Source organism: Perissodus microlepis, chromosome 4 (genome assembly GCF_051167445.1).
Source record: "Perissodus microlepis isolate ML-2025 ecotype Zambia chromosome 4, ASM5116744v1, whole genome shotgun sequence".
Taxonomy (NCBI): domain Eukaryota; kingdom Metazoa; phylum Chordata; class Actinopteri; order Cichliformes; family Cichlidae; genus Perissodus; species Perissodus microlepis.
This window is the reverse complement of record NC_140464.1, coordinates 28,798,858-28,943,036: the sequence shown is the minus strand read 5'-3', so window position 1 is coordinate 28,943,036 and position 144,179 is coordinate 28,798,858. Positions and strand designations below refer to the sequence as shown.

Below are 144,179 nucleotides of genomic sequence, written 5' to 3'. Positions count from 1 at the left end.
TGAATCTGATGTTTTCATCAGAATGAACGTTCCACCTAAAGTTTGAGTTGAGATTGAACAAGTGATTCCAATGTTCTGACCCCAGGTCACCTCACCAGCAGGACTGATGGAGATATTGGGTTTTGGAAAGATTACTGAAAAGAGACACAAAAAGCAGCACAATAATACATTTGTTGTAGCTCACTGATCACCCTACTTATAGAAAACAAATGAAACATGATGTTCAGGAAAGTGTATTTCTTCTTACCAGTAACAGAGATTCTGACAGAGTCACTGAGGGGGGAGCTGAATGTGTTACTTGAAATGCGTTTCTCATACTGACACTGGTACAATCCATCATCACTGAAGTCCACTCTGTGGATATTGAAGGTAGCAGATCTGGATCCTGTTTCAGTCTGACTGAAACTGCTTGAGGTTTTCTTGAGGGTGAAAGTTCCATCTAAGAACTCAGATGAGACGGAACAAGTGATGCTGATGTTCTGACCCCAGCTAACCTGACCTTCATTTACAGAGATGCTGGGTTTTGGGAGACTTACTAACAAAAAAAAAAAAAAAAAAGAATAGTGTTAGTTTTAATAGATCACAAAGTCAAGCTACACCGATGTCCTCAGCTAATCCCAATAACAATCCATATCACCCCATGGCTCAACTGATGCCAGTTTACATATCCAACTGGCAATTCTCTTTAGTGACATTCTCACTGCAAGCCACATTGCAAACCACTATCACCTCCACTTTGCCTTCTCAAGCTCTACATGAATCAGTACCATGTCTGCTGGCAATAAAATCCAGTTTAGAAAAGATGAGAGCAAGATGGTATCTGGGACAGAAACAAAAACATTATACTGCTAACACAACTTTGGTTCTTTCCAAGCATAGACAGTATAATAACACTAGAGGTGGGAAGTAACAAAGTGCAAATACTTTGTTACTGTACTTAAGTACAATTTTCAGGTATCTGTACTTAAGTAATTTTTTTCTGACTACTTTTTACTTTTACTCCCTACATTGTTAAACAAATATCTGTACTTTCTACTCCTTACATTTTCAAAACTTGCTCTTTATCTGTGGTTTAACGCATTTGGGGGGAGTTATTGTTTGTTACCGCTAGCCTTCATGACACCAATTTAAACCTAGACAGTAACACTTGAAAGGCAGTCCTGTTCATTTATTAATCACCAGGGATGGCAAGAGAGGTAAAGAGAGAGAAAGAGAGATGGCATTGGCCAAAGTTTATGGGTTAAAAGTGGGACAGTGGTTTATTTTATTTTATTTTTTTTTTTTTTATGTTTTTTTGCACAACACTGAAACGACTGTAGGTGTCTGTAAGTTGCAGTTGCAGTATCTAGCTAGCCCTACTGAAGAGGAATGAAAATGAGGGGAGTGACTTTTTAAGTGTCAGGTCATTTCAAATGCAACATTTTTATCAGCTCAACAAACATCAGCAAACACACAAACTGTTGGTGAGCAGTTTGTCTCACAGTGTGTTGCTAGCTAAAGGTCCAGCTACTGTATTTCACAGGTAGAGAAATAAATCTCACCCATAGTTGGAGAAAGATAAGAAAGATTGGACAAGACGAACAGAGGTTAGATTTGAAGGTCTCAGTGGGATTTGATAAACTGGAAATGTAAAGCTTACATGTAAGTCCTCATGTTTTTAAAACGGACATTGAGCCGGTACATATGAAATTGTGTTTTGCGGGATAAACAGGTTAATTTGCTATAATGTGGTGGATTTAAAGTAAAGAACAGTGTGTGACTGGTGCACAGTGGCTGTGGTTTCATGGGCAGAGTTAGGTTACATCTGCGGTGTAATTGCATTACACAGCAGGATGTTAACGGAACCGGTGTGAATGCGGGAGTGAATGTGAGCGCGAATGGTTGTCTGTCCCTGTGTGTTAGCCCTGCGACAGACTGGCGACCTGTCCAGGGTGTACTCCCCCTTTCGCCCTATGACAGCTGGGATAGGCTCCAGTGCCCCCCGAAATCCTGAAAAGGATAAGCGGAAGCGAATGGATGGATGGATGTTAACGGAACCAATCAGTGTAATTAGTTAGGATGGCAGCTAGAGTAGTCCAAATGGATACCAAGGTTCAAAAGATTTTCTCTTGCAAGTAATTTGAATGTGAGTTTGGAAGAAAATCAAGTCAACATTTTGATTTATTTCTTCACTGACTAAGTTAACTGCTAAGCAGAGGACAACATATCGGGGGTACATGATGGATTCGAGGCTGTTTTCAGCATGCTTAAATTCAACATGCGCAGACAGGGAGATAATGAGACAGTGGATGCTTTTTTTGTGACTGCGCTCTATGCACTAGCACAACACTGCAACTATGGAGTGCTACATGATGAGCTGATACGTGACAGGCTTGATGTCGGTCTCACGGACAAACGGCTATCAGAATGAATGCAGCTTGACTCAGATTTGACCCTGCAGAAGTCTATCAACATATCAACATAAAGTCAGACATAAGCCCAGCTGGACTGGCCATCAGGCATATTGGGCATTTGCCTGGTGGGCCAATGATAATTTTTTGTTTTTATGAGCTTTTTTGTTTTGTTTTGATTTTTTGTAATGGTATAAACAATAAAAGGTGGTGGATTGGCCAATGTGTCATGATCGACTCTGGGCTGGACCATTTACAACCGAGGACGTCGGACACACCCTCCCCTTTGCTTGGGCAGCGGCTCTGAAACCAATCTTATCATGGACAAACAGAAGAAAATGGTTTTGCGGTATCCATATTGAGGTTAAAAAGAACGTGATTTGTTCAGTTCTTCAGCTAGAATGAAAAAAAGACACAAAGCTGGAGTTATTCTGTCTTTATGCTGCACAGCTGCCTCTTCTTCTCTCATTCTCTCCCTCTCCTGTTGCTACTTCAATCATGAAACTGATCAATGATCAGCTGATCGGCTTTTCTGTTGCAAGTTTCGTCTTTCTTGTTTGTTTATCGCCCACTTTGTGACAGAAAGAGGAAACCTGTGGATGTCATGCTAAACAACAGCAGTACGGTTAAGCTTGATAAGCTGTTTTTAGAATTTATTTAATATTACTTTCTGGTATCAGCTGATGTTTGCTGGAGCCACAGCCGTAAAAGCTGTTGGTCATGATATCGGTTTGGATATCTGGTGAGAGGGAAACATGAAGATGAAACCAGGAGATGTCCTTCCCACATCGCAAGCAGGTCTGGCCCGGATCTGGTATCAAGCCTGCACTGCTGGCTGACTTCTGGCATCATAAGACGTATGTCATCCAGATATGGGCCAGGCCTGGCATAGATAGCGCTGTCCAGATGAAAATGACTCTTGCCTACACTCTGTGCTAGGCAGGATCTAAAAAGCTGGCATCACCTTGAACACTGACAAGTGTGACATCGCAAAACAGCAGATGACATTTTTAGGTCATGTTCTGTTGGCCAGCGCTCTCTGTTGCTTGCGCTGGGTTTTGCTTGCCAGCGCTGGGTTTTGCTTGCCAGCGCAGTATCTCCTGCACTGCCTGGGTTTTGCTTTCCAGCGCAAGCAAAACCCAGGCAGTGCAGGAGATACTGTCATGATTTGCGTGGCAGATCATCAGGAGGAGGATTTGAACCCCATACGCAAGCACGGACAATAGCATAGTGAGAAAATTTATTAACAATGAAAGGCAAAATCAAAACCAAAGCGGAGCATGCAGGGAGCTATGCTAACGAAAACCTAAACTGGGAACAGCTACAGAATAACAATGAAAAGAACAAAAACCTGCAATGAGAAACGAGAAACTTGAAACATGAAAACCTGAAATGTGAAAACCTTGGAACATGGAGAAACACACGGCAGAAATACAGGGGTAGACACGCAGACAAACCAGCAACTAACACAGTGAAACGCAAGGCTTAAATACACAGAGGGACAATGAGGGAATGAGACACAGAAGGGAAACACAGCTGGGAGGAACGAGACCTAACGACACAGGGGGAGCAAAACTAGAAACACAGACATCAGACATGAACATGAACCTTCAAAATAAAACAGGAAACAAGAAACAAAGATGCAGAATGTAAGAATGTAACACATGGAACTCAAACAATACATGAGACAACAAATCCTTAAACACAAATAAACAGAAACATGGAACTCTAATAATAATAATAAACAAAGCACCAGAGAACCAAATGATAATGACCCGGTGGTGCCAGTGTCCGGCAGCCTCGCCTCTGTCAGTGCGCCCCAGGGCAGCTGTGGCTACAATGTAGCTTGCCATCACCAGTGTGTGAATGTGTGTGTGGATGACTGAATGTAGTGTAAAGCGAAACACTCGCAGAAGCCGGTGTACCCGCTGAAACGCCATGCATTTATCGGGACTTTCAACCCCAGGTAGGCTTAGCGAAAGTTTGTTAAATTAAAATATGTATTCAGAAATTTTAAAACACAAGATATGGGATGGGGTGAATTCTAAGAAATTTGTTTTACTTCACAGGTTAAGTAGAGTTAAGACTCTTGTTATGTAATATTTCTTACAGGTTACCCCCCCCCCCCCCCCCCCCCCAAAAAAAAAAACAAAAACAAAAAACAAACATCTCCATTGAGACTGTGTCAGCTCCCAAACAGACATAAAACACACTAAAAACCATCAATAAACAACTTAAACATAAACAATTACAAAGAAAGAACAATACAGTATCCACATCTGAACCAAAGAGTAAAACAGTGAAATGTGGATTATTAAATATTAGGTCTCTCTCCTCCAAGTCTCTGTTAGTACATAACCTAATAATTGATCAACAAATCTATTTACTCTGCCTTACAGAAACCTGGTTGCAGCAGGATGATTATGTTAGTTTAAATGAATCAACACCTCCGAGTCATTCTAACTACCAGAAACCTCGAAGCAAAGGCCGAGGGGGCGGTGTGGCAGCAATTTTTCACACCAGACTATTAATCAACGAAAGACCAAGACAGACTTTTTATTCATTTGAAAGCCTGATACTTAGCCTCGTCCACCCCAGCTGTAAAACTCAGAAACCAGTCTTACTTGTTATCATCTATCGTCCACCTTACACAGAGTTTCTCTCTGATTTCTCAGACTTTTTATCTGATTTAGTTCTCAGCTCAGATAAAATAATTATTGTGGGTGATTTTAACATCCATGTAGATGCTAAAAATGACAGCCTCAACATGGCATTTGATCTGTTATTAGACTGAATTGGCTTCTCTCAAAATGTAAAAGAACCCACCCACCACTTTAATCACACTCTAGATCTTGTTTTAACATATGGCATAGAAACTGAACATTTAACAGTGTTTCCTGAAAACCCTCTCCTGTCTGATCATTTCCTGATAACATTTACATTTACAATAATTGATTACACAGCAGTGGAGAGCAGACTTTATCACAGTAGATGTCTTTCTGAAAGTGCTGTAACTAAGTTTAAGAATGTAATCCACCCACTGTTATCCTCTTCAATGCCCTGTACCAACACAGAGCAGAGCAGCTATCTGAACGCTACTCCAACAGAGGTCGATTATCTTGTTAATAATTTCACCTCCTCACTACGTACGACTCTGGATACTGTAGCTCCTGTGAAAACTAAGGCCTCAAATCAGAAGTACCTGACTCTGTGGTATAATTCTCAAACCACGGAGAATTATAGCTATCTGCTTTAGGCAGATAACTGCCTACGAGTTATCTGCTCGTAAGCTGCCTATGAGCAGATAACTCGTAGGCAACTTACGAGTTATCTGCCTAAAGCAGATAGCTCGTAAGCTGGAGAGGAAATGGTGTGTCACAAATTTAGAGGATCATCATTTAGCCTGGAGAAATAGTTTGTTGCTTTATAAGAAAGCCCTCCGCAAAGCCAGAACATCTTACTATTCATCACTGATTGAAGAAAATAAGAACAACCCCAGGTTTCTCTTCAGCTCTGTAGCCAGGCTGACAAAAAGTCAGAGCGCTGTTGAGCCAACCATCCCTTTAACGTTAACTAGTAATGACTTCATGAACTTCTTCGCAAATAAAATTTTAATCATTAGAGAAAAAATTACCAATAATCATCCCACAGATGTAATATTATCTACAGCTACTCTTAGTACCATTGATGTTCATTTAGACTCTTTTTCTCCAATTGATCTTTCTGAGTTAACTTCAATAATTACTTCCTCCAAACCATCAACGTGTCTTTTAGACCCCATTCCTACAAAACTGCTCAAAGAAGTCCTGCCATTGATTAATTCTTCGATCTTAAATATGATCAACCTATCTCTAATGGTCGGCTATGTACCACAGGCCTTCAAGTTGGCCACTGTTCCCTCTAAGCTGAGCGCGTGAGCAATCGCGTACTGCTGACACAGTCTCCGCGCACAGAAAATCAGTGAAATAAAATAAATACATGTATTTATTTTAATTCCAATTCAGGCTGGATTTTTTTTTTTGTGCGCAGCGCAGATTTTCTGTGTGGGGAGACCATGTCAGCAGTGCGCGATTGCTCACGCGCTCAGCTTAGAGGGAACATTGAAGCTGGCTGTAGTTAAACCTTTACTTTACAGTGAAATGTGGATTATTAAATATTAGGTCTCTCTCCTCCAAGTCTCTGTTAGTACATGACTTAATAATTGATCAACAAATTGATTTACTCTGCCTTACAGAAACCTGGTTGCAGCAGGATGATTATGTTAGTTTAAATGAATCAACACCTCCGAGTCATTCTAACTACCAGAAACCTCGAAGCACAGGCCGAGGGGGCGGTGTGGCAGCAATTTTTCACACCAGCCTATTAATTAATGAAAGACCAAGACAGACTTTTAATTCATTTGAAAGCCTGATGCTTAACATTGTCCACCCCAGCTGTGAAACTCAGAAACCAGTTTTACTTGTTATCATCTATCGTCCACCTGGGCCTTACACAGAGTTTCTGTCTGATTTCTCAGACTTTATATCTAATTTAGTTCTGAGCTCAAATAAAATAATTATTGTGGGTGATTTTAACATCCATGTAGATGCTAAAAATGACAGCCTCAACATGGCATTTAGTCTGTTATTAGACTCAATCGGCTTCTCTCGAAATGTAAAAGAACCCACCCACCACTTTAATCACACTCTAGATCTTGTTTTAACATATGGCATAGAAACTGAACATTTAACAGTGTTTCCTGAAAACCCTCTCCTGTCTGATCATTTCCTGATAACATTTACATTTACAATAATTGATTACACAGCAGTGGAGAGTAGATTTTATCAAAGTAGATGTCTTTCTGAAAGCGCTGTAACTAAGTTTAAGAATATAATCCACCCACTGTTATCATCTTCAATGCCCTGTACCAACACAGAGCAGAGCAGCTATCTGAACGCTACCCCAACAGAGGTCGATTATCTTGTTAATAATTTCACCTCCTCACTACGTACGACTCTGGATACTGTAGCTCCAGTGAAAACTAAGGTCTCTAATCAGAAGTACCTGACTCCGTGGTATAATTCTCAAACACGTACCCTAAAGCAGATGACTCATAATCTGGAGAGGAAATGGCGTGTCACAAATTTAGAGGATCATCATTTAGCCTGGAGAAATAGTTTGCTGCTTTATAAGAAAGCCCTCCGCAAAGCCAGAACATCTTACTATTCATCACTGATTGAAGAAAATAAGAACAACCCCAGGTTTCTCTTCAGCACTGTAGCCAGGCTGACAAACAGTCAGAGCTCTGTTGAGCCAACCATCCCTTTAACGTTAACTAGTAATGACTTCATGAACTTCTTCACAAATAAAATTTTTATCATTAGAGAAAAAATTACCAGTAATCATCCCACAGATGTAATATTATCTACAGCTACTCTTAGTACCATTGGTGTTAAGTTAGACTCTTTTTCTCCAATTGATCTTTCTGAGTTAACTTCAATAATTACTTCCTCCAAACCATCAACGTGTCTTTTAGACCCCATTCCTACAAAACTGCTCAAAGAAGTCCTGCCATTAATTAATTCTTCGATCTTAAATATGATCAACCTATCTCTAATAATCGGCTATGTACCACAGGCCTTCAAGCTGGCTGTAGTTAAACCTTTACTCAAAAAGCCATCTCTAGACCCAGCAGTCTTAGCTAATTATAGGCCAATCTCCAACATTCCTTTCATATCAAAAATCCTTGAAAGAGTAGTTGTCAAACAGCTAACAGATCATCTGCAGAGGAATGGTTTATTTGAAGAGTTTCAGTCAGGTTTCAGAGCTCATCACAGCACAGAAACAGCTTTAGTGAAGGTTACAAATGATCTTCTTATGGCCTCTGACAGTGGACTCATCTCTGTGCTTGTCCTGCTAGACCTCAGTGCAGCGTTCGATACTGTTGACCATAATATCCTATTAGAGCGATTAGAACATGCTGTAGGTATTACAGGTACTGCACTGCAGTGGTTTGTATCATATCTATCTAATAGACTCCAATTTGTGCATGTAAATGGAGAGTCCTCTTCATACACTGAGGTTAATTATGGAGTTCCACAGGGTTCAGTGCTTGGACCAATTCTGTTTACATTATACATGCTTCCCTTAGGCAGCATCATTAGAAGACATAGCATACATTTTCACTGCTATGCAGATGACACCCAGCTCTATCTGTCCATGAAGCCAGATAACACACACCAATTAGTTAAACTGCAGGAATGTCTTAAAGACATAAAGACCTGGATGGCCGCTAACTTTCTGCTTCTTAATTCAGATAAAACTGAGGTTATTGTACTCGGCCCTGAAAATCTTAGAAATATGGTATCTAACCAGATTCATACTCTGGATGGCATTACCTTGGCCTCCAGTAACGCTGTGAGGAACCTTGGAGTCATTTTTGACCAGGACATGTCCTTCAACGCACATATTAAACAAATATGTAAGACTGCTTTCTTCCATTTGCGCAACATCTCTAAAATTAGAAATATCCTGTCTCAGAGTGACGCTGAAAAACTAGTTCATGCATTTATTACTTCCAGGCTGGACTACTGTAATTCATTATTATCAGGATGTCCAAAAAACTCACTGAAAAGCCTTCAGCTAATCCAAAATGCTGCAGCAAGAGTACTGACAGGGACTAGAAGGAGAGCGCATATTTCTCCTGTTTTGGCTTCCCTTCATTGGCTTCCTGTTAAATCCAGAATTGAATTCAAAATCCTGCTCCTCACATACAAGGTCTTAAATAATCAGGCCCCATCTTATCTTAATGACCTTGTAGTACCATATCACCCTATTAGAGCACTTCGCTCTCGCTCTGCAGGCCTACTTGTTGTTCCTAGAGTATTTAAAAGTAGAATGGGAGTCAGAGCCTTCAGTTTTCAGGCCCCTCTTCTGTGGAACCAGCTTCCAGTTTGGATTCGGGAGACAGAAACTATCTCTACTTTTAAGATTAGGCTTAAAACTTTCCTTTTTGCTAAAGCATATCGGTAGGGCTGGACCAGGTGACCCTGAATCCTCCCTTAGTTATGCTGCAATAGACGTAGGCTGCCGGGGGATTCCCATGATGCATTGAGTATTTCCTTTTCAGTCACCTTTCTCACTCACTATGTATTAATAGACCTCTCTGCATTGAATCATATCTGTTATTAACCTCTGTCTCTCTTCCACAGCATGTCTTTTATCCTGTCTTCCTTCTCTCACCCCAACCGGTCGCAGCAGATGGCCGCCCCTCCCTGAGCCTGGTTCTGCCGGAGGTTTCTTCCTGTTAAAAGGGAGTTTTTTCTTCCCACTGTCGCCAAAGTGCTTGCTCATAGGGGGTCATATGATTGTTGGGTTTTTCTCTGTATCTATGAAGCGCCTTGAGGCGACTTTTGTTGTGATTTGGCGCTATATAAATAAAATTGAATTGAATTTAATTGAATTGAATTGAATTACTTAAAAAACCATCCCTTATATCTTAGCTAATTATAGGCCAATCTCTAATGGCTTATTTGAAGAGTTTCAGTCAGGTTTCAGAGCTCATCACAGCACAGAAACAGCTTTAGTGAAGGTTACAAATGATCTTCTTATGGCCTCTGACAGTGGACTGATCTCTGTGCTTGTCCTGCTAGACCTCAGTGCAGCATTCGATACTGTTGACCATAATATCCTATTAGAGCGATTAGAACATGCTGTAGGTATTACAGGTACTGTGCTGCAGTGGTTTGTATCATATCTATCTAGTAGACTCCAATTTGTACATGTAAATGGAGAGTCCTCTTCACACACTGAGGTTAATTATGGAGTTCCACAGGGTTCAGTGCTAGGACCAATTCTGTTTACACTATACATGCTCCCCCTAGGCAGCATCATTAGAAGACATAGCATACATTTTCACTGCTATGCAGATGACACCCAGCTCTATCTGTCCATGAAGCCAGATAACACACACCAATTAGTTAAACTGCAGGAATGTCTTAAAGACATAAAGACCTGGATGGCCGCTAACTTTCTGCTTCTTAATTCAGATCAAACTGAGGTTATTGTACTCGGCCCTGAAAATCTTAGAAATATGGTATCTAACCAGATTCTTGCTCTGGATGGCATTACCATGGCCTCCAGTAACGCTGTGAGGAACCTTGGAGTTATTTTTGACCAAGACATGTCCTTCAACGCACATATTAAACAAATATGTAAGACTGCTTTCTTCCATTTGTGCAACATCTCTAAAATTAAAAATATCCTGTCTCAGAGTGACGCTGAAAAACTAGTTCATGCATTTATTACTTCCAGGCTTGACTACTGTAATTCATTATTAACAAGAAGTCCTAAAAACTCCCTGAAAAGCCTTCAGCTAATCCAAAATGCTGCAGCAAGAGTCCTGACAGGGACTAGAAAGAGAGAGCAGATTTCTCCTGTTTTGGCTTCCCTTCATTGGCTTCCTGTTAAATCCAGAATTGAATTCAAAATCCTGCTCCTCACATACAAGGTCTTAAATAATCAGGCCTCATCTTATCTTAATGACCTTGTAGCACCATATCACCCTATTAGAGCACTTCGCTCTCACACTGCAGGCTTAGTTGTTGTTCCTAGAGTAATTAAAAGTAGTATGGGAGGCAGAGCCTTCAGTTTTTCCTTTCCAGTCACCTTTCTCACTCACTATGTGTTAATAGACCTCTCTGCATTGAATCATACCTGTTATTAACCTCTGTCTCTCTCCCACAGCAGGTCTTTATCCTGTTTCCTTCTCTCACTACAAACCGGTCGCAGCAGATGGCCCCGCCCCTCCCTGATCCTGGTTCTGGTTTCTTCCTGTTAAAAGGGAGTTTTTCCTTCCCACTGTCGCCAAAGTGCTTGCTCATAGGGGGTCATATGATTGTTGGGTTTTTCTCTGTATCTGTTATTGTACAATCTACTGTACAATATAAAGCGCCTCGAGGCGTCTGTTGTTGTGATTTAGCGCTAGATAAATAAAATTGAATTGAAATTGAATTGAATTGTCATCGACAGCATACCTTGTAATCACGCTGAACTGGGATAAATGGCTTACGTCTGCTGACTCATCCAGAGCGAGAGAAAAGAATGGTGCTGCATTTATGTCCTTCGCTTATGTTGCCTCAATTTGATTTGCCATCATGATGGTACAATTGTGAACAGTTTTTGCCGACAGAGGCATATCTTTTACTCGTTTGATTATCTTGTCTGTATCTGAAAAGTCGCCAAAAAGTTAACTAGCAACATCAAGTTGTCCCCCACAGGACATTTCGATGCAAATGTAGTATGGCGTGTGTCGAAGTGGCGCTTTATATCTGACCGTTTCATCGATCCAATTTTATCATTGCATATTAGACACACTGCAGAACCTGCTCTCTCCACATAGGTGAATTCCTCTGTCCATTCCTGCTGAAAAGTACAATATTCGTCATCTTTTTTTCTTTTAGCCATCTTCGATAAAAGGGTTTCTGCAATTAGCTAGCTGACTACTTGATTAAAAGGAGGGAAGCTTACACAGAGGAATGTATTATCCAATAAAAATTTGGTGTTGTCCCGGAGGACAGCTGTGATTGGCTCCAGCCATCCGCAACCATCAACATGAGCGGTAGAAAATGAATTGATTGAAATACATGGGAATGTTTTATATTTTTAACATCATATTTCTTTTATTATTAAAGATTTGCCTGCGAGCCAGATGCAGCCATCAAAACAGCCACATCTGGCTCACGAGCCTTAGGTTTCCGACCCCTGCTCTAAACAATCAAGAAGAAATTTACAGTAAAACACCAAACATACACGGTAAGAAACTGACTCACTGTTCTCTGTTAAATGTAATGGGTTTTTTTTCTGTTTTGTTTTTTGTTTCAGAATTCCTCAAAGACAGTTTCTTTGCATCTGATTTGTTAAAGTTTTATGTTTATAAGTACACCAAGCCTTAAAGCTGTTTGTGTCAAAGCAGAGTCCTGGATTTGTTGGGTTTGCTTGACTTCAGTTTATTTTTTTCTTTCTTTTTTCTTTTCCTTAATGTTTTTAAGAGCCACACTGGAAAGGAGTCAAGAAAAGAGAGCCTCACTGTTTGATGTTATCCTCATGTAAAAGATGCACACTTTGCAGAAAGCCATGGATACCCATACTTAAACCCATGTTTAAAATCTCCTCTACACACCAGCTGCTGCTTTTCTTGTTTGCCTGAGTAACTTACTGTGTGTGGGTGTGTTAGTATGTGAAGGTGTTGTGATGTTTAGTTATGAGCCATTTTTGTGTTTCTGCCCATGTATCTATGTGAATATGCTTGATCAATCATGCTGATACGCAAGTTATTTGCATAAAAATGTAGTTTCACCATTTTACATGAGAACATTTTAGGCTGGTACAAATCAGCTGCAGTGCATTTAAATATATTTTCAATTACACATTAGGAACATGGTCTCTGTGGTGAACCACACTGTCATTTCTGCTTGTACTCTTAGGACAGGATTCTGTCATTTGACAAGACAGAGTTAGATGGCAAAATATTAATAACATCATGTGGAGGAAACATGATGGGTTTTGACCCCATGTACCTTACATGGTTGAAGGAGAAAATTAAGTTTATCAAGTTGTTTTGTGTATTTTTTCTCACCTGAACAAACAACACCAGCATCCTCACCATGGTTACAGTTGTGTGTCCCAAATCCTCTGTGTCCACACTCAGTTAGAGAACTTTCACTTCCTGAACAGGCCACATTATCAAGCCAGATTTTCCCACTTCCTGGACCAAAGTGAGCAGATGCAGTGGCCTCCACTGCTGTCCCGCAGCCCAGCTGTCTACAGACCACTTTTGCATCATTTAAGTCCCAGTCATCATCACAGACTGTTCCCCAGTCATTCCTGTGGTAGATTTCTACTCTTCCATAGCACTGAGTGGAGCCAGACCCAGATAATCTGATCAGACCTATCAGGCACAAGGCATTCCTATATTTTAATATTCCCTGAAACTGAAGTCAGACTTAATGCATATTATACAAGAACATGATGACCTGTAATACCTTTTCTCACCTGAACAGACAACACCAGCATCCTCGCCATGTCCACAGTTGTGTTTCCCAAATCCTCTGTGTCCACACTCAGTTAGAGAACTCTCACTTCCTGAACAGGCCACATCATCAAGCCAGGTTTCTCCAGTGCCTTGACCAAAGTGAGCAGATGAAGTGGCTTCCACTGCTGTCCCGCACCCCAGCTGTCTACAGGCCACCTTAGCATCCTTAAAGTCCCAGTCATCATCACAGACTGTTCCCCACGCACTGCTGTGGTAGATTTCTACTCTTCCAGAGCACCGAGTGGACCCAGACCCAGATAATCTGATATGAGCACCTAGTCACAGGCACATTTGCTTAAAGAGTGTTAGTGTTTCTTTTTTTGTTATATGGTCATGGCAAAACTCAAACACATTTACCAACAATAATAATTATGAAAGATAACATACTTTGTATCATTTAATTTCTGAAGAAACCAAAAGAAACCTAATCAACATAACTCAGCCCAATTTTCCTTCTTCTCTTTCAGTTTGGCCCAGTTATAGTGACTGGGTCACAGAGTTGTTCATATAAACAGAGAAAGATGCATTTATTCATCACAAATTATCAGAACATTATCTCACCTGAACAGACAACACCAGCATCTTCGTCATGTCCACAGTTGTGTGTCCCAAATCCTCTGTGTCCACACGCAGTTATAGAACTTTCACTTCCTGAACAGGCCACATCATCAAGCCAGATTTGTCCACTTCCTGGACCAAAGTGAGCAGATACAGTGGCTTCCACTGCTGCCCTACAGCCCAGCTGTCTGCAGACCACTTGAGCATCATTCATGTCCCATCCATCATCACAGACTGTTCCCCAGGAGCCACTGTGATAGATTTCAACTCTTCCAGAGCACCGAGTGGACCCAGACCCAGCTAGTCTGATCTGACCTATCAGCACATAATATAAACTATATTTAATATTTTCTTCAAGTTGAAATATTCATATGAGACACATAAGAAGAAACTTACCTGCTGCAGGTGTGGAGGACGCAAAGAGACAAGAAACTGATGAAGAGGAAAACATGGGATTGCTTATGATATAAAGTTAGTTAAAAATAATGTAACAAAAAAAAGAAAAAAGAAAAAAAACTAAAAACTGAGTCTTAAAGATGTATTCATACTGCTTCTGTATCACAGTTATTATAGTTTTGTATTTTTTTACTTTTTGTTCTTAATTTATTTTCACTTTAGTTAGTTTCCAGAGTTTCATTTCTTATTTCAGTTTCTTTTTTATTATTTGAACATGATGAAACTTAGTTTAGTTTTAATTGATTTAGGAAAATCACTACAGGTGTTACAATGAACAAACATAATCTTTTGAAAGCAGTTCACTTGGGCTTGTAGACTCAAGTTTCAAGTCTACCAATGCCTCATCGGGCAAGTTGTAATAAAATTTTCACTAAAAATAACTATATTCCATCTAAATTTTTATTTTAGTTTAGTTAACTAAAACATTTTATTTTTTACATATAGTTTTAGTTAACTATAATATTCTTGATCTGTACAATATAAAGAAAAACATTATACGAAATGGAAGATTTTCTTACCAAGGGTAAAGATGTGAAGCACCTTCAGCTGCCCCATAACTGACAAACAAAAGCTGCTTCATGTTATTTATTAGAACCCGGTGGCAGTAAAATGAACTTCCCCTTTCGATTTCCGGTGTTTTTCCTCTTTTTTCTTTTTTTAATCTCACATGCATCCACAGGGTATTCAAACAAAGCAGCTTTAAGGCTTAACGTTCACACACATGATTACGTGTTGTGTAATGTTGCATAACAATGGCAAAATTAATGCTAATGATTAATCGAGTGCCTCGCAGTCAGGGGCATTGCTAGGATCTGGGTGCTGAGCCCAGTCTTGAAATCTTTTGGATTTTCACTTAATAACGGCAACATTTTAAAACAATTTACTAAATTTTATAGTGAAATAAATATAACATGTCAAAGATGTGTTGCCTCAAGGTTGAAGTCACAAAATAATACTAAAATAAACTTCATAATCTTCATCTCCTCTGCTCTCTCCTCTGTCCTCGTTATATGAAGAATGTAATCAACATGTGCCAATCAAACTCCACCCAAATAGATCATCTATGGTCTAACTCTTATGTATCAACTTACTTTATAAACTGGCCCAATCAGTTATTCAACAAATGTCAGAATTGCAGAAAATCGAATTATTAAAGCACAATTTCATGCCACAAGAACTAAACTGTCGATAATGAATGGAGCTACAGGCCAATATTTAATGCAGATGTGGATGTTCATGAGTCAGGATTGTGTTGTTGTTATTTCTACTGAATGTCGTGCACAAATGACATCTGTCTTCACTATCACGTGACTCCCTTGTTTGTTAATTTGTGTTTTCTATTTCATTTTGCAGTATTTTATTCTTAGTGTCCTTTAATTTTCACTATGCTTTTACACTGGTTTTTAAACTATTCTGTGTAGTATCTTCAAATGTCCACTAGATTTCATTAATCCTCTGTGAACGTGGAACACAACAACGTACATGACTTTCTATTGTCTTTCTGTGTATTCACACTCTGAATACACAGATATGCACATCTTTTTCTTCTTAAGGTTACAACAATAATGCACACTATCTACACATACAGTTTACTTATTTTAATAGGTTTTAGTACAATCTTGATATTGGATGGATATAATAACCTCAGATCTTTTATCCAGTTTCAGTTTCAGACCATACCACTGTAACTATGGTTACTTACCATGATGCTTGCCACCATCATTGTTGATGTGTTTTAGCTAACTAATGACCTGATTAACCTGCTTTGCAGCACAGCTGCTGGAGTCCCATTGCTGAATCCAGTTTGTCAGACCAGTCAACACAAGTGCTGATGTTAGGTTGGAGCTGCCAGAGTGATGCTCAGCTCAGACAGAGACCTTGCCTGTGATAGCCGGCGATCAGATAGCTGAATTTATCTTCACTCCAATAAACAATTCTTTTATGAGATCCAGGGATATTCAAAAACACATCCAGGGCCCAGGCTAACTTGTCGCTTGCTGTCAGTCACTGTGAATCATTGTGAACAATTTTGCAGCAGGTCTTCAACCTGTTATCCACAAGAACAGAACTCTTTGTCTTCATCTAGTGATCACACTGTAGTATTAACATAGATTGAAGTTTTTCTCGATCAATTAGATTTTTGATGTCATTCTCCTTACTGTCGATGCAGCTCTTAACCCTTTAAATGTATTTCTCTGTCCTCATTAGCCTTTGTCATTGTGTTTGTACACAGCTCTTTTGTTTACAGATGCTTGTCATGGCACTGCTACTTGCACACAGCCAGTGAAGATATTTGTAGTTCACTTTAGGATTTAGAAATAAGTTACAAGAAATGTAGAGTATTGTAGAGACACTGACACTGCCCTGGATGTAATAAAGGCCTAAACGCATCTTAAAGTTAGGAGTAGATTTTTAGGAGACCCTCCTCTACCTTGGGCTGTGAAAGTAGAACAAAGGGATGCCATAGCTTAGTGGAAATTCCCCAAGGGATACCTGGGTGGGGGCCTCAGTGCTTGTGACCTAATAATCATGTTTTGTAGAGGAGTTTGGTGTAGCTTGGGTGTGGGGAGATGGCCTTTTTTAAGACCGGCAGGAAGTCACGTACACAGAGACACATACACACACATGCACACACACGGTATGCGCACACGCAAGCACTCATGTGCTCGCACATACATACACTAACACAGTGTTTTAGTTTTATGGCACATCATATAGGGTTTACAATGGGGGTCGCTTCTTTAAAAACTGTGTGTAACAGAGGGTGGAGAGGGTAGAGATTTGAAGAGGAATTGTCGGGCCATGTACATGTCCCTTCTACAACATGCAAAAGTGATTGCGGATGAATAAAAGTTTTGTGAAGTAACTACTGAGTCCCAGTGTCGTCTCTGGAAGCCTGGGGAATCCAAGAATTGGGGTGAAACTGTTTTAATGGTGACACCACACATTGTACATGTACATTGTGTGGCTTTACAGTACTGTGTAGTAGTTGTTGTTATTTTCTATGTTTATTGGCATTTTTCCATGTTTTGATGCATGTAGTGTCAGAAATTATTTGCTAGATGCTAGTGAAACCTGCTATGATGTATGGTTTGGAGACAGTGGTGCTGACAAAAGACAAGAGACCAAGCTGGAGGTGGCAGAGTTCAAGATGTCTTAGGTCAGTGTGTTCAGTTTACGTTTCCCTTGTCTCGTCAGCACTGATTTCTCCCACCTGTGTTGCCCTCATGTCTCCCATTCCCTAATTGCCCCTGTGAGTATATAAGCCCTGTGTTTTCTCCTGCTTGTTAGTCTGTCTGTGTTGTCTCCCCCACGGGTTCTGTTTTCCCAGTGTAGGGAATCCTTAGGTTCTGTTCATAGCACAGGTCTATCTGCGTGCTCTGGTATGAGAACGCAGATAGACCTGTTTGAAAAATAATGTGCAGAGTTATTAGAGTTTTATTTTTACTAATTAGTTTTTACATGTTTTTTTCTTTGAATTTTTCTTTTCAGTTCAGTTTAGGTTCCATAGTGAGTTTGTTGTGTAGGTTTTTATTCTTTAAAAATGTTTGTTTCAATTTTAGTTAAACTTTCAGTGTTAGGATCTTTATCAGCGTCAGAGAAATCAGAATATATCTCATAACAAAACCCAGTCCCTGGGTTCTGTTGCTCAATTTCTGAGGCAGACTCAAAAAAATGTACTACAGTGGTACCAGTTTTTCTTGAACAAGTAAACCAGCAGCTCTAACAAAATTATAATCTCTGCTATTTTTAGCTGAATTTAACGTTTTCTTCAGATCTGATCTTTTTCATGCGGTGTATATATGTGTAGAAACACTGAGTATTTTAAGTGAAGTTTGGTGAGTGCTGCACATTTTGACACACGAGGGTTTCGACAAATTGGAAAACTGGTGTAAACTGACCTGGGCTTGGGTAAGAACAAGTTCTAGATTAACAAACTAAAAGAGTAGCGCTGCATCACTATAATGGAATCTGGTATTCTCTTGTAGTGTCTTGGTGGAGGTAATGGTGGGTTGCAAAGTAGTTTGCAGCAAGTATGCCACTAAGTAGAATTGCCAGTTGCCAGATATGTACACTGGTATCAGCTGAGCCATGAGGTGATGTTCACTGGTGCTGTGGTTAGTGGAGGATGTTAGTGTAGCTTGACTTTGTGATTTGTTGAAACTAAAACTATTCTTTTGTTTGTCAGACTGAAACAGGATCCAGATCTGCTACCTTCAATATCCACAGAGTGGACTTCAGTGATGATGGACTGTACCAGTGTCAGTATGAGAAACACATTTCAAGTAACACATTCAGCTCCCCCCTCAGTGACTCTGTCAGAATCTCTGTTACTGGTAAGAAGAAATACACTTTCCTGAACATCATGTTTCATTTGTTTTCTATAAGTAGGGTGATCAGTGAGCTACAACAAATGTATTATTGTGCTGCTTTTTGTGTCTCTTTTCAGTAATCTTTCCAAAACCCAATATCTCCATCAGTCCTGCTGGTGAGGTGACCTGGGGTCAGAACATTGGAATCTCTTGTTCAATCTCAACTCAAACTTTAGGTGGAACGTTCATTCTGATGAAAACATCAGATTCATTCAAAAAGACCCAAAACTCAAACACAAACTCTGCTACCTTTAATATTCCTGAAGTAGACTTTGATGATGAGGGATCGTACCAGTGTCAGTATCAGGAAAGCGGCCCAAGTCATGAATTGAACTCCCCACTACGTGACTCGTTTAGGCTCTCTGTTACAGGTAAGAAGACAATAACAAGTAAGATAATCCGAGTTCAAGTTTCCGGCTGCCTGACAAAATGCTCTCAAAGCCCACAGTACTGAGGACTAAACACAGACTACTGGAAACAAACTATTACACACTGTGGAGCATTTAGCAGCTAAAGAGCTAAAAGTTGAGGTCTAAAAGAGTGAATGCTGGACTTTCATCCTTAATCCTAATGTCACTTTCACACAGTGAGACTGCAGAGGCCCAGCATCTCCTGGACGTCTCCTAATGCAGGACTTGTTTGGGGTCCTGAAGGTGCACAGATCACCAGGGGTTACAGCTTTGTCCTCACCTGTTCCATTGACTCCAAATCTTCCAGTGGACATTTTATTCTGAGCTTCATAGTCAACTCAGCCTCCTTTAGTTTCCCTGTAGCTGAGTATGAACATCAGGGCAGCTACAGCTGTGTGTATGAGTTCAGTATCCACACGGACATTCAGATCTGCTGAAACTGCACCAATTAGCATCATTAAATGTAAGTACAGCATTTACACCTACATAAATTAGTTTGCTTTTTTTATGTTTTAATTACAAACAAAAATAAGAAATGTGACTGTGACAAATCTTCTGTGCACACTGTGTATCTGTATTTCTCAGGCTTCTCTGTTCATTCTGCTCATTTTTAAATGTTTACATTTAAAACCAGAACGAGAAGAAGCAGACATAAAGGAGGCGACTCTTCCAGTATAGAAACGATCGTAAACAGGAAGATATGAGTTTGAGATTTTAAAAAAAATTCAGGAATATTTGTCAGCGAAGGTTTGCTTTGCAAGGATGTATCTCTGGTTTTTGTTTTTTTTGTTTTGTTTTGTTTTTTTGCGCATCATGCTGTCTGTCATTAGCAGAATTCTCAGCAGGGTTTTTTTGAGTCATTTGATTCACTGAGTCAGTCGACCAGAGAGTGCAAAAAATGTACATTTTCACTCAAACTTAATTTGTTTCTCTTTTCATGTAAATCCTACTGCAAAGATGAATGATTCTAAAAGAAAACAACAATTTTAAAGAGCAAAAACATTTCTAAAATTAAGCGATTTTGACAGGAAATTGCTTAATAAACATTTTATTTATTTTAATATATTTTTATTTTATTAGTATTTTCCTTAAATGTGTTAAATATATATATTTTCTCATCTAAATGTCCACTGAGCTGGAGCCAGGGGGCGGTAATGCGCCTTAACATTGGTTGCCAACCAAGAAGAAGCTGTGAGCCAGGAGGGAGGGGGTGAGCGAGTCCTGAGTGATTCGCTTACGATTCAGCACAGGAAAGGAGGGGGTGAGTAGCTCAAATGTGCTGTTAGCATGTTAGCAGAGCGATGCTACTGTGAACAGAGGAGCTATTTTCTTGATGTGAGCTTCTACTCAGGGTTTTTTCTTCCAGTTCAGAGCAGAAATTTTTTTTGTTACGATACTGGATGTTGTTTTTCTCCACAATTTTAATTATAAGCTAGATACATTGCTGCTAACAGCAACAGGGGTGAGTCAGTTGGGCTTGTGAATCATGAGTCAGTAAAGTGATTCTCGAGTATTGAACGATTCGTTCATGATTTGCGCATCACTACCTCTTAACTTCCAAGCAAGCACCGAGTACACTACCACCGAATGGGAAATTCACAGAAACTCGCGGATTCTTCCACTGACCGCTGCGGCACACCTGCACCAGGGCAAACCTCCGCCTTCCCCACTCCTGCTTTACAGGTGAAACCAGAGCAACAGGACCGCTAGTCTTTGAATTTATTTTCTGATGTGTTTTACTTGCATCAATTTTAAAGACTGAGTGTAAACACAAAAACCTATTTTATTTTATGTGCAGAAAATGGGTTTAAATGTTAAACAAATTTCTTCCAGTCAGAGAATGTTGCATATAATTAAATTTTTGCTTGATGCATAAAGTTAAAGGATTAAAACTAATAAAACAAATTTTAAAAAGAGACTTTTCCATTTGATTACATTTTATATGATGGATTAGGCAGAACGTAGAACTGGGCTGAAAGCTCTATCGCTTTATCACCTATTCAGGTTGTAAATCATGTTTTTAAAAAGTAACTAATTACTTTTGAAAATAAGTAATGAGTAAAGTAATGGGATTATTTTGGGGAAGTAATCAGTAATTAGTTAGTGATTACTTTTTCAAGTAACTTGACCAACACTGGCCGTGACAGTAACCATGGCAGTTGCTCGCTCCAAGTGGTCTGATTAGTGGAAACCAAGCACCGAAGAGCCGCCTCGAGCTTCTGATTGGCCCCTTCTGTTTGGCCATTTGTCTGTGGGTGGAAACCAGAGGAGAGGCTAACCTGAGCTCCAAGGGCGTTGCAGAATTCCTTCCAAACACGTGACATGAACTGCAGCCCCCTGTCTGAAATGATGTCCGCAGGGATTCCATGGAGGCGAAAAATGTGGTTAGTCAGGAGTCGAGTGGTCTCTAGAGCACTGGAAAGCTTACAGAGTGCGACAAAGTGAGCAGCTTTAGAGAAGCGATCGATAATAGTGAGAATGACTGAGCTACCTGACGAGGCGGGCAGACCAGGGTAGACCGACTCGATCTCCCAGGTCAGGACCCCAATTACGCATGTGGGAGGAAGAATGGAAGAGTCCTGAGCTGCATCCTCAGAGGTGGTGAATTGGCGTGAGAGCGCATTGGGCTTGACATTACGGGAACCGGGTCTGTAGGTGATAGTGAATTGGAATCTGGTAAAGAACAGGGCCCACATGGCTTGCCTGGCGTTGAGTCGTTTAGCCGATCAAATGTATTCCAATTTCTTGTGGTCAGTCCACACCACAAAAGGCTGGGCAGCGCCCTCCAGCCAGTGACGCCAGTCTTCCAGGGCCAGCTTGATGGCCAGTAGTTCTCGATCACCCACGTCATAGTTTCTTTCTGCGGGGGAGAGGCGGCGAGAGAAGTAAACACATGGATGAAGCTTACCACTTTGTTGTTGGGAGAGCACAGCCCCCACCCCCACGTCCAAGGCGTCCACCTCCATGATGAATTGTTGGCCGAGGTTGGGTTGGATGAGGATCGGTGCCGAGGCAAAACGTTCCTTCAGGTGAGTGAAGGCCTGTCGAGCTTGTTCATCCCAGCAGAAAGGGACCTTGGTTGAAGTAAGACGAGTCAAAGGCAAGGCAAGTTTACTGTAGTCACGGATGAACCGGCGGTAGAAGTTTGCAAATCCCAAAAAACTTTGGAGTTGCTTACGGTTGGACGGTGTTGGCCAGTTAACAACAGCTTGAACTTTAGCAGGGTCAGCTCTGAAATTACCTTGTTCGATGACGTAACCCAGGAAAGAAACTGTAGAGACATGGAACTCACTTTTCTCCCCTTTTACGAAGAGACAATTCTCGAGGAGGCATTGAAGAACTTGCCTGACATGGTGGGTGTGTTCAGTGATGGAGCGGGAGAAGATGAGAATGTCGTCCAGGTAGACAAAGATGAAGTGGTTGATGAATTCGGAGCACGTCGTTTACCAGAGCCTGAAAAACAGCTGGAGCATTGGTTAGACCAAACAGCATGACAAGATATTCAAAATGGCCGAGGTGAGTGTTAAAGGCCATTTTCCATTCGTCCCCCTTCCTTATTCTTACCAGATGACAGGCGTTGCGCAGGTCCAGTTTTGTGAAGATGGTCCCCTGGAGGAGCTCGAACGCAGAACTTAACAGCGGGAGAGGGTATTTGTTTTTTACAGTGATGTTGTTGAGGCCTCGATAATCTAGGCAGGGCCGTAAAGTTTTGTCCTTCTTCGCGACAAAAAAGAAACCGGCGGCCACGGGAGAAGATGAGGTGCGAATGAAACCTGCGGTAAGTGAGTCATTGACGTACTTTTCCATGCTCTCACGCTCTGGCTGAGACAGACTGTATAAACGACTGGTCGGGAGAGGTGCGCCCGGAAGAAGGTCAATCCCGCAATCATATGGCCGATGGGGAGGGAGTGAACGTGCCCTGTACTTACAAAACACTTAAGATCATGGTAAATGGGCGGTACTGAGGAGTGGTCTGGCGGCTCGGAAGGCGAGGAGTGGTTTCGCGGGTCCACGGAAGGAGTGGCGGCCTTTAAGCAGGACAGGTGACATTCTTCTCCTCACCCCCAGGACACTCTCCCTCCTGCAGTCTATCACAGGGTTATGTTGATGTAACCAGGGATAACCCAAGACTAGCGGCGTGAGAGGAGCTTTAAACACATACAACTGTATGGTCTCAGAATGGTTACCAGAGAGAGTCAGGGAAACAGGTTCAGTGATATAAGTGATGTCTGACGCTGACTGCTGAGCGCTGTAACCTGAAGAGAATGCGACAGGTTCCATGCCCAAATGTAACTTAACCGCCAGCGAGGCGTCAAAGTTTTGTTCAGCCCCAGAGTCAATCAGAGCTCTAAGGGAATGAGTCTTGAGTTCCACTGTTAATTTTGCTGCAATCATGAGACGTGGAGGAGACCATGAAGAGGAGACCTCGCCCACCCGTACTCTTCTCTCTACTGGCGGGCATGGACTTTTGGATGAGCTGGACAAACAGTGGCAACATGGCCCTTGCGGCTGCAGTAAAAACACTCACTGGGCCTCCACCATCGATGTTGCTCCTCGGGTAAGAGTCTGGAACGACCCAGTTGCATGGGTTGTTCACTCTCTTCCACACTGTCCAACACCTGATTGCCTTTGCTACTGGTCGCACCTCCCCCCAGTGCCATCTTCGTGTGACCCAGAGGCCTCTGGGTAATGTAGTTTCCAGCTCCCTGACTTTTGGCTCCATCGGTTTCATAGGTCCTCCGTAACTGTCTGAATTGCATTGTGATTTGGGTCAAAAATCCCGCACACTTATGAAACTCACCCGAAAAGGGCTCTGGCGCCGGTAGTGATCGTCCCGGGGGTTCTGCGGGAGCTGACGCAGAGGAGATAGCTGGTGCAGGCGCCGGAGGCTCGGAAGCCAGTAACTGTGGATAAGCAGACAGAGGAGTGGATGGGCTTACTAAAGGTATTCGTTGAGCGAGGGCTTGGGTGAGCGCGGCCAATTGCTGGTTAATGTGCTGCAGCATTTGTTTGTGGCATTCCAAGATTGCTTCCGGGGTGAGGACGGGCTGCAGGGGGGGGGGCGTTGAGTCCGCTGAGTCCATGCTGGCTGGATCGTTATTGTTACGCTTCGACGGGGAGGACTCAAGCGCGGGACTCCAGAATCAGCGGGGTATTTCCTGTGTATTTACAGGAAGTGCAGGGCAGTGCTATATACAATTAAGTGAGGGATGGGGCTCTGGGGAAATCCAAGGGGGTAGTCACGCGTTCTCCAGCTCTCCACACTCACGGCCACAGGTTCACTCTTCCACACTCGACACAAAGAATCACACAGGGAGGGAATCCAGGAGGTCTGTAGACAGGGAGACAAGGATTAGATGCACAGTTCAACACTTGACTTAGCTTAGCTGTAGACTTGACTTTCACTAACGCATGGCAGACAACGATCCAGCAAAGAACAGCAGTCACCTCCTGGCTTAAATGCTGGCCGCCCTGATTAGGATCAGGTGTCTCCTCTCACCGAGGGCATGGGCTGAGGGCGTGAACCCACAATGAGTTCCGCCCCGGCGATAGAGAAGAGGAGAGAGAGAGTGGAAATTAGAGAGAAAGATAGAAAAACCCTCTGATCGGCTGGACGCTGATCCCCCTGGCCGTGACACACGCATTAAGAGGCTCTAATGCCTGTGGCTCAATCTCGCGGCAATTGTCACCCCTACTTGCAGCCCGCATAATGACGTGAAGAAATATTTTGGTTTTTTTTTTTTTTTTTTTTTTTTTTTTTTTTTTGGGGGGGGGTTTCGGAAACAATAAGTTCTGTTGGAGCAGCCTTTCAATGTCTCTCTCTGTCTCTCACTTGCAAAGTTGACCCAGACAACAAAGTAAAGCTAGTTTTTGGCTTTGAGCCAAGAATTAGCCAGAGGTCCCTTTACTACGGTTAGGAGCCGCGGACCTGTTTTATATACACGCTGAATAGTGTTCTATACAAGATCGCTGCACTTTTTGCAGCGATCTTCTTAATGTCTGCCCTACTGTTACTCATTTTATATTAAGATTTAAACATCTAGTTGGTATTGGTAGTGCCTTCAGTAATAGTAATAAATCACACAGCATCATGTAGTTGTAAAAAGCATGATAAAATATTAAGTAATCCGAAGTATTCAGAATATGTTACTCTCATTGAGTAACGTAACAGAATATATTACAAAATACATTTTGGGGCATTTATTCTGTAATCTGTAGTGAAAAACATTTTCAAAGTAGTCAAACCTTTCCAACACTGGTAGTAGATCACCGTGTGATTGCTACATAACAATAAATTCCCTCACTTAGTAAATCTGTCCCATAACATATAAAAATTCTTAGATTTATTTACCTGCTGTGTAATTCCCATCTGTGGTAAAAATTTCCCCATCCATCACTTATCCCAGCTGATGTGTATAGTCATTTTTGATAATCCTCAAACTGCAATACAAAAAAAGACCTAACTAATGAACACTGACTATACAGAATCTTAAGCACATTTTTATCAGTTAATATAGATGATAATCTTGAGCTTATATAGTTCCGCATTCTGCATGCAGCAGCAACTCAACAGGAAGTCATTTTTCTTCCAGTAATGTTACGTTTAGAGTTCAGCTGTGCATTTAACAAACTATAAATATATCAGCAGGTAATGGCACAAAACAGAAAATACAGTAGAGAGGATGGCCCAGTGTGTCCGATGCTAAAGGAAACGATAAAGGAAGCATTAGTATTTGGAGAAATGCCACACAGATAATTCCAGATCTCATGTCTCAGTGTGAAACCTTCCTGAGCAAAATTGATTACTGGAATGCACCTAAGGTGTAACACAAAAACATAGTTATGGACATCTATGGTTTGATTTCTTTGCATGTGCAGATTAGATGGCTTGTTACCGACATCTGATGAGAATTTTCATGTCAGTAGCACCTGTAGAAATATATTTACTTAGAAAACTGGTGGCGGCTGCAATACTTATTTTACATGTTGTATTATATACTACTGTATAGTGACCACTGGTAAATCTGTTTTCTAGGGGTGACGAGCTGTTATGATTATTGAGAAGAAGAAACTATCGTTTAATTTGAAAAAACAAAACAAAAGAATACAAAGGAAGCCCAGATGCCCCAGTTTTCAATTTGGGACTTGAAAGACTAATATTTGTGAATTTGGGCTAAGCATGAAATTTGACATTTCTCTGGACACCCCACGTGGGCATGCGACGTGATCTGTGTTTATCAGGTGAGTTTGTACATGGTTCTGTAAATGAGCCAAAGTCAAAAAATTTTTAGTTATTGGTGTGAACAGGAAGCCTTTTGAAAGCGTTCATGATCAGATTTCATGAAACTTAAAAAAAAATGTGTGTAAATAATCACTGTTTATTAACGTTTGGATATACGCATTTGCAAAACGGTTTTACGGTTGTGGAAATTGTTTTGTATTTGTGGATTGGAGCACACATTTGTGAGTCCTCAGATGTTACACACCCATAAATGTACACATTTGTAAATCTTAGTTCAAGCCTGTAGGTCAGCTGATACATGGTTGTAACATTTTTGAGGCAAATCCCTCTCCACAGGTCTTCCTCCACGGCTTGCAGGCCTCCAAAATTCAAACTATTGGCTGGGAGCGGGTGACGTATGCTGACTGGTAGACGCTTGGTCCACTGTTGTTGTCTGCGATAAGTCGCTCAGTATATCACACGATTTGGCCAGAGTTAAATAAATAAGGTTGCTATCACACACTAACTGGTGACAGTCAAAGTTTAACATGAGCACATGCTTAACATAATATCAACACCAAAACATTGTTGCATTATTTTGTGGCTCACCTTCGTATGATATACTGACAGGCAGAAGACACGACTCCCAGAAAACTACATATATGCAGATGTAACGTGGAACATGTAAACAAGTCTAGTAAGTTAACGTAAAAAAAACTGTGTTGTGCCAAAATGATCCACTGCTTTGTTTTGTTTCCTATGTCCAAAGTCATTATTAATAAATACTGTTAGTTTTAAATTGTTATTGTGTTACTTAAATTTGTAAATCTTGGTTCAAACTATATGATCAAAGACATTCTTCTGTTTCTATTGCCCTCCCCAGCCTGTTGAATGGTGGGGGAGGCTGTAGTGTTTGATTATAGGGGCACATCTTAGGTGAAGGTTCTGTTCCTTGTTTAGTAAACTTCCTGCCTTTATGACTGTTTGGTGAGTAGGAGGTCACACAAATGCGCACACACGCACACGCAGTGTTTTAACCATTTGTGACCATAGGGGTTTTTTTACAATGGGTGTTTGTGTAAACTGTGTGTAACAGAATAAAAGGCTGCTGTGGGCTGATGGTTCTTCAAATTGGTCTGACACCGAGAGTAGAAGGGCTGCTCTGAGATCCTTCTCTTGTGCTAGTAAAATCGATCGATTGCTGTTCGTCTTCGTTGACAGGAATAAGTTTCTAAACCAGCGGGGCCTGTGGAAGCACAGACCCAACAAATACATTCATGAATAATTAACTTTTAGTGAACTGAATGTATGAAGGGATTATATAAAGAAATGACCTGTTCTGTGATTATCTTTATGAATCCGTACATTCTAATCACATTTTGGTCATTTACGGTATCTTTATAGAACTATGATATTTGATTTGTTACAATTTAGGGTTGCCCCCTAGTTTGGCCAACCCTCTCTTGAAACAGACATTTTTTTAATGTCCGTGACGCTTTTTACCCACAAACAGATACAGATATACAAGGGTTTTGTTGCGAATAACTGACTGCAGCTTCTACCTAGATAACAAAATAACTCCGGACCGGACTCACCCTGGGGTGTGGTGCTGATTAACTTGAGAATATTCTTTCTGGCTCAAAATGACTTTATATGATTCATTAGATTTATGGCAGATTTTTTGACAGATTATAGGCCAACAAGTCATTCATAACAGTTTAAATTCCCAGAATTCACTTTTTGCCACAACACCAGTTTGCCTGTGTCTTGGCAAGGTAGGGATCAGCGGCAGAATTTGTTTCCCCTGCATCGGGAGCATGTCCGGTTGACTCTGTCCGCAACCAACTAAACGAAGCAGTGATGTTTAGTGAAAAATTGAAAGATGACTGTCATTACATTACCGTTCAGTTTGAGTTACAATCAGAAAATGATACATTTATTGTCCTGACTTATCGGACAGTATTTTAATTCTTAACAAATCAACGAAATTTTGCCCGATAATTATTTTTATCCTCCTGTAACTTCACAGAGCTAAAACGCCAAAATTTCAGGAGTAATAAGTCATTATAAGAAGTGTTTCTGAACTAAAAATTAATGAGTGATACTGGTTGTCAGTGATTTTGAAAGCCCAGTGCTTGCAACGCAGGGGAAACAAATTCTGTCAGGGCTACCAACCTTGGCACGGCACCGGCAAAAAACAAAAGCGCGCCGCTACCCCTGCTGAACTGTACATTACACTTCAGAAGAACACAGTGTGGTGTGAGGAAAATCAAAGCGATCGAGGAAACTTGTAATCTAGGTTAATACTACAGTGTGACCACTAGATGGAGACAGTGTCTGTTCTCATGGATAACGGGTTGAAGACCTGTTGCAAAATTGTTTCCAGTCCTATTCAAACTGTGATGATTTACAACAACTAAGAGACTAAATTAGAAATTAGGATTATGTTTGCTATTGGTATTCAGTAATACACACAAAAAAAACCCACCGGAAATCTGAAGGGGAAGTTCGTTTTACTGTCGCCTGGCTCTCATAAATGACATGAAGCAGCTTTTTGTAGTCAGTCATGGCAGGCACACAGCAGAACATCCTTCACTTTTTGATGCTTGGTAAGCAATAATTTCTATAATGTATAATACTTTTCTTTATGTTGTACGGAGATAGCATGAGACAGTCTTTAAGTCTCAGTGTTCAATGCAAACATTCATCATTACATTTGTTTTAGTATCTTTTTTTTTTACCAGCCTGTGTAATCTCATGTTTTCTTCTTCAGTAGTTTCTTGTATCTTTGCCTTCCTCCCACCTGCTGCAGGTTATTGTCTTCTTATGTGTTATACATACATACTTAAACATATAATTTTTATATTTTTAAAGGACAATATTATATATAGTTTATATTATGTGCCTGATAGGTCAGATCAGACTAGCTGGGTCTGGGTCCACTCGGTGCTCTGGAAGGGTTGAAATCTATCACAGTGGCTCCTGGGGAACTGTCTGTGATGATGACTGGGACTTAAACGATGCCAAAGTGGTCTGTAGAAGACTTGGCTGTGGGACACCAGTGAGTGCCACTGCATCTGCTCACTTTGGTGCAGGAAGTGGAGAAATCTGGCTTGATAATGTGGCCTGTTCAGGAAGTGAGAGTTCTCTAACTGCGTGTGAACACAGAGGATTTGGGACACACAACTGTGGACATGGCGAGGATGCTGGTGTTGTCTGTTCAGGTGAGATAATGTTCAGTTAAATTGTGTTGAATAAATGTATCTTTCTCTGTTTAGATGAACAGCTCTGTGACCCAGTCACTATAACTGAGCCAAACTGAATGGCAAGAAGGAAAGTTGGGCTGGGTTATGCTGATTGGGTTTCATTTGGTTTCTTCAGAAATTAAATGATACAAAGTATGTTATCTTTCATAATTATTATTGTTGGTAAATGTGTTTGAGTTTTGCCATGACCATATAACAAAAAAAGAAACACTAACACTCTTTAAGCAAATGTGCCTGTGACTAGGTGCTCATATCAGATTATCTGGGTCTGGGTCCACTCGGTGCTCTGGAAGAGTAGAAATCTACCACAGCAGTGCGTGGGGAACAGTCTGTGATGATGACTGGGACTTTAAGGATGCTAAGGTGGCCTGTAGACAGCTGGGGTGCGGGACAGCAGTGGAAGCCACTTCATCTGCTCGCTTTGGTCAAGGCACTGGAGAAATCTGGCTTGATAATGTGGCCTGTTCAGGAAGTGAGAGTTCTCTACCCGAGTGTGGACACAATGGATTTGGGAAAAACAACTGTAACCATGGTGAAGATGCTGGTGTCGTCTGTTCAGGTAAGAAAAGGTATCACAGGGCATTGTGTTTTTATATAAGATACATTTAGTCTGGCTTCAGTTTCAAGGAAAATTAAAATATAATGATGTCTTGTGCCTGATGCTCATATGCTAGGTACTCATATCAGATTATCTGGGTCTGGGTCCACTCGGTGCTCTGGAAGAGTAGAAATCTACCACAGTAGTGCGTGGGGAACAGTCTGTGATGATGACTGGGACTTAAGTGATGCAAAAGTGGTCTGCAGATACTTAGACTGTGGAACAGCCCTGAGTGCTACATCTGCTGTTTTTGGTGAAGGAAGTGGACAGATCTGGCTTGATAATGTGGCCTGTTCAGGGAGTGAAAGTTCTCTAACTGAGTGTCAGCACAGAGGATTCGGGACACACAACTGTAACCATGGTGAAGATGCTGGTGTCGTCTGTTCAGGTGAGCAGAAACACTTATGAAATTATAGTATTTGGTTTCTTTGTTATTACTGATTAAACAGTTGCAGTGTCGATTAAAAAATTAACTCTTGGATCCTATACAGAGTAAAGCTTTAAAGCAACTAAGTTCACATAGCAACAGCTTTTACACAAATCTTCTTCACAGCTCCACCATAATTTGGTGGAGCTGGAGCAGTCAAGTGGTCAGCACCAGCAGATCTCATCAGGTCATCCATCACCATGTTAGTTAACTTAAAGTCTTGGCCCTGATTTGTGCACACTTGGTTTCAATTCCTTCTATAGATTTGGGTTGCTGTTCACTTGTGCAGATCTTCCCCTCGACAAACTCCATTAATTCATTCCATTATTACACATGAACTGACATGCAGTTGTTCTTTACTTGTGCTTTATTTTTAGTCTTTTAACTTTCCTCTAGCTAGTATAATGTTGACATCCCTTTATTTAAAGACAGTTATTGTAGCAGACAAATGTCTAACATCTATCAGATTACTTGTCCAGCTTTATGCTAACTCACGATGGTATGGCTGAGATCTCTTTTTGAGGTAAGATTTGCATCAGCAGATGCTTCTTGTAGATGATAAACTCAAAATTAATTTTATTTGATAGATCAGCGTAGTACAGCCTCATTCCTTCAGTTTTTATTTATGAATTAGCTAAGGCTTGAATCAAAAACTCAAAAAAACTTGAATCAAGTTTCATTCCATACATTCAGACTTTTATTGTAATATATATACTATTTTCCTAAACACCATTCTATATAGCAACATTGACCAATATTGCCCAAGTTCATCAGTGCTGCAAATTTTTGGTGACTGTTTTTTATATATACATATAACATAACAAAACATAAGGTCCAAAGTAAAATAGTCAAGTACAATTACATATAGGTTTTGATGAAGAACAAATAGCTTTTATGTATTTGATTGCTGGTGCAAATTCTGTCATTGATGGTGGTGATTGTCTTACTTCATTCACTGAAGTTTGTGAAGTTTAAAAACAAGATGTCAACTGTAAATCTAGTTGACCTAAATCTAGACCTAATTTCTGTAGGGACACTCAAAAGAATAACTGTTATTTAATCCTGCAGTGATTTGTTAATTTGGCTCAGTTCCAGCAATTGACACCTTCCCTGCATACTTTAAAAACTAGATGTGGGGAAAGCAGCAATATCAGCCCATTGTAGAACAAAACAGAACAGCCTACATTGCCAACAGACATGGTACTGATTTAGGTTCCCTTAAGAAAGGAAAATGGATGTGATAGTGGGTTCCAAAGTGGCAGTGAGAATGTCACTAAAGAGAATTGCCTGTGGGATATGTAAACTGGTATCAGTTGAGCCATGAGGTAATGTTGACTGGTGGTTAGCTTAGGATGTCAGTGTACCTTGACTTTGTGATCTGTTAAAACTCACACTATTCTTTTTGTTTTGATTTTTCAGTGAGTCTCCCAAAACCCAGCATCTCTGTAAATGAAGGTCAGGTTAGCTGGGGTCAGAGCATCAGCATCACTTGTTCTGTCTCATCTGAGTTCTTAGATGGAACTTTCACCCTCAAGAAAACCTCAAGCAGTTTCAGTCAGACTGAAACAGGATCCAGATCTGCTACCTTCAATATCCACAGAGTGGACTTTAATCATGATGGATTGTACCAGTGTCAGTATGAGAAACGCATTTCAAGCAACACATTCAGCTCCCCCCTCAGTGACTCTGTCAGAATCTCTGTTACTGGTAAGAAGAAATACACTTTCCTGAACATCATGTTTCATTTGTTTTCTATAAGTAGGGTGATCAGTGAGCTACAACAAATGTATTATTGTGCTGCTTTTTGTGTCTCTTTTCAGTAATCTTTCCAAAACCCAATATCTCCATGAATCCTGCTGGTGAGGTGACCTGGGGTCAGAACATTGGAATCTCTTGTTCAATCTCAACTCAAACTTTAGGTGGAACGTTCATTCTGATGAAAACATCAGATTCATTCAACAGGACCCAAAACTCAAACACAAACTCTGCTACCTTTGATATTCCTGAAGTAGACTTTGATGATGAGGGATCGTACCAGTGTCAGTATCAGAAAAGCGGCCCAAGTCAAGAATTTTGCTCCCCAACAAGTGACTCTGTTAGGCTCTCTGTTACAGGTAAGAAAAGAAATGCAAGTATGATAGTCAATAATTAATAGCAATGTATATAAGAGGATACTGCAGTAGTTATTTCTAGTATTTATAACAGCAGCTGCTGTTTCTGACTGCCTGACAAAATGCTCTCAAAGCCCACAGTACTGAGGACTAAACACAGACTACTGGAAACAAACTATTACACACTGTGGAGCATTTAGCAGCTAAAGAGCTAAATGTTAAGTTGAGGCCTAAAAGAGTCAATGGTGGAATTTCATTCACCAGGTCACAAAAAACATAAACAGTAACACTTAAAAATAATGTCACACAAGCATTAGTAAGGTATTAGTAAGTGCTTAATTCATCATATATAAAGCACTATTCCTCATTAGTATGTAATTTATAAATACAGATTTAAATTTTAATTAATAAGCTCATATATGATCTGTTCATGGCATCATTCATAAATTCTAAGTAAATTATTGTGATACATAAACACACACACACGCATATGATTAAAATTGTTAATGTGCGTATTAATTCAGGTTATTATTTATTTTATTTTATTTTTGTAAATTCAGGTAGTTACTAGTTGTTAGTTTTGTGTGTATTTTAAGTATTTTGTGTGGCCTTCTCTAAAGTGAGGATAGTGGTGCAGTGGTTAGCACTATTGCCTCACAGCAGGAAGGTCCTGAGTTTGACCCCAACATCTAGCACACCTTTCTTTGTGGAGTTTGCATGTTCTCCCAGTGTTTATTTGTGGTTTCTCCCGGTTCTCTCCTACAGTCCAAAGATATGCAATGAATGGAGTTAGGTTAAGTGGCGGTGAGTGTGAATGGTTATCTTTCTCTCTTATACTTGACAGGGATAAGAGGAAGGGAATAGATGGATAGATATTATCAGCAGCGAGGGTCCATTGTAAGGCAGCCCCTGTAGCTGTACATGACGTAACACTGATACATAAACGAAGGAATCCAGCATCAAATAAAACAAAGGGAGAAATAAACTACGTTACCTAAAAAATTAAAACAACCATAACAACAGCAAATCTAACGTAAAATCAAGTTCACCCCGCAGCAGGAAAATAGAGACTGTGATGCTGATATATCAACAATTAACATTGCTAAAAGGCCAGTTAGCCACACTACCTCAGCTTAGCTAAACCGACCAAGAAATAGTCCCAAGACAGTTACTCCTGATTAGTGTTGGTCAAGTTACTTGAAAAAAGTAATCAGTAACTAATTACTGATTACTCCCCCCAAAAAGTAATCCTGTTACTTTACTGATTACTTATTTTCAAAAGTAATTAATTACTTAGTTACTTAGTTACTTTTTAAAAACACGATTTACAACCTGAATAGGTGATAAAGCGATAGATCTTTCAGCCCAATTCTACTTTTTCTGCATAATCCATCACAAAATGTAATCAAATGGAAAAGTCTCTTTTTAAAACTTGTTTTATTAGTTTTAATCTTTTAACTTTATGCATCAAGCAAAAATTTAATTATATGCAACATTCTCTGACTGGAAGAAATTTGTTTAACATTTAAACCTATTTTCTGCACATTCCAGCACATAAAATAAAATATTTTTTTGTGTTTACACTCAGTCTTTCAAATAGATGCAAGTAAAACACAGCAGAAAATAAATAAAATCAAAGACTAGCGGTCCTGTTGCTCTATTTTCACCTGTAAAGCAGGAGTGGGGTAGGCGGAGGTTTGCCCTGGTGCAGGTGTGCCGCAGCGGTCAGTTGAAGAATTCGCGAGTTTCTCTGTGAATTTCCCATTACGTGGTAGCTCACTCGGTGCTTGCTTGGAAATTTAGGGGGGGTTTTCGCTGTAAAAAGAAGTTTTCTTCCCACGCACAACGGACACTAATGTTTTTGTCACTTTTTATGGAATCAAACTCAAAGTAAGGTCAGTACTTCCACGCTTTAAACGCTGCACGCTCATACTTTCTCCCACACTCGATATATGATCCATTGTTGATCTGCACACAGCTGTTGCCACGAACGTCGCACTCGCTTACGTCACTGTCCTGAGACATTCTCGCAAAAAAAAATCACGGTTTTAGTAACGCAGCGTTCCTACGGGAAAGTAACGGTAATCTAATTACCTTTTTTGCAATAGTAATCCCTTACTTTACTCGTTACTTGAAAAAAGTAATTGGATTACAGTAACGCGTTACAAGTTACAAAATATTTTTTCTAAATGCTTCATAAGTCAAGTCATCCTTTCAGATAAGGTCACAAAAAATACTTAACAACTAGTAACTGTCTGAATTAACCATAAATTACAGTATGATAATAAAGTGTCTGTTAACACATTCACAAACACTTCAGTTCATCTTTAAAAGCATTGAGTAATACTAATGCTGCACTTAAATGTCTAAAACATTACAAAGTAAAGAAAATCATATGATCTTATGATCAATCTGCTTTCACACAGTGAGACTGCAGAGGCCCAGCATCTCCTCGACGTCTCCTAATGCAGGACTTGTCTGGGGTCCTGAAGGTGCCGAAATCACCAAGGGTTACATCTTTGTCCTCACCTGTTCCATTAACTCCACATTTTCCAGTGGACATTTTATTCTGAGCTTCTCTGGCTCCAACCTCACAGAGCCAGCAGTCAACAACTCAGCCTCCTTTAGTTTCCCTGTAGCTGAGTATGAACATCAGGGCAACTACAGCTGTGTGTATGAGGTCACAGTGTCCACACGGACATTCAGATCTGCTGAAACTGCACCGATTACTGTCATCACTAAATGTAAGTACACTGTTAAATATATGTATTTTATGTTTTACTAAGAAAGAAGAAGAAGAAATATCCCTGGCAATTCTACTGGGCAGTATTTTCTCATTTCTCTCAGACGTCTCTCATTCTGTTAATTTCTAAATGTGTATACATTTAAAAAGAAAGAGAAGAAGAAGCAGACATAAGTGAGAAGGCAGTTCCGTAATAGAAACAAAACTGAACAGAAACAGGAACAAACGGAACTGATAATATATCCTAGCAAAGCAATCCTTTGCTAGGATATATTTGTATTTGCTCATACATGCTCTGAACCAGAGGTGTCAAACATAAGCACAGGAGACCAAATCGACCTGGCAAAGACTCCAATCCTGCATAAATGTTAGACTTTGCAGCTTGTTCAACTGATAAAGATCTCATCCACAGTCATTCATTACAAAGTAATTAAGTAACAGATAAACAATTAAATAAACAAGTTTGGGTTTTTTCATTGTATACTACAGAAAAACTGAAACATATTGTTGAACTTGCTTTTCTTATATTGAAATAATGCAGGTATTAAATGTGCTATAACTTTTGTACACTGTTTCAACCCACTTAAGATGGGTGTGGGCTGTATTTGGCTTCCGCTGTAAAATGGGTTTGACATCCCTGCTCTGCATTGACAACCTAAATGAGAAGCAGTTCATTTCAGTGGGACAGAATGTGTTCTAATAGACAAATGCTGTCCTCCTAGTGTCTTTGATGCCGCTGGTGTCCTCTGTATCTGTTGTAATCCTGCTGCTGCTCCTGCTGCTGCTCTTAGCGGTGTTGCTAATCCTCAGAAGAAAACGACAACACAAGCAGCCTGCAGCTCTCATCCAAACTCAAAGTGTGTACTCACCAAGAGACACAATTTTAAATGATTACAAGTTTAACTATATATTCACATTGTTTTCCTTTACGTGTGTTTCAGTGGTTGTCCAAGTTGGGAATGACTACACATGGGGAGACAATGAGGGCGATGAGGAGGTCTATGTGAATGTTGATCTGCATCAAAAAATAAAAGGTGAAGCTGCAGGAGAGGATGGAGACTTGAGCGATGACTATGAGGAACCAGTGAATGATGGCGACTGTGATTTTAAGGAAACAGATCCCAGTGACTATTACAGATGTCCAAAAGAGGCCTGTATGTTTGTAGACAATCACAGGGAAGAAGATGATGAAGAGAAAACTAGTGATGCAGAAGATGTCTTTGAGAATGTATCCCCTCCATCACCAGTTTATTAACATTCATAATGACCTGAATCGCATAAACATCCAAAATACAACCACATCGAAAATATCTGCAGGCCAATAAATATTCACCAATGTTGTATGGGTTCTATTTCTTCAATATACCATTCTTTGTAACAATATTTCCCTGATATAATGAAGTCATTTAGCAATTAATCTTGTATTATGTGGTCCAAACTGAAGTACATTAAGTACTTTTAAATTACAGTTATTTTTGATTCCTTGTGGCATACCTTCAAGTTAAAGGAATCATCTTCGGCCCAATGCCTTTGGTGGTCACCTGACTTCACAATATCCTGATCTGTGAGTTTGATATCGGTTCTTATTTAAAGGTTCTCCTTCTGGATCTCTGCAGGCTGCATGTCAAAGCTAAATGTGAAGGGTGTGTGGGGGGAGGCTCTAATGATTGTAAAACTGTTTATTGAAGTGTATAGTTAAAATTGGGCTTTGTCCCCTGAGGTTCTCGTCAGATCTGCTCTTTGTTCATGACGCCCAGTTTCAAAATATCAGGAGAAAATTGGCAAAATTGCTCATCTTGAAGCTTTATACTGGGACTAAAACCAATGGGTGATGTCAACCGTTCTAAGGTTATCCTTTCCTCTAACATTAAAACATCAGAATTTCAATAAGTTCAACATTTTCTTTACCCTGTAAGAAAATATTAGTTTTTTACCCTACATATTGAAATCCTCTTATTCCAAGTAGCCTTTGACAAACACCACTGAACAATTTAGGTTCAAAAAACTGTTTGACTTTTTTCACCCTTTATAATCTTACAAAGAGTGCATCAGTAATGGATGGAAACATTCTTTTAAACAACCTTTTCTTTGAACCTTTACCTTTTTTTTTTCTTCATTTTATTGATTCATACTGTATTTTATATTTGATCTTGGACGTGAATCTGGGTTGGCCTCATTTTAAAATGTACAAGTCTGAGCCTGAATTATTGTTTTTCAATGCTTTTTTGTTTTTATCTTCATATATGATTCTATTTTCTTGTATTATATCTTAAAAAAAAAATTATGTTGCATGCTACTGTACATGTCAACATTACATTATACTCTGTGCATGATACTCAAATACTTTTCCAAGGCAAACCAGAAATTATGTATTGATATTTTGGTAAAGTTATAAACACCCTGCAAATACTTTGAATAAATTCTTACAAAATATTTTGTTTCATCAGGATGTTATTGCAGACACTCACATTAATATAACCTTGACTGGTCTTAATTTGGATGTTCTTGTAGAGCCATGAATAATAAGCAGGCTGAGCTGGGTGGTGTAATAATATCTTAGTCATTTGGAGATGCAGATACAGCAGCTATCCAGAGTCTCCACTTCTATTTCTGGCCTTGGCATCCTTTGGTTTACTGACATACTTCTTTATTTATGCAGCAGCCCTGATGATTCAAAGCTGACTTGAACATTATTCCAGATGTGTTCTTCTGTATATCTTTGTTCTTGTGAACAGATCTTTTGGCTTCATTATAAACGGGCATTACAATCCAACACATCCAAGGCACAATGCCTAAAGTTACCAGAGAGCTGAATTTAAATAACTTTTTTTAAAATGACAGAATACTTAACTCCATAAAACCTTTTACAGCCATTACACACATCAAGATAATTAGTTGGCATTTTGTATCAGCAGACTGTACCAAGAGTTCCAACCAATCACATTCAAACTTGTTTCTGGTTTGAACCAATGATCTGACAGTCTGATGCCTACAAAGCCACAAATACATATGACACAGGGTCCTTGTAATGTTCACAAGCAGCGCTCACATACACACAGTGTGGAAATGTTAGCACTCTGAGCTCATCCTCAGTGATGAGGCCCTGTAACCTGAGACAAGACAGACTCTGTTTATAATACAAGCTCAGCTCTGAGCAACTGCTGAGGTCACTTGTTGGCTGTCATTTAATGTCTGATAAATGAAAATGTACACAGAGCACACAGCCTGACACATAAAAGATATTTAGAAAGAAAAATTCCAAGATACTCATGTAGTATATGCTAGTTAGCTTAGTATAGCATAAATGAAGGAAACGCTGGATATATTGAAAAGTAGTCTAACTTTACCCACCAGTTACTACAGAGAAAGATGATTAAAAAATAGGATTCAATATATTAAACTATAACAGTTTAAAATGGCAGCGCACTGGTGCATTGATTAGCACTGCTGTCTCATATCGGGAAGGTTTGAATCCACCAGCAGGCTGCGGTCTTTGTGTGTGGACTCTCCATGTTGTGCTTGTATGGTTTAAGATAAGATAAGACTTTATTGATCCCACGGCGGGGAAATTTGTGCGTTACCTCAGCTCAGGTACAGATAGCAGAAGAAAAATAAGCAAAGAAATACAAAATAAATAAGATAATACACGATATACAACGGCAGCATACACAGTATGTGATTATCGATAGAGGGTTGTGGAAATATACAAAAAATAAATGTAACTACTCTACCACTACTATTATTACTAAATACCCGAGTAATAGATATATATATACATAGTATCTATGAGTATAGACGTGTACTCAGGGTCTCTCTGGGTACTCCAGCTTCCACCCACAGTCGAGGGGATGAAGCTTTATTAAACAATATTGTTAAACGTTTCAACACTGTGAAGTTTGACTTCACAGTGAAGGCACATTGAGATGCAGTAAGCATTACTTTTACATTAACATGCAAGTAAGTCTTCATCTACTGTCTGTAGGCACAAAATAATGCATTACTGATCCCTCGTCACACATGACTAACGCTAACGAATCAATGTTCAGACGTTACCTAATAATGTAACATGTTCATGTGAAATTATTAAATATTATTAACAGTGCCTTTCACTGTGTTATAACATATCTTAAAATTAAAGTGTTTATATGCATTTTCATACAACCTGTTTGCATGCATATTTGCTTCATGTTTTGTTTTGGGGGGTTTTGTATTTTGGAGTTTATTTTTGCACCATCCACCTGTAAGGAGAAGCATTGGAGCATGACCTTTGCTGTCTTTACTTCAGTCAAAATAAAAATCTCTAGGCGCTGAAATCTGAGCTTGTTATTGCCTCTTTTTTTCTTACATACTGCTATGATACTTACTTTAGTAAAATGTGTTGAATTTGCCATGATTTAAATCACAGTTATATTGAGTCAACAAATCATAACTTTTCAGCTGACTGCTATTTGTGGAGTTTGGCCAAATAAAGAGCACTATTTCCATTAGTCAGTTCTGAGTAATTTAAGTAAAATGTTGCGCAAAACGCATTTGTGCAGTTTTAGTTTTTTGACATTTACTGGCACCATTTAAAGAAGTTACAGATTTTGAGCACATAAGTACTTTAATTAAAGAGAAGCCATTTTGGCCTAGACAACGTTTGTCAAGTACAAAAACATAATTCAATAAGATAATGTTTTATTTGCTTTAGTGATCATTTATTTCCTCACTTGTAAATACTGGTCTTTTCATTCCAGTTAAGTTTCATTTTGTATCTAATAGAAAGAGGTTCAACGCTGCTAAAAGGAGTTTACATTTTTGTACTATAAGGTTTGTGGCTTCCATTTGCAACTGAATTCTGTTTGAGGCCGTCTGTCTGTGTTTAGATGATATAGCTTTTCATTTGCAGCACGATGGTGCGGTGACTGTCACTGTTACCTCCCAACAAGTAGGTCCTGGGTTCAATTTCACCATCTATTTGGAGTTTGCATGTTCTCCTTGTGGTGGGTACTCAAGCTTCCTACCACAGTCCAAAGACACGCGGTTAGTGAGGTTAGGTTAACTGGTGATTCTAAATTACCCATAGGTGTGTATGCGAATGGTTTTCTGTCTCTCTACGTTAACCCTGCGACCTGTCCAGAATCATACTAATCATTCTTTTGTCACAGTGAATTGTTCACGTCTTCTTATCCCTGTTCAACTTAAAAGAGCACTGAGCACACAGTGTAGGGTTCTTCTTCACCATGTGTCATAAAATGAGATGAACACTTTAAACTCCTAACAAATTGTCAAAGAAGCAAATAAAAACATGTGATCTTATATTAGCCTGACTATGTACAAAATAAAAGTAACAGGAAGGATTTTTTTTCCCCATTATTTTACATGGTATTAATTAAGTAAACCATGACCTTAGTTTTTTGTTTACACTAAATAAAGAGGAAATGAAAAATTGCTAACAAGCTGCTATTTTCCCAGAGAGGAAGAAGAAGAAAACTAGCAGGACAGCAAACGAGGTGATTATATAAGTATATATAGATATACTATTATTAAAGGAATTTATTTTAAACTAATAGCTATGATTGGACCAGGATCGTGGTTTAATGTAAAAGAAGAGATTGTATAATGTGCTAAAAGGTAAACATTAGGCTAAACCTCTTTTGATTTATACTGGGGCAGCCCTTCATTCTGAAACGAGCCACTTTAGCTCCTGTCCTGTTAAACCAGCTTTCTTCTGATGAGCTACTTCTCACAAACAGCAGGTGGGTGGGCCTTCTGTGCACAGAAGTCCACAAACTGCTACAAGAATATTTCAGATTTTAAAATATTTACATTTTTGTTAAAATATTTCAGCAAGACTATTTCATAGGATAAGTCTGTATAGATATACTTTGCATGACTTGTTTGGGATGTTTTGGTTTTGTTTGTCTAATTCATAATTAATTAACCTTCCTCTAAAGTACATCACCCACATGAGAAGTGACACTGTGGGAAATGTGACCTCTCCTTATTTAGAGAACATTTTAATCCCAAAAAGCTAAAAGCTTTAAGGGGAACAGCTCTTACTGTGTTGCCAGGTTTAACCACTTTTTGCTCACAGTGGTTGTGGTGTGAAGCAGACATGCAGTTTAACTTCCATGTCCCACAAACCTTTCTTTAGTGATCAGGAGAGAACCATATTACAATAATGTATCACTAAAAATGAATAATCTGTCATTTCTTTATCAGTTCAATTTCAGCTATAATGAAAATGGGTTGAAATGATTAAAATTGTTTTTTTCAGCATGAAATAAGAAAACAGGGCAACCACCAAAACAGCTAGTCCACTGATTACGTCAAACAGATAACAAACCAGGTTTGAGGAAAAGAAATGTCAGATGGATGTGCTCATCTTTGAACTTAGCATTAAAACTGAAAATATTCTGGAGATGAAAATACTCTTCAAGATATGTTCAGATAACCTCGAGTCCACATTCTAGTTATGGTCGGTTAGATCAATCAAGACTGATTCTTCAAGATTAGGCAGTCGATCAAAGTAAGAAATGATCATGATGTCTCTAAGTGGGAGAAGAATAAATCTATTTGGAAGGTGAGAACTCTCTTAAACAAAACATAACAAGGCTGCCTCAGTCTGCTGTGGCCGTGGACAGAGGATTACTCTAACTGGTGGGTGTCCTGTTTAGCAGTTGAGAAACCAAATCCCACAGCTTCAGAGCACTAACTTACACAATACTTCTTATCCATAACGAACTTTTGATGTTGTCATTTTGCCCCAGTTTTGGCTCCTCAAAGACTGATATGAGCTTTCATCTTCTAGCTCAAATGTCTGGCCCTCTATTGCCTTGTCTCTTGAGAGTCTTACTCCCCTTACACAGTTCTGGTCAAAATCCTGTCTCCCTCATACAGCTCTCATATACCATTAATGACATGGCCTAACAACACAGCTTTAGATTTAGGTGAGCATTGGGTGCAGAGGATGGAGTTAAAGTTTTGCTTTGTTGATATTCAGGAACAATTTAGAAAATGTTTATGCAGGAATGTTTTCTGTCAACCACAATTCATGAATCCAAAGTTCCTATGGTGTCTGTTCACTGATCACCTCTGCCAGCCAAGCCACGTGAAGGTCTTTGCTGGTGTTATTGGCCACATTCAAACATTAAATATGTCCACAGTCACACATTCAAACATTAAATGTTTGAATGTGTGACTGTGTAACTGTAATTTACAAGCTAAGTCACTTAAATGCAGGTAGCCATTACCTGCATTTAAGTGACTTAGCTTGTATGCCATATGCTATTCAGTTTACTCTGATGTCCTTAACAAGTGTTCAAAATCCAGCACACTGTAGTGCTTTTAGAAAATAGTAACTTTAAGTTAATTTAGTTACTAGGCAGAAATTCATTTTGGTTATAGTAAAAAAAGAAATATTAGAATTTTGTGTTAGCTTTTAACATAGAGGTGAATAAAGTCTTTTAAAAAGTGTTGTGTCATTATTTACTTCATCCCACATACTCTCAGTGAGACAGCACACTTTCAAAGTCTCAGTCTGGGTCACTTATGAGGAATGACAAATCAGCATATTTTCTCCAGCAGTATCATGGCCTTGTGCATACAAACCCAAACAGGCTATGACCATGTGTTGTCTTTAGCTTTTTGATGGCAGAGCATTCCTGACTTCACTGGCACATGTTAGCAAGCAGCACTGAGCTCATAGAGCTTAAATAGCACGGTGGGAGGGCCGGGACAGAGCAGCTGGGGTATATAAAGGACTGCCGTGTAGATTCCCAAACTAAGAGAAGAGTCAATACGGAAAAACTGAGGAAGCTTTCAGTTCTCACTGGACCCTGAAGATATCTAGTCAGAGGCAGGAACCTGCAATCAGAACAACACTGACATCATGTCCCAGCACGCAGCCTTGACCAGCTTGTTTGGCGATGACCCTTTCTTCAGTCATGAACAGGTGCTGTGGCCTCTCAATATTGAAGCCCTGTCTTCTCTCCAGCGAGACTTCTTCAACCGGAGAGCCAAACTAGCTGACAGCCTCCTGAGCCAGCTCTATGATGGGCCCCAGCTGCTCAACTTCAACCAGATGCCCCTAATGTCTAACACATTGAAGCGGTATGTACAGTAGCCCAATTTTACTAGTGGATATACCTGATTTGGTGTTTGTTCAAACCTACAGATTTGGTTTTAACTTAACCATCCATAAGATCACCACTGATCTGCCTAGAGTTATGGTATGTTTTAGCCACATGCTAAATACTAAAATGCTAAAAGTGGTAATGAAGTCTTATACGTTTTTGGCATCAGATTTTCTACTAAAAGATATTTTATTTGGCTTTTCTAAACAGGTAAAGAATCTATTAAAAGGGTAGAATGCTACCTAAGATCTACTCCTATCTTAAGCTTAAGCTTTTTTGGGTTGTCAATGATCAGTTTAGACATTCAAACATTTGGGGTTTTATAAAAAATTGAAAATTCTGTAAAAAAAAAAGAAGAAAAGAAAAGATACGATGATGATAATAATAATAAATAAGGCAAGCTTTAGCAGAATCCAAACCCTACCCCAAACACAACTATAAAAAGGTTAACAGCCTTTGTGGGTCCGGAGCAATGATGGAGAAATTATTTCTAATACTGATTCACTTTCAGGCTGAGTGATGATGAAGAGCAGCAGAGAGAGCTTTCCACTACAGAGACCCACAAGGAAGTCCAGCCAGCTAATGAAAACAACGGTGACCTCCTGGTGACACTAGATGCTCGCGGTTATGCCCCCAGTGACATCACTGTCAAGCTGGAAGGCCGGTGTCTGGCGGTCGTGGCCATGAAGGAGGCCGGAGCAGAAGAGAGCCAGTCCTGCTCTTCCTCATCCTCCTGTGCGTCCTTCTGCTCCTCTGCATCTTCTCAGGCAGGGTTCGCCCAGAAGATCGACCTGCCTCCTCACCTGGATCTGTCCGGCCTCTCCTGTTCCCTGATGGATAACGGACAGCTGCATATCCATGCCCCTGTGGCTAAGCAAACAGCTGGAGAGGAACGCCAGGTACCCATTCGTTTCAGGACATCGCTGGAGTTTCCCATCAAAAAGGACGACACAGAGGAAGAACAAAGAGACTAGTGCATATGTGCCCCCCAAAACACACACACACACACACACACACACACACACACACTTATATCTATAAGCACATTTTTGATGAGTTTATTTATATACACCCTTCCACAACAAAAAGACTCTACAATGAGTAATGTTTACAATTATTAGATAAAGACAACTTTTTATTTTATAACAATGTGCAATTTGTATCAACTGTAAAAATGAAATAAAGTGTCAAATGGAAAATAATATCATATAAAATTGGCTTTTGCTGAGGACTACTGTGACCACATGATGGTGCCAACAGCCTACTCACACGAGGAGAATGAAGGAGTAAAAAGAAGTCAGCAGACACAGATGGAAGAAGAGAACAAGAAGAATCCTAAAAGCTGGCATTAACTCCCCTAAGGTGGCTGAATTAGTATCCTTAAAAGGTTCAAGTGACATTTGGTTTCCTGGGGCGAAGTTATTTGCCGGCGTGCTGGAGCTGGTGACGAACAAAAGGAGCAGTTTAACATTTTATGAGTCCTACCCTGAGGTGTCATGATAGAGAAGAGAAGAAATAAAGGCATTATTAGAAAAGGTGAACAGAATAGAATGAAAGGGAACAGAAACATTGGCAGTTTCTGAGGGATTAGTTCAACCAAATCCTAACTTTACTTTTTCTTTTCTATGACAATACCTTTAATTTGTTTTTTTCTTAAAGATCTGCTGCCAATGCAAATAAGGTAACTAAATTTACTTTATGATACTAACTTGGGCTTTAGGAAAACTGCACAAAAGGTAATATCTTCGCTAATACCCTACCAGACATAACCAAAATAAGAAGATAATATTATTAGATTACTATTATTAACAATTGTACCACATGAATCAATGAGACTTTATCAGAATGTTGCAAATTTATTAAAAATCAGGAAATCTTTAAGAAAAGTTTCTTTATGCTTTGATGTGCTATTCTAAAATTTGGTCAACTGCTCAGTCTTCTTTGGTTTAATTATTCTTGTAGTTGTTGACATTGTCAGCAAAGACACACACATTTGTGTATGAAAGGTCAAACAATTGCGCTGCATGCCAGGATGAAAATCAATCCACAAAGTCCAAGACACTCCCTGAAGACTTCTGCAATTATCTGTAGTGAGGAATAGATCAGGACGAGGGTTAAGATCTATTTCTACACCCTTAAGTGTTTCCTGAAGCATGGCGCTCTTGATAATTGTAAAATAAAAAATATTAGTGCTCTGTAGAGCTAAGTTTAACCTTGATAGAAGAAATAACCAAGAACTTAATGATCACCTTAGCAGAGCTTTAGAAGTCCATTGAGGAGACAGAAAAAGTGGCCAGACGGATGACTATGAGGACTAAATCAAGCCTTTGTAGGGCTTGGAAGAAAAACAGAATTCAGGAATAACTATGTCCTTCACCAAACCATACTGAATTGACCTCATTAAATATCTGTGAAAAGATCTGCAAATGACGCTTCACAAATGGTGCCTTTTTACCCTGATTAAAGGTCACAAAATGGGGCAAACTTTTCAAATCTTGGACCAAAGAGGCTGTAGATACCAATCCAACATATTTAAGGTTGTTGTAGGGACATCTTCAAAGTGGATGAAAGGTCTTACATAGACTAATGGATTACTGAGTATAAAAACAGCTTTTTCTCTGTTTTATTGAAGCTGACTCTCACAGATCGACAGATACGTACCAGGTCATAGCAGTAGTGAGATAGGTCTCTCATTCCAGCTCTTTACATATTTGACTCTTGTAAAAGACCACTTGGCATCTAATACAAACACATAACAAACATAACAAAACAAAGTACATGCACACTGGGAGCACATGAACTCCCATTGCTGACAAACAGAGACGTTTAATGACAGAATGTCAGAAGACATGAAATTTGACATTTGAATTTCCACAGTTCAAAATTCTTTATTTCTTTTTTTTTAATCCTCTCCTCTCTGGCAGCTTTTGCAATCAGTATTAAGATCTGATTGTGCTGTTGTGCCAAATACATTTTGCTTTTCCAAGATCAGCTCTGTAAATTCTCTATAGGCAGACTGGACTTCCCAGCATGGGCCAAACTGCCCTATGCAGCGAGGCAACCAAGAGGGCGCAGACCAGCCCAGTGCAAGGAAGCACCCAGCCAGAGACCAGGTGAACCCAGGCACCAGATCCCCATGCCCCACTCACAGAGCCACCCAGAAGAGGGTTGAGTTCATGTTTGGGCATAGAGAATGATCGCTCTGAATTTGAGTGGTAGCGGCTAGCATAGACCAAAACTCTCGGTAAAACCATCTGGTCCTGGGGCTTTATCTTGTTAAGAAATTCTGCAATGTCAGCGCCGGAAGGATTAATCTGTGATGAGTTTAAAGCTTCATAAAAATCTTTCAAATATTTATTTATATATTTATATGTTGTTGGTCATGAGCAACGATTCCAGTGGAATCCTTTAAAGAATAAATACTTGTTTTGGTTTTTTTTATTTAGCTTTAACTGGTTAGTAAGTTTTTCAAACCCAGCCTTTGCCTTAATTGTTTCATTTAGTTCTACTTCTCGTTTTGTCAGGTTGGTAATTATATGCTCTTGTGGTGAGGCAGCATAGGCAGATTCTAATGATTTCATTTTTTGTTCTAGTTCTAATACGATTAGAAAGCACTTTCGCCTTGTTTTACTTATGTGAACAGTAAGATAATATTTTGCCCCTCATTACTACCTTTCCTGTTTCCCATAGAACATGTGTTGATGTCCCTGGTAGGTCATTATTATCTAAATGTATTGCCCATTTCATTTTGAAATAATTAATGAAGTCTTGTTCTTTAAATAGTGATGTATTAAATCTCCAGCTCCTAATTAGTGGTGTGACTCTTTTCTGTGTCAGACAGATAAATACTAGTGTATAATCACTGATAGTGATAGAATGAGTGTTTTTAATATCCCTCATAATGGAGCTGGAACTAAAAAGTAGTCTGAGCGACAGTGTGAGTGGTGTACTGGTGAAAAGAAGGTGTAATACTGAGAGTGGGGTGATGTGAATGCCAAGCATCACAAAGACCAAACTCACAGCCACATCATTTGACTCACTGCTGTACTGAGACAGGTTGAAGTTTCCTCCTATTATAAGTGTGGAATCAATTCCACGTAATTCCATGTGACAAACCTCAGTGTGGTCATGGTGGAGTATAGAATTTACACCAAAACTGTGTGTTTATCTGTCTGTCTTGTATGGCTGCATGTTAGTGTGTGTGTGGTTGGTATGTCTGTGACTGTGCTGTATGTTTCTGTGGTAAAACAGCAGCATTGAGGCAGAGCATACATAATGCTGAGAGCTGAAGGAAATAGAAAAGATGTGAAAGGTGATATAGGGAATAAGTCACACAGTTCAGTTCCAATTCATACAAACCAATTTAACCGAAACTGAACAAGAAGAGTGGTCATCCTTATTAGTACTTTCCCCCATTTAGGCCATTTTGACAAAGATGAGGGGTCAAAATATATTTTCTTTTCTTTTCTTTCTTTAAATTTTATTTTGCTAAAATCAGTTAACAGTAGCATTTTATTGTTTTCAGCCAACGACAAAATATCAGCATTTCATGTTAGTGTGACTTGCACTCTGTGCATTGAAAGGTTCATCACACTGTTTCTATAATATGTTTACAGGTGTGGAGGAGGTACATAAAAGCGGAATAATAGTACATGTATGAGATTGTTTATGTCACAACTTCTGCATTCTCCTTGTATCAATGATTTCAAACAGTTGTGACAAACTTGTCTCTCTCCCTCTAATTTTTCATAACTGTCCTCCCAGAAATGTCTTCACAGGACCTGCAGGGGTTCATAGTGTGTAGGTGTGCGTGATTGTGACTATGCATAGATTTGTGTCTAAGTGTTTGTATGTGCGTAAGTTCTTGCCTTTCTAAAACTAAACGTGCTCACGCATGTAGAATGATGTCATCCAGAGTGAGGGCTGTTCTCTGCCATTGGAGTAATACAGATGTATGTGTGTGTACATGTTTAGACATCTTTGTGAGGACAGAAATTGGCATGCCACTATACTTGTGGGGACCAACAGTCCCTAATGGGGACAAAATGCCCATCCCCACTAGTTTGAAGACATTTTTGAGGCTCAAAATGTGGTTTTAATGTCAGGGTCACAGTTAGTTTTGGAGGTGAGAAGAAAAGAATCAAAGGGTTGAAAATGGCTGCAGTGCAATGAGGGTTGCAATGAATAGCAAGACTTTGCCCTCGCATATATACTTTTGCAGGAAATGTCTGCACATTTTCCTTGCAGACAGTTATAAGGTCATAATAATGATGGATTTTACAGTCCAATAAGGTGGCAAACTCAGTTTCTCCTGGAGAAGGACTCCCTAACCGGAGGATGCTGTTAAAACTGGCAGACACTTCTCTCTATGCACAAGTCATCTCAATAATCTGCTTTGTGCATGTGTGAATTTACTTGCAGTTCTTTGGCTGATTTCCCAAAAAATGTAAAAACCCATCTTTGGTACAGCAATAAGTCGAAATATGTAAGAACAAAAAGGCAGATACCTGTTAATTTTACCCAAAGGGAGTTACAATTATCACATCATCTGCTCAGTTATTTCCTCCTGTGATGTTATTGTCCTGTGCGAAGAAATGTTCCACAGAACTTCCAAACTGAAAAAAACTCCAAAAACTAATAAATAAACATCAAAATACAGATGAGAGAGACTTCTTAAACCAATTTTGTGTTATTTAAAGAGTATTTTCATCAATCTTGTAATGTACTGCCATCTTGTGGCAGTGGGCTGCCCACAGTGGGCCATGTGGGTCTGTCCATAGTGACCCCGCATGAAACCTAAAGGGGGATATTTGCTAGGTGAGCTGTCAGAGGTTAGTGGAAGAAACAGTTATTTAATATTATATTATAAACTCACTGTCACGATGTGCTGTGCGGGTGGTGGAGAGCTGATCCAGAATGCAGGGCTCCTCAGAAAAACATAAATTTAAAATGTAGTTTTTTCTAGCTAGCATCAGCAAGCTTTTTGAAAAATAGCAGTATTAACTGCAGCAGACTGATAGACTGGCAGGCAAACAACGTGAAGGGATATGACTACATGACAAAGAACAAAGTGAAACTAAGGACTTAATATGCAAAAGAGGTAGATTGGGAGATGGAACACAGCTGGGGAAAACAAGGCACAGGTGAACAAAGTCAGAACGATGACATGGGACACAAAACTGAACATAACACCAGTGTTGGGAAGGTTACTTTTAAAATGTATTACACTACAGATTACAGAATACATGTGCCAAAATGTATTTTGTAACATATTCCATTACGTTACTCAATGAGAGTAACGTATTCTGAATACTTTGGATTACTTAATATATTATCATGCTATTTACAACTACATGAATGTACTATTGCTGCGTATTTTAGGGTGTAGACATCTCATATAGAGAACTATTCCACGCATATAAAACAGGTCCGCGGCTCCGAACCGTAGTAAAGGGACCTCTGGCTAATACGTCGGGTTCAGTGTCGGGCTCTTAGCCGAAAACTAGCTTTACTTTGTTGTCTGGGTCAATTTTGCTAGCGAGAGACAGAGAGAGGCGTTGAAAGGCTGCTCCAACTGAACTTATTGTTTCAGAGGAAAACACGAACACGGTGTACAGTCGAGTCTTAATAGCTTACTTACAACTGGGCTCGTCAGGCACTCTGTTTGGCTGCAGTGGTTATTATTATATTTACATGATTCCATCTCCTGTTTCTGCTCGGTGACAACTCGTACTTTTCCACTCTCCTTTTTCTCCCTCCTCGCGCTCCCAGACACATCACGGGTATGGCAGTCCATTCTCCCTGCAGCACAGAGTACACTGCCCATGAGGCTACATTCTTTAGGGCTATGCCTGTAACACTCTGCCTATTGCCTTCATATTAAATCATAATAATTGTATAATAATTGTTAAAAATATTTCTTCACATCATTACCAGGCATTAGAGCCTCTTAATGCGTGTTTTGTTTGGGTTTCCACCAACGTGGAATTACCAAAAATAGAGAGGGCATAGCCTAACATGTGAAACTGGAAAAGACCACTGTGTAATCCATTTATTTCAACAAAGTAACTGTATTCTAAATACCACCTTTTTAAACGGTAACTGTAACGGAATACAGTTACTCATATTTTGTATTTTAAATACGTAACACCGGTACATGTATTCTGTTACTCCCCAACACTGCATAACGCATGCAGCAAAAGAGACTATCAAAATAAAAAAGGAAACTAGCACTGAGCCTGAGAATTACAGATTTGACAAAGACAAAGGGAGAATAAACAGAGACATGAAATCACCAAAATCACCAAAAGACTTCAAACAGGAATCCTTACAAAAAGTAAAAACAAGAACACAAAACTAAAAATACTCGTAACTAAAAAAGAGATCACAACTCAAAACACTTAGTTGAAGACACAGGAGCACGGCACTAGCATCATATCAGCTACCACAAGCCCCAAACAGATTTAACCTTATTAGTAGATATCTGTAATGTGTATGAGAATGGAACAAACAAGAGAAGCCTATTAATCACAGGTCATCACAAACTGACTGGATGGGTTAATGTATAGTGAGCACATTCATTTATGCCTTTTTTCTGGTGGCTCAGCTTAAAAAAATATATAGCACATATATTTCATATATGTGTATGCATGTGTATGCATATATATGTGTATGAGTAATATATGCTGCTATATACAGCAGCATATATTACTCATATTACAGTATGAATGCATATTAAAGTATATATTACAGTATGGATTCAAACCTACCCACAGGGAAAAAAAGTGTATCATTTATCATTTAACATTTATCTGGAGGCTCAAGCGCCACCTCAGCTACAGTTAGCTCCAGCATGTAGCTTTTTCAGACATTAGCTTGGTGGACTAGCTTGGGGATAAAATCTCATCAAAGAGAAAAGAACATGGCATTAAATATCCTGAGGTAAATAATTGACTTGTTTCTGATTCTGAAACAAAAAAAAGTATAAGTAAAATTGTATTTGAAATCCTAAGTGAGGTGACAAAATGTGTAGCTTTGGGCTGTTACATTTTAATGTCTCAGCACTGTTCAAAGGTAGATCCTCTCTGATTAATCTACTAATGTCACAGTAGCACTGGTGTAAGCAGCACCAGCGAGAGTTTTGTCCTGCAGGCTCAATTTTGTACCCAAGCCAGCTCTAGCATCAGTGTGTGCTCTACTACAAACTGCCAAAATGTGACTGATGACTTAAATAAAAATTAGATGTGCATAACCTGGAGGAAACACTTCATGACTTGCTCACTCATAATAGGCTAAAAGCAGAAATAATGCTGGTTACATTTTATATTATAGAGCTCTGGATTTTCTGTCATAATACTTCCTGAAATTTGTGATTTTGTAAACACAAGCAGCAAAGCTATTCTCCCTAAACAATTATAATTATAATTTAAAATCAAATTAGTTTACATTTCATAGCATTTCATGTTTCTGACCCTTACTTAGGCTCATATAAAATTTCCAAATGCTGCTTTGGTTTTGCTTTTGATTCCCATGCTAAAAGTGGATGGACTCTTATTGTGAGTCATCTTGGCTCAAGATGTGCACCAAATGGTATTACTGTTATGACATGTGGCCAACTGATTCATCATACTTGACAAATGTGGAATTATCATGTACTGACACTTTTTCCACAGTAGTAGAAGAAATGTAAACAAACACCTCTGTTGACTACAAAGCTGCATTTCATAGGTTGTGTTCAGTATCGGGTTCAGTAGTTAGTCTGAAATGCCACTGCGAGAGCACATCACCCCAGTTTCATCCTCTTCCGCTGGCTTCTAGTTCCTTTCAGATTTTAAGATTATGTTGCTTGTTTTTAGGCTTTAAATGAACTCGCCCCTCCTTATTTATCTGTGCTTTTAAGTATCCACAACTCATCAAGAACACTGAGGTCTTCTAATCGGATGATTCTGAATGTTCTCCGGACAAGGCTAAAAGATATATGGAACTGGTCTTTTTCCAGTTTTAGGACCTGACCTGTGGAAACGCCTGCCTAACCCTTTCACGCATAGTGGTCACTACAGTGGACAGCTATTCAAAGGCTGTTTTCTTGTGTTTGTGTCAGTGTTGATGGTATTACTTGCACATAAACCACTACATTGGACACTGATGTGTCACTCCATACCCTGTCACCCACATCACAAAGGTGATGTCATCCACATAAGTGGACATGTACTATATGAAAAATACATGTTTAAAAAATGAAGTTCAAAAATAATTTTTTCATGCTTGATTGAGGCTGATTGAGGTTGTCATAATTCATGCTGAAAGGGCTAATCAAATCTTTATAATAATTAACAGACCTTCGTCCTGCCTCAAATCTCACCTGCTTTCCCTGAATTTTAATATGTGCACTGACATCTAAGTCTCAGCCTGCTTTATTGTATTTTATATTATTTTATTTTAGTGTATTTTATTGTTTTTATTGTCCTTTATCATTGTTTTATTCCTAGCTGAACCTATAAAGCACTTCGGTCAGCTATAGTAGGTTTAATTGTGCAATGCAAATAAAGTTTTAGAAATTGAAGTCTCTCCTAAAAAAGCAGAAAAACCAAAACAACAAAAACTTTTTAGTATTAGCACATGCTAGCAAAAACTTACTATTCTTACTATACTATTTTTATTAGCACGTTCAGGTAGCTTTAATATAAATGACTTATTCATGCTTTACTGTGCAGCAGTGATGTGACGCATCTATTAGGAGAGTTTCTTTTTCCTCTTTTGCTAAGAGCATTCTAGTTCTGAACACAAATTTGCAAATCCCCATAAAATGGCTGTGAAACAGTCATCAAATGTAAACTATCACTTCAATTGTTACAAAAATATTTATTTGGAGTACCACAATACAGCAGTGTAGAGTAGGTGAGCCTGACTCTGTTAAGAGAAAAAACAAGGTTGTAACTCTCTCGCCCCCACATGATATGTGGCAGTGGGTAAGTGCTGTGCTCTGTGTATAAGACAGCGACTGCCGCGCCCATCGTCAGAGACAACAGCTCGGGGCGTCTGACCAAACTGTTCTCTCTGTTAAACTCAGTTAAATGCCCGCTCATCAGGTGTTTGCAATATATGTTAAAAAAAACTTCCATGACATATATTGTCCTGCCTCCCTGATGCACAAAGTTACACTTTACTAGATGAATATGTCTAACTGAGGATAACATACAGAGGGTGCAAGAAATGCTCAGCAATGAAATGTGATGCCCTCTAGCATTGCGTTTCAATGCACTCTGCATTTTTTTTGACATGTTACAGCATAAATGTTTAATGTTTGAGGGAACATGTTTTTTCTCTTTAACTATATGTAATCAAATTAAATTTAACACCTAAATCTGACCAAGTGAGTTTTGTGATTACATCAACGAGTAAAACTGAAATATACAAATCATAAAAAAGGGAAACAAATTAGTGAGTTTAAAAAAAGCTTTTCAGCGTGCAAAATACAAAGGTCTCTTGGCTGATATTATAATTACAGTGACTTACATCACTGCCTTGCCTCAAGCCTCCTACAGCAGACCTGGCAGCTTAAGTGGGGTGTTATATCCAAGAGTGCAATATTGCTATGCCTGCCTCCAAGGGACACCTCATAAGGGGGAATGGGAGTTTTTCATGCACTAGGATGAGGATGTGAAATGCTTGTGTTTTCTGCTAAATAAAGATGAATAATGGTCATTATTTTTAGTAACACACAATTGGTTCATAATGGCAACTAAGTGAAATGATGAATTTAATTTCAGCAGACGGATGAAGGGAGGCTGAAGTTATTTATTATACAATATGAAGTGAACCTGGTCATTGAGAAAGACCCATACTAACTGCTGGTGTTGCTGGCACTCTAATTGTGCTTAGCTAAGTTGAAGTTGAAGGCAGGCATCTTCTCCTATACCTGATCATTGGGCCACAGTTATAACTGTACGTCTGTGGCTCTGGTGTGGTTTAATCTTTGATTTTAGTGCAAAGTGCCACGTATGAAAATGATTGAATGTGAACACTTTAAAAGTACTATTCTTCTCATCAGGGAACCATGTAGTAATTTTTTTATTTAATGAGTTAAGATTCACAAAGGGTCTCCTAGACAGAACACGCAACAACAGGTCTATTCCATTACCAATTGTTCTTGGTTCCAGTTGTGACAGTAAAAGGGATCAGCATACTTATTTAAGGATAGGACCAATGCCCAATTTCATCTCACTATCTCTGTCCCAGCACAGAAATATCCCTTTTTTCTTTTACTCCACCACCATCAAAAATATTGAACTGCACTGCTGTCATTGTCTGTAAAATGTTGTTCTTGCCATTTTTCTGCCTCTTCTCTCATAGAGGGTAGTAGGTGTGTGTGCAGGAAATAGGGGGATCAATGGCTCAAATGAGCTTTATTGATCGAAGGAAAGGCTACCAAAAGCCCTGAGGCTTTTTGACCACTTCTTTAACCTTCTCTCATTTCTTGTTTGGTTTCTTTTTCTTTCCAGTGTTTTCTTTTTTTAATCCATGTGCCTTTCTTAACCTATTTTCCCCTTTCTATTTTTGTATGTACAGATATGTCTGACCATCCCGCTGACAACATCCCCCCTCACAACCTGTAAGGACCCTTGGGACTTTTCAATCCAGCACTAAGTGGGAGGAGTTACATGAGATCGTCCATCAAGCCGTTTCTGGCACATCATAAAAAATACGAGAGTACCCTGCATTATACAGGGGTGAAACCCAATACCCATGACAAAAACATTTGCAAATCAAATCAAATAAATAATTATTTCTGGAGGTTTTATTGCAGCACTTTCTTTGCAATGAATTAGGGGCTAGGAATATTTGTTCCTAGTGACAAGAGGGTGACCAGCTAGGCCTGTAATACTGAGGCTGAAGGGACTAAATGCTCAAAAAGAACACAAAGTTAATAAATCTCATGCAACTACAAAAGAAGCAAAAATAATAATTATTTATTAGATTGATCTCAAAATACCTTTGCATTTCCTTTTTTGCTAATTCACCCAGTGTGAGATATGTCTCGGATGAAGCAGTCTCGATTAGCACAAGTCATAGCCACCTGCTGGAATCAACCATGAAAGTGAGCTTCGACATGCGTCCCCAGTGGCTGGGACACATATCCATGGCAACATGTTGGACTTAGACCAGAGAAATAAAATGGAATTGCCACATTGTGGTCCTACCACGCACTGGGGAGGAAAATTGGTGGGTGTTCTAACAACTGGAAAGCAAACAAAACTCTGTTAGTGTGCCAAACACTGTCTGCTGCATTAATAAAGGTGAAATAATATTTTATTACAACCAGCGTGAATATTAATCAGATATCTGCATTCATTCTCAAAAAAGCACTATGTAGCTTGTCTAAAATCATTTATTAGACAGGATTTAAATAAATCATAGGAAATTGGAATTTATTTAAAGATATGAATTGTTAGGCCTGGCCAAAAAAAGAAAAATACATGTATGCAGGCCCCTTCTAGAGATTTCAACAAGCACAAGTTTGAAACAACTATTTGAATAAATCACAAATAACCTCTTTCAGTTTAACATCTAATGAAAACCTTGACTGAGTGGAATGAATGTGCATTGTATTAAAAAGCAGTTAATGCTTTCTTTTGGTTTTATTATATATACTTTATAGTTCATTTAATCATGACAATGTGTTGCTTATTGTTCAGACGCTGATATTAAAAGCTGGTATGAGATAGTGATCATATCATGTTTTTAATGAACAGCAACAGATGATGAAGTTAGCAGTGGAATGAAATACATTTACTGCATGGTGAGAAGAAAAACACAACGGCCATAATAAGATTGCTATGAAACTTGAGCTCATTACTCTCCACGATCATATTATCTTTAGATATATTAAATAAAGAGGTAGAAATGTTTCCAACACAGCATTAAGATTTATAATTTGAATACACTCTAATGCCCGTGAAACAGGCCATTTGAGGAGAATGAAGCAGTGTGAGGCACAGATACACATCAGACAATCACAGTCACTTAAAATTACACAAGCAGCTAAGGCCCACATGTGCTGGCCCCAAACCTGTTTTTGACTTTTAGTGCTTTTGTAGGATCTTTGCTGTACAATCGAAAGTGCTTTGAGGCGGCTGTTGTTGTGATTTGGAATATAAATAAAATTCATAAACCTACTGTCATCATTTAATAAATAATAATTGATTGCATTTATATAGCGCTTTTTGGGGCCCTCAAAGCACTTTACAATTCCACTATTCATTTACTCTCACATTCACACACTGGTGGAGGCAGCTACAGTTGTAGCCACAGCTGCCCTGGGGCAGACTGACAGAAGCGAGGCTGCCATATCGCGCCATCAGCCCCTCTGGCCACCACCAGTAGGCAAAGTGTCTTGCCCAAGGACCAGTGTTGGGACTAACGCGTTATTAAGTAACGTGTTACAGTAACTACGTTATTATTGTGGTAACGAGCACGGTAACTAGTTATTATGCCAAAACCAGGAACGCGTTACTCGTTACTGGGATTTAAATAGGCTCGTTATTCGTTACTTCGTGTGGTGGCTATCGCGGAGCTTCCACAGATTCAACAACATTAGCAAGTGGTGGAAGCCAGCAGGTGGATGAAGGAAAAGGGAGGCAGGAGGAGAGACCCGAAGCGGCCGCTGGTCCGAGAGTGTCAGGTGAACTGAACTTCAGGTAAGAAGTTATGACCTGCAGTCCATCTGGGTCAGATATGAACCAAGTTTAGGTGGAGTTTATTTTCGTTATGCTGACTTTTTCGTACTGCGTGCTAGCTAGCATGACGGAGTTTCTATACAGCTGGGTGGTGCTATGTTACTGATGTTGAACTTTATTTTGTTCATAAGGTTAATTATTAGAGTTGCCAACCATCCCGTAAAAAACGGAATCGTCTCGTATTCAGAGAAAATATCACGCGTTTCTTATTGAGGTGAAAAGGAACACAGTTTGTCCCGGACTTCAGCTACAATGAAAAAGACACAAAGCTGGAGTTATTCTGTGTTTACGCTGCACAGCTGCCTCTTCTTCTCTCATCCTCTCACCCTCCCTCTCCTGTTAGCACTTTTAAGCTTGATCAGCTGTTGTTAGAATTTATTTAATATTAATTTCTAGTATCAGCTGATGTTTGCTGGAGCCACAGCTGTGAACCTGCTGGTCATGATATCGGTTTGGTTATGTGATGAGAGGGAAACATGAAGATGAAACCAGGAGATGTCCTTACTGAATCATCAGAGCTGTGATGGAGAAACAGGTTTACCTTTTAGGTGACATGAATGAGTTGAAGGGAAGTTATGAACTGTTTCTGAGAGACAAATAACACCAGGATCCTTTTCTAAGTAGCTGACAGCTGGTAACTGTGCAGGGGCGGGTCTAGCAAAGTGTTGCCAGGGGTCCATGTAGGGCATTAAAGGGGAAAGGGGGGCACAAGGAAATACTTTCTTATTCTCATTTAAAATGTCTCACTTGTAAAAAAATTATTATCTGAGTCTTGCAACAAACAATTGATAGATTGATACATATATATACCATCAGAACAGTGTACATCACTGTCACAACAGTGTTTATTTTCATTCAAAGGCTTTATGATTTTTCCTATAATGGTGGGCCGGTCTCTAGTCAAAATGCCCGGGACGATTTTTTTGTCCCAGTCCAGCTCTGTATGCAGCTCATCCTCAGTCTGGTGTTACCTACGTCTTCCTATTCAGAAGGCAGAATTTCCGAGTTCTGAGTACAATCGAAAGCACCACGACTGCAGTTTTTGTGTTGGATGTAAAAAGCAGGCTAGGATAGAATCAGGCGTGGGATTTCTCTCGTGGAAATGTGCACATTATTTTTTCCTTTCTATTGGTAGGTGGCACAGTGCACTTGTGGCAAGTAAGCAAGCTAGAAGACTGGCAATCTTGCTGGGTATCCAGTTACGGAAGCAACACATTAACAAGAGAATACTGAGTAAAACCAAAGTTACTTTCCCTAGTAACTAGTTACTCTGAAAGTAACGAGTAACTGAGTTACTTTTGATAGAAGTAACTAAGTTACTAATTTAAAGTAACTTACCCAACACTGCCAAGGACACAACTACCGAGACAGAAAGAGCTGGGGATGGAACCGGTAACCTTCCGGTTACAAGATGAGCTTCCCAACCCCCTGAGCCACGGTCACCCCGACGAGGTGTGACATCAATTTTACAGATGAAAGATTGTTGTCTTTGCAGCTAGCCTCATTGTATATTTCAGGAGAACACAACATACAAAGGTTTCACTGAAGAGTATTTAAATAAATCATACATACTGCAAATTGCACCTATTATCAGAAGCACATGCAGAGCTTGCTATTTTCAGATCTGTTACATATACCACATTGAAATATCTGTCAAAATGTAAAAATTTACAGGGCGCATGTGAAGCAATCAGATTAATGCCTGAATCTAACAATTATTTGTTATTTATTGACTGTCATGAATACCTGCAGCTTCACATGTAATCAGTGTTGGGTAAGTTACTTTAAAATAGTAACTTAGTTACATTACTAGTTACTTCTCTCAAAAGTAACTCAGTTACTTCAAGTTACTCGTTACTTTCAAAGTAACTAGTTACTAGGGAAAGTAACTTTGGTTTTACTCAGAATTCTCTTGTTAATGTGTTGCTTCCATAACTTTGCCAGTCTTCTAGCTTGCTTACTTGCCACAAGTGCACTGTGCCACCTACCAATAGAAAGGAAAAGATAATGTGCACATTTCCACGAGAGAAATCCCACGCCTGGACCCTCGTTGACTGCTGCCATGATTCTAGCCTACGTCACAGCGTCATGTGCGCCTTTTACATCCAACACAAAAACTGCAGTCGTGGTGCTTTGATTGTACTCAGAACTCGGAAATTCTGCCTTCTGAATAGGAAGATGTAGGTAACACCAGACTGCAGATGAGCTGCATACAGAGCTGGACTGGGACAGAAAATTGGCCCGGGCATTTTGACTAGAGACTGGCCCGCCATTATAGGAAAAATCATAAAGCCTTTGAATGAAAATAAACACTGTTGTGACAGTGATGTACACTGTTTTGATAGTATATATGCATCAATCTATCAATCGTTTGTTATAAGATTCAGATAATTATTTTTTAAAAGCCAGACATTTTAAATGAGAATAAGAAAGAAAAGTATTTCTTTGTGCCCACCTCTCCCTGTTAATGCCCTACCTGGCCCCCCTGGCAAAACTTTGCTAGATCCGCACCTGCACAGTTACCAGCTGTCAGCTACTTAGAAAAGGATCCTGGGGTTATTTGTCTCTCAGAAACAGTTCATAACTTCTCCATCACCTGTTCAGCTCTGATGATTCAGTAAGGACATCTCCTGGTTTCATCTTCATGTTTCTCACCAGATAACCAAACCGATATCATGACCAGCAGCTTTTTTGCAGCTGTGGCTCCAGCAAACATCAGCTGATACTAGAAATTAATATTAAATAAATTCTAACAACAGCTGATCAAGCTTAAACGTGCTGCTGTTGCTTAGCGCGACATCCGCTGGTTTCCTCTTTCGGCGCAAAGTGGGCGATAAACAAACAAGAGAGCCGATCAGCAGATCATTGATCAGTTTTCATGATTGAAGTAGAAACGGGAGGGGGGAGAATGAAAGAAGAAGAGGCAGCTGTGCAGCAAAGACACAGAATAACTCCAGCTTTGTAAAGCGCTTTGGGGTCCTTAGGGACTAGTAAAGCGCTATATAAATACAGACCATTTACCATTTGTGTCTTTTTCATTGTAGCTGAATTACGGGACAAACTGTTCCTTTTCACCTCAATAAGAAACGCGTAATATTTTCTCTGAATACCAGACGGGACGGTTGGCAACTCTAATAACTTATGAACAAAATAAAGTTCAACATCATTAACTTCATAGCACCCACCCAGCTGTATAGAAACTCCGTCATGCTAGCTAGTACGCAGTACGGAAAAAGTCAGAATAACGAAAATAAACTCCACCTAAACTTGGTTTATATCTGACCCAGATAGACTGCAGGTCATAACTTCTTACCTGAAGTTCAGTTCACACTTGGACCGGCGGCCGCCTCGGGTCTCTTTTCCTTCTGCGTCCCCTTTTCCCTCATCCACCTGCTGGCCTCCACCACTTGCTAATGTTACTGAATCTGTGGAAGCTCCGCGATAGCCACCACACGAAGTAACGAGTAACGACCCTATCTAAATCCCAGTAACGACTAACGCGTTCCTGATTTTGGCATAATAACTAGTTACCGTGCTCGTTACCACAATAATAACGTAGTTACTGTAACGCGTTACTTAATAACGCGTTAGTCCCAACACTGCATGTAATGTTGCTGAAAAAGTCATCAAGTGGGTTCATTTTTCACCTGCTAATCTGCATTGATCTTGGTAGCATGTTGGCCATTATCTAAACTCAACTAGCTCCTTCTGTGTTTACTTTACTGCTCTGTTAGCACATTACACTCAGAACTTCCCATCACTTCTATCAGTGTGTTTTTGGGAATACAGCCTCATACTTGTTTGCCCCACTTAAATCAGTAAATCTGTCCCTAAGTGAGAAACACACACACACAAGCTCACCACAGCAGTTGCGTTAGACTGATGTGTTGTTCCTGGTGCTGATACAGCTGCTTATCAGTAAAGTCTGCCTGTCATCGTCTCGACAGAGCAGAGATACAGGCTTAAAGAAACACTGAAAGGCTCCTGAATATCAATCAGACTCGCTTTAAATGCAATTCTGTATCTGTGTGGGTCTCTTTGTGTGTGTCTGTATGTGTCTATCTGTGTGTGTGTGCATCACAACAATCCTAAAACATCTGTATTTGTAGCACCTATTGGCTCGATACAGCAGAAAAGGCTGTAAAAATTGTAAAAATCCAAGTATTTGGAAATTTCAATTTCAATCTGTGTGTGTGTGTGTGTGTGTCTGTGTGTGTGTGTGTGTGTGTGTGTTGGGGGGGGGGCTGAGTTATGTGCATCAACATTTAAACAGCACTGCATTTTATCAGCGCTGTTTAAATGTTTCCTGCCACTCATCTTCCTCGTTTGTAGCGATTCTAACCTTTAGAAGACTGCTATTGATACGATCAGACAGAAATACACAGATGCGCACACTGACACAGACAGACTCACATGCTCTTTGTTCAGCTTGTTGTTTCGTTATGAATAGATTTTATATGCTTCCATTAACTTCCATTATATGGTTATCCCACATGATTAGCAGGGCATCTTACAGTCATGGTATCAAATAAGTAGATCCCTGTAAAATTACTAATAAAGCCCTTGAATAGAAGTGTGTGAAGCTGTATTGCCAAGTTTTACAACTGATGAAGTATGTAATCAAAGCTCCAAATGATGTGAAATACAAAATTTTATTGGACCAAAAAATGTGTTTTTTAAATCGAAAGGCTGCCAGCACCCGAAGGGTCAAAAGAAGTTAACAAACCTAAATCTGATCAATTTCAACAGGTAATTCTGTCATTGAAGTGCGTGTATCTAATTTCAGAATGACTGTGTGAATATATTATTTGTCGGAAAGATCTCTAAAAAGAACATTAGAGCAAAACAACAGTTTGCCAACGAAAATACAAGGAAAGAGCTTCTGGAGCTTCACACGGTGCAATTCCTCATATGTGTACATGTACTTGGTCAATAAAACTGATTCTGATTCTGAAGACCAGACTTTTTGGAATGATATTCTCTTGGTAGATGAATCAAAGTTGTTTGGAAAAAAGTAATACGACACATTTTCAAACATACATCAGATGTAAAAGATCATAAGTACTTGAGGTATGTCCTAGTTGACCTTCGAATATCATGAAACCAATGAATATTTTAGCATTTTTAAATCATCAATAATTTTTAATTGAAACAAACAGGAAAAAAACTGCAATATTAAGTCTTCACGATTGGTCAAACTTTCACCAAGTCGTGATGTCTAGGCAAAGAAGGCAATACTGTCTTCTGATGGCAAAGCTGCTATCATGTTTTTTGCAAAAATCATTTCTGATGAAAAAAGGTTTTCCTTAGTTTACATGTGCTTTTTGTTAACATATATCCATGGAAGGGCAGGATGGTCCCAAGACAGAGCCATACTATTAAATTTAAGTTAATACAGGTCAAAATAAACAATAATGAAAGCGTATACATGCATTATAAGTGACTAAAGAGATCTATAATTATTAGTCACCAGGGGTCTATTAGAGGTTTGTGAAAGCAACATGTGTGTATGTGCTTGCATGTCAGGGCATTGTGACTGACTTATGTAGAGCAGGTGCTGCCACACCAGACTGACACATTAAAGTATTGCTACACTGTGTCGGGATTCACAAGGACTGCCTCATCTTCTGCTGTGAGAATCAGTGCAAGTGATCACACAGTGACGTTGGTCAGGAACTTAAGGATACGCACTGTGACACACACAACTCCTCTGGTGTCATTTGTTTTAACATTGATGGTAAGCTGAGGTTTTTCCTCTAAGCCTTTGCTGTCTCTTGTCTTCTGGTTAAAAAGAGAAAACATGTGATTATGCTCAAGATGATGCACCTGAACACACCAGTGGTTAGACTCTTTTCATTTCCAAGTTGTTCAGACTCTTAACTTAGTGGTTATCCGTAAGTGTATGTTTTTTTTAATTTGCAAAGTTAATATTATGAAAATGAGAATTTCCCCTCCAGCCAGTCTTTATTGCTTATTATTTAAAAAAAAATTGTTTATTGTCTTTTTGTCTCTTTTAATTGTTTCATTAGTCTTTGTTTTCTTTGGACATTTCAGATTATCTTGCCTTTGGATTTTATCAATAAACTTGGTCAGTCTGCTTCCTGCCTTTCAGCATCTTTGTTGCTTTTTCCAGATATCATTGTCTCAACACTTGGGTCTACTGAAGAAATAATCAGCAACAAAACACAAAACTCCAAAATGTTCTTTAGCTTTTAAACTTGGAGGCATTTTTTTTAAGTTAATCACTGCCATAGACTGTATTATTGGACCTTATGTTTATGCTTGTTGCTCTGGGACACATTTCTTATTTTAGTGAGACCTGTACAATTTTAACAAGCTATTCCATGCTCTGGTGTAGTTGGGCAAAAAATGTATCCAACCATCTGTGTAAATGACCGCAGTAAGCTGAGAAAAAACGGCAGCACTGTAAAGAGAAAAGTGGAATTTTCTAGAAGTAGTGACAAACTCTGCTTGTTATTGTAAGAGAATTTTAACATATTGTGGAAAGAATGACGAACACAATCATATATTTGCATTCTTTCAGCACTTTTTATTCCCGGTTGCTGCTCCTTAAACCCTCAGCTGCAGCTTTTCAACTGCCAGCCACACATATACTACTACTACTACTACTACAACAACAACAACAACAACAACAAAGCTCCTTAGGTCCCAGCACATTTAATAGGGGAGGTGTGATGAGCTGATCAAGCTCAGGTGTGTCCACCTCCCCCGCAGCCGCGCCACAAACCACACCCCTCCACACATATCATTGTAATCGACTAGTAATATAAAATATTTATTATAGCTTCTTTAATTAGGATTGATTAGCAAATAACTAACCCCACACCTTTAATGTTAACTTGCTAATCAATACTGGCCAAAGATATTATACGGTAGCTCAATATTACACCCACCATACAATGGGCACTTTCTGTTTGTGTCAGTATCTTGAAGTCTGCCTGTACATTCCTTCAGGACAATGTAATTTTCCAGGTCATTTCAGTTTCATTCTTTGTCTTTAATGCTGTCATAAAATCAGCTTCTATCCTTTTTTCCCATATGTCTCATTTCGTAGATTAAGTTGGAACTTAGTGATAAGGGTCACTGGCAGTGTAAACATATCCTCCTGGGTAGACACCTACACACACGCGCGCACACACTCTGTGGTCAGTAATTGCCTTGCCCTTTTAGCAATGCTTTATCACAGGTAATATTTGTGGAAGGAACTAAGGTATGTTAGCTTCCCCAAACAAACCTACATTCTCCATCAAGTGCACACAGAGTAAGCTATTGGCTACTGTGTTTGCTCAGCGAACAGAGAAGGGTTGAGTGCAAAGATGTTTATACAGCTTTCATTGACTCTGTGTGAATGATAAAGAGACAACAGAGAGACGGGACGAGTAAGCTGGAGAAATGAGTTCTAGTCATTCAGTGACTGGAATGACACACACACACACGCACACCTTCATATACGTCACTACCAAGAACTTATCTGTAGTATCTCACACACACCTTCAGACACCAAGCTACTTTTTGCACAATACTCAGTGTTTTTCACATTTCCATTGCACTGTCTTGTGTCTGTATCGTCTTGTCTTGTTTTTTTGCAATTTTTGCACACTGCACAGTATTGATAGGATTTTGTTAAGGATTTTTTACAAACCAAACACAAATGTCCTTGATTTATGTGTAAAGTTTATTTACACATATAGAGATTTATATTTGAGAGGTGACTGAGAAATTAATTAGCACACATTACAATCAACTACATTCCAATTCCTACACCTGGAAAAAAAAACACTTCCTTCAAGATTAATTTCTTACCTTCCAGGCAGTCGTTTGTTTCACTTCAAGCAAAGAAAAAAAGAAAATTAATCAAAAACCTGCATAAAGTGTTACATCTTTATTTATTTATTATATTCTCTCAAAGCTGTGTCATAATGCAGCAGACTCATTACATTTGATTTAATGGATTTCACACTTTGGACTGACAACTAATGTTTGATTGTATTTTTTACTTCTTATGTTTCAGTGGCATTGTGTTACATTTATCTTTCTCACCTCAGTGTGAGTTCAACAGAGTAATTCAAGCTGGACACAAAAGGCACACGGCATAATAAATAAGTGGTGGGGTTTGACAACTGATATCTGTCAAATTAGTTATATTTCAGTAATATGTAATATCGCTCTGCTTTCACAAAATCCTCCTTAATATAAAAATGTGAAATGTGGATTTTTCATTTTATTTCTGTGCAACATTATCCACAATGAGCCTTGTTAGAAAACAAATCTACCCCAAACCAAGAGTCCTTCATCAATGCTAGTCTACATCTAGGCTCTTTTTGGCACATTGTTGTTTTACAAATCAAGTTCAAAGTATTAGGTGTTTATAAAAGTGAAATTCCACATTGAAGTTGCTGTGATCAGTGAACAAACTTGAAGATCTTAGTCCACCAAATCTTCATTGTCACCAAAAGACCCTGAACCACAAGCTACTGACAGTTCCTATGTGGGACGTCTTTCAGAGGAAATCCTTTTGAATTCCATCTCTGCTGAATTGAAAAATCTGTGGACTGGATTTTTCCCCTAGCCTGTCACAGAGTGACGCTGAAAAACTAATTCAGGCATTTATTAATGCTAGGCTGTACCACCATTCATTATTATGCAAATGTCCTAAAAACTCCCTGAAAAGCCTTAAATTACACTCAAAATGCTGCAGTGAGAATGTTGACAAACTGGAAAGAGAGAGCATATTTATCCCATATTGGTTTCTCTTCACTGGTTCTCTGTTAAATCAAGAATAAAAATTTCAATCCCTCTAAGTAGAATGGGAGGCAGAGCCTTCAGCTTTCAGGCCCTCTTCTGTGGTACCAGTTTGGTTTTAAGAGACAGACACCATCTCTACTTTTCACGATAAAAAGCTTTGCTTTTTGCTAAAGCATATAGTTCAGGCTGGATCAGGTGACACTAAGCCATCCTAAAGCTGCAATAGGTTGCTGGGGGGCTTCCCATGATGCAGTGAGTGTTTCTTCTTCACTTGCCTCTTTTTATTCACTGTTTATACACCACTTTGCATTTAATAAACAGTTATTATTAATTATTAATCTCTGGTTTTCCTTCACAGTGTGTCTGTTGTCCTCTCTCCTCAGACCCACATGACTCATCATGGCAGATGGCTCCCCCTCCCTGAGCCTGGTTCTGCTGGAGGTTTCTTCCTGTTAAAAAGTTGTTTTTCCTTCCCACTGTCGCCAGGTGCTTGCTTGGGGGTCATCTGATAGTTGGGGTTTTCTCTGTTTTATTGTAAGAAACAAAAAACTAACAAAAGTTAAAATAAAACATTGAGTAACCATGCACCTAGTTTTGCACCATGTCTCACAATAAGATATGACATTTATATCAGAAGTTCAACAGTGTTGTCCTTAAGGTGCAAACCACAAGAGTATAGTTTAGAGAATCATGTGAATAGAATACATTCTAGAAGAACAAACAAAGCAAAGAGTTCTTTTCCTTGACAAGCAAGCTCCTTTTCCCCTCCTAAACACTACTTCACATTCCCCTTTGTCTTTGCAGATGCAACCAGCGGGATCAGTCAGGCCTGAAAGTCTCTCTTAAGCATGCTGGTAATGTTCTTGTCAGAAAGCTCATTTAGCCCAGTAGGTCCACAATGTGTGAAAGTGCTACAAGCATTTGAGCCCCACTCCATGTCTCATCCATGACATTTTTGACTTAATTCTCTTCACTCCCATGTGCATGGCCTCTTAATTGGTACGATAATGACTGCAAACCAACTGCTCTGTAGAGAGGACGATCAATAAGTGCTATAGATCTATATGAGGAAGTTCTCCACTCAAGCTTATCTATTGAATTTAAACCCTCTCTTGCTTTCAGTAAATCCTGTCCACTCTGTTTTGGACAAGTAACAAGGCTCATAGAAACCTTTTTAAAGCACTTTGAGTGGTTAGGAAGAACGTAAATGTAACTCTAGTCCATATTTCCACTAGAAGATCATTTTATTTAAGAATAAAATAATTATGAGGGTAAATGCACATTATTTGCTTGTGCTGATATTAGGAAAGAAATAAGAGTGACCAAAGCAATACCTTTATAAAAATATAAATATATATAAATGTTTTTATTTGGGTATCTGGCTTAAAAGTTAAGTTGATCAGTTGTACTGAGAACTGAGAAAATTAAAATTACTATTAATATTCACTAAAATCTATTATTGAAAATTAAAATTACTATTAATATTCACTAAAATCTATTATTGAAAATTAAAATTACTATTAATATTCACTAAAATCTATTATTGAAAAATCTGTTAAATCTAGTTTTCAGGTCCATATTTAACCCTTGAAGTCTCTGGCTATTTTTTTTTTACCTGGCAAAACATCCTGACATTTGGTCAGTAAAAGCTCCACAATCCAAACCAAATGGTACAGACAAAGTACTACCACGAAACACAGAATCAGTGACACCAATGTCAGTAAATCTGGCCTAAAAATTGAGAACTCAGCTAAACCGATTATTATGTGTCACATTCTGCAAATGGCAGAAATACCACTTGTCACCTACAGCTGTTACCTTGGGTGGCTGTGGATCAGGTAGAGCAGGTCATTTACTCATTAGATGTTTGGTTGTTCAATTCTTGGCTGCTTGGGTCTGCCTGCTAAAGTACAGGCAAGATACTGATCCCTGAATTTTTCCATATGCGGCTTTTGTGAATGTATGTGTGTAAATATAAAGCGTGTTCCATAATTTTTTACCTCTGTTGGTTCAACACTCAAATTAATTGTCTGGGGAAAAAAGAACTTTTTTTTTTCTTTAAATAGACCGTTTCACTGAATTAGCCACAGGTAACAACACAAACTGAAGGCTCATGCATTGTGTTTGACATTACAGTTTTTCTGTTAAATGTTTTTGTGCTTTGTTGTTAGAAATATAGAAACCCCACCTCTAAGCCTGAATGTTTGTTATCACTTGTTGGATATTAAGAGATTTAATACACATCTATAAGAATATTTAAGCACATTTCACAACACATGCAGTGAAATGAGACAGGTGACTGTGAACTTCACCTGTTTTACACAGAAATAAAATGCCTCTAGCATTCTACTAAAACCTGCTACAGAGAATTTCTTTCTAATCTAAATCTTCAAACTCCACTTGTGAAGGCCTAACCTCACTACTGGCTGTGCAGCTTATTCCATGTTTGAATATTTCTTTTTGCTTTTGCCTCTCTGTGGTTATTGCAACGGTCTCAAATAAATTAATTCAAATGTTTAAAAAGTACAGAAATGATGGATTAACCAGTGAGGAGACAATGATAAACTGTTTAATGAACTACATGTAAACATGTCAGATGTAAAGATGAAGCAGGTCTTCAACCAGAAAAGAAAACAAAGCAGTAACTCAGGCCTGCAGCAAAACACGGATTTCATCAATAAAACGGGAAAAATTCACAGGGGAGTGAAGGCGATGGGGGAGAGGGCTGTGGGAATGCATGACACGTAAAGCCATATCGTTCAGGTGCTCATACGTCACAGCTTTGGACTACTGGGAACCTGCGTCATCACGCTTCTTTATTGACGCTGGCACAACTACTTTACGGTGAAATGACTTTTTGTCCGTCTGTCTGTCCGTCAGCCTCACAGTTGCTCACGTGGCTCCGCCTGGTGGCAGAAATCGCAACAGTTTGACTCACAGAGTGAAAGCATTCCGAGCAGACTGACATGCAACGAAACACAATAAACGCTTTTAGCTAAACTTCAGACACAGTGGTGTGCACGTGGTTAATCTCCACAGATCAGCCAAAACACAAAGATTTCAGTTTGACTGTGAATATGTATTCCATAACCCAGAGTTGATTCACTGCTGCCCCGAATACACGGAAACCTCAGCCAACAAGAATGAATCACTTTGTTTGGACAACTACTGGTTTCCATTTGGACATGTTGGATCATATTTGACTGATTTCTCGTGAGATACATATCGAATGTAACAGGTTGCTTTACAGGATAGTTGAGCCAGGACTTCTGGTGGCCAGATAAACCCAGTCTGGGTTATGCAGAGCTTTGAGTAAACAGATGGAAACTCACTAAACATTCTTCTTTTTTTTTTTTTTGCACTGATGCAGCTTTTGAGTGTCATGGCCCAAAATGTCATCAGAAACACAAGACTGACTGCGTGACCGGCTCCTTAGTAATGTCTCATCATCATCATCACCATCGCTATCTGACTCATTCGGCCTCTACTCCCACCCGTCTCCCTCACACACTCACGCGGTGTAACCCCTCCCTTCTCCGCTGCTGCTAAACTGTATAAATAACCTCTGTCGGAGTTTGGAACCAAGGTACAGCGACCTGCAGAGTGAAAACAAGACACCGAGGAGGAGAGAGAGTAAACCCTCTGCTGCTGCGAGAGACCACCTGTGGCTGCCACGTCTACCTGTAACCTCCAAAGTCTTCTCAAAGTAAGTCTCCACACTTCTCACACAACCCGTGCTTTAACTTTCTTTGACTCCAATAGGAATTTGTTGATTTGTTTATATACCTGTAAATAAATAAATAAATAAATAAAAATAATCGCAACTTTGCTGAGCAAAACGTACTTAAAATAAAAGGTTTCTTCTGCTCGCTTGCCTTTAAGCGTTAATTGATGTCCAGTAGCTTGGCTGAGGTGACATTTGGAGCGCGCTCCAGATGTATTCTGCTCTAAATTCTGAAGATCAGCTTTATAAGACCTGCTGAAGGAAGGAAAAGGACTTAGAACAAAATCTAGTTGCCTCAGTTGCTATTTTTTGAAAAATAATATTTTATATTTTTCAAGTGAATAAATACATAAAAGGAGGATATAAGTTTTTCTAATTTATTTATTGAAGCAACTCCGACTTTAATCTATAATTCACCCCATGCAATTATTTAGAAAAGGACTGGAAAATACAGCAAATAAGCAAATAAATAAATAGCCGGGCTGCAGGGTGCGAGTGGGGGTAGAGAGCAGAGGTTTCTGGCACACCTTCATCTGCTCCCACACATGCACGGAGAATAGGAAACGTTCTGGAGAGGTTCACACTCCAGCAACTCATGGTAGGTGAAGGCCACATTCACATAATACAGTTATTCTACCAAGAGTCTTGGTGGAGATTTACTGCTGCAAATGGAAAATGCGGAAAAAGTCGCAAAACGCAAATAAATAAATAAATAAATAAACAAATAAATGAAATGCTAGAATAATATTTTATTTTAAGGATTTCACAAAATATTGCGGTTCTTTTTTTGTTTTTAGTTGTTGGTTAGACAAGATTTACATACAGAGTTTTAAAAGACAATTAGATTGTAGACTGCTAGTTCTGGCCTGAATAAATAGTGTGGGTGTGCGATCCCCTGCTAAATGTGACACAGCATATAAACCAAAACACCCGGAAGGTAAATCCCGAAGCAGCTGGTGCAGCTTGTCAGATGTGAGCGTCTGCTAGTTTCATGGTTTTCTGTAAGTCTGAATGGAAAAACTAAAAAGAAAAAAGAAATTCAATTTAGATCTTTTTTTTTTTTTAAAATTCAATTAATTGTGAAACAAATTAAACAGTGAAATGGCCAAACTAATGCAAGTGATAATTAAGCTCCTTACTGCCATTTTTAACAGCCTCTGGACATTTCCACCACAGACTCCACAGTCAGACAGAGGACAGAGGGTTTTTTTTTTTTATGCTTTATGTTAGTTGTGCAGATTTACGAGTTTGCAGTTTTTAAATCTGTGCAGACCTGATATGGAGCAAACCGGTGACTTCTGGGGAAAATGGACATGCAGTTACTTTATCTGACTGTTAATCCAGACATACACAGATTTATAGTATGTTGTTGTAAAAAAAAAAAACTTGTTTAGTTATCAACAAGAAGTTACAGCAAGATTTCTCTCTTTGTTGAAAGGCTTTAATCCAGGATTCTAATTAATAATTGTAACAGCAGGAGCAGATTTGGTAATGGTATGATGTGATAATGAAATAATCGTCATAAAGCTGATACACTTCAGTGGAAATCCAGTTCCTCACACAGCATGCTAGTTATTATTATTATTAATGCAAATTAAACCTTTCTGTAAACTCCATTAAACCCACAGCCTCCGTGAAGATGCGTGAAATCAGTTTCCTCCTCTAGAGACAAATCCATTTTCTTCATCTTCTTTCAGAAGACAACAACTTTCAGGGAAGAGCTGACAAAAAAAATCAATCACAGCCCAAAGCCCTAAAAGAAAATTAAAGGTATATATTGACTTGTTTAACCGCTTTACACACCTCTGTTTACTCATCAGCCTGAGCAGATATTACAGATGAAAACAGATGACATTTGCACCCCTCAGGAGAGGTATGGTACGGGTCGAAGGTTTTGTCATTAGACAGGAAAGGGCAATAGCCTTTATTAGACTCAAAGCATCTTTTTTAATGTATTTATTTATTTGTAAGATTTCATTTAGGATGTATTTATTATTTCCTTCTTTTTTGTTATTTTTCATTATGAATCACTGGGAAATTAGACTTCAACAGTGGTTAGATTTCCATAGCATTTATGTGCCTTGTTACAGATGGTCGTGATACTGAAACCTTGGACAGTGCTGGTGGCCTTAGTGCTGTGTGTGCTGGTCTGTCTGGGAACACTGGCTGATGCCTACCCCCCCAAACCCGAGAACCCAGGAGAGGACGCTCCTCCTGAAGAGCTGGCCAAATACTACACTGCCCTGAGACACTACATCAATCTGATCACCAGGCAGAGGTATGACCACACACACATACACGAGTGTGTGCCCAACAGACACCGCTGTTCAGGACAGCCTTGAAATTAATGTAGTCCTCAAATGACATTTAGATTTGGGACCATGAGAAAATGACTGAACTTGAAGGAAAATGGTGATTTCCAAACAAATAAAGAAAACATTTTTCATCTCCTGTATTAAATTTCAATAAGGATATCAAGGTAAATTTAACATGGTAAAAAACAAGAAAAAAAAGATACAGCACAATCTGCTTTATCACCAATGAAATGACATGTGCCATATTTGAAAATGTGGAACGAAAAAACAAAAAAGCTTGAATTAATTTTTTTGTTCAGTTTTCTTCCACCAAAAAATCCTGCAAGGCAGGGAACCAATATGAATATTTAATGGTCCCACACTAATAACCTTTCCTAAGTCTTTAAGTATTGTTTTTACTGTTGTGGATGATGCACATGAAGCTGGGCATGAAGAAAGTATGTGAGTTAAATCACTCATAAACAGCCCTTGAAAAATCCCCTCAAAATTAATGACCCTGAGCCAACTGTAGGTGTTAAGCTAAATGTGTTAGTGGGGAACTTGAGCCTTTTCTGCTTCTTTCCTGCCGATCTTACTTTAGTCCAGACTTCATTTTATCTTCCTTGAGTCATTAAAGCAAGCTGGTTCATACATAAGCCTGGAGCTCTGTCAATGTGTGATGTACACCCTCTTCCTCCCCAACACTTCACACAATGAGATTATAGATTAGATTACTGTCCACTCTCCGAAACCTCCAGGCCTCAAAATGAGCGGGACCAGAGCAATAAAATCGGCGCAGACCGACCCAAGAAAGAAGCCCAAATTCAGTTAGCAGGGCCCAAGCTAAAGCCTGCTGCTCTCAGGTATAAAGATCACCAGTATGGAATTGTCAGAGGGTGTTTCATCATTGGAAACAGTCACACTCGCGAGCTATCTGTTCTCATTCATGAAAGTCAAATAGGCCATTGGTATTTAAATACATCCAGTGCTATAGAAAGTTTTTGCATTTCACTAGAGAGGTGCACATTATGGTTTTCACAGTGGGTGTGGGCGTTTGTTAGGTTTAAACACACTAGATACAACTGATAGATCTATGAGGTGTATCCACAAATGAACAAAAGAAAACAAAAGTAAAATTTGCATAGTTATTATATCATATGTGCTATATTGTGACAATGTTAATATTTAAATATTGCATTTATCAGTTACCATCACATGTAGCCACGCTTTTCAGTGTAAATAGCATTTCTTACTACTCCAAATTATACGGAAAATTATACACAAATACATCAAAAATACCAAAACTAACAAAGACACGTTCATCCCCAACTGGCTCAAACATTTCACAGAAAGCTGTTTTAACACATGAAGGACTGTGAAGATGTTAAAGAAGATGGATTTTAATTCTGATGACTTTTGATTTCTCCCTGTTGTCTTTTTTTTTTCTTTTTTTTTTCTTTTTTTTTACAAATATCCATACAACTAATCAATTAAAAATTAATTCAAAAGAACACTCAATCCTTAGATTGAGCTTTAGATTTAAATTAAGGTCCCACAATTGTAGGAATTGCAGGTGTGAGCCTGTGAACCTGCTTAATCATTTCAGTGCAGCACTAACAGAAAATGTTGAAAGTATAATATTATTACATTTCCTTAAGTAAGAAATCCGAGCATTTCTTTCACAACTGGGGAGAAGATGACACAAAAGGACACATTAAGGCTAAAGAAAAAAATATTGGTAGATTGGTAGGAAGATTGAGGTATCAACCAGGGCGACTGTGAGAGCTATACGCACAGGCACACCATTATCAGCAGGGAAAACATTTTATATCCTGATATGTTGCCAGCTGTGTGACATCTGAAACAGTACATGTGCGCTTCTTGATTGCTTACCTGCAGGGAAGCACACACTGAGGAAGTAATGGAGCATAAGATTGGGTGCTGAGGTCATAGGGGAGGTGGAACAGATGTTTGATGGGAACACAGAAGAACTGCAGGCTGCTCTGCGGGACCTGAGATGATTGTTTCGCACACATAAACACACACACACACACATTACCAAGTAAATTTTCAGTTAAACGGCTCTGTGATTTTACATTTGCAGGCTCTTTTGGAACCCTGGTTTCCCATCAAGGGAATGATAAAAACCCAGCCAGACTTGGAAATGACAGCCTCGTACACACATTAAAACAAACACACACTCTTGAATTTGAATCTGACTGTGACATTAAAGCATTAGCAGCAAACAAAAGGGAACAGCTTGGAAAGGTAGAGGTAAGAGAAGACAGGTGACAGACTGACAGACAAGTGTGACGCACCAGAACCAAAAGCCCAAAAGTGATGTGTTTGTTGTGAGAGGAATAAATGTGGTCACTGGTTTGAATCAGGATGCTGCACACTGCTGATGATTTTGAAAGGAAGGACACAATCACACACAGAAACTTGCCAACAATAAAAAAAAAAAAAACAACAAAAAACTGATTAACACAAAGTGTCCAAAGTGACGGCATGACAAGCACATCTCAAAAAAACAAATATAGTACCAACAAAAGCAAACAAGTTACAAACAACCTAACAAAGTCTTAGGGAACAGACACTTAACACACACCAGGGAACAGGATAACAAACCCCAGGCAAACTGAATCAAACACTAACAAGGGTGAGGAAAAAAGGAAATAACTTTCAAAATAAAACAGAAATTGTAAGGTTGACCAAGAATGAACTCTAAACTCTAAGCGGTGCAGAAAATCACAAAGAGAACTTTCAAAAGCGCAGTGGAAGAGAAAATTTAGAGACAGACAATTGAAACTGTGTTGTCATAAAGACAATGTCGTGGAGATGTGCAAAAGTCTTGACTTCTCATTTTTAAAAAGTATTTTTCTACACAAATGGAAAATAGGTGCAGCGTTTTATTAAAAGGTGTACATACATACATGGGAATGCATTGTATAAAGCTACATTTTAACAAGCTTGAAAGTCAAAATTTGGTATGGCTAGCTTTATTCTATAACACAGGTTGCTGTAGACATTCACAGTTTTACCTCTCGTGAGCTCTTCTGTGCATACTCATACAGAACTTTCAAATTTGGTTTATCACTCTAGAAGACCTACTGGCACTGCCACCGTTTCATTGAGACCATTTCTAATGATTCAGCAAACAGTAGATAGATCATGCATCTCGCAGGTCTTCATTGGATGTTTTTCTATTTCTTAAGATCATGAAAGCACACTTTCATGTTTAGCTGTCTGTATATTTTTTGGCCTGTCACTGCTTTGTTATTTTCTTTACTTATCCAGTTTCCAAAGACTTTTTAAGCACGTGGGGCACATTATATCCAGTTTTCCGTTAATAATTCTTTTGGAATCACTTTTTTTGCTGCAGCTATTGATGAAACAATGTTATCTTTGGCATTATTCATAGATCCAACTAAAGAAATGAAAACATATATGTTTATGCAACAGAATGCTAGTAACAAAGTACCTAAAGATACTATTCAAACTGTTTTGATAAAACTAATCCAACCCTTGAATTATGTGGCTTGAATCATCCTTGAATCATTGATGGGTCAGTGTTGGTTGTCTTCACAAGACATGAAAGAAAGAAACAAAAAACTCCTCTGTAAACATTCACTTACACATAAATGAATGAAAAGCAGTCAATGGCCAAAGGAAAACTTCAGGAATATTTCAGAAAGCCTGGAGAACTCTTATTCATGACCACATATATAGAAATGTGGGGTGACTCAAGACCTTTGGACCACCTACAATATTAAATATACCATATAACAGTTACAGGAGCTGCATGGCCATGAAAACTATGTTTTCCCAGTACTATGGGAACTTCATAGTACTGGGAACTATGAAGTTCCCAGTACTCATATTCTGCTGATGTTTACATCAGATGATTGTTGGTACTTTAGTGTACTTTTACACATTATGCGCCTCAGGATTTGACAGCTCCAATCTAACTTATGGGTGCTGTGATTTCTAAATGCATACACTTTGCAATGATACCACTTACAGTTGACTGTGGAATATCTACGAGGGAAGAAATTTCATGAACTGACAATGGTGACATCCTATCACAGTAACAGCAGAATGACTTATTAGTTGTTTGTAAAGGCAAACTGCATGGCTACAGGCTTGATTTTATAAACCAGTGGCAAGGGGACTAAAACCACAGTGCAGCACAATGTATTAGTGTATATACAGATATACAGTGTATATCTCAACCAAAGACTTGCGTGTTTCATCGGTAGCCAAATGAGTTTAAACTTATTATGGTTTCTAAGTCATGAGTAAATGGACTGATTCTTATATAGCAATTTTCTACTCTCCCAGAGTACTCAAAGGACTATATACAACATACCTCATTCACACCCACTCATACAAGCACTTCTAAACTCAAGAGCAAACTAACCAACATTCACACACATTCACACTCCGATGAACGCATCAGAGGGCAACTCAGGGTTAGTATCTTGCCCGAGGATAATTGGCATGCAGACTGGGGAAGCCAAGGATCAAACCACCAACCTTCCAGTCAGTAATTGATCTGCTCATCCACCTGAGCCACAGCCACCTCAGTGATTTTCAGCCTGTACGAACAGCTGTATATTTTTTCCTGTGGCTCTAGAGATTAAATTCTATCTTATGTCAGATAAATAATCCCTACAATAATATAGAGGATGTGTGCAGTCATGAAAGATGTATGCTGTAGAATCATTCCACCTGAATGCAATCATGTGCCACAAAAGGCAGGAGAAAAGACTAAACACCTTATCTGCAGATCTCATTTCATATCAAGCTTTGAGGGGCATGTGTTTTCATATTTGTAACTAAGTTCTTGAAAATCTGTTAAAAAACATGGATTATTATGGATTATATAGAGACCTCTGTAGCAATGTGGCATTCATGGTTGTATCATGGGTAATTTAGGATCCAGTCTTACAGAAGGATTAAAGGTCAGTGTATAAGGGCTACCTGCTGCTTCTATTTTGACTCTATTCCAATGAGCTGCACTTTGTGTGACTGATTTACAATAAAAGCAAATCTGTTTTTGTAAAGGAGAGTGAAACAGCAGCATTAGGAAGTGTTTGGATCAGCAGTCGTTTCGAGAACAGAAAATGCACTGTGGTGGTCTGAGTCGAGGGGGAGAATGGTGAACCTTTCCACTAACAATGATTATTAAACAACAGAAACATTTACAGAGGCAAACTGTCATGAATATCTATTTTTCCAAAATAATGCCAACATTAAAGCATAAAGACTGAGCTTTAACTTCATGAAAATGATCACAATTGCAATTTACAATAAAAAAAAAAGTCTTCTTCACTCTCAGGTATGGAAAGCGTTCAGCTCAGGAGGACGTGGTCGCAGAGCTGCTGTTTGGTGGCGATAACAACAGAGACCAGAGATCAAGGTAAAGATCCTCAAATGTAAAAACTGAAGATGTCACATGAACTTAAAGAATTTACACTCTTCTCTCATTGGCACATTATTTCCTCTGTCTCTGTCTTTCAACAGATATGATGACTCTTACATGTGGTGATTCTCCTCCCTCCTCATCGGACATTCCCTCTGGGTACATCCCAGAATGCACCTGGAGGGGCCGACATGTGCCTCTTCTTCCCTGTACTCTAAACCCAACAAAAGAGCATCTCTGACGGATCATAACCTCCCTCTGTTTCTCCTGTTGTTGTTTCACATCTCTGTCACTCCAACAAAACTGTACATAATTTATTATTAAAATAAAATATATATGTATATGAAATCACAGAAGGTGGAACTGTGTCTGTCTGTGTGTGTGTGAGCTTTGGTGTCCTTCGACTGTCCATCAGACTGGAGGAGATTCTTGTTTTGCTGTTTGTATTGTGAAAAGTAACATCATAATATGTGAATCAAATGTTTTCTGTGAGATTAAAAGTTCCCAAGGACTCATGATCTTTTCTTTTGTGGCCTTTTATGTTCATTTATAACTCCGTATTTTAATTCTACCCTCTACTAGAGTAGCTTTGCCTGATTCAGAGTTCAACAGACTTCTTATTGATCTTACAGTGGGACTTGCCTCTCAACTGATCCTTTGTCTCCAATAAGGTATTTTAACTTCCTCCCCAAAAACATTTCTAAACTTAACTAAGAGACTGCCAAAAAATAATGGCTTTGTCCAAAACATCAATGTATTGTGTTGAAGAGATATATTTAAAAGATAGTAGTAATCAGTATAGTGTCCATTCTGCACAGGCACCAATTAATGGCAAGGGAAATGCTGCTGAACGCTTAGATATGGAGGAATAGGTGCTCTGCTGAATGAAACAGCAAAGAAGCACCAGCGCCAACTTTGGGAAAGAAACCACGTTTAGATTTATACAATAGGAGCAAATTGAGAATGTGCACTGAAGTCCAACTCCACATGCGTAGACAGCTCTTGGAGAGTAAAGGATGATTCTGGCGGTAAACTGACATTGTTTCTTCTACATCGGTAAGATCAAAGCTTTTAATGTTCGCTGTGTAGTGAAAGGTTTTAGAAGCTGCTAACAGTGCAGAAAAGCCCAAAGACTGTTTAACTCCAGAAACTCCAGAACAGTAAGATGACAACATTAGCCACGGCATCACCCAGATCTCAGGACAGATATTGTATTATTTGTTTTTTTAAAGGAGTTGGCAACTACACTAACACTTTCTGGTAAAACACTGCCTCCTGGTGGTGAAACTTCGGGTTACGTTTTGCAATATGTGAATACAAAAAGTACCTTTCAATCAGTTTTCTTCTGACATTTCTAAAAAAAAAAAATGGCAAGGATAGAGTAGCAAAATCAGGAAAATTGTTAAACACATATCTTTAATCTTGAAAGTGTGATTTGCACATTACTCTGAACTCAGAAAATTTGAAACAATAGTTAATATAAAATAATGATATAAATGATACAGTATAAATATAAATAGCCCGCAGCAACAGCAGACTCAGCTCAGAAAATTAGGTTTAGCTTTAGGCCGAAATATTTTAAAAGGAAAATAATTAATAAGACCCCCCACCCCACCCCCCTCTCTCTTTTTTCAGTTTTTCTTAGTGTTAAAAACTCTAATGAGGAGAGTTATTGATATCAACACAATCTATATCTCTTACTCTTACTGTGTCACTTGCTCTGGGTGAGAAGAGATAATGCACTGAAAATGCAACTATATAGTGTTATATTTAAATAAAGACTGAGGTGCTTTCTGAGACATTTGTAGCTGGTTTATACTGTCATGTTTTGTAATCTGTAATGCTGAAATGTTTCTGGCAATTGAATAGTCCTTGTGGAACTGAGTCAAACTGCAATGTGTGTGTGGGTTTAATTGTTCTTGGACAACAAAAGATCATTATGGTGTGGATGAATAAGATGCATCAATGTGTCACAGGATATGCTGACAGTAACAAAATCTCAAGCTTAAATGAAAGTTATCAGGTTATATGCTTAGGGAAACATACAGGGTTAATATGCAGTGCACAAAAGAAAGAGGGTTTACTGTGGGGACAGAAGATTTAGGAGTATTGAGCTAAAACACACAAACAAAAACAGCTGCAGTAATGGTAGTTTCCTCAGAGACCAGATCTTATTTTATTGTTGAATTTGGGGGGCATGAAGCAAAAGAAAGGAAGAATTAATCCCAGAGCACAGTCATGCTGAAGGCAAAGATGGCCTAATAATACCAGGGAGAAAACCAACATCACATTGTCAAAGGTATCATTCTCACTGGTATCATTATGTTTCTTTTTATGTATTTTATTTGAGTATTTCTAGGACAAACTGTGATGGAAAAAACAAAAGCGCTCACATTTACACATTCTTCTCATAGCTCATGTATTAATCATAACAATAGAAAAAAATGTGAAAGCAAAACAAGCACTGGCCCTTTAATGCACCTCTACGTAAAGCACCGGGAATATGGTCAATTCAACCGGAAGTCTCTTGATTCTAAGCGTTAAAGTATTACATTCTCATCCCGCTTCTTGTTTACCTGCATGCTTTATAATTTTTATTTCAGTGGCAACTCTTACTTTTATATAAATATAAAAATATAATAATAATATAATAATATAATGCTTTAATTCAATATTATTGTAGCTTTAGTCGCTAAATGTCCTTTATTCTGAAGTTTTCTCGGAAGTTGTGTATTTTTCTGCCTCTTCCAGTCACAGAGGGAACCGAGAAACCAGACGACAACAAAAAGCGCACGAGACATCACAGACGGCAGGAAGCGTCTCTTGTTGTGTTTAAAGGTGGGTGAGTTTCTTTTTATGTGTCGCAAATATCATTTTATTAACAGACGACGTCTTATCATTAAAGTATCCTAATAAAAGGGTTGTTTATTTTAGGGAGCAGATACACTGAAGCTAGGTTGACAAAGGTGCGCGCGTGTGCGCGCGGTTCTCTCAGTGTATTTAAATAACCGCGCGCCACTAGCGCTACATTTCATTTGTGATGTTTGATTAGCATCTTCCTTTGTCAGACAGGCTATCTGCATGTCTTTCTGTCCCCCTCTCCTTTTGTGTTTGTGTGTGTGGTGCTTTGTTATGTATGACTCCTGAGATTAATTAGTAGACTTCTCTGCTTGCACTGGTGTATTTGCACCTGTGTCGTTTATTGTGTGTTTGCTGAGGGATTCATTGGTTATGTTAATGGTAGTGTAGTTAGGCTACCAGTTAAACTGTTTTAAGACTTAGAGTCACACTCACCCTGACAATTTTATGACAGTTTGTCAAGCTAGACTCATCTGTCCTAATACTTGCCAAATATAGCTTTTTTAAATTGCTTAATAAAGCCTTTGTCATAATATTAAATACCATAAACCTCTTAAAGTTTTTTTCTTTTCTATTATGTATTCTAATAATTCAATAACAATTCTGAGTAATTCTCTTGCGGTTTAAGTTTAGTAACTGACATGATTTGTGTGTTTTTTATGATCTCAGAGACTCAAAATAATAATAATGATTAGAAACAATAATCACACTACATTTGTCATCAGTTAAGTTGTAGTCCAGCTATTATATTTGCTTGGTTGGGATTTTCCTTTTGAAATAGTAAAACAGTACAAAAGACAATGTGGATAAAACAGCACTTTAGCTCAAGTCTAAGGAATAAATAGTTTGAAATGACCAGCTTTACTAAATACAGGATAACGACACAGTTTAAACCATGTTGGCATGTAGTACAGCACACAGCCAAACAGCTTTTGCCAGCATGTGCTTTCTACAATTGTTTCTTTACATACAGCAGGCCTGTCCTGGTGCAGCTAAGCAGATGGATGATGGTGGGGGGTGGATGGAGGAGGGGCAGGGATGTTGCATAAATAGAGAGGAGAGGATGGGAGGAAGGTAAGAAGGAGGGGAACATCATTAAGGGGATCTGCAAGCAAGAAAAAAGGATTAAAAAAAGCAGAGGGGAGTGAGACAGCAGGACAGAGTGCAGAGCTGCGGAAGCTGTGAGGGAAAGAAGTGTTAAAAAAAGTGACGATGAAGCAGGAGGAGGAGGGGTGTTTGTTGGAACGTGTGAGGAAGCAGAAAGCAAATGGACTTCACAGCATTTTAAACACAGTCATTAATGTGTCTGTGTTGGGCTGTTATTGTAGTTGACATGTATAGTAGCTGAGCAGCCTACTTCATCCACATAGAATGAGTCCACGTCCTCATCAGTAATATCAACAAAAGAGCAAAAGTATTGTACTCCCATACTCATTGTCATACAGCTCAGTGAAGTTACGCTGCTACTCACGATGTGCATTTATTTGATGAGTCATACATACACAGTGTGAGTTCAGTTCAGCTGCTCCGTCAGTGGTTCTACTTAGATTTGCAACATCTGTTTTTTGTTTTTTTCACACTGAGGATATATATATATATATACACACACACACACACATTCTGCTCTAAAGCAGAGTAAACTAGGTGACTCATAACCAAAATAATTTAGCTGGATAAATGGTACTACAGAGTAGAGTAAAATGTAAATATGATTTGGGGGTGCCCCTTTTAAGAGCAGTGGGCAGCCAGTAGGCTAGTCCCTTGGTCAGGGGAATTAACCTGACATGTTTTCAGTTTGGGAAGAAACTGGAGCTACTGGAGGAAACTGGAAGAGCAGATTGAAAAAAGAAGGCGCGGGTTTGAACTTTAAGAAGTTTCACTGTGAGACAACAGTGCTAAGCACTGAAGCATCTTATGCTCAGTCAGTTTCTCTCTTTTATGGTGTTCATTATTATTCATGGAGTTTTGCTGTCACCAGTCTAGACCCAAACAGGTCAGGGTAGTATCCAAGATTAAAATCTTGTAATGTTTTCTTTCACATTTGTTGTCATCAGCTTGGATAAAATGTGCATCAAAGCTGGATGATGGTGTGAATCTCATCTTTCAGACATTATACTTTACATCCAGTCCATCCCGTTCCACACGTCTCACTCTTACAGCTTCTCCTTTTACGTCATCCACTTTTGCCTGAGGTGTTGTGTAATGCCTACTCTAGTATAAACAGCAGGGTGTGTGTGTGAAGGCAAAACTGAGGGAAGATGGGTTTCCATGGCAGCCACAAACTGCAACAGCAGCTTGTCATAGCAACAAGCATAGATAAATGCATAGATAGATAGAAAGCATTAAAGGGATGTGTGCCTCTTTGTTCCCTTCTCACTTTCTCCGTATTGCCATTGTATTGTGTGTGCTGTCTTGGCAGTGTATAGATTAGTCACACCCACATGCCCCCCCCTCCCCTTTTGCCATGCGTATTCAATTCCAGAACAATCAGTGGAGCTCCACCCTCAGTCGCTGACATCACTGCACCCTGTGTGTTTGTCGTGCTGCGTTATGGCGGGGAGGGGGTTCAAAAACACGAGCATACCATATACACCCGCAAACATTCCCACGTGCAGCAACTGAGCAGTGCAGTTTTATCTCATGCTAATTTATAGCATACACTGAACCCAGTCATCAGTTATTATCACGCGGTTGTTACTCTCAGTCAGCAGGATGGCAGCATAAGTCTCGACAGAAAAGGATGATTAAAATGTTTAACATGAATATTTTAGACTGCTGAATCTGCTTTTTTAAATCATGCTATAAAAATAATTACTAAAATGTCAGAACTGAACAGAAAAACATGTTAAAGCCAGATTTGGTTCTTCATATATCTATGATAACTGACAACTCTCCAATTTTTTGGTCTCATATCCACTTCTGTCAGATGATCACTAAAAAAAACTCAGAGCTGTGGTGCATGTGTGATATATCAGCTCAGCTATTTAGCTTCAGGCCTAAATGGATAAATAGCTACCCTGGCTGTAGTGTTTATGTTTCTATGCCAGTACATTACTTGCAATTGTGCTCTCCCCTTTTTCTTCTTCCTGCAGCAATTTATAGGAGTAAAAAAGCCTGGTAAAATCATATAAGCTCAAAAGCTGTTTTTAAAAAACGTGTATTACTGAGGCTGTAGTGGTGTACTGCACTGCGTGTAAAAGTGTTGCAGTGGCCTATATATTAAGAGTGTCGACTTGTCCAATTGGTTCCAATCATGAGGCTTTTATTCATGTGAAAGTGTTTATCTTTGTATTGCAAGTTGCCCAGTGAGTTTAAAAGCAGGTGGTTTGCACGACATGAACAGAGGACATCATTCATTTGTACTAAATCATCCCCATCTGAATGTAGCAGCAAAGGAAACAACCTTTTTTAAAATGTTGGTGTTCATTGAACATCTTTATCATTATTGTCAGTGTCTTATTTTCAGACCTGCACTTACATTTATTTTGTTGCTCATTCTTTCCTTTTTTTCTTTCTGTCCTTCTCAGATTTACTGCAGCTCTACCATGCCCGTGGCCTCCACCAGGACAGAGCCTGGTGAGACCAAACACTATACTCCACATCAGCTTAGCATCGCCACATGATTGTTTTTTTCTGTTTTCTTTATTCCCAGCTCTCTCCTAAAATCCAGTTTCACAAAAGATTAAAAAACAGGATTATGAGAATGTGTTACTAATCTGAAAAATTGTGGTATTTGCTCTTTGTAAGCTAATTAATGATAACAGATGTTTTAGAGTTACAGCTACACTGTAGAATATCCTCCAGGAAACGACTGATGCCCCCAAATACCAATATTTATGATAGCACTGTAGTATATATAGTTTATATGATGCTGGTTTGTTTACACCTGTGGCCTTTGATTACATCTGGTAATATCAAATTCAATAATATGAAAATACTAAAATAAATAAAAATGAAAAAATTACATAATTGCAGCTTGTTACATTGTAGCATACTTCCCTTGAATATGACTAAATATAGAAATTCTTAAATTCACTGCAGTTTTGTACATAACAGCACTGCTGTAGGCTGTATTTATGAGTCATAATCTAGTTTTCTTTCATTTTAAATTTCACCTTTAAACTTTAACCTTAAGGCAGCATTCCGGCTAACAAGCTGTGCTGGCAAGTTGAAATTTTCTCAAACTTCCAAAGCAAAGCAAAGCAATACATGTACAGTTCATTTCTCTAGCACATGATTTTAGCCAATTTTCCTGCAGCTTTCTGTTTTCTTCTCTTTGTTCAATGTTGTCGTTCCTAAAGCCAAAAATGCATCCAAACAACAGACCGTGTGCCACCACACTCGGTAGTATCCCCTACCTGACACAACACACAGTCTGCAGCTTTTTTAACCCATGCCATTAGATTAATATGGAGTTATAAACTCATACTCACGTAAGTATCTATTTTTGAAACTAAAAGGATGTTGAATTCCAATGAGGAATTTCCCTATAATGAGCAGAATTCAGACAGTTACATCACAGCTTTGTTAAAACCAGGAAGCCAGGTGCTTGTTTAAAGCAGAGTTACAACTATAGACACAAGCTCTGTGTCATTTGTTACTGTCTCATTTTCCATGTTTCCCTTACTTAATGTTGTTCTTCCCTTCACTGTGTGTGTGTGTGTGTGTGTGTGTGTGTGTGTGTGTGTGTGTCACAGTGCCCCAAGTGTTGGATGCAATGAGCGACAGCACGGCCAGCTCCACCACAGCCAATGACCTGGACCTCATTTACCTCAAAGGCATCATGGAAAGCCCTCTGGTACGCTTCACACAGATGCACTCGTGCACACACATATTTTAAATTCAATAAATTTTGCTGCGCTTCTGTCATTCATACTTGTAAAGGCACTTGCAGCACGCTCTCGTCTTTGTAACCGTGTTTGTATTTGTGTGTAAGGAGCAAGAGGAGAGCCTGAAGGAGCCACGGTTGTCACCCGTGAGGGAGAATAATGTGGAGCTCCTGCAGGAGATCCTGAGAGACCTGGACCCATTCACCAATCGTTCTGACACTGCAGCCGAGCTTGCTCGCATTCTCACGCAGCCTCACTTCCAGGTGTGGAACACACAAAGACCCACACACAGTATCTCCCACTTTGTGTTTTCACTGTATTCCAGTCACAGAGGTGGTTAATTGAAGGAAAACGAATATTTCATGCATGATATTTTGTGCCTCAGTCTCTGCTGGAGACACATGATTCAGTGGCAGCTCAAGCATGTGAAAGTCCACCTCCCAGCCCATGTGACTTTGTGGACCATGAACCAGAAGACAGCCAAGCACACAACCACCTTCCACCTGATGCCATCCGCATGGTGGGCATACGCAAAATAGCCGGGGAGCATCTGGTAGGTTATTAGAATTTGGACTGTTTGCACCTTTTGTGTTTCCCATTTAAAAACATTCAGTTTGTGAAATAATAAATGCTTGTGTGGGTTGTATACTGGTGCCATTTGGGTTTTGGATGCAGATTTTTATTAGTGTTAATGATGGAGATAATAGCCAGTAATAACTGTATTCCAGGGTGTGACATTCAAGGTGGAGGGTGGGGAGCTGGTGATAGCTCGTATTCTTCATGGTGGGATGATAGACCAACAAGGGCTGCTGCACGTCGGCGATATCATCAAAGAGGTGTGTTGCTTTTTTCTTTTTTGTTTGTTTTTTGTTTTCCTTAGTTTCATTTTCAATTATCCTCTAATTTATTGGTTTATGGTGGAACCTTGCGTTTTTAGTTCTATAGGATAGTTGTTTACTTTTTTCACTAAGTTAGTATTTTATGAAGAATATACTTTTTGGTTTCCTGCTAAGACTATCCGTCCTATGAATGCAAGAGCCGACAGAAACATGTAGACAGCTACTGCAGACTGTTCAGAGGTAACGTCTCCCAAGCTCACTTTGTAAAGCATTATATTTCCATTGTTTCATCTACATTAAAATGTGTCTCACTGTGAGGTTAACAGGAGACCAGCTGAGACTCCAGGAAATCAGTGCACCTGGCCCACTGTCACTGTGATTCTTGGGAGGGAAGCTATTTTTACAGCAGTAGCTGTTTCACATGTGTCCAGTTTTTTTTATGCTGTTCTGAGTTCCCGCCTGATTTACATATGAAGCTTACCGATATTACCGTATTACCGTATCAATCGTCTCGTTAAGCATTTACTTATCGACTCTTGTTCTCTTGTGTTTATTTCTTCTTGAGTGTCAACTTGACTCAAGGTCAGGCTCAAGCATGAAATGCCCCGGATTATTTGCGTACCTCCACAACTACCATAAGAAAAAACCTAAAATGAGAAGACCGGTTACACATATTTTGGTACATTACGGTGTCACTGAAATTTCTCTGGACCTTTTTTATTGTTTATAATTGTTTGTGAAACAATATAAAATGTCTTTCATATCATCCTAACATGATGTCATTGTCTAAAGTGGTCATTGTTGCCCTGCTGTTTATTGATCACGGTGTTCTGAAAGTCTAAATGCATAAATCTGTGTCCATACTATTGTTTAACCACTAGATGGCGAGGTAAACTATGTGTTCTTATGAAAGCATGGGGCAGAAACCCACCGCAGTTCAATTGACTATGTGCACGTTAGCATATGCTACTTCCAGTGCGGAAACTCCTGTGGGGAGCTTTGTTTCCGGTGTCCTATTCGCGCCTGGTTTACGGTCCAAAACACGTTAAGCAAGTGAATGAATCAAGCGGCGATTTACATTTCTATAGAGGTCTTGGGCATTTACCCAATATGTCTGTAAATGATGTTCATCGACTTGTTGATATTTTTTCCCCGCGCCTCAGAGCAAAAGAGAAAAGGGATTCAAATGTTATATTTCTCAGCTGTCCCTCGTTTATCGCGGGTGTTATGTTCTAAAAATAACCAGCGATAGGTGAAATCAAGTAGCCAATTTTATTTTTTGACGGTGCAAAACGTTTCGTGGACATACAGCACTGCACTTCAGAGTCACACTGCTAGCGATCGATGCAGCGATTCTGTACTGTACAGGAGAGACGTCACGGAGGAGATCGTCTGCAGCGATCAGGACGCAGGACACAATGTGACGTAAAAAAAAAATAAGCATGCAAACTTGCACTAAAAAATCTGCGAAACAGCGAGGTGAAAGGTGAACGCGTTATTAGCGAGGGACCACTGTAATTTTGAAGGTAAGTCACAACATACCCTTCGTACATACTAATGTATAGAAACCGTTACCAGCAATCATTCATTTTTTGTGTGCCTTTTTTCACGGTTTGTTAACATGCTGTGTAGGTGTGTACTTGACTAGCTGATATCAACATAATGGGGTAAACATCTAGTTTGACTATTCTTCACCTGTAGTTTGAATGCTGAACATTTGCCTGTTTAAATCATAAGACCAGTCACTATACAGAGATGTGCTTCCGAATGTGAAATGTGTCTTCTGCATGCAGTAATGCAATTCTGCTTGTGTTGAGTGATGTAAACAACTGATCGATCTAAACTCTTTAAACGTCAAAATTGATCATTAGATTTTTTGTGACACAACAGTGGTGAATGTTCCCACCTTCTGCTCTTTGTAACTTAACGCGATCTTTCCGTTTTCGAGTTTTGGACATGATTTTGGAGTATATCTTTGCAGTAGCGATTGACCGCAAAGTAAAGCTACCGGAAATGTACAACCCCACATCCGGTCTCAAACCAGGAAGTTAGCATTTTCTCGTGCACAGGGTCAATCCCAATACTGTGCAAATGAATAGATCAGGAAAAAATAGCAAAAGTAAGGATCATTTGCTAGTGAAAGTTTGTTTTTTTGACATTTTATTCAGGGGATTTTGGTGCTGCAGTTATTGGAGTTTCACTCCTGGAATCTGTGGAACTTTATTCATTTGAGTGGATGTTTGAGCAGATACTATGAATGTAAGATATCAGAAGCTCAGTCAGTTACTTGGTGTTTGAGTTGTGTTTCATTCAGGTAGACATAATTCTGCTAGGTTACTACCTGAGCTTCTTCCAGTCAAAACAGTATGTCACATACTTGTGTTTAAATACTCTGTGGTGTAGCTTGCTTGCACTGGGCAGGTCTATCCCTCCTGACAGGGCTATTGGGACCTGTTCTGGTGCTCTGTAGTGGGCTAACACCTTAAGAGTACATTTTCAGTTGTTCAATTTGTCCGTCATCTGCATAGTCCACAAGAGGCTTTTAATTTTTACATGCTTCAAAGTTCTGTAAATATTTAAGCCAACTGATCGAATTTGCAAATTTAAATGTAAAACTCTAGTCAGCTGTTTAAAACCCTTTAGCTTAACCTTTAATACATGTAAGGAATCTTTTTTGTCATTACTCTTGTTGTCTACTTTACTGACAGGCGAATGGACGAGAAGTGGGCAGGGACCCCAGGGTTTTACAGGAAGAGCTGCAAGCAGCTAGTGGAATTGTGGTTCTGAAGATACTGCCAAGTTATCATGAATCCATACCACCTGTACAGGTGACACATAAACACACCACACACAGAATAGACACATGGGGCTAAATCTATTCTCCTTATTTGTCATGGTTTCTATTTTTTATTATTATTTTTGGTTATTAACTGAATTTCATTGTTAGAAACTTATTTTCATTAACACTAGAACCTTGTTTTGACCTCTGTTAAATTAAAACCACGTGATCTCATATTTCATGCCGTTTTAAAAATGGATTTCTTCATCAAATACTGAATTTTGGGGTGTTTGGGATCAAAAGAGAAAAGAAAGTATAACCATTTTTACATAGAACCGCCAAGGATGTTATTTCGGCCGCATAGAAACTAATGTAAAATCACTGTTGTGGCACATTGGGCTGCCTAGCAATACGATTGTTTACACACATTTTGACGTAAATGCTGCTGTTACATGAGTCAGAGCTAGCTATATGTGATTGATAAATAAATATGTAGGGGAATGTAGTTAGATGAAACATGAGTAATTGCCTGAGCAGCACCTCAGCAGGTGAAGCTGCGGACTGAGGCAGGGTAGTGTGCTGTGTAAGCTGTTGTGCTAGTTTTGTCCAGTCTTTGTTTATTTATTCTAATGTGTGTTTTAACTTTACAACCTGCAATTAAATTTTAAAACTCATTGATGAAACCATTCAAATCCCTCAAAATTCACCTTAAATCCTTGTTTTGCCAAATCTGACTTAAAATTAGAAAAATTTGATGAAATAAACAACTTAAGTGAACTTAAAAAATGGCATCTTTGCCCCTCCTGGCAGTTCTAGTCTTAAAGGGATTTTAACTTGGGATGCACCACTGAAATAAAGATGTGTACCTCTATGTATTTCTCCAGGTATTCTTTAAGTGTCACTATGATTATGACCCAGCCAACGACAACCTGATTCCTTGCAAGGAGGCGGGGTTAAGGTTTGAGACCGGGGATATCCTGCAAATAGTCAATCAGGATGATGTCAACTGGTGGCAGGTGACAGAATAGTATTTATGTGAACATGTTATAGCTTCCTGTGTGCACATTTTCATATCTTTGGATTGCTTTGCTAATTTTTTCTTCATTTGTTGTGCAGGCACGTCATGTGGAAGGTGGGAGTGCTGGGTTAATCCCTAGTCAGATGCTTGAGGAAAAAAGGAAAGCTTTTGTCAAGAGAGATGTGGAGCTGGCACCTGCAGGTAATATGAAAGAACGAATAAGGTTGTGATGATGGTGACTTTATTTTAACAGAGGGCCTGGATTCTAATCAAAGCATGGATGCAGTGTGTGTTTTGGGCCTTAATGAAATCATCTCACTATGGATGTAAAATATTATTAAAATACTGGTGGCTGCAGCCTCCTAGTGGATGGTATCAGTTAGATAATCATAGGTGACTTCCTCCTTGAATTATTGCATCACAAGATTTTCAGGAAACTTGAAGAAACCTTGAGGTCAGTGTCGCTGAGATTCAAACTCATCTGAAATTTTTAGTAGCTGCACCTTCAAAATCCAAAACATTTCAAAATCCCACATTGGCACATTTTGGAGTTATAGCATTCACAAACTTGAGTGTCCAAGCTGCTGCCCTGCAGGGTGACGACAGTACTCCATCAGCCTTTTACAGCTTTGGGGTAAAAGCCAAAAATGTTTCATGAACACAACAGAATATGACCCATTTGTATTGAACTATATTAGCATATTATACTGTAAACAGAAATATAAATCGTTAATAAACATATGGCAGCAAAAAAAAAAAGACTTCTGAAAGAGTGTTAAGTATTAAGTAGGTGTTCATTAAGGAAGGGCATTATGTTCACATGTCTGGTGTGTGTTGCTGCAGCCCTTGGTTTATTGATTATTTGTCACTGCCGTGTGGTGGTGGAAATCCAGGTCTGCACAAACACGCCAGGTACATGAAGTTTGCTCAGATGTTTAAATTTCACAATGTGCCAGTGCACTTTTTATAAGAAAGATTTTTAATATAACATTGAGCATTATAGCATGAACCTGTATTAGATTACAAGAAAAGAAGTTTGAACATACTCCCACTTTCATATGTGGGAGTTACCCCAGTTATTATGGCATATAAGAACCATCTCTCTCTGATGTCCAACCTTTGTAAAAGAAAAAAGGTTTTCTTTGCTAAACGTCACCAGTCAATGATGTGTCATTTTTTACACTTCTGTAAATGTGAGATTTGCATAAGCATTCGAACAACTGCTAATTCAGTTAGAGTTTACAGAAAGGGTTTTGTTCTGTAAGGGAGCTCTTATCAGTAGATCCAGTAGATCTAATTCCCCTTTTAGAAGCACAAACATGAATATTAGAACTTAAAGAGGAAAAATTAAATGTGTATGAGACATAATATCTGGCAGAGACACCTGCATGAACATGACTGATCATTACAAGCCAGCTTGTGGGCAAATGAGTACAAGTTAGTAGTTGTGAAACATGACTGATGCTCATAAATTACTTTAGTTTGCAGTTTGACTTCAGTTCTCTGCCTACACTAATGCTGTGCTCCAACAATGCAACAGGAAATCTGTGTACTGGTGTTGGAGGAAAGAAGAAGAAGAAGATGATGTATGTGACCACCAAAAATGCAGGTAATAAAACGGAGCCAGGATCAGTTTAGCTCTGCTGAGGTAAAATATTCCTACTGCTTTGTCCTTACTTTCTGCTCTTTGTTCACCCTCAGAGTTTGACAGACATGAGATACTGCTCTATGAGGAGGTGGCCAAGGTCCCACCTTTCAAGAGGAAAACTCTGATTCTGATAGGTGCTCAAGGTGTGGGGAGGCGGAGACTAAAGAATAAGCTTCTACTGAGGGATCCACAGCTCTTTGGGACCATAATTCCATGTATGAAGTCTGATATATTCCATTGCCTTATTGCTTCTTATTGCTAAAGTAGCTAGAATTGTTTTTTTGTTATATTGAGTCGATCGGTAGGCCCACAAACCCCTATGCAGGAAGTTGATTTCGGCTCTCTGATTAAAAAAACATCTTGATCCCTGATCCTCTGATCAGTCCCCTCTGCATCATCTGAGTCTCAGCCAGTAGATGGTGCAGAGGGGATTCGCTCAACCTGACTGCCTTCATGTCCAGATGTCTTCCCTGCTTCCCCTGATAGGAAAAAAGCTGACTAGCTTTGCAGGTCAAATCTTTTTGATTACACCTGTTGTGGCACTTGTTATCCTGGGATGGTTTCAGAGGCCTGTACAATAGGCCCCAAGGGAAGATATTACTGGGAAAGGCTAGGGCAACCTATTAGAGCTATTTGGACTAATATAGATTAATACTCACCTTTAATGTTTCTCAAAGGGTTGAAAAAGGAATGGCCACAGTTTAGACTTTAATAGCAGAAGATTTTATTAAAACAACGTTTCAGTGTGGGGTCTGCTACCAAATGTGGCAGACAAACTGACTAAAATGTCCACCATCCATCTAAAAAAATTTTACAATTTGGGTTGGAGAGCTATGTTAGCTGGCTTGAGCTAATAAACTGATCATAGTAACTTCCTTGTATTTGCGCAGACACCTCCAGAAAACCCAAAAAGGGAGAGCGAGAGAGTCGGATGTTTGCTTTCACTACCCGCAGCAAAATGGAAACAGACATCAAGAACGGGCGCTATCTAGAACATGGAGAGTATGAGGGCAACCTGTATGGCTTGAAGATCGACTCCATACATGAGGTGGTGGAGGCAGGGCGGGTCTGCATACTGGACGCCAACCCTCAGGTGTGCACATACATACTCTTGCTCAAGACTTTTCTGTTTTAGCAGTAATCATAAGCAGCAGCATCTTTACTGTCGTTGTGTGAAAATTAGGGGCTACTTTGACAGAATCCTGTATACATTACACACATGCTTCTAATAGTTTCTATTGCCAGTTTATTAAAGTGAAATGCTCTAACTTACGTTGTGCTAGTGGAGTCATAGACTGGGTGCTTTCTGTTGAGATGCTGAATCAATGTCGTTGTGCTATTGTGGTAAGCTGATTCAGTTTTACCATGAGCACACTGTTTGAAATGGTCACAAACTTTAGATAGTTTTCATCTTTTTCTGTGACTTTGCTTTTCGCTTCTTCTTCATCTTCTCTGCTTTTCTGATCCCTCCATCAAGTCAAGGCCGCTCCGTCCACATAAAACATGGTGATCACTAACCAGTACATGGCCTTAAAGTAGAAAAATTTGGACTTGATATTGCACATAAGTATTGTGCATAATATTGCATACAAGGGAGACTGGGCGAAGGTTAACACAGTGTATTGGATGTGTGTGTGTGTGTGTGTGTGTGTGTGTGTGTGTGTGTGTGTGTGTGTGTGTGTGTGTGTGTGTGTGTGTGTGTGTGTGTGTGTGTGTGTGTGTGTGTGTGTGTGTGTGTGTGTGTGTGTGTGTGTGTCATCTGAAGAGACCATGTTGTAGAATCTGACAGCAGTTGGAAGGAAAGACCTGTGAAATCTCTCTGTCCCACATCGTGGGTGCTGCAGCCACTGAAGGAGCTGCTCAGTGCTGTCAGAGTCTCCTGCATGGGGTGGGAGAGAGACTTTGATCTCCTGCATCCATTTGGGTCCACAAAATAAAACCCTCCACATTCCTCACATCGTAATCCCATGACAACTTCTCTACTTTATCTTAAATCAGTTTGACACAGTCAGTCCCATTCAGTCAGCATAGTGTCATGTGCCTCACTCAAGGGCATCTTATTAAGAGCACTGATAGAGAAAACAGTCTTTCACTGTCGTCAGTCGGTAACTTGTGGTGGATTAGCCCAGTGGGTCACAAAGTTTAGAGCCTGCAAGAGACTCTTTCAGTCTAATGTACTTGTGTTGATTTTGCTTGCGTGTCTTAATTTTAGTCTCTCAAAGTTCTGCGGACCTCTGAGTTCTTGCCCTACATCGTGTTCCTTCAAGCTCCAGAGTTCGAGGTGCTCAAGGCCATAAATCAGTCAGCTGCAGAGGCAGGGGTCGTCACCAAGACGCTGATGGTAGGAATTGCTCACAGTACAACCATATGCACATAAAGAAGATGAATAACTCAGGAAGTAGCAAATAATGAGAAATCAGTCAAAGCAGAAGTCCTGTGATTAACAGCCCTGCTATCTGTTTTCCTTCACAGGATGAAGAGCTGCAGAGGACGTGCGATGAGAGTGCTAAAATCCAGACAGCTTATGGTCACTACTTTGACCTCAGCATTGTCAACGACAACCTCGACGAGACATACCGCACCGTCAAAGCAGCGCTGGAAACGGTTTCCAAAAACCCCCAGTGGGTCCCGGTCACCTGGGTGTTCTAGAAAGAGACATGTGCTGGACTGAGGAGGGAGGGAACAAGAAAGGAAGCAGGCACTGAAAATATTCCACTGAGTATAAATGATGGGTAATAACTTTACAGGATAACTTCTCAAATTTCCATAATTTAAACAGGATATATTTTCAGTGCTGCAAAGAAAGCGTGGAATTGAAGAAGGAAAGAGATGAACGAGGAGGTGGAAAAAAACCCTTCATTTCAAAAAGTGTGCATATGCATGTGTGTTCCTGTTTACATAGAGACTTCAGAGCAAAGACTTGTGCCATTACTGATGATTATCATCAGACATTGTCATTGTTTACATTTTTTGCATTTAATCAGTGCCATCTCAGTGCAACTCGGTGCCATTAGGAACAAGCAAGCTCCATCTTTCACTTTTGTAAGTGTACAGTTTCTCATCATGAAATCAAAAATAGTTTCCCACTGCCTTCTACAGTAAATGTGAATGTTTTGCATAAAGGTTAAGTTGTATAAGGTTTCCTATAAATCCCCTCACACCCATGGGTAAAGCTTTTTTTAGGTTAAGTCTGGTGAGGCCGTCATAATCTTTAAAAAATGTCTCTTGTTCTGGAGTTGGTTGAAAAGTGAAAGGACATCTCTTTCAGGCTTTTAAAAAGATTTGATTTAAACTTTTATTGGTTAGAGACACTAATCACTGAGCAATAGCATCTAAATGGTACATGACCATCAGTGGCAATAATAGATTAAATTTGTTTGAAAAGTCAAAGTTAACATCACATCCAGACCAGGGGTCTCAAACTCCAGTCCTCGAGGGCCGGTGTCCTGAAACTTTTCCATGTATACCTGTTGCAATACAACTGATTACAATTAGTAGGTCATTAGCAAGAGTATAGCACTTGAGTATAGAACTTGACTGCATGCAACCCCTAACCCTACTAAATTTGAGTAATGTAAGTGTTTGGAAAAATGTACTTCTAAAAGTACTTTTATTGCTCCATGTTCATTCACTCATGAGCTGCTGTAACGTGAATCAAATGGCTGAATAGCCACTTCAGTCCTAAAGGACTAGAGTTTGAGACCCCTGATCTCGATCAAAACCTAGCATGAAACCTCTCAGCCAGGTTTAAACATAAAGAAACATTTTTTCTAGATATCTTCACCTATCATAAAAAAACAGCTCGTCACATTTCACTATAATCTCATTTTAACTTTGTTTCAGTGTGCGGCACAGTCGCTTCATTAACAGTTTTTCAAGAAGTAGCACACTGGGTGGGTCACATGGATTAAACTATGATTTAGAGAACAAAAAAGAATCAACGAATATCCTCTTCATCCTATGGAGCAGGTGCTGAAAAAAATAGGACAAAGAAATAAATGAGAAATCTGGAGCTCTGCATTCAGTGAACTGTTAACTGTTTCTCTTCAATCATGATTTACTCATAATGCTGGCCTCTTCTCATGGTTCTGTTACTAAACTTGAACCCCCTTTAATTCAGTTCCATGTGTAAATGTGAATGTGGCCACTATTAAGAGCAAATCATAGAATGCGTCTTAGGAGATACACTGTTCATTTAAAACAGAACTCCAGGCCTCAAGGGCCGGTATCCTGCAGGTTTTAGATGTCCTTGATCCAACACAGCTGATTTAAATGGCTAAAATCAACATGTCTTGAAGTTCTCCAGAGGCCTGGTAATGAACTAATCATTTTATTCAGGTGTGTTGACCCAGGGTGTTATCTAAAACCCTACAGGCCTGATTTAAAACATAACCATTTACTTGATGATTTTCTATTTGATTTCTGTATAGGTTTCTCATCATATTCCAAATTTAATAATTGTTCGCAGACACTTAAAATTCCTGTAAGAATTCAGTCAACCCACTCAGTAACATTTTGACAGCTAATTTTGAGTTTCAGTCTTTTAACTACAACACCATTTAGTTGTAGATGTATTTTAAGCTTCTAACCTCTTTTAATTTTAGTGTAGTTTTAGTCGACTAAGTATCATAAGAGTACAGTAGGCTAATCCTGAAGTTGAGTGACTTCACTTAAATATAAAGTGTCAAAGTATGTTGTATTTTACCAGTAAGAGTTGCTCCAAACGGTTACAGAGCATCTTATTTTCCTCAATATCCACTTTATGTCTATGTCTCATCTTCTCTTCTACTCAAGTGTTGACATTTTGTTTTGTTTTCATGACAAACAGGGAGCTTCCCTCCAACTTACCCTGTTAGTCAGCGGCAGATGAAATACGCACAACTAACCTGACCGAAAAAGAGAGAGATTATTTCTGATTGGATCGCCTCCTTTCTGCCCAATATATATTCGATGACAACAGTGTCAATACACTTTGTCATAGTTTTTCTCCTCGAGCATTCTTTTTTATTTAGTTGTCAACATGTTTTAGGAAAACTATGATAGAAATTATTGGTCAATGAGATAAACAAATACAAATTTTATTTGTCACATACACAGTACAACATATAGTAAACATGTAGTGATATGCTTGTGTCCTGAATGACTGATATTTAACTGTGCATCATTTATGCTGATAACTTCTAGGACCAAATATGTTTGCAAAGGTGTGTGGCTGCACAGCAGCACACAGCCTCTGCAGGCTGTTATAGGTGGATCTAGACCTAGAGTTCAGTTTGGACCAACTAAACATACAGAGTGTCAAGAATATGGAATAAAAGTGCACACATCAGGAAGAAATCAAACAAACACAAGCTGTGAAACAGTACATTGAAGTCATTGTACAAAGCTTTCTTTCACCAGAATGAGTTATTCTGTTTCACTCATCCTGTCATTCTCAGTTAGCACTTTTAATTTTGATGTGTCTGTGATTTTTTTTTTTTTGTTTTTTGTATTTCTTGTGTGAGCTGTAAAAAGTTTGTAGATAGAATGTAGATACACAATCATATAGAAGGAATGATGCTCCCCCCTCGTATTTACAGTATGAGACATGTCAGTGGTAGCCTAAGAGTGAAGACCACAGTAGCTGACCTACATCAAAATAAATGTAAAACAGTATTTTCACCATTTGAATGTCAACACAGTGTGTTGTCTTTTGTCTGTTCTTTGTTTTTGCCCTTCCGTTGTAGTGTCACTCTCAGGCCACCGTACTTGTCACAGTTTCCACAGTGCCAACTGAAGTAAAACAAATCATTGTATTTATTTTTTAATTTCATGTATTTTTTGTGTGGCAGCTACTCAGTATTTTGATGCACAATCGCTTAGCGATACAAGAAAATTTGGTGTTTAACAGTGAACAGAGTCTGGTTCTTTAGGCTGTGTTAGGGGAGCAGTTTTTAGTCAGTCTTTGTAGATAACATTTATATTTATGCTCTAGTTTTTAAAGATGGCTTCAGAAAAGCAGATTCTTGCCTGGCAGCTATACATGTGACGTCTGAATATGCTGGAATAAAACCATCATTACTCTTGAGGACATTCCAAAACCTCACTGTGTGCTTTTTTTCAATGAAATGTCATGAATGCAACCGTAACGATCATCAAATCACAGAAAGATTTGATGATCTTGCGATAATAGACTTTCCTGAAGGCAAAACAACAAAATCTTTGCAGTCATGCATTGAATTAGACGGTGAATCAGTGTTGAACCTTGGAATTATTTTGTAAGGCTGCTATTAGTGATGCTTCTGTCTCTACAGAATAAATGATTCAATTATAATTATTTGTGATTATTTTTCTTCTTTCTGCATGTTTTTAGGTGCTTAAAGCCTCAATTATTCATGTGCACTTTTATATTTAATAATTTTATATTTTATAAGTTAAGTATTATAAAAGACACTTTGGAGTGGCATGATGGATGCAAGGCATTTTCCCCTCAAAACAGTTAAACCAGCCAATGATATTGGTAATTAATGTAACTTGTGTAAACCATTACTTTTTTTTTGTCTCTCTGGCTCCTCATTTCCTCCACATAGAGATGAAAACATAAAAACAATGTCCAGCACTGTCAAGAGCACGCCAAGTCAACCCTAACCATGTAGAAATCTTGGCCAACTAGAAGCCTACCAGCAATTTATTGCACAGTCTGACATCATAAAGGGGATAATGGCACTGACCTTTGACACTGCAAGCCAGTGTTTATTTTTATTTACCACAGACATTCTGAAAACATTCAACCAAGAAAAGCATTTTTCAAAAACTCAATTTGGTGATCTAAAACTTCTGGAAAACCAAATTGCACAGTGAACCTATGCTTTCCCAAAATTGCTGTGTACATGTAGAAAGAGTTGGATTAACCTTTCCTGAAACAGAAACCAGATTAGTGGAGATCATTTCAATCTTTTGTACAAATGTGTTTAAATGTTTACTAATAAATATCAAGTGAAAAACATTTATTAATAATTAATAAATAAGTTTATTTTGTGTTCCAAAAGAAAAAAAGAAAGGTGGTTTTCGATACCTTAATATAGTGTTAATGTCACTTTAACCTGCAGTTTGATGTTGGCTTGAAGGAGAGGTCAAAGGTCAAATGTGACATATTTTAAATCTTTATATGGTACTTTCAATACAATACCCACCACCAATGTTCCCTCTAAGCTGCGTGTGTGCGCAATTGCGCACTGTGGCACGGTCTCTCATTTAGTGGTTTAGGAAGGGGGAAGTTTTAGGAGTGACGGCGGTGTTTTGAGATGTGAGAGATTTGCAACGTTTAGCGCAAATCTTGTGTAGTTAGTGTGTAGTCAGTAGTTTTGTTGTGTGTGTCAGAACAATGAGGCGACTGCTGAATGTTACAGGTGTTACAGCAGTGATACATCTCCTGTTGTCAGGCCTGCCGGTATCAGGCTGTTGTTCTCCTTTATCTCATAGTGGACAGAAATTTTTTTTTTGGAGTGGCACAAATAATTTGTGTGGCATCAAATTTGATGCAGAACAGCTGATTGTTCTGTAAATAGTTTGAAATGTTTATTTAAAAAAAAAACCCCGCCTTGGCCGCATTTTTAGGTAAACAGCTGCAAAAAACTTTGTTTGCATAACTCTTTTTTGAAGAAGTAACTATATAATTAATTGCCCAACATTGGCCATTATATACTGTGTTTTGCAGACAGAGAGTTACAGGACTCTCTCCCAGACCACAGACTCATAATACAAGTCAGAGCTTTATAAAAAAAAAGAAGAAAGAAAGTTTTGTTTTCAAAATTGGAGTTCAAGTTATTTTTCCTTCCAATAGTGTTAACATACTACACAGGTCATGAACAAGATTTATTTATAAATTTTTATTGTAAGTGGGCTAAAGCAGTTAATTAAAAGTCGTCTAACATAAATGTAAATGCTGTAATTTGATTATTTTAATAAACCATGTAACTTGGATGGATTTGATGCTGGCGTGACCACAGTGCACACGTCTGCTGTTGCTCAGTGGTCCAGGGGACCGCTCAGGGAGTTTGTGTGTTCGCTCAGACACGTGAAAAATTTGAGGGAACATTGCTCACCACACCAAGAATCATAGTTTCTATGTTATATAGCTTTTTGTCAATTTTCAAATAAATCACTATTTTACCTTGAATACCTTGCTGGATGTAAGCCAGAGTTTAATGGCTCATTAGCATGAACCCACTTTACACCCCAACAATCTTCTATCAAAATTCATTAACAACTTTTCAAGCTATCATGTTTAGAGGGAGAATGACATGACCAAAGACATAACCTCCTTAATGATGCTGGGATAACAAATATGATCAAAACAGAAGTCAAAACTTTTCCAAAATGGACGGATGACACAACAGAGGTGGGTCTTATCTCCAAAGGTGATGAGATGGCTTACAGGGAGGAGGTCAGCGCCCATTCACACTGGGGCCAAGAGAACCAGCTCACCCTCAATGTCACAAAGACAAAAGAGATGATATTGGACTTCCGCCTGAGCTACAGCCACCCACTGTGGCTGTAGCTCAGGTGGTAGAGCAGGTCATCTACTGATCGGAAGGTTGGTGGTTCGATTTCTGGTTTCCCCTAGGCTGCATGCCAAATATCCATGGGCAAGATACTAACCCCAAATTGCTCTCCGATGCATCCATAAGAGTATGAGTGTGTGTGAATATTACTTAGAAAGCACCTAGAAAAATGTGCTTGGGTGAATGCACAAGTTGTGTAAAGCGCTTTGAGTGCTCAGAAGAGTAGAAAAGCGCTATATAAGAACCAGTCCATTTACTTCCAGAGGTGCAGAGAAGATAATTACTCCAAGTTTGTGTTCCAGAGGGTGATGGGAGTCAAACAGGAGGTACTGGTCCGTGTGTGTGGGCTTCCGGTAAACTTCGATGTTGAGGTTGCCATTCTCTTCAATGTGCACAGCGCAGTCCAGGAAAGGCAAACAGTCGTCCTTTGTGTCTTCCCTGGTGAACTTGATGTTTTTATCCACAGCGTTAATGTGCGCAGTGAAGGATTCCACTTCTTGTGTCTTGATTTTGACCCTCTAATCCAGCGGGGTTGGGGACCGCTGGATTAGAGGATCATCAGGGGGTCCTTTTGTCCCTCTGTGGGGGGATACTCCCACTAGGTTTATATCTGGGACTCTCCACCATTTGACCTTAGAACTGAAGAAGCTTCTCGGATGAGAGGTGAAACGTCTTCAAGTAACTTAAAGAAGTCCAGACGCTTTTCTTTGCAAGCTCCTTTGACAATTGAACACATTCACTTACCGAAAATCGGGGGCATCTGCTGTGGCAAATGGGTGCAAGCCTTTGACCACAAACTTAGTCACTGCAGTGAGAACTGCCAGCATCTGAGCCAGCCAGACTCTGTCTGTTTCTCTCATCATGGTCATCTTAATGCAACACACAGTTTTGTAATAAGGCAGATTGCGCTAACATAATATGCACTGTTAGTTGATTATTTACCTGCCGTATTAACGGGAGAGGACGTGCAAACATCACCGCTGAGCTTCACTAGTCCGGAGCGGAATTAAAAACATGACATTCATTTAAGGTTATCGTGTGCTTTGTGAGCAAATGCTTTTGCACATTCGTAGTGTTTCCTCCCTTTAATGAAATATCTACTTTGCAAGTATTGCAAGTTGCCCTGTTGTCATCCGTTCTCGCCTAAGCGTTTGTGCCACTTAGGCGCCATGTTTCCTGCCTAGTAGCTCCGCAACGTGGTGACGTCATCCGAGGCGAATGGAATCGATAAGGGAATCCTTTGCAAAAATGACAAACAATTCCAATTAATTGAGTGGGAATCACAAGAACCGGTTTTCAATTCCCATCCCTAGGCATGCATTTTTAATTTCTCTTTGCTACTTGGGTTGTTTGGGACCTGATGAATGTAAAAACAAAGAATTAGTTTTTTTTTTTTTTTTTTACCTGATTTTTGTTTCTGAAAAAAATGAGAGCCACATATGAGGACATTCGCTTTAAATTTCGATAGAACAGTGGCAGTATAATGTCCTCGTAAGTGGGTATCAGGCCCTTGTAGAACAAAATTTAGTATTTTGGTCTAGATAACCCAAAATGTGATGTCCACATATGTGGACACCAGGTCCTAGGAGCATAAACCAGTCCGGTGATATTTTACTCGGGATCATTGAGAATAAATAATTGATTCTTGGTAAAACCATCAATTTTACTGAAGCGACATCAGTGATATGGATGGAGACTTCCATCTTGCCAGATCATCTTCTACTTTCTTTAAAAGTGGGATGTGGTTTAATTAAATTAAATCTGGAAGCCTAGGACAAACATTAATGCCTAAATATTTAATATTTCCATATTACAGTGGGGTAGAAGCAGAAATTCGGAATAGTATTTCCAGCCAGCTGGTTGGCTGCTTCTAGGGTTTTGATGGTTCCTTCTAATTCCTGAATACATTTGTGCTGGCTTTTTTGGTGAGAATATAGTTATTTTACCTCTCATCACAGCTTTTCCTCCTTTCCTGAGAACAGGTGCTGACGTTCCAGGATGGTCATTACAGTCTAAATATAAAGCCCACTCTTTAAAAAAATATTTAATAAAATCTAAAATGATGTACTAAATTTCAAGTTTTTACTTGGCGGAATAACCTTCTTATTTATTAGCTTTATTATTTATTAAATAAATCTTATTTATTTATTTAATTATCTCACAAACAAACTCAAATGAAAATATTTTCATCAAAGGTCACTGATCCTGAATGACAGGATGCAGCACATGTTTTGCCTGTCACTGAGGCATGGATGTATTTGACTATATGGATACATCAACATGCAAAACTGGCTGGTAGAGGCTTGTAAAAGCAAAGTTAAATTTTGTAAGCCAGCTTTTAAAAGGTAAAAGCTCCTACTGATTCTGCTTTCCTAACTATTTGTTTTCCTTATATTTCAGTAACAACAACAAATATGCCATAAATGACAAACTGAAAACAGTTCAGTGATAAAATCACTAAAAATTATTATATTACAAGTTATGATGTGAGGAGCTTCATGCTGAGGTAAGGTCCTCTAAAGTTTGGATGGAGTCAGGGTGGCAATGTTCTGGCCCTCAAATTTAACCATAAGAAATGCGAAAATGCTAAATTTAAGTATGTGCTATGTTTTATTAAAATGAATAAAGATACAATGAGGGCAGACTCCCTTGCTAAGAAATTGGAGATAAGTTTGGTAAAGGAATTCTGGAAAGACATGAAAACAATGAATAGTGTTAAGACGTCTTTACCAGCTAATATTGATGGTGTTAGTGGTCTGAGAAAATTACTTGAATGTGGCAGAAACATTACGGTGATCTATTTAACTCTTCTTTCTATTTAACCAAAAGTTCAATTTCTGCCGTGGATGAAATCGAAAATAAGGAAGATGTAATGTCATGAATAGAAATTTATGATGCAATTAGAACATTAAAAGACAGTAAAGCATGTGGGATGGACAAGATATCTGCTGAACATTTGAAACATTTGCTTGCTATTTGTTTCACAGGGTTCATAGTTCGTGTGATTCTCCCAGATTCAATTATTGCTGTCATGTTAGAAAAATAAACAGCAAGAATAATTATCGACCTACAGCGTTATCTAGCATGTTATCCAAAGTCCTTGAAAATATCATTTTAAACACAAGTAAAAGTTTGTCCGATAACAGTTTGGGTTTAAATCTAAGCATAGTACAGATATGTGTATTTTTGCCCTGAAGGAAATCCTGGATCTGTTCCCTCTAAGCTGAGCGTGTGAGCAATCGTGCACTGCTGACACAGTCGCCGCACACAGAAAATTAGCGAAATAAAATAAATACATGTATTTACTTTAATTCCAATTCAGGCTGGATTTTTTTGTGTGTGTGTGTGCGCAGCGCAGATTTTCTGTGTGGGGAGACAGTGTCAGCAGTGCGTGATTGCTCACGCGCACTGCTTAGAGGGAACATAATTGTGTGCTTAGTTGATGCCTCTAAAGTGATTGATTGTGTAAATCATAGGTGTCAAACTCTGGCCCGCGGGCCAAATTTGACCCACGAAGCCATACCAAATTACTATTAGAGGTGGCCTACTGGTATTATACAGATAATATATATATATATTGTTTAGTATTAAGTTTTGCTTGTTCCATATTCAGTTTTTCAGCAAAACGTGTTTGAGTCCATAAGAAAAGATTCATTCTTATATCTGAAGGAATAAATATATTTCAATAAATATTAACGTTAGCCCGCGACTTTGTTCCAGTTTTGAATTTTGGCCCACTGTGTATTTGAGTTTGACACCCCTGCTGTAAATCATAGAAAGCTAGTTTATAAGTTATACAGCAGAGGGGTTCCTAAATCTTGGGTAAGAATTCTGTCCTTCTGGTATGCTCATCAGTCTATGCGCATAAAATGGGGTAACTGCATGTCTGCCAACTTTTATGTAGGGAATGGGGTTAGTCAGGGGAGTATTTATCTTTATTTTTTTTTTATGTTTATATGGATAATTTCTCAAAGCTGTTAGATTACTGTCTGACAGGTTGTGTAGTTGATAAGACCATATTTAACCATTTGATAGATGCAGATGAGTTAGCGAGCTTCTCCCCATATAGTGCTGGCCCGAAGGCCTGTTCTCAATATGGTCTGGACTTTGATATTCATTATAATGCCACATGTATATATTAAAATAAAAATTCCCCGCTCGCCCCTGCGGATGGTCAATCCTTCAAGCTCAGGTCCTCTACCAGAGGCCTGGGAGCTTGGGGTCCTGCGCAGTATCTTAGCTGTTCCTAGGACTGCGCTCTTCTGGACAGAGATCTCAGATGTTGTTCCCGGGATCTGCTGGAGCCACTCACTTAGCTTGGGACTCACTGCACCTAGTGCTCCGATTACCACTGGGACCACGGTCACCTTCACCCTCCACATCTTCTCGAGCTCTTCTCTGAGCCCTTGGTATTTCTCGAGCTTCTCGTGTTCCTTCTTCCTAATGTTGCTGTCATTCGGAACCGCTACATCGATCACTTCGGCCGTCTTCTTCTGTTTGTCTACCACCACTATGTCCGGTTGGTTAACCACCACCATTTTGTCCGTCTGTATCTGGAAGGGTGCAAGATGCTAGCAGGCAAGGCATACATGGAACGCCATAACCAAGTGGCCGGCATAGTGTACAGGAACATCTGTGCCGAGTATAACCTGGAAGTCCCAAGGTCAAAATGGGAGATGCTCCCAAGGGTGATGGAGAATGACCGAGCTAAGATCCTGTAGGACTTCCAGATACAGACGGACAAAATGGTGGTGGTTAACCAACCGGACATAGTGGTGGTAGACAAACATGAGAAGACGGCCGTAGTGATCGATGTAGCGGTTCCGAATGACAGCAACATCAGGAAGAAGGAACACGAGAAGCTCGAGAAATACCAAGGGCTCAGAGAAGAGCTCGAGAAGATGTGGAGGGTGACAGTGACGGTGGTCCCAGTGGTAATCGGAGCACTAGGTGCGGTGACTCCCAAGCTAGGCGAGTGGCTCCAGCAGATCCCGGGAACAACATCTGAGATCTCTGTCCAGAAGAGTGCAGTCCTAGGAACAGCTAAGATACTGCGCAGGACCCTCAAGCTCCCAGGCCTCTGGTAGAGGACCCGAGCTTGAAGGATTGACCGCCCACAGGGGCAAGTGGGGAATTTTTTATATATCTATATATATATATCTATATAAACACCCAGCAAGCCCCTGCATATATATATATATATATATATATATATATATATATATATATATATATATATATATATATATATATATGTACATACACACACACATACACACACACACACATATCCCATCCAGTGATTCCAAAAAGGCCAGGTGAGTACTCTGAACTGTGTTTCTGCCTTTTGGCACAAAGAACAGTCAGGGAAAACCTCACTGTGCACTTAGCCAACAAGTACCCAAACACAGAATCACAAAACAGAAACGTGTTGCTCTTTCATTAGCTGGGACCACATCCACATTTAGTTTTGACAATAGTGAATGAAGAATCATAAACTGATGCTGTGGTTTGAGGAAGGCCTCAGAGGGGCCTGGGAGCGGATCCGAGGCCGAGTAGATCTTCAAAGAAGGGATCCTTGTGAAGTAGTAATGATTGAGCGTTATGAAGGTTCAGGAGGCATGCATCGATGCAGAGCCATGAGAGTAGTTTATGAGGTGTGGTCCTGCTCCTGAAATTCAGATAAATTATCTCCACTTTAAGTAAAAAGTGAAACCAAAGATACAAGAATGTCACAAGAAACCAGAACAGGACTTCTCAGCAGAGCCTTCAAAATAACAAAAATCTTCCAAATAATAAAATATCCTGGAATAAAGTCTGCACACAAATCTAATATATGAATTATATTTCTGCCTGGTTACATTATAACTGGTTTTCTAATTCCAATTTTGTTCATCACATGTATCATACTTTGCTGTATGAGCAACTTTGCTGCTCAGCGGTCTTTTCACAGTGTATAATATTGCCCTCTGAATTTGTAACCTTTACATATTTCCCAGAGGACTAAGAACTTCAGTGCATTTTATCTCTCAAAGCGTTTTTGTTCACAATCATAAAGTAGAACTGCAGTGATCTAAGCTAAACAGTCACATAGCTGTAAATAAAAGTCCTTTTTTGGATGTGGATATCACACACATACAACCAGCCCTCTATTCTCTGCCAGTGCTCGCCTACTGTGGAAAATTAATTTCCCACTCCTGTAATTCTGTGGTATGATTTCACATAATGTCACATGTTATGTGCTTGTTACTTCATGACTATAAAAAACAACAAAGTTTTCATTTTTCATTGGGTCTTCTCCTCTACAGCCCAGTTGGAAAGCTTCCCATTTGATCTCCTCACTGCTTCGTTCTTGCCTCTGATCTCTCTCCTGTTGTCAGTGTAGAAGGTGCAAAGCTCCCTTCAGCTAGTATGTGGTGGTGGCTGCTTGGTCTATTCAGCTGCGTGCTGCTGGCGGTTATTGTCATTTTCTTTTTGATAGTGGGGCAACGCTACAAGGTATTTAGTGAGTCGTGCTTGAGACCACCCGGACCCCTTGTCACTGACAGCAAACTGAGGGATGCCAGGCTGAAGAGAGGTAATGTATGCATGGAAGCAGTGCTCAATTTGGTGACTACTTGATGCTTAGTTTTTACTCAGTTTTTATTTAAGGAATGAGGAATTTGTAAAACTCTGCTGATCAAGACGTCTTACTTCTGCTAGAGTCATAATAAATCCTTAAAACTATGAAGAAGTACTAATTTTCCTATTAATGTTGATAGTCAATGGATCAGTTTGTCAGTTTTTTGGTTTATGAGCAACACCTGCAAATTTAAGATAAGACTTTATTGATCCCACGACGAGGAAATTTGTGCGTTACCACAGCTCAAGTACAATGCCATTCCCTTTGACCTCAGCTGTAGTGTTAATTACACTAAACATTAAGCTTTTCGTTTAGTTACCACAGCTCAAATCACCGGTGTTTTCTACATTTTCTTGTCATTTTTTAGCTTCTGAAGAAAATGTATTTTTAGAATAGAAAATAAATAATTTAATACACACAACTTCATAGCTGTTATTCATAAAGAATTTCATATTTACATGTAAATTGAAATTTTGTGTCAACCCCTATTTGTTTTTCTAGATCTAGCTATACAAACATCTGAAGTGGATCTTTCTGTGGAGGTTGCATTGCCATCAGAAACCTCTGTTTCTGTCTCGTGTGTCTAGAAACCCTCACAATCCTCCATCAAGCTGATTTGAAATGTTTCCCCCACAGGATTTCGTGTGGACCGTGTTCCTGCTGATCTGGACGCAGTGGTGATTGGCAGTGGCATAGGAGGTTTGACGGCAGCAGCACTTTTGTCCAAAGCTGGGAAGAAGGTTGTAGTTCTGGAGCAGCATGACCAAGCAGGAGGGTGCACACACACCTTCCAAAATAAAGGATTTGAGTTTGATGTGGGTAAGCTGCTGAAGGAAACACACACCAGTCCACAAAATAAAACTCACAACAATATATCTTTAAAACCAACAAGACAAACTGCTAAAATGCTCAAATTTATTGCTGGAGTTTTAAGCCTAATCTCATATGCTCTCATGTTGAGATCAACACATCTTAAAGTTAGCTATGGTCAAATTTCACATTCATTTATATATTTTTTTAAATCCAAATTTAAAATGATTATAAAAATTACATTTTATTTACTATCAGAACCATGAGGATTGTTATTCAGTTAAGTACATTACCATTAATAGGATGTTTTTCAAGAACAGGGTTTATGGCATGGACTTGTCAGTGGTGAATATTTCTGTCAACATTCGGCTGTGTGCAGGCAGGAGTTAGACCCAAAATGCAATCTCGGATATGAAGGATAAACTCAAAAACCACAGCTTTATTGCAGGCAAACAAAAAGGCATACAACACAAAACTAAACTGAGAAAGAATAAACTAAACTCGCCAGGAAACACACAGAGAAACACAGCCATGAGGGACAAAGCAACACTGACACAGCGAAACACAGGGCTTAAATACACTGGGGAATAATGAGGGGAATGAGACACAGGAGGAGAGCACAGCTTTGAGAAATCAGACATGACAAGAAGTGAAATTCAATACATTCATGTAGGACACAGACCTTCAAAGTAAAAGAGGAAATGTAACACTGAGACGCGGACTTGACTAGGCGATACAACTGACAGGGGAGACAGAGCAACTGAGAAGCACAGAGACCAAACATAAGGGAGGCACAGTGTACAGAATGGTGTACGTCAGTTTAATGCTGGGTGGTGCTGCAATAGTAACTATCCTCGGTCAGAAGGAGAGGCTGACATCCAGGGATTAGATTACCACAGGTGGAGTTTATTGGCGGTCAGATGGATGGTACAGGGAGGTATGGCATACAGTAGGAGGATGTGGAGGGGTGATATGGTGTGGTTTCTATGATTAAGAACAGGGTATGCATTACAACATGAATACAGATTAAAGATTAAGAAAACTGGCAACAAATTCCTCCACTACAAATCAGTCTGATACCACTTCTTACAGGGTTCACGTTTACTAAGGCACTACCCAAAAGGCGCCACAAGAGGGCACTCCAACACAAGAGATGACCTATTTACACTGATGCACTTAGTAAACAGTCAGCCCCCTACTTAGCCACTACATAATACAGTGATATTACAGTATACAAATTCACATAAATTGGCAGAGGGAACAAACAAAGCTGTAAAAAGCCCAAAACAATCAAATAACTGGGCTGCCATAGCTATCGCTAACTAGCACATATGCTAAAGGTAACTAAAACCAATACACACAAGTAGCAGTGTAACCATCTTAAGCATGGAACATTGACTCACGTTTATGTGATGCACACCATCCCCAACAAATACAGGATGGGCTATTTGCTTCCCTTCCAAGCAGCTCTCTCCTCAATTGTTAGCCCAGGAACAAACGAAGACCATCTAGCTCAGAAGTCCCATGAATCCCATCACTGCCCAGAGGCTGCTGGGTAATGTAGTTCACACTAACACAGGCTTTTCTACACACAGAGAACAATAAATACTGGGATAGATTACAAACAACACAAAACACTGGGTCACACCCAGGACCCTGACAATTTCCAAGTATATTATGCACACAGGGATGTTTACATAATTTAATATTATTTATCTGAAACTTGTTACATGTTGTGAATGAATGGAAATAAATAATAATAGAGATCCCAAATTGAGAATTCATCTTGTTATAGAGACCAATTTGCAAATGCAAATTTAAGAGAAAATAATGTCAAAACTAGTGCTGTCAGCGTTAATCTGGTTAAAATAACATTAATGCCATAACTGCATTAATGCTGCAAATCTCCGTTAGCGAGTTAACGCGGATCGCCCCGTGCATGGAGCTGCACTGGGTCAACGCGTTAGCACAGTTAGCTTGTTAACGTGTTAACGCTGTGCAGCCCCCGCTTTAATGCGGTTATGGAGTTAACGTCATTTTAACGAGATTAACGCTGACAGCACTAGAAAATATATTTAATTGCTTTAAACATTCATGACACATAATTCAGTCCAAGTAGATTAAACATGTTTATTTAATGTATGGGCAGTGTTGGGAAGGTTACTTTTAAAATGTATTCCATTACAGAATACATGCCCCAAAATGTATTTTGTAACGTATTCCATTACGTTACTCAATGAGAGTAACGTATTCTGAATACTTTGGATTATTTAATATATTGTCATGCTTTTTACAACTACATGAATGTGATTTATTACTGTTACTTAAGGTCCACGGCTCCGAACCGTAGTAAAGGGACCTCTGGCTAATACGTCGGGTTCCGTGTCGGGCTCGTAGCTGAAAAATAGCTTTACTTTGTTGTCTGGGTCAACTTTGCTTGCGAGAGACAGAGAGAGGTGAGAGACAGAGAGAGGCGTTGAAAGGCTGCTCCAACGGAACTTATTGTTTCGGAGAAAACACGAACACGGTGTACAGTCGAGTCTTAATAGCGTACTTACAACTAGGCTCGTCAGGCACTCTGTTTGGCTGCAGTGGTTATTATTATATTTCCATGCTTCCATCTCCTGTTTCTCGGTGACAGCTCGTACTTTTGCGCTCTCCTTTTTCTCCCTCCTCGCGCTCACAGACAAATAACAGGTATGGCAGTCCCTGCAGCACGGACTACACTGCCCATGAGGCTACATTCTTTAGGGTAGCGTTCTGCCTATTGCCTTCATATTAAATCATTTTTAAAAATATTTCTTCACGTCATGATGAGACACAAGATTGAGACAAAGGCATTAGGGCCTCTTAATGCCTGTTTTTTGGGGGTTTCCACTGGCGTGGAATTACCAAAAATAGAGAGGGTATAGCCCAACATATGAAACAGGAAAATACCGCTGTGTATTATACATGTTGTGGCTAGCTCAGACAAGGAGGAGACAGAGGTGTCGTTTAGTTTTGCTTCCCCGAGTTGCCAGGGAGCACAGCCGTTCATTTTCCAACAGAAACGCACGGCTGGTAACCCAACTGCTCGGCATAGCTTAGCACAGACCTTCCCAAAGTGTGGGGCCCGCACCCTTGGGGGGGTGCAGAACCATTGCAGGGGGGGGGGCGCAGAATGAAAAGGGGGGGAAAAAAACAAAACGCTTGGACACTGCTAGCACAGGGTGCCCACAGAAACGCAAAGCAGGAGATGAAGCATAGCTGAATATGTTTCCAAACCAACTTCATTCTAAGCCAAAGACTAGAAAATATGGTGAAGCATATCTGCCCTTTGGTTTCACCTGCACAAGTGCCAAGGTAGGTCTCCCCTGCAGAATTGGTTTTCCCTGTGTTGAGAGCAGCGCTGGGCTGTTCAAATCACAGACAAACAGTATCCTACAGTTGTTTATGTTTTTAAACCCATTTTGCACAGAGAGGCATTTTTTGAAAAATGTATTGATAGCAATGTTGAATATTATTACACATGAAAAAAAAAACTACATGTAAAATAATTACATGTGAGGCCTCTGCCTTTCTAAATGGAGGGACAGTAACTACGTGTGTATGTAAGCGTGTAAAACCTGCAGATAGTCAGATTAACAGTATTTTGTCTCAATCTGCCATTCTGCAATTCATCTCATGTAAAAAAATAACGTGCGCACAGCGTGACGTGAGAAAGGCGCATACCTTTGACATTGCGTGACCAACTCTGTATTCCTCGTCCACACGTAAACACAAAAAAATGAGTTTAAAAAAATCTCCGTTTTCGGTGATTCGAAACGCTGTTTACGTGTAGACGAAACAGCTGCGTTTTCAAAAATATCCGTGTAGGTGTGGACGTAGCGTAAAAGAGTTAGTAGTTTATTTTATTACTACCTGTAATTTATTGCAGGTTACTTGTATTTGCTTAATTGTTTACTAAATGTTTGAGGTGTGAAATAAACCGCAATGGAGCAAAATATGGGTGTGTGTGGTTGGAGGATGTGTTTGTGCGTGCGCGTGTGCACGCGCGAGAAGGGGGGGGGCGCGAACATTTTTCTTGTAAAACAAGGGGGGCCCAACAAAAAAAAGTTTGGGAACCACTGGCTTAGCATAACAACAACAAAAAGGGCTCTCTCACCCAGGAAACACACAGTGGCAGTGAGAGCGCGTCATCCTGTAACCATGGCAACCGTAATGCTGCCGCCTGGAACAACAGAACATAGCTGTCAAACAAAACCCAAACAGTCCTGACCCGCGACAATATGAAAAAGGAAAATACCTCCGTGTAATCCATTTATTTCAACAAAGTAACTGTATTCTGAATACCACCTTTTTAAACGGTAACTGTAACGGAATACAGTTACTCATATTTTGTATTTTAAATACGTAACAGCGGTACATGTATTCCGTTACTCCCCAACACTGTGTATGGGTGATGTAACCCATTATGCAGTACTATCCATTTTATGACTGCACAGTTACTTGATTCCTTTATCGTGTAATTCTTAAGAAACCCTAAAAAACTGGTTCATCTAAATGTGAGAGATTAATTTGGTTTCACTGCTTGTGTTTTCTTTCTTTTTTGTTTGTTTACATTTTTGAAAAAATGCACAAGTGAATTTAAACCCATTATGTTACCACCAGGTATCCATTACCTGGGTCAGCTTCATGAGAACAGCTTGTTGAAGGTTGCTTTGGATCAGATCACAGAGGGACAGCTGCAGTTTGCAAGGCTGGAGCAGCACTTTGATACAGTGATCCTAGGTCAGCATGACCAGCGCAGGTAGATCAGATTTTGTTACTTGTTTCAGTATCCCTGACTTTCGTTAACTTTTTTGCCAACTTTCTATTGCAAATGAAACAAACTGGATTTCCCACCTTTAGTGCCTCATCTTTCCTCACTTTCATCATAAATCTTCCAATCTCCCATCATTCTCAGGGAGTACCATGTCCATGCAGGGAAGACTGAAATGGCAGTCAGCCTGAAGAATCAGTTTCCAGGAGAAGAAGAAGCCATTGATGAATTAATGAGACTGATGAAGGTAAAAAGGGACAGAAGCAAGGATAATCATAAGGAAGTGGATGCCTCAAAAAGAAGGGTGCAGGGATTATGCAATGGACTAGTATATTAAAATGTAAGGCATAAGCAAAAAATAAAAAAAACCCTCAAACATCTTGCAACAGGAATTTTAACTTTCCTTGTGCCTATTATCAAGACTATCACCTTGTTTTACAGGCACCGCTTCAAAGAGGATCAAATGCTTGCTTGTCCACTGGATATGTACTTCTCAAAAAATGAAAGGAACAAGAGACTCTAGGAAATCTAATTCAAACTACTATTTTTTCTGTTTTATCTGTTTCATTCAGTTCCTAACAACTTACCCTGTCCATATCAATACAAAAATCCAGCATGAGTTTTTTCCATTGAGCTCTATTTTGTTTGCAGTACTTACTTGTTTACACACATGCAACTGTATACATGTCCAACAATGTGATGAATCAGCTAAACAGAATGGGTTGTAGCTTAAAATAGTGGATACTTATTAGAAGCCAAAAATCACCAATTAACTGATCCAGTTCCAGAAATACAATCAGTGTAGCAATCTGTTATCAGATGACCAGTTCTGCTCTTCCCCGATGAACTTGGGAGAATTGCTCAATAGATTTTGGCACCTTAACAGTAAACTGCACTTGTATTATAAATGGTGCCAGATAAGTAAAGCGTAGATAGGACTCTCATTAATAAATATGACTGTGTGCTCTCTTACAGCTTGGTTCACAGAGGGCGCCACTTATTGCCATGTTGAAGATCGTTCCGTACTGGTTGGTTAACTTTCTCATTCGGACTGGCCTATTACATTGGATATCTTCAGTGTTTCGTCTTGCAACAACCAGCCATTCAGAATTAATATCCCACCTCACACAGAGCAAGGACTTGCAGGCACTTTCTGCATACCTGTTCTATGGTGCTGGACACACACAAAAGCATATTGCCACTCAGATCAGACGGTACATTCTCTTCATGGTTCTGTTTCATCTTCTTCTCTTGAAGGCGTCCCTCCTAAAGACTCCAGCTTTCTCATTAATGCCCTCCTCCTTCACCACTACAAGCGTGGTGCATACTATCCACGTGGGGGCGCAAGTGAATTTGCCTTTCACATCATCCCAGTCATTCAGCAAGCAGGTGGTGCAGTCCTAGTCAGGGCTCCAGTGCAACGCATCCTCCTCAACGAACAGGGGAAGGCGTATGGTGAGTGGGACAGGGGGAGAGAAAATAACTTCATATTTCATGTTTAATTTCTTGACAAATTCTTTGAGGACAGTCTGATGGCTTGTTGTGGGTCTAGCCGAGTGTCCAAATGGACACAGCCTGAATTACTAACTTGTATGACTGCACAATGTACTCAAAGTATACTAAGTTTGCTGAATGTTTTCTGTTGCAAACTACAGCAGATCTTTTGCAATATTAAATGTCAACCTGTCAGTATATGCTATATGGGAAAAAGTACTGGGATATCTACACATTAAACCCACAGCAGCTCACCTATGGAAACTCAAGCCATGAAGCTCCTGAAGCACAGTTTCTGAGTTGATTGTAATGCCAGAAGAACTTTGCAGTGACTAATTCAGCAGAGTTTTATGCATTATTATACATCTCAGTGACCATACTCTGCAATTTATATGGTCACTTCATAGCTGAGTTACTGTAGTTCCAAAACTCCTCCACTTTGCAAAAATCCCAAGTACAGTTGATTGTGGAATATCTAGGAGGAAAGAAATTTCATGAAATGGCTTGGCATCCCATTACAGTACCATGCTCTAATTCACTGAGCTCTTCAGAACAACACATTCTTAATCCTACTGCACAAAACCGCAACAACCAGTGAGACAAACTTATTTGTCAGACCAGATTATTAAAAGTAAGGCAGTTATCTCTGTTTACTTAGTGGTTACAGATAGTAAAATGAGGTGGCAATTAGTGGCAAATGTTTTGCTGGTAGAATTTTAGTCACCTTAGGTATTAGGTCATTGGTAGTAAATTTGTAATGTCATGATGGTTTTAGACTGGATAACTTTATTGATAAATTTCTTTGTCTTGAAATTAATGTCTCAGGTTATCTGAAGTTTGGATTTACTGTTTTTCCAAAGAAACTCTACATTATCTGAGAAACAGGAGCAAGTGTGATCCAGTGTCCAAAAACGATATCTCCACCAAGTAATAATATCAGGATAACACTGTATCTTTCAGGTGTGGTGGTTCTTAAAGGACAAGAAGAGATAGAGGTTCTTGCCCCTGCTGTAATTTCAAATGCTGGAATCTTCAACACCTTCCAGAAGTTTCTACCTCACAATATACAAGAAAAACCAGGTAACAGTCGATGTGTTGCACTTGTTTTTGATTTTAATTTGATATGAGTATCATGCATTTCCTGAAGTGTCTTTTGCTCTCTAAAGATTCTATATGTTTTCTGTTGTATAGAGATCCAGTCATTGTTGAGTATGGTACATCATGGCATGGGTTCCTTTTTGGTCTTTGTTGGTCTCGATGGAACCAAAGAGGAGCTAGGCATTGTTTCCAATAACTTCTGGATGTATAAAGACAATGACTTGGACTCACTGTAGGTTTTCCTCTCTTCTTTCATTCCTTCATCTTTTTGTAGTTTATCTTTATTTCTACTTCTAACTTCTATCCGATTTCTTCTAAAATCTAGTCAAAAATTGTATCTCGGTCTATACTTTTTTGTCATTCTAGTGTTCCATCTAAATATTTCCATGTTTATGTGTTTTATAATAATAATAATAATAATAATAATAATAATTCAACCCTATCTTATCGCCATTGCAGTGTATTTAACATTTAATGGATTGAATTAACAAATTTTCTTTTGTGTCTTTGTACAAAACATTGTGTGAGAAGCATGGAGCAGTATTCATCTCTAAGCAGAGAGCAGGTTTTGGGAAACATTCCCATGATGTTTATCACTTTTCCGTCTGCTAAAGATCCAACAGCCAGCATCAGACATCCAGGTAATGCACATTTGCATGGACAAAATTCACCTGTTCATCTTTGATGCACCACTCTGACTGTTTGACAGTATTACAGTACCCTTTATTCTTCTTCCTATCTCTTCACAGGTAAGTCCTGTATGACTTTGTTAACCATGGCACGCTATGAATGGTTTGAGGAATGGGAGGGGACCAAGCTTGGGAAACGGGGACAGGACTACGTGGATCTGAAGAACAGTATGGCCCAAGAGCTGCTGGAATGGGCACTAACCATCTTCCCTCATCTGCGAGACAAGGTGTGTGTAGATACTTGTGAATGTGTTCATTGTCTGCACAGACAATGTATTCTGATTGATTAATTAATGATCTAAATTTGATTTATCACATTTAGTCAAATTATGCAATTAACTTAATCTGTTTGCAAACTAAGCTAACGTGCATTACTCAACAGTTGTTTTCTGTTCAAAAGTTGCTTTTTAGTCAGGGTTAGTTTTTTTTTTAACTGTTTAGGATTAAAATGGACTTGTAGAGGTGCTGAAAATCACTGAAAAGGCTTGAATTTTAACCCTGTGACATCTAACCCCTCATGGGAGAATGCTCATATATGCTTTGAAGAAATTTAAAGAAAAAAAAAAGACTTTGTCATTGTTAGCTCCATGTTCTCAGCTCGTTGTCATTCCTTTCAATCTGGAAAGTGCAAAAATGTTCCGGCTTCCATCCCTTGTCATATGTATGCTTTTGTCGTTTTACAACAGAACTGCTCTGAGTTTTTTAATGTCCACAATTTAACTGTCAAAAAGCAACACTAACATCTCTGTATATTTCATTATCCGCTCAACTTGTACAACAACTAGTTGGAATTTCACAGTCCCAAACTCTATTGATAAATCCTCCATTAATTTAGACGTGTATGTTTTCCAGGTAGTAATGGTAGATGCTGCAACCCCTCTAACAAACGTCCACTATTTGGGTGCTCCAAGAGGTGAGATGTATGGAGCTGAACACAACTTGGAGCGCTTCAAGCCAGAAGCGATTGCTAAGACACGACCACAGACTCCCATCAGCGGTCTCTATTTAACAGGTGATTCTCATTCCCCCAGCCATATCTACACTTACTAAGATTCTCACTCACACAGTGACAATAATTCATCTTTGTCACAGCCTTTTAAGAAACAAAAGAAAAATACTCCAAGAAAAGGCCATGGGTGGTAACCGGTAGTTTGTTTCTGAATGCACTTCCTTGATTCTTTGAAAAACACATGTTGTTTATTTCTTATATAAATATGAACCAAAAATCAACCAAATAATTTTTTACAACTTAGATGTAAATGAAAGTTTATTATAATTACACTTTTAATATATATAATTATTTAATATAATTCCACAAGTTCAAAAAGTGTTTTTAAAAAAAGGCCGTTTAAAACCCTCCTGTCGTCTTACTGGACCTTTGATAAACAAAATAGATTTCCACCGCACCCCACAGTGTTCTCTTAAGCTCTTAATTAATGGGAGGGTCCAAAAGTTACCACAGTAATGAAAAATTTTCCAAAATTAAAAATGTAATTACAGATTTAAAAAGCAAACTAGCTTAAGTATATTCTTACTGTTTTTAAGAAAAAACAATAATGGATAAAAAAGTATGATTCCCAAGAATTTAACAAAAATGGCCCCAACAATCTTACTCTACAAACTCAACTACAAACTAGTTCTTTAAGTATATACAAACTCTGAGTGCAATAATTTCCTGATGTTTCTGTGTGTGTTCAGGTCAGGACGTATTTTGCAATGGCATGGCTGGAGCTCTTCACGGTGGACTGCTTTGTGCGTCAGCTGTCCTCAGTCAGATCCTCTACATTGACCTTCTAGCCCTGAAGACCCGCCTCAAACGCAATCAGAGTAGTCACAAATTAACCTGGTAGCTGTGGTGGAGTCTGTGTTCTTCTCGAGTACATAAAATTTCACGTCTCTGAGATAAGATTTAATGCTTTTTATGATATATATCTTTGGATAGTTTCCAGTCATGCTGTAAGGTTAGCTGAATTAAATGTGTAAACAAATGTGTGAGTGATGAATACAAATCTGCACTTCCACCACCATAACTGCTTCTGCTGTAGCTGCTCTTAGATTCTTTAAAAGTGATAAAGACATTTTAAACCTGCTGCCAAATGTCACCTTCATTCACTTTTCATTGAGCTTTCATTTAAAGAAAACCTCACCAGTTGCATGTGAGATGCCTGCAATAAACCATTACAGTGATACCTTTAATAAACAATTAAGCTATTCATTTACAAGTCTTTTTATTGACATACTGCAGCTTCCCGGGAATCACCAGATTCTTCCGACCGCTCCCTTTAGGGGTCATCACAGTTGATCTATTCTAACATCCTCTTCTGAAACATTAATCTTCTGCATCTCCTCCTTTACTACAGCCATGAATCTTCTCTGTGGTCTTTACCTGAAAACTTCACATTCAGAATCTGTTGTCCAGACTATCTCAACCTGTCCTCTCCAACTTTATCTCCAAACCACAAAACTAGAGCTGCTCCTTCAATACTAATTTTTTATCCATCCTGGTCACTCATCATATTATCCTCCTGTGACAAATCAAATCTACAGCCCGCACTATAAGTTTATGTACTTGAATTGGAAGGGGTAAAAAACACAATAAGGTTGATGGCAATAAGAACATTAATGCCACAGAGCCATTAATCAAGTTATTAGCACCACATGTTATTAGAACCACCTTTTAATGGTGCCACATGCCCCCATGTGGCACCATTAAAAGGATATTGAATTAATTATTAGCAATTCAGGTTTGTAATGTACCTCAATTATCAATGTCAGAGTGTAGAAAACCCTAAAACATCCTGGGATCTTGAGGGGATTGCTGTTGGAGCTATATAAAAGTGAATTGATTTAAACTGAAAGAGCTTGCAGTCATATTACATATATCTACTAATATTTGTAAAATACAACAAGCACATTAACCAATAATTTTCTGTCATGGTCCTGGGTCCTTTTGACCCAGCGTTTTGTGTTTTCTATTAGTGTGATTATTGGTTCTGTTCTTCCTCTGTTTAGTGTTTACTCTGTTCTGCCCGTGTGTTCCTGTATCTAGTCTGCGTTTCTTAGTTTGTGTCCTTTCATGTGTAAGTTCCTGTTTTATTTTGAAGGTCTGCGTCTTATGTGAGTGTTTTCAGTTTGCCTCCCTAGTCTCGTCACGTTAATCACTCCCAGCTGTGTCCCCCACCTGTGTGTGATCTCCCTGTGTTCTCTGAGTGTTTTTAAGTCTTGTCTTCTGTCTTAGTCGTTGCTGGTTCGTCTGTGTTGTTTCCCCTCGGTCTCCCTGCGTCTCTCCGTATGTATTTCCCCGGACCTCCCTGCATCTTCGTTTCTGGTTTGTTTTGTTAGTTTTACCCAGTTTAGGTTTCCGGTTTCATGTTCACCCACCATTGCTGTTTGTACCCACTCCTGTAAATAAATACTCACCTGCACCAGAGCTGCCGCCTTTTGGGTCCTTTCTACAACTCCACATGTCTGCCACACCGGACGTGACAGTACGAACCAGCCACCATGGACCCAGCGGCAGTAAATCCGTCCGAGGAGCTCCGGGACGACATTACGTATAATGTGGAGATTCTCCTCGGGCTGTGGCTAGAGAACCCTCCGGAGGAGCTTCGCCGCACCGTGGAAAGCCGGCTACAACGGCTCTTTTCTGGCCTGCCATGGCTTCTGAAGTCGCTTCCTCCGACCATGCAGGCTTTTCTCCGGCACACACCTCACCTTCTCTCAGCCACTCCTGCCTCGCTGCCCGACTCGCCGGATGTGATCTTGCCCGGCCCGTCGGAGCTGTCTGCGGGGAGGAAATGCCGATCGCGCCGCCGGCGCGCCACCCCACAGCCGGACGTTCGGGCTTCTAATTCGCCGGCTGTGGTGAGTGAGGACTCTTTTTCCGTTTTCAGACTGTATGACTGTTCATTCAGGGGCTGTGTTCTGTGCGGCAGATGATTATGTGAACAGCGTATCACCTGCCCAGCAGCCACTCTCTGCTCAGTCAGCTGCCCAGCAGCCACTCTCTGCTCAGTCAGCTGCCCAGCAGCCACTCTCTGCTCAGTCAGCTGCCCAGCAGCCACTCTCTGCTCAGTCAGCTGCCCAGCAGCCACTCTCTGCTCAGTCAGCTGCCCAGCAGCCACTCTCTGCTCAGTCACCAGTGTCTCCCTCATTTCAGTGTCCAGTGCCTCCAGTGTCACTTTCAGTTCAGGCCCCTGCGCCTCCGGTGTCACTTTCAGTTCAGGCCCCTGCGCCTCCGGTGTCACTTTCAGTTCAGGCCCCTGCGCCTCCGGTGTCACTTTCAGTTCAGGCCCCTGCGCCTCCGGTGTCACCTGTAGTTCAGGGCCCTGTGTCACCGTTACTCGTAGTTCAGGCTCCAGTATTACCAGTTTCACTCATTCACTCCATGCAGGGAGAAAGTCTAATTTCAACTCAAGGTGCTTTTCATGGTTTAGCTGCCATTGGCACAGTTTGCCGCTCCAGGGCTTCCCCAGAGGCTAGGTCTCACTCCCCAGCTGATTCTGGACCCCTGAAGTTTAAGCAGCTACCTGAGAACTGCACCATGTCAGCGTTGCCTGGGCAGAGCCAGTGCTCAGTGCATTGCCAGTCGCCTTTGTGTCAGCTAGTGGCCTCCATGACTGCTGGCTTAGTGATGGCTTCTGCTGGAGGGTCCGTAGGACCGCTCCGGCCTTTGTCTCCTGTCGTCGCTGGAGGGTCCAAGGGGCTCCCACGCCGCCGCCTGCAGCGCCTCCGGCTCCCACGCCGCCGCCTGCAGCGCCTCCGGCTCCCACGCCGCCGTGCCGTCGTCCTCGCCTGGCCCGGCTTCAGACTCGCCAGCTGCGGCCTCATCGTCCACGCCAGCTGCGGCCTCATCGTCCACGCCAGCTGCGGCCTCATCGTCCACGCCAGCTGCGGCCTCATCGTCCACGCCAGCTGCGGCCTCATCGTCCACGCCAGCTGCGGCCTCATCGTCCACGCCAGCTGCGGCCTCATCGTCCACGCCAGCTGCGGCCTGGATTGCTGTTGGAGCTATATAAAAGTGAATTGATTTAAACTGAAAGAGCTTGCAGTCATATTACATATATCTACTAATATTTGTAAAATACAACAAGCACATTAACCAATAATTTTCTGTCATGGTCCTGGGTCCTTTTGACCCAGCGTTTTGTGTTTTCTATTAGTGTGATTATTGGTTCTGTTCTTCCTCTGTTTAGTGTTTACTCTGTTCTGCCCGTGTGTTCCTGTATCTAGTCTGCGTTTCTTAGTTTGTGTCCTTTCATGTGTAAGTTCCTGTTTTATTTTGAAGGTCTGCGTCTTATGTGAGTGTTTTCAGTTTGCCTCCCTAGTCTCGTCACGTTAATCACTCCCAGCTGTGTCCCCCACCTGTGTGTGATCTCCCTGTGTTCTGAGTGTTTTTAAGTCTTGTCTTCTGTCTTAGTCGTTGCTGGTTCGTCTGTGTTGTTTCCCCTCGGTCTCCCTGCGTCTCTCCGTATGTATTTCCCCGGACCTCCCTGCATCTTCGTTTCTGGTTTGTTTTGTTAGTTTTACCCAGTTTAGGTTTCCGGTTTCATGTTCACCCACCATTGCTGTTTGTACCCACTCCTGTAAATAAATACTCACCTGCACCAGAGCTGCCGCCTTTTAGGTCCTTTCTACAACTCCACATGTCTGCCACACCGGACGTGACATTTTCTATAATAAGGGCACAGCTGTTAATACAGCTACATGACAATGCGTAAAGGGTACAAACAAACACACAGAGATGCATAAATTGCTGGTTTTACCAATTTATTTAACATTTTACAGATCTGTGTTCAGTGCAGGTTTTCCAAGAAGCCAGAGAAGCATCATTCAAAGCAAATATCAGTGATTAACCACATGAAGCTGAACAATCAAACTAGCTTAGACAACTAGCACAAAATCACTCTCTGAAAAAGTAGATTTACCACTGGAAAGTTATTTGCAGTTTTCCTTTACTTGCACCTTAATTGAAGCTGTGATGCCTTTTGACATTGTGGCCATGATGGCAACACTTTCACTTTTGTATGTGAGATTGGGACCTTTGGCTGGGCCTCTGACAAATGTTGTGCCTGAGTTTTTGGACATCTCATGAAAGAGATCTTGGTTACATTCTGTGCCAATATCAAAGACTCCCAATCCACATTGATTTGGCTTCTGTTTTAATGGCACCTTGAACATGATGGCAATTTTTGCAGTTGCCTCTTTGGAAGACCTATTGCAAAGATCATAAGTGATGATGCCCACTGCTCCTTCAAGTCTGGATGGACGCTTGACAAACTGAGCCTCCCCTTCAGCAGACGGTTGAAGGGGAGCTACCTGGTAGCATACCATTTGACAGGACAAAACAATGACTACCATCTAATAAATAAGGACATGGAAAAAGCCTGCAAGGCGAGTTATAGCAGTAACATGATTCATCATCTGGAGCAAAGCCAACTGTCAACATATGGATAAACAATAGGTCTACAAAATGAATCAAAGCTTACTGAGAACTTATTCATTGATTTAATATGTAATCTGCAGGAACTTGAACTCATACAGAAACATTTCTATCTTGCACTGCATTTTTATTTTTAGGTAAATGTTTTTCTGTTTCCTGCAAGAAAAATGTGTTTGTTAAATTCCAGTACATAATACTGTACAAGTAAAATTTCCTTCTATAGTGCCCACATCCTAAACACATGACAAATAACCTTTGTAACTTAAGAGGTAATGCATTTTTTTTTTTTTTTTTTTGCCTTGAACATGAGTAATTGTCTGTAATGTCACTAAATCTTCTAATTTCAACAATTTCAATTTTATAAACAGATCATTTGTATGTTCTCTATATTTAACATTATGAACCATTCGTACCATTTTCTACTGTAGCAAGCATAGGGGTTTTATATTACTCGCATATGTATTCTCCCACACTTCAGCACAATAACTGAGATAGTAGAAAATTAGTGAGAAATATAAAATACATATTAATCTATACCTATACCTAAAATATAAATATTTTTAACCATCTTTTTTCTAACATGTTAAATATGAGATTTACATATTTGCAAAATACAGAAACAATGGTGATAAAGTTGAACAGTATAAAATGATTAATAAATAGCTGTATGCATGTTCAAAGTCTTTTTTATTATTTTATGTATAAAATATAAGAATTTTTAAATATCACAACTTTCAGATAACACATAACTGTTTGGTGACGGTTGTAGGAGTAGTAGCAGCCATAGTCATATAGGCTATTTACTATACACAGTGTGGACACAGTAACCTAATTAAAATTGATGATTTTGAGCTGTTGTTCTGGACTGGTTTGTGTCTTCATTCTCCCATTTTCCCTCTTTGTGTACGGACGTGTATGTGCTGGCCTATGCACATTGTCGGGAACAGTGGAGTTTCCCACCTTCAGGCTAACACATGTGCTGAGAATGACACACCTGTTCTGGATAATCTCATTTGGGCAGCTTCATAAGGAAGCTGAGGCGCTCCTCCTACTTTTCTTATTGTTTGCATTTATTGCAAAGTTTTGTGGAGACTTGAACTTCCAGCTGCTTTGACATTTTTGTTTTAGCTAAAAAAAAAAAAAACTGTTTTCACTAGTAAAGGCCAAATGAAGCTTTCTGAAGCACTGAAGCATGTATCAAAAAAAAAGGGATCATTAGTCATTCATTACATTTAAACACGGTCCTCTTTGGTGGCTAAAAACTGAAAAGCAGCTAAATTCTACAAATTAAAATGAACGGCTTCATTATCATTAATGTCATGTGACGATTTTGTGTGAAATTAGGCTACAATTGTGGTTCTTTGAATGTGTATTTTTAGGGGTGAAAAAAAGCAATGTTATGTCTGTGTGATTACTAAATAATTTTGATGAATAAACCATCCTTGTTTACACATGTGCCATAGTGTGTGCTCCCTTTGCTTGTGACTTCTGAACATTTATAAACTTCATAGATAAAAATACATTATATATAAAAATATATAAGACGCTCTTTTAAAAGGCTGGGAGTAATGCTTATGCTTACATGCTGTGTAACTGATCAGTGGACATGTTCATTTATATATGATGTATTATAGCTTATAGGTATGATTTTACCCTGGGGTAGAATTGCTTATAAACAGATAAAATAAAAACATTACACATAAGTTATTGTGTTTGTTTTTTATTTAGGAATAGGCAGAGCATCCTCTCTTCCTCACGGGCTCCATGACTCTCATTATATCGCACACTGGTTCACTATTTCGCGCATCACACCACAAATCCTGGCAGTGATTTACTTCTGTATAAACCACTGAATCAGGTACCGTAGCAATGATGTACTGAATGAAGCTCGGATGTGCCTGATCACATGACTCTGACCAGATGAACCAAGCCTCGACACAGTGCTCCTGAAGCACTGTCTTATTTTTATTGACATTATTACACAGCAGTGGGGAGTAGACTTTATCACAGTAGATGTCTTTCTGAAAGCGCTGTAACTAAGTTTAAGAATATAATCCACCCATTGTTATCATCTTCAATGCCCTGTACCATAGAGCAGAGCAGCTACCTGAACGCTACTCCATCAGAGGTCGATTATCTTGTTAATAATTTTACCTCCTCACTACGTACGACTCTGGATACTGTAGCTCCTGTGAAAAATAAGGTCTCAAATCAGAAGTACTGACTCTGTGGTATAATTCTCAAACACGTAGCCTAAAGCAGATAATTCGTAAGCTGGAGAGGAAATGGCGTGTCACAAATTTAGAAGATCATCATTTAGCCTGGAGAAATAGTTTGTTGCTTTCTGAGAAAGCTCTCCGCAAAGCCAGAACATCTTACTATTCATCACTGATTGAAGAAAATAAGAACAACCCCAGGTTTCTCTTCAGCACTGTAGCCAGGCTGACAAAAAGTCAGAGCTCTTTTGAGCCAACCATCCCTTTAACGTTAACTAGTAATGACTTCATGAACTTCTTCACAAATAAAATTTTAATCAATAGAGAAAAAATTACCAATAATCATCCCACAGATGTAATATTATCTACAGCTACTTTCAGTACCATTGATATTCATTTAGAGACTTTTTCTCCAATTGATCTTTCTGAGTTAACTTCAATAATTATTTCCTCCAAACCGTCAATGTGTTTTTTAGACCCCATTCCTACAAAACTGCTCGAAGAAGTCCTGCCATTAATTAATGCTTCAGTCTTAAATATGATCAACTTATCTCTAATAATCGGCTATGTACCACTCTTCCTCTGGATGGCATTACCTTGGCCTCCAGTAACACTGTGAGGAACCTTGGAGTCTTTTTTGACCAGGATATGTCCTTCAACGCACCTATTAAACAAATATGTAAGACTGCTTTCTTCCATTTGTGCAACATCTCTAAAATTAGAAATATCCTGTCTCAGAGTGACGCTGAAAAACTAGTTCATGCATTTATTACTTCCAGGCTGGACGACTGTAATTCATTATTATCAGGAAGTCCTAAAAACTCCCTGAAAAGTCTTCAGTTAATCCAAAATGCTGCAGCAAGAGTACTGACAGGGACTAGAAGGAGAGAGCAGATTTCTCCTGTTTTGGCTTCCCCTCATTGGCTTCCTGTTAAATCCAGAATTGAATTCAAAATCCTGCTCCTCACATACAAGGTCTTAAATAATCAGGCCCCATCTTATCTTAATGACCTTGTAGTACCATATCACCCTATTAGAGCACTTCGCTCTTGCACTGCAGGCCTACTTGTTGTTCCTAGAGTAATTAAAAGTAGAATGGGAGGCAGAGCCTTCAGTTTTCAGGCCCCTCTTCTGTGGAACCAGCTTCCAGTTTGGATTCAGGAGACAGACACTATCTCTACTTTCAAGATTAGGCTTAAAACTTTCCTTTTTGCTAAAGCATATAGTTAGGGCTGGACCAGGTGACCCTGAATCCTCCCTTAGTTATGCTGCAATGGGTGTAGGCTGCTGGGGGATTCCCATGATGCATTGAGTTTTTCCTTTCCAGTCACCTTTCTCACTCACTATGTGTTAATACACCTCTCTGCAGTGAATCATATCTGTTATTAATCTCTGTCTCTCTTCCACAGCATGTCTTTATCCTGTCTTCCTTCTCTCACCCCAACCGGTCGCAGGAGATGGCCCTGCCCCTCCCTGAGCCTGGTTCTGCCGGAGGTTTCTTCCTGTTAAAAGGGAATTTTTCCTTCCCACTGTCGCCAAAGTGCTTGCTCATAGGGGGTCATATGATAGTTGGGTTTTTCTCTGTATGTATTATTGTAGGATCTACTGTACAATATAAAGTACCTTGAGGCGACTGTTGTCGTGATTTGGCGCTATATAAATAAAATTGAATTGAATTGGACATATGAGCTCCAGCTTCAAATGGACCATCACTAGTTTTTGCCATTTACTCTGAATAAATGCACTATATTACCTGGAGCCTTGCGTATGAGCCTCTGAATTGGTCTCCTTTACCCAACGATCCAGCCAAGATGGACTCAGCAGGCTTACCTTCAGTTCTCCAGAGAACTGTGCATGGTATTTTAATGCCCGGCTGAGATAAAAGATACCGTCCCCACTCCAGCTCCAGTCACACTGCTTAACCCACCTGTTCCACAGAACCTGGTACAAACTTTTGGCTTGGACAACTCGTTACAACCTTCCAAGACGCTGGAGAGGTCACTCCCTATACCAGAAGTTTTTTAAGATGAGTTGAATAAAACTGTTGGTTTCCTAATGCAATGTTCTTTGGTGTTCCTTCAGCAGAGTCTCAGCTAGGGTCTAAGATTGGCTTCATGATGACCTTGCTTCATGGGAGAGCACTAAAGTGGGGACAGGCAGTATTGAAAACACTGACTTTCAATGAATTCATCAGTAAAATAAAAATGTGTTCAAGGACTCTCATCCTTCTCCACCTCAGCTCAACCCCACCACAGTGAGTAAAAAGGACTTCAATCTGAGCTGGTCATCTCAAGCCAGTTCATTCTAAGACTGTTGATTGTTATAAAGTGTGCCTGTTCGAATTCTCTTTGCAATATTGTTGGGTTTCAGTACAATACAATATAAAGAACTTTAAGTAGACCGCTGTTGTGATTTGGCACTATATAAATAAAAGTGAAGTGAATTGAATTAAAAGAGTTTACAGTCATATATCTACTGATATTTCTAATGAACAGTAACTGCAATAACATTAACCTATACTTTTCTATAATAAAGGTATTCTTGTTTATTAGATCTACATGACAACATGTAAACAGTACAGAAACTTAACCAAACAAAGCAGACACAACTTAACTCACAAACTGATCTAAAGACAAAGGCACAACCTTTATAGTGGTTTGGCCAAACCATTTACACACAATAGGGGGAAACAAAAAAGAAACACCACTACTAACTAAACAAAAAATAACGTAACAAAAACAAAAATACCCCTGTTTCTGACAAGCACTTGGTTGGTACAGCTGAGCAGGCATTATTGTGTTTTTCTCAGCCCTTGGCCACGCCTTTTGCGTGAAATGAGAAACAGCCACCTCCCCAAATGACTTAAAGAAAGAGAAACATAATTATTATAACAGGATACATTTTTTAAAACCACACAATGATGGTTTGTGTGCTTAATGCAAGGTGTGCTGCAGTCTGATATGGTGGCCATGATGGAACACTTTTGTGTTTGTTGCGCACTCTTTGTTGCGCACACTACACGGGAAAATGCATCTCCATGAGAACATGTTTTAATAATAGTACAATATTTGAAGTACAGCACTTTTTAGAATTTTAACAACTCACCAGGGAATAAGTGGAACACTCATTCTTTATGTTCACACTGCATGTGCACATAAAGTAAGTGCATTGATAACATCATAAAATGATTTTTCCAGAACAACGTTTGGAATATCTATTGGAATATTTATGTCCGGCATCTTCCGAGTATGTGCTCAAAGTTTTACAAAAGTTTTTCATTGTACTTCAGTCATTTTATTTTTAAGAGTCACTGCAGTGCAGAACAATTTCTCTCTAGTGTTTCTGTGTTTCCTGCACTGCAAGTTAAATTCCAGTAAAAGATTACTTGTAATGATTACAAGACTTGTATTATTATTATTAAATGAACGTTAACATGATGAGGAATCCAGAGCCATGTCTAATTGTATGTCAATTGAATTACAGTGTAGATATTTTTTCTACACTGGCGGTTTTTACAAATATCAGTGGAATTGTGAAAGACATTGAAAGATATAAGGTTGTTTTCAAAGAGCTCATATCTTAGCATCCATCCTTTACATTACTGCCATCTTGTGGTTACAGCTTGCTATTGTCTTTGTAAGCAGAATTAACACTAAAAATGGAGCCAATGGAATTTCTTTTAACCCTACCATGTCATCAAAGTAGCAAAAGAGGGCAACAAATGTCTTTTTTAAAAACTGACCAATATGATTTGGTATGAAAAGCGTACTTCAGACTGAGAGTATGAGAAATAAAAATAGGGAGGAACTGACCACTGTAACAAACATGGAAAATTATTTAGTTTTAAGAATAACATAGTATGAAGTCTGTAGGTTTTACTACTGTGAAATATAATGCCAAAGAAAGAGCCATAAAAATCTAGGTAAGCAACTGGAAAGTCAGTAACCAGAACTCAATGGATGGATGTAGCTTCCAGATCTGAATAGTGAATGTGTTTTTTTCTAATGACCAACAGTGGGCATCGATTCTGGTTTTGCAGGTTGTGTACTGTATGACGTCAAGAGATAGTTTCCTGATAACTGGCTCTGTTGCTGGTGTTACCTCTTATTGAATGGGACATTAATTTTATTTTGTAAATTATGATATTTATTTGATGTCACAAAGATGGCTAAACCAGAGTACATTCACTGGCTAATGGCTTGTCAGCCATAAAGAACAAAGAGCATGAGGTGTCACACTGAGATCAAGTCCATTTTCAGAAAACCAACTAGTAGCTTCACAACAGGACTTCACCAACTTAGGGTAATATCTCAGGGATGACAGAACTCTTTTAAACACAGACTCACTGGTTAAAGGATTGACTAATAAATCCTTCTGTCTTTCTACAACCACAGGAATCTCCCCCTGCTGGCCTTTATCCTGGCTTAAGGCATTTGATGGTTTCGCTTTTCTGGCAAGAAGATACATCAATATTTTCCACGGTTTACACATACTTTTAAGTGGTTTGGAATACAAAAAGTAATAGTTTGGATGTTGGGATATTTTAAATACATGAAAAAAAAAAGTATTTTAACACAAATATACTTTTATTATGAAATGCTCATTTCTTATCCGCCGGACGACCGGCTTGATAAAATATTACTTCCGGTGTGTGCGTGAGAGGCGGAACAAACGGCCCTACAGAGGGAACAAAGGACGGTTAAGTGAATTGCTGTATGTTGTTCCCAGCATGTGTGTATATATAAATATATGCACGTATTTATATTTTAAAAAGTGTCACTGTTGCATTTTGTAACTTCGGGGAAGAAGCGGGAAAACGTTTTCATGTGCCAGAGGAAACTTGGGCTGGTTGATTAATTGATGTTGGTTGATAGCGGGAGCTGGTGACTTCTTCGTTAACCTAGCTTTAACAGCAAGGCTTATACTGACGTCGCTTAAGCGTTTTGCTCTTTAAAAGTGTCACATAGTTTTGAATGAAAGCATATTCGTGTTTGCTTACTTTTACTGTTTGGACCTATAGCCATTAAATTCGATGGATAACTCGTATGAATATGGGACAAAGAGGTTTTGGTGTCGGCGAGTTTAGCTAATAGGCCTTGTAAGCTAATGCTAACCCGTTTAACCCAGTCAGCCATTGTTGTTGTTATCCGCTCATTTACCGGTGCTTTTTTCTTCTTCCTCGTTCTACGCCGAAACTACAAAGTGGACTGTAGTTGAGTTCCTTTCTCTTTATGTTTCCCTCTTCAGCTTAACCAGCATGAAAATAGCCTCCATTCCATAGGCCGCTCCTCAGCTGCGATGTCAAGTAAGTAAATAAACCAGTCACTGATATCCTTTATATGCCAACACCTGTCTCATTCTATGGTTCAGATATATATATATGCGACCAGTACACTGAGGAAAAGATGCAGGAATACTATTTCATTAAGTAAGGGACTCAGATAACATAAAGGACATTTTTGCGCTGTTTTTGCACATAGGATGCCGTCATGCAGAATTTTAAGCTTTAGGTTGCCATGCTTCATAGTGTCATGCTGTCTAGATCGGTGGGCTTTTCAATAAAAACAACATTGAAGAGTGTGTACAGTTGCACTATTTCTCATAGAATCAAATTTGTGTCCGATATGTACTATCTGCCTCTTTAGTCAGTTCCTCGTGTTGCGTATAGACTCAAAGTCAACTGATTCAAACTGGAGACAGTGATGGTAGCCTTTGTTCTGCTCTGCGGTAACATTGAGTTTGACGTTGCAGTGAAATGAGGACTGTGGACTTGAGATGCAGAACACAGTGGTGGAGTTTGAAAATGTACAATTGACAGTTAAGACCCCGAAGAGCATCAGAGTAACACTCAGGACCAGCACAGGCTGGTCGATAAAGTGAAATGCAACAGATCAATTTTTTTTGGCATTAATGGAAATGTAAAAATAAGGAATTGTCTATGGCTGAAAACCGAAAGTAATATTGAATTGCAAAATGTACCTGGGTGACAGCAGCAGTCAGTTGGATTACCTCATATAGGAGTGCATCTCTTTTCAGACATTCATGATGCAGTGGAGTGAAAAAATGGGGCTGAAGTACTTTCACAGTAGACAGTTAGGAAGAACCCTCACTGTTCACACTCAAGTGGTATTATTGTCAGGCAAAAGTAAACAGCGGGGAAAACATGTCATTTGTACACAGCAGGTATGCAAGGGTTGACTAACATTTTTTTTCTTTTTCTCTCTTTTTTTTGAAAACTTTGAACAGAACGACCATCCTACGCTCCTCCCCCTCCCCCTGCCCCAACAACAGTAAGTGTCCCACTTTTAGCACCAGTCTTAGTGTTCATGGTTTAGCGGCCAAGGGCCATGTTATTTTTTTGCTTCTTTTCTTTGTTACTTTCCTTTAAATCCTTAATGTGTGAACGTGCCAAGGTTGCCACAAACCTTGTTCTTCAGTTCTCCATCATCGCTTTCACCCCTTTTTCCTGTCATGCCACACGTTTTTTTTTTTTTAGGTCTTGCACCAAAGGTGTTTGAGATTACTGATGGGGATCAAGTTAGTTTGTTATTTGACTGAAGAGCTTTGCAGAATCTACCTTGGCTGATGTTATTAGTAGACATATATGTGAAGTAACAGAGTACATGCTTGTTTTGATGCTTTTCATTTCCTTACATTCAGATGCAGTGCAAAGCACTGTGTAGAGCTGAAATCTGCTGATACACACTCAGTTAAATAAGTTTTTGTTGTGCACTAATTCTTAATGCCATCCAGTTGCCTTTTTTGCCTTGCATGATAAGATCATGGAACAAACAAATCAAAAAGTCAACATATATATATATATATATACATGTATTTTCATGTTTCCCCCTCCTTTTCACTTATTTATGTTTATCCCTCTTCCTCCTCTTGTGTGTGAGCCATTTCTCATTCGTGTTTTGTCTCATTTGTCTTCCATCAGCAAATGCCTTCCACCCCAGGGTTTGTGGGCTACAACCCTTACAGCCATCTGGCCTACAACAACCTCCGACTGGGAGGGAGCTCCGGAGGCTCCAGCAGGGTAATGAATTGATGGAGCGATTTGAAAAACAAATTAAATGCAACAGAAAGTGTAAAGCACAAGTAAATGTTTTGGATTGAATAAAGGGCCCAGGTTTAAGAAGAATGATAGGATTGTAAGAAAGGCTTAGACTGTATATTGAAGTGGGGAAACTGAATATATGACTTGCAGCTTTAAAGAGCTTCAGTTGCGTGCATAAATGTGTGTTGAAAAAACAAATTAATGCATTAAAAAAAAAAGTAAGATGTGATGTCAGTTGGAACGTAACGTTTGATAACGGCTCTGCTTTTGGAAAAAAATATAAACTGAATAAGATTTATTTTCATATTGACCTGGTGGGGGGGGAAAAATAACACGTTTTCAACGTGACCAATCCGGCCTTAACAGTTCCTGCACTGCAGTTAGCAGTAATCAAGTCAGATAGAAAGTATATCTGCTCTTGTCGGACTAGAACACAAGCCTTCCTGTGGGTGTGCATGGTGGCATAGGCAAAACACTACCTTTGTGGTGAATGTGTTCCTTTATTGTTTGAATTATCTTCAAAAGATGTTTTGCCCTAGCCAAGCGTTGCTAGTTCTTTCAGCACAACCTAAAACCGAATCTGAGATAACTTGTATCACAACAGTAGTTGCCAGCCTTTTGTTAAACAAGGTTTTTTTCCTTCAGGCTCTGAGTGCACTTGCATAAAACGAGATATATTACAGCAGAACAAAACACAGATAACACAGAGAAAGCAATGCTACAGGAAACTGTTCACTTTAAAAATGTATTTATTTTCCCACTCATTGTGCACTCAGTCAGTGGTGCTGTTTTCTAACATGAACACACATCAGAGCTGGCAGCTTGATTTGTTCACACATAATCCTCTAGAATTCCAATCTCAAAATAAAGACAATGTTGGAATTTCATTTTTTTGTAACAAAATCAAAGTGAACAGCCAAAACAAAAAAAACATTTTCTGCATCACCAGTTAGGGGGTGATAGTAATGTAAATGAGCAGCCTGTGAAACATCTAAACATCATTTGCCTTACAGAGATGCTCTGAAACACTTAAAGCCATTCTTTGGCTTGTAGAACATCTTAACACATCAAAATTGTTTTTATCTGACTGTATGAAAGCATTAAGGAACATTTCAGTATTGTGTATTGTCATGTTTACATTCACATCTGTTGTTTTACCTTTTCCACAAACCATATCAGACCATAATCAGCAGATGTTTTATGATAGTTTTTGTTTTTTCTGTTCACTCTCTAAACCTGGCCCTTGTTTGTTTGTTTCCCTTTGGCTTCATACCTTCCATCTCTCCATTCATACTTTTTCCTCCTTCTTCTTTGTGCCCCCTCTCTCCTTCTTTCCACAGAACTCCTCGGGCATCACCGTCCCAAAGCCTCCCAAACCACCAGACAAGCCACTGATGCCATACATGCGGTACAGCCGGAAGGTAAGCAGGAAGGTAAGACACCCATCCACGGTGTCTGCTTTTACTGCTTGTCCTCCCATCCCCCTGAAAAGCTGGCAGGGGTTTGAGGGTGGGAAACAGCCAAGCCATGACGCCTCACCACCACCTCAGCCACCTAGTGGAGGCTCTCCACTTTGTTTCCGTTGACTCACAGTAGCCTTCTGTGTTTGTCAACATGCAAAATTGCTACATCTCCATATGTTTCCTCGTACGGGGATAATCTGTCCCTGGCACTCTATTTTTCCCCCTTATAGGCTCATCTCTTGCCTGCTTTTCTCTAGTTTCAGAGCTGTAATTTTAACACTGTATGCTCAAAAACAAAATGTGATCTAAAGGATCCTGCATTTAGAAAAAAATTGAATTCCATATATAAGTGAATCTTTTCCATCATGCTTTCTTGCAGCACTTAAGTAGTTATGCTTTTCCTTACTAATAATTTCATCCAGTTAGATCTTACAACTGTTTCTTACCTCTGTACTTTGCCTCCCGTATTTCCTTTGTATTGTAACAGTCAACGTCATTTGATCCTGCCTGATTTTGTGTGTGTGTGTGTGTGTGTGTGTGTGTGTGTGTTAATGTGAATATGAAAGGTATGGGACCAAGTAAAGGCTTCCAACCCAGACCTGAAGCTGTGGGAGATTGGAAAGATTATTGGGGGCATGTGGAGGGACCTGAGTGATGAAGAGAAGCAGGACTACCTTAATGAGTACGAGGCTGAGAAGGTAGGGAGGAGCAAGAGTCTAAGGCTACGTTCACACTGCAGGCGAAAGCGCATCAAATCTGATTTTTTTTTTGACCCTATGCGACCCATATCCGATCATGGTATGACAGTGTGAACGGCACAAATCCGATATTTTCAAATCCGATCTGGGTCACTTTCGTATGTGGTACTGAATCCGATACATATCTGATGTTTTAGAAAGCGACTGCTGTTTGAATGTTCATGTCGCATTAAATCCGTCTTTTGCATCACTGACACAAGACAGACGCCAATTATCAGCGCAGGAGACGTGCCCGAGAAGACATCGTGAATGCTTCCTGGTCATCCAGTGTAGATGTCAGTGAAACTGTTGGGAAGACGATGTTGGAGAAACGTGAACATTTTATTTGTACTGTATAATCTGCGGATTCTGACAGAAATCTGCAACTATCCTTTGAAGCACCGCTCCTCGCTAAAACAGCAATAAGGATCATTATTAGGCCATATGTAAATAACAAAATAACTTTATAACTTAAAGCAAAATTGGGAAACGTAAAGTCCGAAGCAAGTCTTTATGTTAAGGGCCATCAGTCAAACAATACTGTTTGGTCTGGGTCTAAAAAGAGCGCGTTGTGTGTGACGTCTTCTTTTGCGCATGCGGCCGCTTTGAGGGTTCACACTAGAGCGCGTTTGCTGTCACATTTTATTTGTAGTGTGAACAAGCAGACAAAAAAATCGGAACTGAGCATTAAGACCTGCAGTGTGAACGTAGCCTAAATTTCTTTTGTAAGTAACCCATTGCTCTTGGATACCTTCTTTACATGTTGGGCAGTTTAACAGCAGTTGTAGAAGTGACAACTAAAGAATCCCTGCATTGAAAAATAAGAAATGATCAGAGTTGTTTTAAAGGGCTTGTTTTCTTTTCCTGTCCCTCTTCCTCTTAGATTGAGTACAATGATTCTTTGAAGGCCTACCACAACTCACCTGCCTACTTGGCCTACATCAACGCCAAGAACCGGGCTGAGGCGGCAATGGAGGAGGAGAGCAGGCAGAGGCAGTCACGTATGGACAAAGGAGAGCCGTACATGAGCATTCAGCCTGCTGAAGATCCTGATGGTAGGTTAATTATGAAGATATCTATGATTTTTAATCATGGCTTCACAATGCAAATGTAATGCACTTAAAATAAACACTGACCTGTCTGTCTGTCCTCGTCATGGTTCTGCCCATCTTGTCTTTTCGCTCCACCTAGATTATGATGATGGTTTCTCAGTGAAGCACACAGCAGCTGCTCGCTTCCAGAGAAACCACCGGCTCATTAGTGACATCCTCAGTGAGATTGTGGTGCCTGACGTCCGCTCTGTGGTCACCACAGCCCGCATGCAGGTCCTCAAGAGGCAGGTCCAGTCTCTTATGGTGCACCAGGTATGTTAGCAGGACATTTTTGCTTCTATTTTGTTACTTTGTTTTTTAGCTTGTAAAGCTAATGTGGTGTTGCTATTACTCAAACTGACTTCAAAAGCATTGTTTACACTTTAATATAAATGTGCATTCCTCAAAGGGGATTGGCTTCCTTGTGACAAGATTTTTGCTTACAACCAAAAGTAGTTGCACTAGTTTTATAAACTGTTTCACATTTAAAAGGAAGGATCTATTCCTGCTGATTGATTGCTTGTGATTTCAGAGGAAACTTGAAGCTGAACTTCTTCAGATCGAGGACCGCCATCAAGACAAGAAAAGACGTTTTCTGGAGACCACTGACTCATTCAATACTGAGCTGAAGCGGGTAAAGCAGCACTGTTTATTTACCTAGAGAGAGCGGAGTGTGTAGGAAGGAAGAGCTTTATTTCTAGATGACTAAACATCCCTTTAGATAGAAATTTGTCACCACAGACTGTTATGTGTTGTAAGTATAGGCCTACTACTTTCCCTTTGCCTTCAGTCTTATGACATTTGCAACTTTTTAAATTCATTTTGTTTAATTGAGAGTCTTGTGTGTTTCCAGCTGTGCAGTCAGAAGGTGGAAGTGGATATGGAGAAACTAGCAGCAGAGATGGCTGCCGCTGAAGAGGCAGCAAGGCGCCGGGCAGAGGAGCGGGAGCGGGAGGCCGCTGAGCAGGCGGAGAAAGCTGCTCAACAGCAACAGGAGGCTGCTGGAAACAAAGCTGCAGAGAAGAGCAGCACTAATGCTAGCCCCACCTCAGGGACCAAGGAGGAAGACAAACCTACACCAATGGAGACAGGTACCAGTGGGGGGGACACAGAGACATACACAGGGGGGTGGGGGTGGGGAGGGTGTCTGGTTGGTGAGTCTATCCTTGGGTGCTTCATTCTGCAAGCCAAATATCCTTGGGAAAAATACAATCCCCAAGATTCATCCATCGATATGTGAGAATTTTTGAAAATATTTAAATATAGAAGGAAAGTGCTTGTGTGAATAAGGCATGTTGGATAAAACGCTTTAAATCTTAAAACTTGTTTGTATTTAAGTACAATCATAATCCACCTGATAGCCACTGGGTTGATGGAGGAGTCGTTCAAAGCAGTTTCACTGTATATAGATAGGTTTGGTCAGTGGAGTTAATTTTTTCTTTAACTGTTTTATTAATTTTGCAGAGCTCACAAGTAGCAATGAACATTTAATTCAGATTTACTGGGACGTTACCCAGTTATGACTCCCCACCTTTGATGTGTACTATAATGCCTTCATTATTTGTATTGATTTAATTGTGGGACCAACAGAATGAATGAAAAGGCTTTTTTAATTACTCCAAATTGTAAATGTTGCTAATGGCTAACATGGCTGTCAGCTTATTACTAATAGTTAAACAGCTAGCTAATGTGCTGCATGATAGGTTAACATTTATGAAAACTGTTTAGTACTTAGATGTTGTTGATACAATACTTCTACTGACCTCTCAAAGTGCTATTGTGCTTGTACAGCGCTTTGAGGTGACTGTTGTTTTCGATTTGATAAAACTGGATTGGATTGAAACTGCTGTAAACGTCAGGTACAGCTACTATTACTTTAGTTTTAGTTGAGTTTTACCTTGTTTTAGCAACATCTCAAGTAAAATTTATCAAAACTGAGCAGAGTTTAGTGGACACAGCATTAAACATCGTTTATACAAATATTGCGCTTTTATGAGTGGTTTAATCAGGTTTTAAATGTCAAAGACATGTGTCCTTAAAGACGGCTTATTTTTTAAATCAGATGTGTTTATACCAAATCTGCATCCATTCCTTTCTTTAGATGAGGCCGCACCTGCAGAGCCGCTTTCAGACCCCCAGGTGGCTCCACCACCACCATCTGATACTTCATCGTCTTCCTCTGATAAAGCAACACCTCCCCCTGAGCTCCCCAGGGAGAGCAGTACTCCCAACAGCAGTGCCCCCAGTGATGATGGGGGCAGCAGCAACAGCATGCCTCCTCCACCCTCAGACATCCCACCTGGAGCAGCAGCATCAGGCGCATTCCCAGACCCACCTGTAGGCCAAGAAGCCAACCTCAGTACAGCTAATCCTAATGAGGCCGCAGCACCAGCCCCTCCCTCAGAAGAAGCAACCCCTCCACCACCACCACCACCACCACCACTACTGACCCCCAGTCAGAGCAGCCAGCAGTACGATATGTAGTAGTGCTGCCTGTACAGTGATGGGTGTAGATGTCCTCCTGGTGCTGCAGCTCTCCCTCTCTGGATGGAGCAGTGTTGTAGTGATGCAGAAGAAGTGGCTCTGTAACAGCTGAGAAATACTGATTGGTTGAGAGGTGTAAAAGTAAAGTCAATAGAAAAAAAATAGTGCGAGAGTGACGTAGGTTTTCATCATCCAGCTTCATGTAGCTGCACCAAACGCAGGGAAAGTAGGATTTCCTTTAAAGCTCTGTATGCTTCCTGTAACTTTACTCAGCATGCCTGGACTGATAATCTGACTTAATTGAAACGTCACCAAAGAGTACAACACCTGGCCCTCTTTGAGTTTGTGCTCCAGGCACTGTGAGAGCATTTCCTCTATTCTAATCATGTCACTTGATGTTATTTTTTTTTTAAAGTAATCAGATACACACTCAGAAATAGGATAACACAGGGCTGTGAAACAACTGCTCAGCACAAACCGCACCACTGAGTCTGAAAGTCCATTTACTTTTATCATCAGGGTTTGTATCCCCAGCACTGAGGTCAGAAGTGAATCAATCTGTTAGTGAGACTGTTTTCTTTTTTTTCTTTTTTTTTAAGACTAGAAAAAGGTTTAAAAAAACCAAACCTGAATCACGACTGACTTCAGAGTGAAACGGCTTCAGATGAACGAGAAAAAGCAGCCACGTGCCCCTTATAGTTCAAATAAACACCTGAGATAAGGCTTACTGTATAGACAGGATGTGGTTGAAACGCACACACCTGCATGCATTAAGCACATTAACAACCAGTCACAACATTGAAACCACCTCCCTGCTGTTGTCCACCTCATTACTGCAGTGTGAGTGTATCTATGATGTTGTGCTGCTGCAGCGGCCGAGCTTGTTGGTATGCAGCAGCGATTAGGTGAATCTCAACAACCAGATGAAGGCTGGTAGCCAAGTTTTCCCAGCACAACTGTGATGATCATGAGAGGTTTCAATGCTGTGGCTGTTACGCTCCATGTTTGTGTGTTTATTTTTTGGACCACTGCAAAGTTTTATTTTGTGATTCATTTTGAGAAACCTGACATATGTTAAAGGGCCAGCTCTGACAAAAGGACCTCAATATTTTTGGCTCTCACTTATTGAAAAACCTCAATTTTCTAGATAAATTTCATTTGCAGAACTACTACTGTTACTTTTTCGTCTTTTGAGATTTAGTGAACCTTATTAAACGAGTGTAATCCAGGTCAACCTTGGTCATTTGTACTCTTGAATCAGATGCCATTTTAACACACACCCTTGTAAAGTCAGCATCAATTGATTTTTCCATATTCTGCATGTTTGGCTATGTACTAACCTTACCCATGTATGAATCTGAGTGCAGGTCTTATATAGCTGGAGATGAGGAAAATTAAAGTTCAATACAAAACGCATGAAGATCCCAGCAAATAAATAATGATGGGATCATCTCCAGGGTATTTTTAAAAAATCTGAATAACATGTCTTGCTTTGAGTGTAAAACATTAACTTGGATGTTTGTTCCCCTGTATTGAAGTCTAAGTAGAAAGAACTGACGCTTGTACTCAGTTAATTTAATTTTTGCTCATTTAACCTGTAAAAGCTTCTCTGTGAGGCGGGGCTTTTGTTTAGACCACAGATTCCTGCTGGCACTACATGCATCTAACTTCACCAGAGAAATGCACAGGTAACCTCACTTATGCATTCAAAGGACTGTTTTCTTACTTGGACTGTTTTTTGGTAGTATGCCTGTATTTTTTTCTTTTTTTTTTTGCATTTTTCTTTTTTCTTTTCTACTGTCTGAACTTGTTGACCCAAATAAAGATGATTTGTCTTTCTGCTACACCTGCTGTTTTTTTTTGTTTTTGTTGTTTTTTTGTCTCCCTCCCGAAAGGAAGACTGGATAAGGGGGTTAGTGACAATTTCACTCTCGGAGAAAGATGTTAAGAGTGAGCCAGTGGGTTTTGCTAAGAGGAGTGCTCAGCAACTGATATAATCTGGTACCGAAAGCATATACAGGTCCTTCTCAAATAATTAGCATATCATGAAAAGGTTCTCTAAACGTGCTATTAACCTAATCCTCTGAATCAACGAATTAACTAAACACCTGCAAAAGATTCCTGAGGCTTTTAAAAACTCCCAGCCTGGTTCATTACTCAAAACCGCAATCATGGGTAAGACTGCCGACCTGACTGCTGTCCAGAAGGCCATCATTGACACCCTCAAGCAAGAGGATTTCGCCCCAATTTCGCTATATAAATAAACATTATATAATATCTCCAGTTGAAGCACAGAAATTGGGGACAGACTTATAAGAGCAAAGCCTGCAGCTCCACTGCAGGAAATAAGGAGGAAGTCTGACTGTTGAGGCTCAACTTTCCAAAGAGTTTCCACGGAGTGATGAACATTTTAAAAGCCTGGAATCAAAAAGTCTGATGTGAAAAAAAAAAAAGTCAGATTACAAGAAAAAAGAAGAAAACAGGTGGAGGACAAGGAGCTGTCAGCCTCAGGTGAGAAACCCACTGTCAAAGTTTCCAAGGAATTATACTGCAAGTGATGGTCAAAGTCATTTTTGTCATTTGTTCATAAGAAGGAATTATAAATGTAATCCTAAAGTAGTAAAATATTGATAAATTACAGATTTATGTGTATGCACTGTTAGTAAATGAGGCCCACTGAAATAACCTTACTCTTGCAAGACATGTATGTATAGAATGATGCTCCAGAAATCTTTCAGTTCACACTCCATACAGCTGTTTTCTTACGTTTACTGCAAATTAACCATTTACCTGTTATACCATCTATATGTCAAGCTTCCCAGTCTCACATTCAGCTGTTGGAGGATGAGATCTTTGCTGTGGTATTGATGGTATTTTCCTGGGTATTGATATTGAACCTAAAATTCTAGCGCATGATGACTCTACCTAAATCATGTAATAAATTCAATCTGCTCTCAGATATTGCTGTTAAATTCAACATCATTTTGGTAGTGTTCTTTACATACTGGCGATCCTTCTAACTGTAGTGTCACAGAATTACTTGATATTGCCAAGTCATTTAATCTGGGCTTGTTCAAAATCACTACCCTTTCAGCTTGTTCGTGGCCAAAAGTGGCCACCAACAGATTAGGTCTGTAATTTTTATTATTTTTATGTTTTTTTTGCCATTTTTTTCTGCATAAAGCTTTTAAGTAAGTTCAGTTCTTTTCATAAATATAAAATAATTATTACTTTTTAAATTTTTAACCCTTTAAACACCAGTTTGTTTGTCCACTGCACTAGCTGGAAGACAACCTCAAATCTCGCAATTTTATATAATTGCATTGCTACTGAAATTTCTTGTATTATTAATAGTAGAGTCTGGGGCATGTAATTGATTCACATCAACACTGATTATAATGCATTGTTATTTTTGTGCAGGGAGAGCAAAAACATAAAAACTCCCTCTCAGCTTGTTCGTGGCCAAAAATGGCCACCCCTTGTTTACGTTTACAAAATGCTATAAAATTAATATATATTAAACCATTTTTCAACTTTCATTGACTTGATTTTTTAAATTAGCACTGCTCCTAGTCATGAAAACCAAAATATAATTCAAATTCAGATATATTATTTATTTATTTTTTCTTTGGGGGGGGGAGGGAGAAATGAATGGCCAAAAAGAATATCACATGGTGTGTTAGTGGCCAGAAAGGCAATTTAATGACCCAATAACCATTGAAATGACCAATAAAATGATTGAAATTTATATTCCAGTGTGTGCTTCTGTGTGCATCCTCATTAGCAGCAAGATGTACTAACCACATTAGAGTGGTTTTTGTAGGCACACTTTCTACACCTGGTGCAAGGGGCTGCTGTTCCAATCCTGGAGGTGCACCTTTTGCACTTTCTCATTTCGTTGGTGGGGTGTGGGTCACACTCTGGTTCAGACTACTGTATCTTGAGATCAATGGCAGAAGTGGCTGAGAATTAAGGAGAAGGGTGTCTTGCAGTTGTTGAGGTCACCAGCATGTGACCCAACTCTCCCAGGGTCACTCTTCATTTGTAGGTTGTAGATGACTCCCCCACTTCAGTGAAGTTGTTTCCGGCGGGACAAAGGCATCGTATCCCAAGACATCCAGGAAATTGGAGAAAAGAGCCATCAGCCATCAGTTAGTTTTCCTTCTACAGCTCGAGGTGCCAACATCCTCTAAGTTATACAAGCTGTATTTGTGCCTATTGTAGTCCAGGATTGCTTCTTGCTTTCACACATCCTTTATTTCCCATCACTGACTGCTGGTTCCTTGTGTGTTGCTGTCAAAAGAAGCACATTCCTCCGTTGCTTTGGCATGTGGGATATTTCCGTGGTAGTTTTGGTGAAGCCAAAGACAGACAACAAAATCTTTCTCTGTTGCAACTGGAGGAGCTGGGGAGGGAGCTCTGGGTTGTTTCCCCTGTGCCAGTTTTCATCTGAGGGGTTCCTCTGCCAATGTGACCGAAGGAAAGGCGTTGTCCTCGGAGCTCCTCCGTCAGTTGGAGTCTGAACCCCTTTCCCTTTTTTACTTCCTGAGAACTTCCAGTGTTGTCATTCAACATGCTATGTATTGCTTTATTCAGGTTTAGGCTCACATCTCCACTTCATCTATAATCCTCCAATCCTCACACCTTCGCCTCCCGTGCAGGTTTGTAAGAGTGCACAGCAGCTAAAAGATCTCCTTTGTTATAAAAAATCAAAAAGTAGATCTCAGGCTGCTAATGCAGGGAACTGCATACAGGGTGAGCCCTGGTTTGATACCAGTGGGCACTGGATTGTAGAGCAGTCTCTCTTCAGTGGTGGGACCCACATGGTTTTCCTTTCATGAGGGATCCACTCAGTCACCGGCTCCTCGGTCTCAGAAAATGCTCCTATGTTCTTTTCCATCAGCTGCTCGGCCTCCACCTCCATGCCCCCCAACCCCAATCCTCCCCCAAAGAAGAGGATTCGGGCACTGGCTAGTACTCATCATCAGTGGTGGTACAGTCAGCCTCTTTGGAGATTGTCCCCTCATCTTCTGGAGAGGAAGTTTCTTCATCTTGGGCAGATGTCTTTTCTTCAAGGGCAGAGGACTGCTTGCTGTCCTTGCTCTCTGACCAGATCATACAGACAGTGCTTGAAGCAGTGATGGCCTTCTTGCCATATTGCCAGAGTAAATGATCTGGAAGCTGTTAGGCTTACTTACAGCAGTGGCACTGTCTGCACCTGCATAAACTCCAGGACACGTTTATAAACAGTGTTTGTTGTTGTTTGCGCTGCAGCTGCAGGTTTGAACTCTGTAAAATGTCCTGTGATTGGGTTTTTTTGTTTTTGTTTTTGTTTTTGTTTCTAGAGTTAATATTTTGTGTATGGTATCTTTTTATGAAAAATACAAGAGTAAAAGTGCTTTTAACATGTGCTTCAAAGCTAAGTCTGACTGGGAACCTCAAAGCTCAATAACCTGCATCCACAGAAATTCACTGCAGCCTATATAATGTTTGATGTGTCATTATTTATTCCAGTCTATCTTGCAAATACATATTTGTGCTACAATGTCATGCACAAACACAAACTATTAGATCCTTAAGATCAAACCTATGTCAAAATTGTTTCATTCTTTTGGTCCATTGGAGTGTGGTAAGCCGTCAAAGGCCGCTACTAGAAACTAGGAATATTACATGAAATTGCTTGCTTGGCCAAAAATGGGTAAATGATGTAATTTGGTAAAAAACATTAAAAACTACAATTTTCATGTGTTGAGTTTAGAATGAAAGCAATTTTACCTAAATCACATGATATAGTACTGTCAATAACAAGGAATCAAAAAAGGTGGTTATAATGGGTTTCAATTGGCCAAAAATGGCCACGATACAGTCAAGAGGAACAATTTGGTGTATAGTGAATATTATTGATATTATTAAGGAGCTGATGTTGAAAATTAAAAAATCTGAAAAAAATACACACCTTTGGGAAGTTTCATTCCATTTGCATTAACAGAACAAAAATGGTTGAAAAAAGAAAAGTGAAGTGGCCACAAATGGCCAGGATAGAGCCCAGAGGATCTGGGTTTTAATCTTGGCCAGTCTATAAACTCCCTGCAAATGTCTGATTCATATGAAGGGAGTTTGGTCTGACCACAAATGTGTAATTTTTGATACAGCCAGTATTTTCTTCCCAGAAGAAAACCATTTAGTCTGACATTTTTAATGAGCACCTGACAGCCAGGTTTTCAGCTCTCCTTTCTCACGTCCACATCACCACACCTACTTTTTTGGACATCTTGGTTAATTGGATTAATAGTATAATATAATACAGCGCCTAAATAGCCATTCACCTGTTACACCACCTATTTGTCAAGCTTCCTAGTCTCACGTTCAGTTGTTGGAGGGTGAGATCTTCGCTGTGGTATTGATGGTATTTTCCTGGGTATTGATATTGAATCTAAAATTCGAGTGTCATGATGACTCTACCTAAATCGTGTAATGAATGCTTCAATCTGCTCTCAGATGCTGCTGTTAAATTCAACATCATTTTGGTAGTGTTCTTTTTTTTTTTAGTCTGACATTTTTAATTAGCACCCACCAGCTAGGTTTTTCAGCTTTTATTTCTCATGTCCTCATCACCATACCTATGTTTTTGGACATCAGCGAAATCTTATATTTCTGGTTTGATTAATCATCATCATCATCATCATCATCATCATCATCGTCATCATCAGGTGGGAAATAATATATTGGACAATTTCCAATTTGATTTCCAACAAAACCACAGCACGGAAACAGCATTAATAAAATTTACTAATGATATTCTTATTCGCTTTGGATAAATATAATCCTACTAGGTTGACACCACTGATCATGCCACTTACCAACAAGTTACACAAGTGACATCAGTGGCACTGTTTACAAGTTTTGGCATACTTAAGGTCCCTGAGTTGTTGACCTGTGGCTTTGTGTTTTATGGATTCATGATGTATTC

At 39.5% G+C, this 144,179-nt stretch overlaps 7 protein-coding genes across 12 annotated transcripts in view; 6 read left to right on the top strand and 1 right to left on the bottom strand.

Moving 5' to 3' along the window:
• LOC146389208 (uncharacterized) overlaps positions 1 to 15,030 on the bottom strand; it is a 17,889-nt gene extending 2,859 nt beyond the window's left edge. The window contains exons 1-5 of the mRNA XM_084924726.1: positions 14,994 to 15,030; positions 14,416 to 14,451; positions 14,023 to 14,334; positions 13,422 to 13,736; positions 1 to 134 (exon numbers count right to left, since the gene is read on the bottom strand). The exon at positions 1 to 134 is cut by the window's left edge and continues 160 nt beyond it. Of these exons, the coding sequence (XP_084780852.1) occupies positions 1 to 134; positions 13,422 to 13,736; positions 14,023 to 14,334; positions 14,416 to 14,451; positions 14,994 to 15,030 (834 nt within the window). The remainder of the gene's footprint in view (positions 135 to 13,421; positions 13,737 to 14,022; positions 14,335 to 14,415; positions 14,452 to 14,993) is intronic.
• Positions 15,031 to 29,379: 14,349 nt separating this feature from the next.
• LOC146389207 (uncharacterized) lies at positions 29,380 to 36,960 on the top strand. Its single transcript, XM_084924725.1, has 8 exons — positions 29,380 to 29,714; positions 30,004 to 30,305; positions 30,421 to 30,732; positions 32,191 to 32,478; positions 32,592 to 32,885; positions 35,309 to 35,626; positions 36,348 to 36,482; positions 36,567 to 36,960. Exons 1-8 carry the CDS (start codon positions 29,380 to 29,382, stop codon positions 36,878 to 36,880), a joined length of 2,298 nt encoding a protein of 765 aa, XP_084780851.1. The 3' UTR covers positions 36,881 to 36,960.
• Positions 36,961 to 43,404: 6,444 nt separating this feature from the next.
• hspb9 (heat shock protein, alpha-crystallin-related, 9) lies at positions 43,405 to 46,538 on the top strand. Its single transcript, XM_084924815.1, has 2 exons — positions 43,405 to 43,719; positions 44,254 to 46,538. Exons 1-2 carry the CDS (start codon positions 43,499 to 43,501, stop codon positions 44,714 to 44,716), a joined length of 684 nt encoding a protein of 227 aa, XP_084780941.1. The 5' UTR covers positions 43,405 to 43,498; the 3' UTR covers positions 44,717 to 46,538.
• A 23,274-nt stretch (positions 46,539 to 69,812) lies between these two features.
• On the top strand, positions 69,813 to 78,205 carry pyya (peptide YYa). Of its 2 annotated transcripts, XM_084926933.1 has the most exons (5): positions 69,813 to 69,950; positions 71,666 to 71,738; positions 72,059 to 72,246; positions 77,604 to 77,684; positions 77,789 to 78,205. In XM_084926933.1, exons 3-5 carry the CDS (start codon positions 72,059 to 72,061, stop codon positions 77,811 to 77,813), a joined length of 294 nt encoding a protein of 97 aa, XP_084783059.1. In that variant the 5' UTR covers positions 69,813 to 69,950; positions 71,666 to 71,738; the 3' UTR covers positions 77,814 to 78,205. The 2 variants fall into 2 exon arrangements, with proteins under 2 accessions (XP_084783059.1, XP_084783058.1); XM_084926932.1 differs by lacking the exon at positions 71,666 to 71,738 and having other exon boundaries at positions 69,814 to 69,950.
• Positions 78,206 to 80,444: 2,239 nt separating this feature from the next.
• Positions 80,445 to 97,972, top strand: mpp2a (MAGUK p55 scaffold protein 2a). Its single transcript, XM_084926930.1, has 14 exons — positions 80,445 to 80,525; positions 84,074 to 84,122; positions 85,244 to 85,344; positions 85,483 to 85,638; positions 85,761 to 85,928; positions 86,104 to 86,211; positions 88,923 to 89,042; positions 89,878 to 90,009; positions 90,110 to 90,212; positions 91,552 to 91,620; positions 91,713 to 91,874; positions 92,550 to 92,752; positions 93,872 to 94,000; positions 94,132 to 97,972. The coding sequence occupies exons 2-14, from the start codon at positions 84,092 to 84,094 to the stop codon at positions 94,306 to 94,308; spliced, it is 1,659 nt and encodes a 552-aa protein (XP_084783056.1). The 5' UTR covers positions 80,445 to 80,525; positions 84,074 to 84,091; the 3' UTR covers positions 94,309 to 97,972.
• A 7,518-nt stretch (positions 97,973 to 105,490) lies between these two features.
• On the top strand, positions 105,491 to 120,200 carry LOC146389203 (all-trans-retinol 13,14-reductase-like). Its single transcript, XM_084926929.1, has 12 exons — positions 105,491 to 106,779; positions 107,461 to 107,643; positions 112,285 to 112,423; positions 112,580 to 112,682; positions 113,411 to 113,606; positions 113,693 to 113,890; positions 114,890 to 115,009; positions 115,121 to 115,259; positions 115,559 to 115,668; positions 115,777 to 115,943; positions 116,569 to 116,728; positions 117,415 to 120,200. Exons 1-12 carry the CDS (start codon positions 106,614 to 106,616, stop codon positions 117,564 to 117,566), a joined length of 1,833 nt encoding a protein of 610 aa, XP_084783055.1. The 5' UTR covers positions 105,491 to 106,613; the 3' UTR covers positions 117,567 to 120,200.
• Positions 120,201 to 128,996: 8,796 nt separating this feature from the next.
• LOC146389202 (SWI/SNF-related matrix-associated actin-dependent regulator of chromatin subfamily E member 1-like) lies at positions 128,997 to 139,053 on the top strand. Of its 5 annotated transcripts, none has more exons than XM_084926926.1 (11): positions 128,997 to 129,087; positions 129,622 to 129,679; positions 130,621 to 130,664; positions 131,315 to 131,413; positions 132,775 to 132,855; positions 133,464 to 133,595; positions 134,518 to 134,689; positions 134,826 to 134,998; positions 135,258 to 135,359; positions 135,579 to 135,816; positions 136,827 to 139,053. In XM_084926926.1, exons 2-11 carry the CDS (start codon positions 129,673 to 129,675, stop codon positions 137,207 to 137,209), a joined length of 1,431 nt encoding a protein of 476 aa, XP_084783052.1. In that variant the 5' UTR covers positions 128,997 to 129,087; positions 129,622 to 129,672; the 3' UTR covers positions 137,210 to 139,053. The 5 variants fall into 5 exon arrangements, with proteins under 5 accessions (XP_084783052.1, XP_084783050.1, XP_084783054.1 ...); XM_084926924.1 differs by having other exon boundaries at positions 132,775 to 132,867; XM_084926925.1 differs by having other exon boundaries at positions 129,029 to 129,105; positions 132,775 to 132,867.
• Positions 139,054 to 144,179: the final 5,126 nt, after the last annotated feature.

What these genes read in the sequence shown, in the direction of transcription:
- pyya (XM_084926933.1), top strand. Translation starts at nt 72,059, where the DNA reads ATGGTCGTGATACTGAAACCTTGGACAGTGCTGGTGGCCTTAGTGCTG. An exon ending in AATCTGATCACCAGGCAGAG is followed by an intron (nt 72,247 to 77,603) that starts GTATGACCACAC and finishes CTTCACTCTCAG; the next exon opens with GTATGGAAAGCGTTCAGCTC. An exon ending in AACAGAGACCAGAGATCAAG is followed by an intron (nt 77,685 to 77,788) that starts GTAAAGATCCTC and finishes GTCTTTCAACAG; the next exon opens with ATATGATGACTCTTACATGT.
- LOC146389207 (XM_084924725.1), top strand. Translation starts at nt 29,380, where the DNA reads ATGTGCCTGATAGGTCAGATCAGACTAGCTGGGTCTGGGTCCACTCGG. An exon ending in TGCTGGTGTCGTCTGTTCAG is followed by an intron (nt 30,306 to 30,420) that starts GTAAGAAAAGGT and finishes CTCATATGCTAG; the next exon opens with GTACTCATATCAGATTATCT. An exon ending in TGCTGGTGTCGTCTGTTCAG is followed by an intron (nt 30,733 to 32,190) that starts GTGAGCAGAAAC and finishes TTGATTTTTCAG; the next exon opens with TGAGTCTCCCAAAACCCAGC.
- LOC146389202 (XM_084926924.1), top strand. An exon ending in GCTCCGGAGGCTCCAGCAGG is followed by an intron (nt 131,414 to 132,774) that starts GTAATGAATTGA and finishes TTCTTTCCACAG; the next exon opens with AACTCCTCGGGCATCACCGT. An exon ending in ACCTACACCAATGGAGACAG is followed by an intron (nt 135,817 to 136,826) that starts GTACCAGTGGGG and finishes TCCTTTCTTTAG; the next exon opens with ATGAGGCCGCACCTGCAGAG.
- LOC146389203 (XM_084926929.1), top strand. Translation starts at nt 106,614, where the DNA reads ATGTGGTGGTGGCTGCTTGGTCTATTCAGCTGCGTGCTGCTGGCGGTT. An exon ending in GACAATGACTTGGACTCACT is followed by an intron (nt 115,260 to 115,558) that starts GTAGGTTTTCCT and finishes TTGTGTGAGAAG; the next exon opens with CATGGAGCAGTATTCATCTC. An exon ending in AGCCAGCATCAGACATCCAG is followed by an intron (nt 115,669 to 115,776) that starts GTAATGCACATT and finishes ATCTCTTCACAG; the next exon opens with GTAAGTCCTGTATGACTTTG.
- hspb9 (XM_084924815.1), top strand. Translation starts at nt 43,499, where the DNA reads ATGTCCCAGCACGCAGCCTTGACCAGCTTGTTTGGCGATGACCCTTTC. An exon ending in ATGTCTAACACATTGAAGCG is followed by an intron (nt 43,720 to 44,253) that starts GTATGTACAGTA and finishes ATTCACTTTCAG; the next exon opens with GCTGAGTGATGATGAAGAGC.
- mpp2a (XM_084926930.1), top strand. Translation starts at nt 84,092, where the DNA reads ATGCCCGTGGCCTCCACCAGGACAGAGCCTG. An exon ending in TCGGCGATATCATCAAAGAG is followed by an intron (nt 86,212 to 88,922) that starts GTGTGTTGCTTT and finishes CTTTACTGACAG; the next exon opens with GCGAATGGACGAGAAGTGGG. An exon ending in CTTTGGGACCATAATTCCAT is followed by an intron (nt 91,875 to 92,549) that starts GTATGAAGTCTG and finishes GTATTTGCGCAG; the next exon opens with ACACCTCCAGAAAACCCAAA.